At 38.6% G+C, this 130,656-nt stretch overlaps 1 protein-coding gene across 1 annotated transcript; it reads left to right on the top strand.

Annotated features, from left to right (window-relative positions):
• Positions 1 to 21,641: 21,641 nt before the first annotated feature.
• KITLG (KIT ligand) lies at positions 21,642 to 111,837 on the top strand. Its single transcript, XM_073620202.1, has 10 exons — positions 21,642 to 21,879; positions 57,359 to 57,460; positions 77,183 to 77,242; positions 87,300 to 87,461; positions 88,583 to 88,739; positions 88,839 to 88,904; positions 98,471 to 98,586; positions 98,943 to 99,019; positions 100,510 to 100,570; positions 103,073 to 111,837. The coding sequence occupies exons 1-9, from the start codon at positions 21,865 to 21,867 to the stop codon at positions 100,547 to 100,549; spliced, it is 795 nt and encodes a 264-aa protein (XP_073476303.1). The 5' UTR covers positions 21,642 to 21,864; the 3' UTR covers positions 100,550 to 100,570; positions 103,073 to 111,837.
• Positions 111,838 to 130,656: the final 18,819 nt, after the last annotated feature.

Below are 130,656 nucleotides of genomic sequence, written 5' to 3' on the forward strand. Positions count from 1 at the left end.
TATTGACTTGGGGGCGGGGGCTGAATACAATTGCACGCCACACTTTTCAGATATTTATTTGTAAAGAATTTGGAAAACCATTTATCATTTTCCTTCCACTTCACAATTTTGTGCCATTTTGTGTTGGTCTATCACATAAAATCCCAATAAAATACATTTACGTTTTTGGTTGTAACATGACAAAATGTAAAAAATTTCAAGGGGTACTTTTTCAAGGCACTGTATAATATGACATGTATAGTATGATATGTATAGTATGATATACAGTACATAGTATAGGTATAGCATGATATGTGCAGTATGATAGTATAGGTCATCCCCCAAAATTTTCGCTCGCATTAGGCGAGTGGAAATAACCTGAGAGCGAGTGTGGAGCCATATCGTAGGGGGGGGGGGGGGGGGGGCGTGCGCCTCGGGCAGTTGGGGTTGAACGGGAGCCCATTCTCCTCCCAGCCTCCGCCCCCTGTCATTCTTTTATCAGGGTCTGTCATACAGCGGGAGTCGGCAAACAACTTAAAAGAGGGATTAGGTAGGAGCTGCCAAAGTTAACATTTCCTATTAACAAGCTGGTGATTGGTTGCTCAGACTGCCTAGCAACCAATCAATAGCTTGTTAATAGGAAAAGTTAAGTTTGACAGCTCCTGCTCCCCTGTCCAGTGCTGTGCTCCGCTGTAGGTCTATCTGCATCCTAAATCAGTGAAAGCGTCATTCATTGGTTTTAATTTTTTTTAAGGCTATATTTAATATAGAATTAAAATATTTACTTAACAAGCCAGTAATGATGTGTACATTGACTATAGTAGCCAATCATATTTTATCCTTATTTTATTTATCACAGTCAGATAAATGAAATATGCTTTAAGTTAATATTGTTAAAATTGTTGTTATTATTTATTTTTGTAACTTAACTTCCTCCCGTCCGCACTATAGCCGAAAGAAGGCTACAGCGCGGGCCATAAATGCCATGTACGTCCAGGGCCGGATTTCCCACAAGGCCACCGAGGCCAGGCCTCGGGGCGGCAGTGGTGCAGGGGCGGGATTGCCCAGGATTGTCCCTTAATTATGATCTTTGTCCCGTGTCCCGGGCACCGGGCACCTTCATTCCGGGACAATACAGTGTCCCGGAATGAAAAGAAAAAAAAAAAAACGGTCCGCCTCCGCCACTCTGATATAGTTACACTCATCTGCAGCAAAACTGGTTGCTAGGCTAGGGCCACCCCGCATCTAGCAACCAGTGACGTCGGCTGACACGTGGGCAGTGCACCCTATGGCTGAGCAGCGCACCTCCGACTCTGAGACAAGTCCACCCACAGCCAGGCACACCAGAGGGACAGGTCACCAGGATCCAGCCTGTGCCCACTGCCCAGCCAGTGCCAGTGAGTCCCGGGGCCACCGCCACCGCCGACTACTCCCGAGTCCCTCAGCCGCTACAGGGGAGCACATTGCCAGCAGCCCGACTTCTCCAGTCCAGTTCTCCTCCTGAGCCTCCTCCCGCCCACGAGGGCGCGAGTTTTGAGCCGCCACTGCCCCAGACAAACTTTCAGGACCAGGTTATTGTTTGTGCATGTGGCAGCAAATATCATTCATGACAGTGATACAGCAACTTGCTGGCAAATTCTTGTTTAGTCACTATTCAATTATTAACCACTTAAGCCCTGGACCATTTTGCTGGCCAAAGATCAGAGCACATTTTGCGATTCAGCACTGCGTCGCTTTAACTGACAATTGCGCGGTTGTGCGACGTGGCTCCCAGACAAAATTGACGTCCTTTTTTTCCCACAAATAGAGCTTTCTTTTGGTGGTATTTAATTACCTCTGCGTTTTTTTGCGCTATAAACAAAAATAGAGCGACAATTTTGAAAAAAACGCATTATTTTTTACTTTTTGCTATAATAAATATCCCCAAAAAATTGATAAAAAAACAATTTTTTTCCTCAGTTTAGGCCGATACGTATTCTTCTACATATTTTTGGTAAAAAAATCACAATAAGCGTTTATTGATTGGTTTGCGCAAAAGTTATAGCGTCTAAAAAATATTGATAAAGGTGAAGCTTCAATTTCAGAGCTCTACAAAACATTTAAAGCAGAAAAACTGCAGGTTATTTACCCTAATATTGATATAGCAATGCGTATTTATCTTTGCACTCTGGTTACTAACTGTTCAGCAGAACGATCTTTTTTATGTCTGAAATGAGTAAAGGACTATTTACGATCATCTTTGGGTCAAGAAAGACTGAACAGTTTAGCTTTACTTGCCATTGAGTCAGAACTTTTAAATACGTTGTCCTACGAAGATATTATCAATAAGTTTGCCAAAAGAAAAGTTAGAACTAAAAACCTGTAGGGACTTTCTTACTGCTATAATCTTTAAAAGGCATTTTCTGCATTACAGAGTATTTTCAGTCTGTACAATTAAAGCCAGTTATTTTCAGTGTTCTTGTGTGTGGAGATATGTTTTTAATTGATTTATTGTAGCAGTCATCGATAAAGGACGAGAATGGTGGTGTGTGTGGGCGAGGGGGAGCGGCATTGAAGGACCCGGCCTTGGGGCGACAAAGGGAGTAAATCCGGGCCTGTGTACGTCCTCCCGAGAATGCACTGCATATCAGTGTTCTTCAGTTTCACCTATCAGTGCCCTTCAGTGCCTTCTATCAGTGCCACCCATCAGTGCCACCTATCAGTGCCTCATCAGTGCCTATTAGTGTAGCCTATCAGTGCCCATCAGTGCAGCCTATCAGTGCCCATCAATGCCACCTCATAAGCACACATTAATGAAGGAGAATAATTACCTGTTTTCAAAATTTTATAACAAACTATAAATTTTCGGTCTTTTTTCATTTTTTTAGCAAAAAATTAAATACCCAGCAGTGATTAAATAACACCAAAAGAAAGCTCTATTTGTGGGAAAAATATTATACAAATTAAATTTGGGTACAGTGTTGCATGACCGCGCAATTGTCTTTCAAATTGTGACAGCGTTGGTCTGGGCAGGATGGGGGTTTATGTGCCCAGTAAACAAGTGGTTAAGCAACATTTAACAGTTTCATTTCATGAGATAATTTACAAGGGCATGTTTAGGGGTGGAATTAGAGGTAGGTCAGGGTAGGGGTTGGCTGGGGCAACTGGTAGTGAGTGACTAGTAGCTCAGGACTTAAAATTTTGAGCCCTGGTATAGGTATAGTATGATATGATACTTATAGTATAGGTATAGTATGGTATATGTAGTGTGATATGTATAGTATATGTGTAGTATGATATGTAGAAAAAAAAAAAAAAAAAATATATATATATATATATATATATATATATATATATATATATATGATATGTATGGTACAATATGTATGGTATAGGTATAGTAAGATATGTACAGTATAGGTAAAGTGTGACATGTATAGTAAGATATGTACAGTATAGGTATAGTATGATATGTGTAGTATGATACGTATAGGATATGTGTACTGTAGTATGATATGCATATACTGTATGATATGTATAGTATGACATGTATAGTATGTGTAGTATGATGTTTATAGTATATATACAATATAAAGTGGGTATAGAAAAGATTCACCCCCTTTAAATTAATCACATTTTGTTGCTTTGCAGACTGAAATGAAGACAGACAGTTTTTGTTTTATCCAGCTGTATTTACTGCAATGTATAACATCCAAGTGGAAGATATGGTGTGGAGGAGGAGCTAGGAGCCGCACTGTCCTAGGACCCCAGTTAGGACCACAACTAGACATATCCCAGCCCCCAATAGGATCCTGTAGAGTCAGCAAATCTGGACACAGAGACGCAGGAGAGACCCAGGACCTCGGGAGTTAACAACTTATATGCGGTTGACCTAGCACCGCTAGGTAAGGGGCCATTACCTACACTAGTGCATGCTGCATGAAGAGGACATAGAGTGTCTGATCTGCATAGCAACACCCCACTGTCATTTGATTATTGTGTCTGAGCACTGGTTTTTGAACACTATTCATTTCTTTGGACACTTGAATTACCAATTTACTTTGGACACTAATTATCAGAGTGGGTTCATTTACTCACGTGATCATTCACACTATACTTGCACTGTCGCACGGGTCGCAACACGAGGATCAGGCGACCATACCTTTTTTTTCCTGTTTGTTTCACTTGATTTTTGTTTGTTTTCACTTGATACATGACCTGTTTTATTTTATTGCTCCATTCTTTGCACTTTAGCATATGTATGATCTTCATATTTAAGGCACAAGAACACGAGCACTTTGATTATATTGTATATTTTTAACATATGCAGAATTGGTTTTTTACCTATCTATATATTACTTTTACTTTTTTGATCAATTTATGCATGAGTGTTTATATTTATATCACCTATTGGATCAACATATATGTAATTAATTTTGAGTCACTACACCTACGCATACTCTCTACTCCAATTCATGCGATTTTTTGACTTTTTTTGACCATCTATAACCTCGTGATCTATGAATACTAGGAGACATTACCAATACCTATAAGTTGAGACCCCTTTGGATAGCGCAGCACCCTCCCCCTCTCTCTTTATACCAAGTGGAAGATATAACACCAACATGTCAGAAAAAAATGAAAACAAATTAAAAAACAGAATCACTGATCTGGAAAAAGGATCACCCCCTTGTGTCAGTATTTTGTTGAACCACCTTTTGCTTTAGTTACAGCCTTTAGTCTGTTGGGATATGTCTCTACTAACTTTGCACATCTAGACTTTGCAATATTTGCCCACTCTTCTTTGCAGAACTGTTCAAGTTCAGTTAAATTTGATGGTGACTGTTTGTGGACTGCAGTCTTCATGTCATTCCACAGATTTTCAATGGGGTTTAAATCTGGGCTCTGACTAGGCCATGCAAGGACATTCACCTTTTTATCCTTCATTCACAGTCACTTTTGCTGTGTGCTTTGGGTCATTGTCATGTTGGAAGGTAAACCTTCTTCCCATTGACAACTTTCTGGCAGAGAGCAGAAGATTTTCCTCAAGAATTTAATGGTATTTTGTCGCATCCATTTTTTATCCTGACAAGTGCTCCAGTCCCCGTTGCAGAGAAACACCCCCATAACAGGATATTACCACCTCCATGCTTTACTGTAGCAACGGTGTTATTTGGATAGTGAGCTGTAGTGGATTTCTGCTAGACATATGATTTGGTGTTGAGGCCAAATAATTTAATTTAGATTTAGTCTCCTCTGACCATAACACCCTTTTCCATGTGGCCTCAGAATCTTCAAAGTGCATTTTGGCAAAGCTCAGTCGTGACTGCATGTGGCCTTTCTTGAGGAGTGGCTTTTTCCTTGCACCCTCCCTTACAAGCCACATTTGTGGAGAATTTGTGATATTGTTGTCACATGCACACAATGACCACTCTTTGTCATAAATTCCTGCCACTGCTTCAGAGTTGCTGTAGGCCTCTTGGTAGCCTCTCTGACCAGTTTCCTACTGGCTCTTTTATCCAGTTTGGAGATATCCTGATCTAGGGAGGTTCTGTGTTGTACCATATACCTTTCACTTCTTAATAATATACATCACTGTGCTTCTAGGCAGTGATAAAGCCTTTGAAATTTTTTGATATCCATCTCCTGACTTGTGCCTGTCCACAACTTTATCCTGGAGACAGTGCTTTTGACAGTGCCTTGCCACCCATAGTTGATTGTTTGCTTCATTTGCCTTACCAGGGACTAAAATGCTCCAGGAAAGCTGTTTTCGTGATGAGCTAATCAAAATGACCACAGTTGATCACAGTTGAAGGTCAAATGACTTTGTGTGTCATTATAAAAGGTGATTAGCTACACCTGATTGAGTTTACAAGTCATTTTTAGGAGGGGGTGATCCTTTCTCCAACTCTCCACCAGTTCTCAGTGATTCTGTTTTTGAGGTTTTTTTTAAATGTTCTGACATGTTGGTGTTATATCTTTGACTTGTCATTACAGCCAGATAAAACAAAAACTCTGCCTGTCTTCATCTTCATTTCAGGGTGCAGAGCAACAAAATATGATTATTTTAAAGGGGGTGATTCTTTTCTATACCCACGGTATGTGCAGTATGATATGTATAGCAGCTCTCAAAAATTCAACTTGCCTACTCCCATTTTGCGAGTGGAATTTAGTGCAGGGCGAGTGAGGAGCAGGGGTGGACCAGGCTGACAGTTTCCTAGCTGATATCTTCTGGCAAAAGAGGTGCGGCCATTAGAGCGGCCCGGAGGGGGGTTCCCTGCCCCCCCCCCCCCCGGGCCGCTCTGCTGTCCTGTAAAAAAGCCTGCACTGCTTCTGGCAGAATCGATCAGCCAGGAAATTGTGAGAAGGATCAGCCATCAGGAGTACACAGAGCGGGCAAACAAAGTCCCGCCTCCTGGACCAGCATTGAATCAGTATGCTGTCTATTAGATTCCAGTAGGCGGGATTTCATTTCACAGTGCGGCTATTCATATACAAGCCGCGTCTCAGCGGGAGATTGCCGCTCTGTGTCATCCGGCCGCCCGATCCTCCCTGTTGCATTGCTGATGACTGATGAGGCTGCACTTTTGGGCAATGATGAGGCTGCGCTTTTGGGCAATGTTGAGGCTGCACTTTTGGGCAATGATGAGGCTGCACTTATGGGAAATGAGAGGCTGCATGATACACTGCAATGGTATGCTGCACTGGTATGCTGCACTGGTGGGCACTGATAGGCTGCACTGATATGCTGCAAGAATACGCTGCACTGATGGGCACAGATATGCTGCACTGTTGGGCAATAATACGCTGCACTGATGGGCTGCACTGATGGGCACTGATATGCTGCCCTGATGGGCACTGATGAGGCTGCACTGATGGGCACTGAAACGCTGCACTGATGGACTGCACTGATGGGGCTGCACTGATGAGCACTGATGAGGCTGCATTAATGGGCACTGATAGGCTGAACTGATGGGCACTGATATTCTGCACTGATGGACTGCACTGATGGGCACTGATATGCTGCACTGATGGGCACAGATACGCTGCACTGGTGGGCAATAATAAGGTGCACTGATAGCCACTAATAGGCTGCACTGATGGGCACTGATATGCTGCACTGATGGACTGCACTGATGGACTGCACTGATGAGGCTGCACTGATGGGCACTGATGAGGCTGCACTGATCAGCTGCACTGATAGGCACTGATTGGCTGCACTGATAGGCACTGATTGGCTGCACTGATGGGCACTGATTGGCTGCACTGATGGGCACTGATAGGCTGCACTGATGGGTACTGATATGCTTTATGTTAATATTGTTAAAGTGGTTGTTAATATTTATTTTGGTACTTAATTCTGCATAAAACATTTACCAGTGTAATTTAGGGGCTTGTTTAGGGGCAGACTTAGGGGTGGGGCAACTGGTGGCGAGTAATCCTTAAGATCTGGATAGTGGCTCAGGACTTGAAATGTTGAGCCCTGTGTATAGTATAGGTATAGTATGATATGTGTAATATAGGTGTAGTACAATATGTGTAGTATGATATGTATAGTATATGTATAGTATGATATGTGTAGTATAGGTATGGTATGATATGTTCAGTATAGTTATAGTAATATATGTGTAGTATGACATGTATAGTATATGTGTAGTATAATATTGTGGTATATATACAGTATGATATGTATAGTATAGGTACAGTATGATATGTGATGTATGATATGTATAGTATAATATGTATTGAATGATAGGTATAGTATATGTAGTATATGTATACTATGATATGTATAGTATAGCTATTGTATGATATGTGTAGTATGGTATGTATAGTATAGGTATTTAGTATGATACATATAGTAAGAGGTATAGTGAAATATGTATTGTATGATTTGCATAGCATATGTATAGTATGATATGTATAATAGAGGTATTGTATGATAGTATAGGTATAGTATGACATGTATAGTATAGGTATATAGTAGGATATGTGTAGTATGATATGTATAGTATAGGTATAGTATGACATATATAGTATAGGTATATAGTAGGATATGTGTAGTATATGTATAGTATAGGTATAGTATGATATGTATAGTATAGGTATAGTATGATATGTATAGTTTAGGTATATAGTAGGATATGTGTAGTATGATATGTATAGTATAGGTATAGTATGATATGTATAGTATGATATGTATAGTTTAGGTATATAGTATGATATGTATAGTATGACATGTATAGTATAGGTATATAGTAGGATATGTGTAGTATGATATGTATAGTATAGGTATAGTATGATATGTATATGTAGCGCTGGTAGATTTACAATCTACCGCAGATTTGGTAAATTTAGTACATTGTGTGTTAGGAAGGTTAAAAGTTCGCCTCTGTTCCAGCTTGGCTGACGTTGTGTGTGCTTCCGTGCTGACCGGTGGGTGTCGCTGTTACCATTAGTTAGTGTTGGAAGGGCGACGTGTCGAAGTGTATAGATGCTCCTCTGTCTCGGAGACAAGCTCGGTGGAGTTGCATTCTGGGAAGGGGGTATTTATGGGACAGACGCCATGTTCTAAGGTCGTTTCGCAGCCACCTGCTGGCCCTCCTGGCCGACAGGTATGCGTTAAGGAGCTACCTCGTGGTCCTCCGATCGGGAGGCCCACGATGCTACGGCGCAGGGGTGGGTCCAGAGGCTTGTCTGGGGCCTACCCCCCGCAGCCAAGGAATGGTCCTGAGCTGTCAGTCCTGTGTGACGAAGCTGAACGACCGGGGTGATCCCAGGGGAGAACCCGTCTTGGAGAGATCACGCGGCGTGCTGGTCTATAGAGGGGCCTGGTGACTTGGTTGCAGGACGTATCCAAAAGAAGTAATTATACAGCATAGTGTCGCCAGTTCGGCTTAAAGGTTCAGGCACCGTGACTGACTGTTCACTGCAGAAGATCTGATACATCCTGTGGCAGAGGATCGTGCAGATTTACCCCCCCCAAATGAGTCTGTGGCAGAGACTTTAGATTCGTGCTGCATACTGGCTGCTAGACTGGTGAGAGAGGCCTATCCAGACGAGCAAGGAGTGTGTCCCATGAGGGGAGCGCATTCCACATAATTATCTGAATTCTACCGGGACATTTGTCACTAAGATATTGTAAGAAGATATTTGAGTTTCTCCTGAAGGTTTCCTTTTCCGTCTCTTTCCTGCTACTTCCTAAAGTTTGTTTGTTCATTAAAGCATTGAAAACGTACTCCAGTGTTGGTACGTGTGTGGTCCAGCAGTAAACTCAACGGAACCCCTGGACACAGTGCCAGTGAAACCAAGGGAAGCAAGGTGAAGGTAACAGACCTGCTTAAACCAGCAGCTCCACCGTGAGCATTGCTACATATAGTATGATATGTATAGTTTAGGTATATAGTAGGATATGCGTAGTATGATATGTATAGTATGACATGTATAGTATAGGTATATAGTAGGATAGGTGTAGTATGATATGTATAGTATAGGTATATAGTAGGATAGGTGTAGTATGATATGTATAGTATAGGTATATAGTAGGATATGTGTAGTATGATATGTATAGTATGACATGTATAGTATAGGTATATAGTAGGATAGGTGTAGTAGGATATGTATAGCATGACATGTATAGTATAGGTATATAGTAGGATAAATGTAGTATGATATGTATAGTATAGGTATATAGTAGGATAGGTGTAGTATGATATGTATAGTATAGGTATATAGTAGGATATGTGTAGTATGATAAGTATAGTATGACATGTATAGTATAGGTATATAGTAGGATAGGTGTAGTAGGATATGTATAGCATGACATGTATAGTATAGGTATATAGTAGGATAAATGTAGTATGATATGTATAGTATAGGTATATAGTAGGATAGGTGTAGTATGATATGTATAGTATAGGTATATAGTAGGATATGTGTAGTATGATAAGTATAGTATGACATGTATAGTATAGGTATATAGTAGGATATGTGTAGTATGATATGTATAGTATAGGTATATAGTAGGATAGGTGTAGTATGATATGTATAGTATAGGTATATAGTAGGATAGGTGTAGTATGATATGTATAGTATAGGTATATAGTAGGATATGTGTAGTATGATAAGTATAGTATGACATGTATAGTATAGGTATATAGTAGGATATGTGTAGTATGATATGTATAGTATAGGTATATAGTAGGATAGGTGTAGTATGATATGTATAGTATAGGTATACAGTAGGATATGTGTAGTATGACATGTATAGTATAGGTATATAGTAGGATAGGTGTAGTATGATATGTATAGTATAGGTATATAGTAGGATATGTGTAGTATGATATGTATAGTATGACATGTATAGTATAGGTATATAGTAGGATAGGTGTAGTATGATATGTATAGTATAGGTATATAGTAGGATAGGTGTAGTATGATATGTATAGTATAGGTATATAGTAGGATATGTGTAGTATGATATGTATAGTATGACATGTACAGTATAGGTATATAGTAGGATAGGTGTAGTATGATATTTATAGTATAGGTATATAGTAGGATATGTGTAGTATGATATGTATAGTATGACATGTATAGTATAGGTATATAGAAGGATAGGTGTAGTAGGATATGTATAGTATGAAATGTTTAGTATAGGTATATAGTAGGATATGTGTAGTATGATATGTATAGTATAGGTATATAGTAGGATATGTGTAGTATGATATGTATAGTATGACATGTATAGTATAGGTATATAGTAGGATATGTTTAGTATGATATGTATAGTATGACATGTATAGTATAGGTATATAGTAGGATAGGTGTAGTATGATATGTATAGTATGACATGTATAGTATAGGTATATAGTAGGATAGGTGTAGTAGGATATGTATAGTATAAGTATAGTAGGATAGGTGTAGTATGATATGTATAGTATAGGTATATAGTAGGATATGTGTAGTATGATATGTATAGTATGACATGTACAGTATAGGTATATAGTAGGATAGGTGTAGTATGATATTTATAGTATAGGTATATAGTAGGATATGTGTAGTATGATATGTATAGTATGACATGTATAGTATAGGTATATAGAAGGATAGGTGTAGTAGGATATGTATAGTATGACATGTATAGTATAGGTATATAGTAGGATATGTGTAGTATGATATGTATAGTATAGGTATATAGTAGGATAGGTGTAGTATGATATGTATAGTATAGGTATATAGTAGGATAGGTGTAGTATGATATGTATAGTATAACATGTATAGTATAGGTATATAGTAGGATAGGTGTAGTATGATATGTATAGTATGATATGTATAGTATAGGTATATAGTAGGATAGGTGTAGTAGGATATGTATAGCATGGCATGTATAGTATAGGTATATAGTAGGATATGTGTAGTATGATATGTATAGTATAGGTATATAGTAGGATAGGTGTAGTATGATATGTATAGTATAGGTATATAGTAGGATATGTGTAGTATGACATGTATAGTATAGGTATATAGTAGGATAGGTGTAGTATGATATGTATAGTATAGGTATATAGTAGGATAGGTGTAGTATGATATGTATAGTATAGGTATATAGTAGGATATGTGTAGTATGATATGTATAGTATGACATGTATAGTATAGGTATATAGTAGGATAGGTGTAGTATGATATGTATAGTATAGGTATATAGTAGGATAGGTGTAGTATGATATGTATAGTATAGGTATATAGTAGGATATGTGTAGTATGATATGTATAGTATGACATGTACAGTATAGGTATATAGTAGGATAGGTGTAGTATGATATTTATAGTATAGGTATATAGTAGGATAGGTGTAGTATGATATGTATAGTATAGGTATATAGTAGGATAGGTGTAGTATGATATGTATAGTATGACATGTATAGTATAGGTATATAGTAGGATAGGTGTAGTATGATATGTATAGTATGATATGTATAGTATAGGTATATAGTAGGATAGGTGTAGTATGATATGTATAGCATGACATGTATAGTATAGGTATATAGTAGAATATGTGTAGTATGATATGTATAGTATAGGTATATAGTAGGATAGGTGTAGTATGATATGTATAGTATAGGTATATAGTAGGATATGTGTAGTATGACATGTATAGTATAGGTATATAGTAGGATAGGTGTAGTATGATATGTATAGTATAGGTATATAGTAGGATAGGTGTAGTATGATATGTATAGTATAGGTATATAGTAGGATATGTGTAGTATGATATGTATAGTATGACATGTATAGTATAGGTATATAGTAGGATAGGTGTAGTATGATATGTATAGTATAGGTATATAGTAGGATAGGTGTAGTATGATATGTATAGTATAGGTATATAGTAGGATATGTGTAGTATGATATGTATAGTATGACATGTACAGTATAGGTATATAGTAGGATAGGTGTAGTATGATATTTATAGTATAGGTATATAGTAGGATATGTGTAGTATGATATGTATAGTATGACATGTATAGTATAGGTATATAGAAGGATAGGTGTAGTAGGATATGTATAGTATGAAATGTTTAGTATAGGTATATAGTAGGATATGTGTAGTATGATATGTATAGTATAGGTATATAGTAGGATATGTGTAGTATGATATGTATAGTATGACATGTATAGTATAGGTATATAGTAGGATATGTTTAGTATGATATGTATAGTATGACATGTATAGTATAGGTATATAGTAGGATAGGTGTAGTATGATATGTATAGTATGACATGTATAGTATAGGTATATAGTAGGATAGGTGTAGTAGGATATGTATAGTATAAGTATAGTAGGATAGGTGTAGTATGATATGTATAGTATAGGTATATAGTAGGATATGTGTAGTATGATATGTATAGTATGACATGTACAGTATAGGTATATAGTAGGATAGGTGTAGTATGATATTTATAGTATAGGTATATAGTAGGATATGTGTAGTATGACATGTATAGTATAGGTATATAGAAGGATAGGTGTAGTATGATATGTATAGTATAGGTATATAGTAGGATAGGTGTAGTATGATATGTATAGTATAGGTATATAGTAGGATATGTGTAGTATGATATGTATAGTATGACATGTACAGTATAGGTATATAGTAGGATAGGTGTAGTATGATATTTATAGTATAGGTATATAGTAGGATATGTGTAGTATGATATGTATAGTATGACATGTATAGTATAGGTATATAGAAGGATAGGTGTAGTAGGATATGTATAGTATGACATGTATAGTATAGGTATATAGTAGGATATGTGTAGTATGATATGTATAGTATAGGTATATAGTAGGATATGTGTAGTATGATATGTATAGTATGACATGTATAGTATAGGTATATAGTAGGATATGTTTAGTATGATATGTATAGTATAGGTATATAGTAGGATAGGTGTAGTATGATATGTATAGTATGACATGTATAGTATAGGTATATAGTAGGATAGGTGTAGTATGATATGTATAGTATAGGTATATAGTAGGATAGGTGTAGTAGGATATGTATAGTATAGGTATATAGTAGGATATGTGTAGTATGATATGTATAGTATAGGTATATAGTAGGATATGTGTAGTATGACATGTATAGTATAGGTATATAGTAGGATAGGTGTAGTATGATATGTATAGTATGACATGTATAATATAGGTATATAGTAGGATAGGTGTAGTAGGATATGTATAGTATGATATGTATAGTATAGGTATATAGTAGGATATGTGTAGTATGATATGTATAGTATAGGTATATAGTAGGATATGTGTAGTATGATATGTATAGTATGACATGTATAGTATAGGTATATAGTAGGATAGGTGTAGTAGGATATGTATAGTATGACATGTATAGTATAGGTATATAGTAGGATATGTATAGTATGACATGTATAGTATAGTATAGGTATATAGTAGGATATGTGTAGTATGATATGTATAGTATGACATGTATAGTATAGGTATATAGTAGGATAGGTGTAGTAGGATATGTATAGTATGACATGTATAGTATAGGTATATAGTAGGATATGTATAGTATAACATGTATAGTATAGGTATATAGTAGGATAGGTGTAGTATGATATGTATAGTATAGGTATATAGTAGGATAGGTGTAGTAGGATATGTATAGTATGACATGTATAGTATAGGTATATAGTAGGATATGTGTAGTATGATATGTATAGTATAGGTATATAGTAGGATATGTGTAGTATGATATGTATAGTATGACATGTATAGTATAGGTATATAGTAGGATAGGTGTAGTATGATATGTATAGTATGACATGTATAGTATAGGTATATAGTAGGATAGGTGTAGTATGATATGTATAGTATAGGTATATAGTAGGATATGTATAGTATGACATGTATAGTATAGGTATATAGTAGGATAGGTGTAGTAGGATATGTATAGTATGACATGTATAGTATAGGTATATAGTAGGATATGTGTAGTATGATATGTATAGTATAGGTATATAGTAGGATATGTGTAGTATGATATGTATAGTATAGGTATATAGTAGGATATGTGTAGTATGATATGTATAGTATGATATGTATAGTATGACATGTATAGTATAGGTATATAGTAGGATATGCGTAGTATGATATGTATAGTATGACATGTATAGTATAGGTATATAGTAGGATAGGTGTAGTATGATATGTATAGTATAGGTATATAGTAGGATAGGTGTAGTATGATATGTATAGTATAGGTATATAGTAGGATATGTGTAGTATGATATGTATAGTATGACATGTATAGTATAGGTATATAGTAGGATAGGTGTAGTAGGATATGTATAGCATGACATGTATAGTATAGGTATATAGTAGGATAAATGTAGTATGATATGTATAGTATAGGTATATAGTAGGATAGGTGTAGTATGATATGTATAGTATAGGTATATAGTAGGATATGTGTAGTATGATAAGTATAGTATGACATGTATAGTATAGGTATATAGTAGGATAGGTGTAGTAGGATATGTATAGCATGACATGTATAGTATAGGTATATAGTAGGATAAATGTAGTATGATATGTATAGTATAGGTATATAGTAGGATAGGTGTAGTATGATATGTATAGTATAGGTATATAGTAGGATATGTGTAGTATGATAAGTATAGTATGACATGTATAGTATAGGTATATAGTAGGATATGTGTAGTATGATATGTATAGTATAGGTATATAGTAGGATAGGTGTAGTATGATATGTATAGTATAGGTATATAGTAGGATAGGTGTAGTATGATATGTATAGTATAGGTATATAGTAGGATATGTGTAGTATGATAAGTATAGTATGACATGTATAGTATAGGTATATAGTAGGATATGTGTAGTATGATATGTATAGTATAGGTATATAGTAGGATAGGTGTAGTATGATATGTATAGTATAGGTATACAGTAGGATATGTGTAGTATGACATGTATAGTATAGGTATATAGTAGGATAGGTGTAGTATGATATGTATAGTATAGGTATATAGTAGGATATGTGTAGTATGATATGTATAGTATGACATGTATAGTATAGGTATATAGTAGGATAGGTGTAGTATGATATGTATAGTATAGGTATATAGTAGGATAGGTGTAGTATGATATGTATAGTATAGGTATATAGTAGGATATGTGTAGTATGATATGTATAGTATGACATGTACAGTATAGGTATATAGTAGGATAGGTGTAGTATGATATTTATAGTATAGGTATATAGTAGGATATGTGTAGTATGATATGTATAGTATGACATGTATAGTATAGGTATATAGAAGGATAGGTGTAGTAGGATATGTATAGTATGAAATGTTTAGTATAGGTATATAGTAGGATATGTGTAGTATGATATGTATAGTATAGGTATATAGTAGGATATGTGTAGTATGATATGTATAGTATGACATGTATAGTATAGGTATATAGTAGGATATGTTTAGTATGATATGTATAGTATGACATGTATAGTATAGGTATATAGTAGGATAGGTGTAGTATGATATGTATAGTATGACATGTATAGTATAGGTATATAGTAGGATAGGTGTAGTAGGATATGTATAGTATAAGTATAGTAGGATAGGTGTAGTATGATATGTATAGTATAGGTATATAGTAGGATATGTGTAGTATGATATGTATAGTATGACATGTACAGTATAGGTATATAGTAGGATAGGTGTAGTATGATATTTATAGTATAGGTATATAGTAGGATATGTGTAGTATGATATGTATAGTATGACATGTATAGTATAGGTATATAGAAGGATAGGTGTAGTAGGATATGTATAGTATGACATGTATAGTATAGGTATATAGTAGGATATGTGTAGTATGATATGTATAGTATAGGTATATAGTAGGATAGGTGTAGTATGATATGTATAGTATAGGTATATAGTAGGATAGGTGTAGTATGATATGTATAGTATAACATGTATAGTATAGGTATATAGTAGGATAGGTGTAGTATGATATGTATAGTATGATATGTATAGTATAGGTATATAGTAGGATAGGTGTAGTAGGATATGTATAGCATGGCATGTATAGTATAGGTATATAGTAGGATATGTGTAGTATGATATGTATAGTATAGGTATATAGTAGGATAGGTGTAGTATGATATGTATAGTATAGGTATATAGTAGGATATGTGTAGTATGACATGTATAGTATAGGTATATAGTAGGATAGGTGTAGTATGATATGTATAGTATAGGTATATAGTAGGATAGGTGTAGTATGATATGTATAGTATAGGTATATAGTAGGATATGTGTAGTATGATATGTATAGTATGACATGTATAGTATAGGTATATAGTAGGATAGGTGTAGTATGATATGTATAGTATAGGTATATAGTAGGATAGGTGTAGTATGATATGTATAGTATAGGTATATAGTAGGATATGTGTAGTATGATATGTATAGTATGACATGTACAGTATAGGTATATAGTAGGATAGGTGTAGTATGATATTTATAGTATAGGTATATAGTAGGATAGGTGTAGTATGATATGTATAGTATAGGTATATAGTAGGATAGGTGTAGTATGATATGTATAGTATGACATGTATAGTATAGGTATATAGTAGGATAGGTGTAGTATGATATGTATAGTATGATATGTATAGTATAGGTATATAGTAGGATAGGTGTAGTATGATATGTATAGCATGACATGTATAGTATAGGTATATAGTAGAATATGTGTAGTATGATATGTATAGTATAGGTATATAGTAGGATAGGTGTAGTATGATATGTATAGTATAGGTATATAGTAGGATATGTGTAGTATGACATGTATAGTATAGGTATATAGTAGGATAGGTGTAGTATGATATGTATAGTATAGGTATATAGTAGGATAGGTGTAGTATGATATGTATAGTATAGGTATATAGTAGGATATGTGTAGTATGATATGTATAGTATGACATGTATAGTATAGGTATATAGTAGGATAGGTGTAGTATGATATGTATAGTATAGGTATATAGTAGGATAGGTGTAGTATGATATGTATAGTATAGGTATATAGTAGGATATGTGTAGTATGATATGTATAGTATGACATGTACAGTATAGGTATATAGTAGGATAGGTGTAGTATGATATTTATAGTATAGGTATATAGTAGGATATGTGTAGTATGATATGTATAGTATGACATGTATAGTATAGGTATATAGAAGGATAGGTGTAGTAGGATATGTATAGTATGAAATGTTTAGTATAGGTATATAGTAGGATATGTGTAGTATGATATGTATAGTATAGGTATATAGTAGGATATGTGTAGTATGATATGTATAGTATGACATGTATAGTATAGGTATATAGTAGGATATGTTTAGTATGATATGTATAGTATGACATGTATAGTATAGGTATATAGTAGGATAGGTGTAGTATGATATGTATAGTATGACATGTATAGTATAGGTATATAGTAGGATAGGTGTAGTAGGATATGTATAGTATAAGTATAGTAGGATAGGTGTAGTATGATATGTATAGTATAGGTATATAGTAGGATATGTGTAGTATGATATGTATAGTATGACATGTACAGTATAGGTATATAGTAGGATAGGTGTAGTATGATATTTATAGTATAGGTATATAGTAGGATATGTGTAGTATGACATGTATAGTATAGGTATATAGAAGGATAGGTGTAGTATGATATGTATAGTATAGGTATATAGTAGGATAGGTGTAGTATGATATGTATAGTATAGGTATATAGTAGGATATGTGTAGTATGATATGTATAGTATGACATGTACAGTATAGGTATATAGTAGGATAGGTGTAGTATGATATTTATAGTATAGGTATATAGTAGGATATGTGTAGTATGATATGTATAGTATGACATGTATAGTATAGGTATATAGAAGGATAGGTGTAGTAGGATATGTATAGTATGACATGTATAGTATAGGTATATAGTAGGATATGTGTAGTATGATATGTATAGTATAGGTATATAGTAGGATATGTGTAGTATGATATGTATAGTATGACATGTATAGTATAGGTATATAGTAGGATATGTTTAGTATGATATGTATAGTATAGGTATATAGTAGGATAGGTGTAGTATGATATGTATAGTATGACATGTATAGTATAGGTATATAGTAGGATAGGTGTAGTATGATATGTATAGTATAGGTATATAGTAGGATAGGTGTAGTAGGATATGTATAGTATAGGTATATAGTAGGATATGTGTAGTATGATATGTATAGTATAGGTATATAGTAGGATATGTGTAGTATGACATGTATAGTATAGGTATATAGTAGGATAGGTGTAGTATGATATGTATAGTATGACATGTATAATATAGGTATATAGTAGGATAGGTGTAGTAGGATATGTATAGTATGATATGTATAGTATAGGTATATAGTAGGATATGTGTAGTATGATATGTATAGTATAGGTATATAGTAGGATATGTGTAGTATGATATGTATAGTATGACATGTATAGTATAGGTATATAGTAGGATAGGTGTAGTAGGATATGTATAGTATGACATGTATAGTATAGGTATATAGTAGGATATGTATAGTATGACATGTATAGTATAGTATAGGTATATAGTAGGATATGTGTAGTATGATATGTATAGTATGACATGTATAGTATAGGTATATAGTAGGATAGGTGTAGTAGGATATGTATAGTATGACATGTATAGTATAGGTATATAGTAGGATATGTATAGTATAACATGTATAGTATAGGTATATAGTAGGATAGGTGTAGTATGATATGTATAGTATAGGTATATAGTAGGATAGGTGTAGTAGGATATGTATAGTATGACATGTATAGTATAGGTATATAGTAGGATATGTGTAGTATGATATGTATAGTATAGGTATATAGTAGGATATGTGTAGTATGATATGTATGTATAGTATGACATGTATAGTATAGGTATATAGTAGGATATGTATAGTATAACATGTATAGTATAGGTATATAGTAGGATAGGTGTAGTATGATATGTATAGTATAGGTATATAGTAGGATAGGTGTAGTAGGATATGTATAGTATGACATGTATAGTATAGGTATATAGTAGGATATGTGTAGTATGATATGTATAGTATAGGTATATAGTAGGATATGTGTAGTATGATATGTATAGTATGACATGTATAGTATAGGTATATAGTAGGATAGGTGTAGTATGATATGTATAGTATGACATGTATAGTATAGGTATATAGTAGGATAGGTGTAGTATGATATGTATAGTATAGGTATATAGTAGGATATGTATAGTATGACATGTATAGTATAGGTATATAGTAGGATAGGTGTAGTAGGATATGTATAGTATGACATGTATAGTATAGGTATATAGTAGGATATGTGTAGTATGATATGTATAGTATAGGTATATAGTAGGATATGTGTAGTATGATATGTATAGTATAGGTATATAGTAGGATATGTGTAGTATGATATGTATAGTATGATATGTATAGTATGACATGTATAGTATAGGTATATAGTAGGATAGGTGTAGTAGGATATGTATAGTATGACATGTATAGTATAGGTATATAGTAGGGTATGTATAGTATGACATGTATAGTATAGGTATATAGTAGGATATGTGTAGTATGATATGTATAGTATGACATGTATAGTATAGGTATATAGTAGGATAGGTGTAGTAGGATATGTATAGTATGCATAGGTGTGCGCAGCCTATTGCATTAGGGTGTGCACCCCAAAGCTCAAATACATATGCATGTGTATATGTACTGATGGTGTCAGTAGGGCAGTGGACAGTGTCAGTAGTTGTATTTTTATTCTTTTAAAATTATTTTGTTTTGTAATATTTTTTTTTTGGATGAAATATCAGTGGTCTAAACAGGGGGGAATATGCACCACACAAGGCGATTAGGGTGTGCCCAGGCACACCTGGCACACCCTGTGCGCACGCCTATGATAGTATGACATGTATAGTATAGGTATATAGTAGGATATGTGTAGTATATGTATAGTATAGGTATATAGTAGGATATGTATAGTATGACATGTATAGTATAGGTATATAGTAGGATATGTATAGTATGACATGTATAGTATAGGTATATAGTAGGATATGTGTAGTATGATATGTATAGTATGATATGTATAGTATGACATGTATAGTATAGGTATATAGTAGGATAGGTGTAGTAGGATATGTATAGTATGACATGTATAGTATAGGTATATAGTAGGGTATGTATAGTATGACATGTATAGTATAGGTATATAGTAGGATATGTGTAGTATGATATGTATAGTATGACATGTATAGTATAGGTATATAGTAGGATAGGTGTAGTAGGATATGTATAGTTAGTATGACATGTATAGTATAGGTATATAGTAGGATATGTGTAGTATATGTATAGTATAGGTATATAGTAGGATATGTATAGTATGACATGTATAGTATAGGTATATAGTAGGATATGTATAGTATGACATGTATAGTATAGGTATATAGTAGGATATGTATAGTATGACATGTATAGTATAGGTATATAGTAGGATATGTATAGTATGACATGTATAGTATAGGTATATAGTAGGATATGTATAGTATGATATGTATAGTATAGGTATATAGTAGGATATGTATAGTATGACATGTATAGTATAGGTATATAGTAGGATATGTATAGTATGACATGTATAGTATAGGTATATAGTAGGATATGTATAGTATGACATGTATAGTATAGGTATATAGTAGGATATGTATAGTATGATATGTATAGTATAGGTATATAGTAGGATATGTGTAGTATGATATGCATAGTATGACATGTACAGTATAGGTATATAGTAGGATAGGTGTAGTAGGATATGTATAGTATAAGTATAGTAGTATAGGTATATAGTAGTACGATGTGTAGTATGTAGTCCCATACTCCATAGTGCTGCTGAGGAAGATGATTTCCCGAGGATTCGAGTCCCATATAAGGCAGTGGGGGGGCGTGTCGCCTCGGCCGTGTCTCCAGCAGGGGGCGGTGTCCCATATAAGTAGTGCTGATGGTGTACAATCCGACACACTGACTATGATCTAGAGAGCGGCTTACCCGGAGATTAGCCGGACAGTCCAGCAGATGAGAGGCAGCAGTGATTCCGTCCTCCTCATCAGAACACTACAAGAAAGCCAATGCACGGATTAGATGAAATATGCTGGGGCTCCACAACAGCTAAAAGGATCTTATCCGAGCTCCCTGGTCTGGATTGCGGCATCTTTTCCTTATGAAGAAGACAAAAGTAAGTAGTTGTCAGGGAAGCAGACATGTCAGAGATCCAGGTGTTGTATGGAGTGATGTGTGCAGCCCTCTCCAGCACAGGACGTACACCCTGCAGTGTGATATGGGCAGTGCCCTTGGTGTGTATCCTGGAAGTATATCGGTCGGGGGGCACAGGGGGCTCCTCTAAGGGTTTTAGTGCCTGCATGTCAGGACAGCCAGGACCGGGAGAGATTGTGCAGCTCAATGAACTTCGATGCCACCCAGGTAGAGAGCTGAGTGATTAGAATTGGTACCAGCCTGTGGCAGAGCTGGCATAGAGCACTAGGTGCATAAGATTAATACCAGTCTGAAGAAAAGCTGTCACAGAGCACTGGGTGCCTAGAATTTGTGTAATCCTGGGGCAGAGCTGGCATAGTGCGCTAATTACATAAGATTAGTACCAGTCTGGGGCAGAGCAGGCAAAGAGTACTGGCTGCATAGATATGGTGCCATCCAGGGGCAGAGCTGACATAGAGTACTAAGTGCATAGGATTGGTACCATCTTGGGGCAGAGCAGGCATAGAGTACTGGGTGCATAGAATTGGGGGGGGGGGGGCAGAGCAGGCATTGGATACTGGGTGCATAGAATTGGTACCAGTATTGGGGGGGGGGGGGGGGGAGCAGGCATAGGATACTGGGTGCATAGAATTGGTACCAGTATGGGGGGGGGGGGGGAGAGCAGGCATAGGATACTGGGTGCATAGAATTGGTACCAGTATGGGGGGGGGGGGGGCAGAGCAGGCATAAGATACTGGGTGCATAGAATTGGTACCAGTATGGGGGGGGGGGGGCAGAGCAGGCATAGGATACTGGGTGCATAGAATTGGTACCAGTATGGGGGGGGGGGGGAGAGCAGGCATAGGATACTGGGTGCATAGAATTGGTACCAGTATGGGGGGGGGGGCAGAGCAGGCATAAGATACTGGGTGCATAGAATTGGTACCAGTATGGGGGGGGGCAGAGCAGGCATAGGGTACTAGGTGCATAGAATTGGTACCAGTATGGGGGGGGGCAGAGCAGGCATAGGGTACTGGGTGCATAGAATTGGTACCAGTATGGGGGGGGCAGAGCAGGCATAGGGTACTGGGTGCATAGAATTGGTGCCTTCCAGGAGCAGAGCTGACATAGAGTACTGGGTGCATAGGACTGACACCATCTTGGGGCAGAGCAGGCATAGAGTACTGGGTGCATAGAACTGGTGCCATTCAGGGGCAGAGCAGGCATAGAGTACAGGGTGCATAGAACTGGTGCCAGCCAGGGGCAGAGCAGGCATAGAGTACTCCGTGCATAGGATTGGTGCTATCCAGGGGCAGAACTAGCATAGAGTACACAGTGCATAGAATTGGAGCCATCCAGGGGCAGAGGAAGCATAGAGTACCCCATGCATAGGATTGGTGCTATCAAGGGGCAGAACTGGCATAGAGTACTCAGTGTATAGGATTGGAGCCATCCAGGGGCAGAGCAGACATAGAGTACCCCATGCATAGGATTGGGGCCATCCTAGGCTGAGCTGGCATATAATACTCAATGCATAGATAGGATTGGTACCAACCTAGGGCAGAGGTGGCATAAAATATTCAGTGCATAGGATTGATGCCATCCTGGGACAGAGCTGGCATACTATGCACATAGGATTGGTAGCATCCAGGGACAGAGCTGGCATAGAGCACTGAGTGCGTAGAATTGCTGGCACAGAGCACAGAATGCTAGGGGTAGGGGAAGTACAGGAAAGGGATTCTTTTCTCCTGACTTGTTGCTATTTGCATTCTGCTATTGTACTTTTTGAGAGAGATTTGGCTTTGCTCCTATTGGAGATCCTTCTTGCAAAACAGGCTTTAGGTTGCGTGTTTTCCATTGTTCCCAGAGACAATCTTCCTATAGGCTTTAATATTCGGAAGGCTTGCAGTGCACACTGACCGGGTCAACTGATCAGTGTGAACCCCGCAGCCTCCATTGCATAATGCACTTTGGGACAAGACGCCGTTTGAAAGTGTCAGCAGCTTGCATTTGCCTTGTGGCTCTCTCTGTAGCTTTCAGTAATTATGACAGTCGTTTTCTGGAATGTTAAGTCTGTGTGATTTTACAGCCAGAAGTCAATCAATTCTAACTTCCAGGGAGTTTCATTGCTGCATGAACCTTCCTTGATCATATGATTATATTGCATTCATAAAAAGTAAAATGTCATGGTGTATGCCGGTCATTGGGCAGGACTGGGACTGTATGACAGTGGGTGCAGCCATGCACTGATAACTCAAAGAGCAAACCCTTACCTACAGAGGAGTTTGATCTTTGGAAATCATATGCTGACATTGTAAACTATCACTTGTTTTTTGATTTCTCCGTTGTTCAAAGAGAAACTTCCGTTCCTAAAAACTTCTGAAAAATGCTAATTGCTTGCCTATCTCTTGTACTTTCTCAGTCTTTGGCTGCAAACAAGTAAGCAGCAAGTGAAGTTTTAGTTCCTGGCCTGCATACTTATTTATATCAGAACAGTTTTGAAGCTGTAGGACCGGCATGACTGTCAGGCAAATAGCACTTTAGCAAGACGGGGGCCAGGAATGTCATGCTCATACATCCCTTGTATAGATTTCATTGCAAGGGCATAGCTACAGTCATTAGATTGTGCAACTGCTGTGGGCAGGTCCAGTACTGTGCAGCTAGTCCGCACTTGGAAGTTCACTTCAATGTATATGTGGCTCAACACTTTGGATCACTAAGTTGTTTTCCTTGGACTTTTACAAGGGACGGATCTCAGTGCTGGGAGTAAAAGGGCTCATTCAGAGAGGAATTGCATTTTACACGATGCACATGGTTAACAGTCTATACATCTGTATGCAAGATGTTCCCCTGCATTGTACATGGACTCGGTTCCATGTGTGTTTGGTCAGATTGGGAATTAAATGAATACAGATAAAATAAATCACAAAAATGTACAGTCATCCACTACAATCTATGTAATACATAGAACACACAGAGAATAAACATCCATCACTATATATACTAAAAAAAAAATACTTTTTTTTTGTCTACCGCTAACATTATTCAACACTGAGCAAAACCAGATATTTGTAAGAAGGAGCATTGCAAAGCTACACATTACTTAGAATTCTGGATAGATAGTTTATTAATATATATATAGTTATATAAAATATATCAATGTTAGCTACACCTTCTACTTGCAGTATTCACATTATGTATTATGGAAAGCAGTCATGTAAAAAAAAAGTGGGACTTCCTATCAATAGCTACAATGTAAACTATCCCTTCGCATACTTTAAATTTGTTACAATAACATATACTTTAAATTTGTTACATGTTTCCATTCAAATAACCCATTAAAAAATATTTAGAAATGACTGCCTTCTTGTTTGTTTTAAAGTTCTATCTATTATTATTATTCTTATTATACAGGATTTATATAGCGCTGACAGTTTACGCAGCCCTTTACAACATGAGGGCAGACAGTACAATACAATTCAATACAGGAGGAATCAGAGGGCCCTGCTCGTTAGAGCTTACAATCTAGGAGGGAGGGTCAAGTTATACAAAAGGGTAATAGCTGTGGGGGATGAGCCCATGAAGAAAATAGTGCAGTTGTTAGATGGAGGCAGGATAGGCTTCTTTGAAGAGGAAGGTTTTCAGGGATCGCCTAAAAGTGGATAAATGTGGAGACAGTCTGACAGATTGGGGTAGGGAATTCCAGAGGATGGGCGAGGCTCGGGAGAAGTCCTGGAGGCGGATATGGGAGGAGGTGATGAGGGAGCTAGAGAGCAGGAGGTCTTGGGAGGAACGAAGAGGACGATTAGGTTGGTCTATCTAGCTTTCCCCTTCTGTGTAAGGGATTGGGGTAGTTAGGTTTACCATAATTAACCCTGCCTGTACTGTGCTGGCAGATCTCATTATCAGTTGTAAACTAGATGCTAAAGCTAGGGTCACACTGTGAATTTCCACGTAACGCATTCCTATGCGATTCAGTGCAGTGCAAATTGAGCCCTTTCATGTGGAATGGATTCAGATCGCACTGCATCGCAACAAAGTTGTGCATGCACTACTTTGGAAACGCACTGTAACCGGATCGCATGGTACTTTTGTACCATGTGATCAGCTGCAGGCAAACGCGTGGGTTTCGTCCAGTTACTCCAGTTTCCTCCCACACTCCCTAGTATGTGTATGAATGAATGTGAGTTAGGGACCTTAGGTTGTTAACTCCTTGAGGGAAGGGACTGAAGTGAATGTGCAATACATATGTAAAGCACCACGTAAATTGAAGTACCTGTAATAAAATAAATAAATAAATAGTTCTCAAGGATAGGGTGTTATGTTGTATAGTAATGCACTAAAAAAAATTCTCTTATGCAGGCCAGACACGGTTCAGTAGATACTGCCTGAGATTTGAACCGTGTATGAGCAGGCTGAATGTACCAAGTTGACCGATCAATCATCTTGGGTACAACCAGTTTGCAGGGTTTTCTTACGATTATTTCTAGCGGCTGCTATAGTCGCTATTAATAATCAATGTCTTTTCCCAGCGGGGATGGCTTCCCCTGCCCTCTCCCGCCCCCCCACCGGGAGAAGACAGTAGCCCGGCAGGAGGGATTCCCACATCAACACTGTCTGTGTTGATGGAGGAATCAAGCCAATTTCTTTCCTGCAACCAAGAAATTTGCTCTGTATATGGCTGGCCTTAGTCTGTCCCTTAATTGCGCATTCAGTCTGGCCATACACTATTCGATTTTTTACATTCAGTCTGCGGTTTAAATGAACAAAAATGGATTCCTCCATCCACGCTACACAGCACAGATGGACAAATCTCCCTCTGTGGCTGTTGTACTCTGACAGATGGCACCAGCCACCTTCAGAATACTTGAACAGCGGCTGCAGCAGATTGGATACAGGCACTGTTTGGCTGACATTTTTCTGCCCTGGGTCCTTTCATTGTTTGATCACAGAATGGTGGGTGGCTGACAGCAGGACCACCCACAAAGTGAATTTTAGACTGTTTATGAGGAACCAGACAACATTTGAACAATTTAAACTTAGTTTAAAACTCAGTCTATATATAATCCTGTGCCAAATAAACAACTAGAAAGGTAAGAAATATTTTTTGGAACATTTTTGGGTATGTTGTGTGAATGGGAACACATGACAAATATTAGCGGAGACATTTAAGTCAATGTCTCCATTTAGAACGAGCAGACGTCTTGCAATGGCATTGATTTAGTGTGTTTACTGTAATGTCTGTCAATATAGAGATGACAACACATCTGCTAATATCGTGAAACAAAAGGCCGCCAAGGGCACCCTCGTAAAACAGGTATTTTCTTAAATAAACAAACGTTTCACATATCTACAGCTTTCCTGTATTTTATTTACATTTTTTAGCTGATAACATTCAAACCGGTTTAGCCAAACATTCCCTTCATCCTTCCTTGCAGGCTCCGAATCCAGGAGCGAAGTGCAGGCACTTTGAATGTATTGACCTCATGGGACAGCAGTTACATGATTCCAGTAATACTTGTAGAAGTATTAAAGCAAAGTAACTTTGAAGTAGGGTAGGATTAAAGGTTTCTAATACAATTTTGCCAGGGTTTGTCATCAAAGCTGGAATGTGGCAGAGGTGAGAGGTACACTTCACCTCCGGTTTGTAATGACCAATAACATCTCCTGGCCCACATCTGGTCAGTGACCTTGTGTAAGGAATAAGTTAAACTTCATAGTCCTGTTTAGCAGAGGCCAAAGGCATTATCAGTTATCAAAGTCTTAAGTCCTAGTTATATCCTTGTAAAAGATAAATGGAGTGAGCTGGAAAATTGCCATGGAGAGCTTCCTTGAGAGATAGAAGGCTAACTGAGTATGGTTTCCTCATTTTCTGGTGAACTACAAGTCTAAGAATGCTGTGTCGGAAAGTTTATTACCAGTATTTATATAGCTCCAACAATTTACACAGCCCTTTACGTATATTACACATTCACATCAGTCCCTGCGCTCAAGGCGCTTACAATCTAAGGACCATATCTCAATTTCATACATATATTGTACATTCACATCAGTCCCTGCCCTCAAGGAGCTTACAATCTAAGGTCCCAATCTCACACATATACATATATTGTACATTCACATCAGTCCCCACCCTCAAGGAGCTTACAATCTAAGGTCCCTATCTCACATACATACATATATTGTGTATTCACATCAGTCCCTGCGCTCAAGGACCTTACGATTTAAGGTCCCTATCTTGCATACATATACAGTATCTCACAAAAGTGAGTACACCCCTCACATTTTTGTAAATATTTTCTTATAACTTTTCATGTGACAACACTGAAGAAATTACACTTTGCTACAATGTAAAGTAGTGAGTTTACAGCTTGTATAACAGTGTAATTTTGCTGTCCCCTCAAAATAACTCAACACATAACCATTAATGTCTAAACCGCTGGCAACAAAAGTGAGTACATCCTTAAGTGAAAATGTCCAAATTGGGCCCAATTAGCCATTTTCCCTCCCCGGTGTCATGTGACTAGTTAGTGTTACAAGGTCTCAGGTGTGAATGGGGAGCCGGTGTGTTAAATGCTATCGCTCTCACTCTCTCATACTGGTCACTGGAAGTTCAGCATGGCACCTCATGGTAAAGAACTCTCTGAGGATCTGAAAAAAAGAATTGTTGCTCTACATAAAGTATTGGCCTAGGCTATAAGAAGATTGCCAAGACCCTGAAACTGATCTGCAGCATGGTGACCAAGACCATACAGCGGTTTAACAGGACAGGTTCCACTCAGACAGGCCTCGCCATGGTCGACCAAAGGAGTTGAGTGCACATGCTCAACGCCATATCCAGAAGTTGTCTTTGGGAAATGGATGTATGAGTGCTGCCAGCATTACTGCATAGGTTGAAGGGGTGGGGGGGTCAGCCTGTCAGTGCTCAGACCATATGCCACACACTGCATCAAATTGGTCTGCATGGCTGTTGTCCCAGAAGGAAGCCTCTTCTAAAGGGGATGTACAAGAAAGCCCGCAGTTTGCTGAAGACAAGCAGACTAAGGACATGGATTACTGGAACCATGTCCTGTGGTCTGATGAGACCAAGATAAACTTATTTTGTTCAGATTCTGTCAAGTGTGTGGGGCGGCAACCAGGTGAGGAGTACAAAGACAAGTGTGTCTTGCCTGCAGTCAAGCATGGTGGTGGCAGTGTCATGATCTGGGTCTGCTTGAGTGCTTACGGCACTGGGAAGCTACAGTTCACTGAGGGAACCATGAATGCCAACATGTACTGTGACATACTGATGCAGGGCAGTATTCCAACATGATAACGACCCCAAACACACCTCCAAGATGACCACTGCCTTGCTAAAGAAGCTGAGGGTAAAGGTTAAGTACTGGCTAAGCATGTCTCCAGACTAAACCCTATTGAGCATCTGTGGGGCATCCTCAAATGAAAGGTGGAGGAGCACAAGGTCTCTAACATCCACCAGCTCTGCGGTGTCGTCATGGAGGAGTGGAAGAGGACTCCAGTGACAACCTGTGAAGCTCTGGTGAACTCCATACCAAAGAGGGTTAAGGCGATGCTGGAAAATACAAAATATTGACACTTTGGGCCCAATTTGGACATTTTCTCTTAGGGGTGTACTCACTTTTGTTGCCAGCAGTTTAGACATTAATGGCTGTGTGTTGAGTTATTTTGAAGGGACAGCAAATTTACACTGTTATACAAGCTGTACACTCAATACTTTACATTGTAGCAAAGTTTAATTTCTTCAGTGTTGTCACATGAAAAGATATAAGAAATCATTTACACAAATGTGAGGGGTGTACTCACTTATGTGAGGTACTGTATATATTGTACATTCACATCAGTCCCTGCGCTTAGGAAGCTTACAATCTAAGGTCCCTAACTCACATACATACATATATTGTACATTCACATCATTCCCTGCGCTTAGGAAGCTTACAATCTAAGGTCTCTATCTCACATACATATATTGCACAATCACATCAGTCCCTACCCTCAAGGAGCTTACAATCTAAGGTCCCTAACTCACATACATTCATATATTGTGTATTCACATCAGTTCCTGCGCTCAAGGAGCTTACAATCTAAGGTCCCTATCTCGCAATTATACATACATATACTAGGGTCAATTTAGACAGGAGAGGATTAACCTATGTTAATGTTTTTGAAGTGTAGGAGGAAATCCAAGCAAGCACAGGCAGAACATGCAACTCCATACGGGTAATGTGAAAGGGACCTTATGCAATTTTTACATATTGTACATCCACATCAGTCCCTGTCTTCAAGGAGCTTACAATCTAAGGTCCCTAACTCGCAATTATACATACATATACTAGGGTCAGTTTAGACAGGAGAGGATTAACCTATGTTAATGTTTTTAAAGTGTAGGAGGAAACCCAAGCAAGCACAGGCAGAACATGCAACTCCATACGGGTAATGTCGTAGTTGGGATTTGAACTGATAACCCTAGGGCTGCGAGGCGCTAAATAAATATATTAAGAGGGGAATTTCCTCACTTTCTGGTTTATCTACAGAATACTAACTAAATGTAAATTTCCCCAATAGGATTCTGACTTATGAACAGGTCCCAGAATTATGAACTTGCTCAATGACTGACAATGGCTTAAGTAAGTTTTTCCTATATGAAGACTGCCAATGCCCTGGAAACCAATTTAATGTAGCAGGATGGAGTAGTATTACCAACTAAATAAAAATGCCTTGGCATCATGCAAAGATTTTCTATAAACAATAACTGGCTGCCAGATTCGGTCTATGTGTGGATTTGTACTTAATGAACAGGTCACTCCCGTTTTGTTGCATCATTTTTTTTACTGGCCTCTGTATTACATATAACAATTCTAGAGAAGGGGTTATTTTCCTGGTTTATGGCTTTACTAATGACACAAAGCAAAGAGCACTGATATATCGCTTTAGATAAAGGGTCACAGTTTATACAATGGCAGGCTTATAAATGTTTCATTCTGATTGGTAGCCAAGGGTTACTAGAACACTTTTGTTTTGCAGTGTGGTATAAAATAAGCCAGTTACTTTAAGGCCAACACCAGGAAATAGAAAAAAATACCCTTTCACTGCAAGGGTTAAATGGTCATGAGGTTTAGGGGGTAGAGGTACAGAGAGGATTACTTACCCTATTCCCTGCACAGAGAGGTGAGGGAGGAGAAACAGCAGTACACTGATCTTCCCACTGATAGTCTGTGCATGGGGGGGGGGGGTGAGCAGAAGTCTGATCATTGAAGGAGAGCAAACTGAGTACCTAGCATAGCTAGAAAACTGACCACCCTTTGTGTAGTCAGTTTTTAATAGGAAAACAGAGGGACTGGCAGGAACACCAGGGAGTTCACACAAAGGAAGAAATACAAAGAGAGCAGAATACTTTTTCATACAATTACATTGCTCAACGGACACATACACTATATTGTCAAAAGTATTGGGACACCTGCCTTTACACGCACATAAACTTTAATGGCATCCCAGTCTTAGTCCGTAGGGTTCAATATTGAGTTGGCCCACCCTTTGCAGCTATAACACTTTTAACTCTTCTGGGAAGGCTGTCCACAAGGTTTAGGAGTGTGTCTATGGGAATGTTTGACCATTCTTCCAGAAGTGCATTTGTGAGATCAGGCACTGATGTGGACGAGAAGCCCTGGCTCGCAGTCTTCGCTCTAATTCATCCCAAAGGTGTTCTATCGGGGTAAAGGTCAGGACTGTCAAGTTCCTCCACCCCAAACTCACTCATCCATGTGGGCCAACTCAATATAGAACCCTAATGATTAAGACTAGGATGCCATTAATATTAATGTGTGTATAAAGTCAGGCATCCCAATACTTTTGACAATATAGTGCATCAGGAATATGAAATATTGGATTTATATCTCCTTTAACTCTGCATTGTACTTGGTGGTGGCAAGCATGCAACCCGGCCATGCGTGGCTTGGGGAGGAAGCTGCAGTGGACTTGTCCCAATGCTGGAGGGCAGAATATATTTAGTATTTCTTCTTATTACGGCACCCCTAGATATAAGGATTATTTAAAGCTTGCAGTATGGGGAGCCCATCACAATTTTTTTTTGTTTTTTTTTTGTGGTACCTGGAGTTGGGCTTTAATTATTAAAACAGCATAATAGATCTAGGATGATTAATCTCCTTACTACATAATTGCTTTGTTGTTGTGCACCTAGTGAATTATTTCACAAATTGTGTACATCTGGCTGCTCTAGGCAGCTCTGCCCAGTGTAGACCCAAAGCACAGGCAAGGCAAATCACCTTCTGTCCTGTTTGTTCAGTTCATGCCACTGCATTGCGGAGATGTATGCGGAAAATAAGTAGAACAAGCAGTACTTCTTTTCACTGCAGTGCATTGCAATGCACTATACCACATGTCATTTTGTGACATTCCAATAAAGTTTAAAAAAAAAAGTAAACAATAGGATGCACTGTAATCAGCTCACCAGCACTGCATACTACACCGCACACACCAGTGTTATAAAGTGACTTCTGGTGGGAATCAGCCCTAATACATTCATGCTGACAATACACAGTTGCTGCCAGTTGTCAAAATAGTGATAATTTACCCACTGTAAACTCAGAGCACATCATCTCCCAGAGAACCATAGACTTTTTCCATCACCTTGACTTTAACTTTCTTGTAAGCCTCAAACTTAAAGCTGAACTCCAGCCCTCCCTTCAATTTTGCACGGTTGTACTGAAATTGCTTACTCTGATTTCACTGCACACTGTGAGCTTCTCACTATGGGGTTGATTTACTAAAGGCAAATCGACTGTGCACTTTGCCCTCTGCAAGTGCAGTTTCTCCAGAGCTTAGTAAATGAGGTAAAGCTTCATTTGGTAAAGAATACCCAATTACACAGAAGGAAAAAAAAATAAAAATACAGCATTCCGTATTTTCTTGCATGTGATTGAATGATGAAAGTCAGCAGAGCTTCTGCTCATTTACTAAGCTCCTTTGCTTCTGCCCTTGCAGAGTGCAACGGCACTTTGCAAAGTGCAGAGTCTATTCGCCTTTAGTAAATCAACTCCTGTGCGTTCAGAAAGCTATGTATAGCAACTTGCTGACCCCTTCTAACCAGCCAAGAACTGCTTACCCTGCATAGAGAAACACAGATGAGGTCTAAAATATGGAATGTGATGAAAACAGAAAGCTAAAAATGTCATTAGCATGCTGATAAGGGGGAAAAGAAGGAACCAGCAAAGACAAAATATAAGCATATTAAAGTTCAGCTTTAAATTCCCATAAATGACCTTTGCTATGCATACAGTAGATACGCGCATATATTCCTATGTGAAATGTTTAGTCTTACTGTCAGCCTATAACCCAGGTATCTCCTTTACAATATGGAAGCTTAGGGAAAGATTAGTGTATCCTAGGGAAAACCTCTTAACTCTTTGACCCACCATAAAGCATACTTCTCATGTAGGGAATTTACTGTTGTCTTCCAGTTAACTAGCAACCTTAAGTTCTGCACTCTATAAAGTTTGTATTTATCTGAAGTGAGCCTTAAACATGTCTGGGCTGGTAGTCTGGCAACTCTGGTATTTCTGTATAATATATTTTATGATGATTTAGGCTTCTTTTTTTGTTTGTTGCTGCTAGTATGGCTAATGTTTTAGTGTCTTGTATCAGTTTATTTTATAAAAGTCAGCTGTTCATGCACGCATTTGTGAACACGTTTTCCGCTGTTTTGATTTGTATGTAAAATGGTATAGACATGCTTTTGCACTGTGTTTCATTGAGAGTTTTATGAAATAGAAGCATGAGTCATGGTATAAATGAATGGAAAGAGTCATTTCATTAGTAAATGAGAACACACAAGTGTTTGGTGTGAAGAGGTCACCAACATCATTTAAGAACAGTCCAGGAAATAGTTTTAAAAAGGTATCCTGTTGTTTTTCACTGTGATAATCTGATAACTGTTATTAAAGCATACTACATAACAGTAGATGCCTGGTGTCTCTGCTATTACATGATGTCCTTGTGATCAGAGCTATATCAAGCCATTCAAGTATAACTAAACCCAAAAACAAAAAATGAAATATGTTGCAACTTGTAATCCATGGTAACAATCATGGCCCCCTCCACAGATACAATGGACTACAGGAAGGGTTTGCAGGATCACCAGGTGAAAACAAGGGGCAAAAACCCTAAAGAAAATGAATCCAGCCACCATATCTAAGGGCTGGTAAACTGCAATATATTACATTTGTTCTGGGTTTAGATATGCTTTGAGTTTTGAAAGCTCTATGGCTTTTTTTTCAATGGCCATTGCATTAAATGTGCATTTATAATTTGCAATATGGATCATTACTTGCTTAATGCTATGTTACTATTGAAATAAACTGTTTATAGTAGTTATGATAGCATCTGCTAGTGGGAGATCTAAATCTTTTGCCAAGTTGGATGTTTTACATTACTAGGCAAAGAGGTGAGGCCTTGATACTCGTTTAACCTCCCTGGCGGTATGATTATTTCAGATTTTTGATGCTGAAAGCGGTACAATTATTTTGCACAGAAATTTGGCGTTTTATATTGTAGGCCTGTAATTCTTAGGAATAATTCACTTAAATCTGTCCAAACAAGAGTCTAGTAGACTACCATACCATCCCGGGTATGATAAAGTTTGAAAAACGAAATCAAAAATTATAATATAATAAATAACTATAAATAATTATAACAAATAATAATATAAAAATAATAAAAATTATTCAATAATTTAATCAAATCAAAAACACTGATATTTGCTCAGTTGCACAATTGTCGCTTTCGTTACTTTTAGTGTTTGATGACGGATTTCCCCACAAATCACTATCACTCAATTCTGCAAGTGATTCTAATTTATTATCGCTGTTTTCTAGCTGGTCTAAAACCACTTTTGATGTAAAGGGACGGTTTTGGTTGCTATGGACAATCTCCAGTTTCCAGGCAGAAAGAACAGTTTTTATAATATACAACTGCATGCAGGGCACTGGACAAGCCACTAGGGACAAAGGGGATGTGTAATTATTTGATACAGTATACTGTAATCTTACAGATTACATTACTGTATCTATACTGTGCTTTTTACTTTTTGAATTTGGCGCCGAACTCTGTCCCCGTGCGTCGCAATGCTTGCAGGGAACGGAGCTCGGCACTGTGAATCGAGCGAGATGCAGCGGCTCGCAGATCACAGCGGGGAGATATCGCAGGATCCAGGGGACAAGGTAAGTAACCTCTGCATGGATCCTGCAATGCGATCCCGAGTCTGGCTCGGGGATACTGCTTTTGGTATTGAAAATCCACCCCGAGCCAGACTCGGGAATACCGCTAGGGGGGTTAAGCTCTATGCAGTCTGTTATAGGTTCAGAATAAATTAATAGTGATTATCACTATTGTTTATGGGACATAGCATGAGCAGCTTCTAGTGCACTGAATATGTAAGTATAGCTCAAACTTTTTTTTTCTTCTCAGTTTTGGATTGAGTGTGGGTGGTTTAACTTGTCAAGTTTTTTTATTGCTGTTTGTAATTTCTCTCTGTTTATTTGGCCTGGTGACCATTATCCTTGAGACCGAATGGGATGGTAAATCCAAAATATTAGAGTTGTCATAGGCGAGAGTAAAGCTGACCACGAAGGGCTTAAAATGCAGCTGTATTGGCCTAAATCTGAGCCTTGGGTGGGCATGCAAGAACCACCCCGCTTGACAAAAGTGTATTTAAAAATCAGCTGAGCCAGGTGAAGGATTGTAAGCTGAATAGTTAGTGCATCTGAAATGCTTATCAGGTCAGGAAGCCACAGGTGCAGCGACTGTCTGAACACAATAATCAGTAGTGGACATTTCTTCACCCACGCTGCCCATATATGGCCACCTTAAATCCTTCGATGGGGACACTTGTTCCAGTGACAACTGTCTAAGAAGGGAGCTCCCCTCACATCGTAGAGATTTCCTCTCACTTCTTGTTGCATCTCTGGGGCAGGTAGTGAAGGAAAAATTGCCCTAATGGGACGCAGGTTGCAAAAGATAAACTAACAGGGGCTTCTAAACTATTTCCTACTCTGTAAAAGTAGAAGCAAAGTTTTGGCTATGCCTACGCTTGAAAAGTCTCTTGTGAAGTTGTGACCCTTCCTCAATCAGGATAATGATCATGCTCAAAATGTACACAAAACATGACCTGCTTCCAACTTCCAAGGGTTGTAGAAGTGTTTTGTAAATGCTTTAAGCTGACTCTGCATGCACAGGCCTGTTGAGTTCTTTGTCTATCTTTTTTTGAGCTAAAGGTAAAGCATTTCAAACAATTTGCACGGCATCCACTCATACAGTCATGTTTTGTAGCTGGAATAGGCCACAATTCTGTGTTTATGATGCCTGTAGACTGGTTCTCTTTGGGGGAACAATGCAGGTTGATAAACCTGTTACAGGTGCTATTGTTTCCAGCTGTGAATTGCGGCACCGACTGCGTCTAGTATCACAGCTCTCTTCTGCCTCCCCTCCATTCATCCCTGCCAAAACTTTTCTCATTGCGAATGCACTCATTCAAATACTACACAATATCACAATAACTGCTGAAAGCCAGTTTCTCTTCTTGTGAATGTTACTTAATTTAAGGCAGGCATGTACAAAAGTATCAACAGTATAGTATGTTTTTGCTGTAAGCACTAGTTTTGTGAATCATGAAAAAAAATTGTTACGTAAATGTAAATGATAATTTATGCTTGTCTTGGTTGCCCCAAGCGTTGTTCTCTGCGGGCCAACACCTAAAATCCCATGTCTGTCTGGATTTTCAGCTCATCTGCATAAGATTCTTATCACCTTTAAGAAAGGAAGTTTAAGGATCTCTTATTATGTATTTGCATGTGAATAGTACAGACTTTTGCTGAAGCTCACAAGCTCTTACATTTTTCCAAATAAGTTCTTTATTCAAAACTGCAGCTTGATATGTGATCCATTATGATTGCTTGGGGTAAGATTGCTTTTCATTGCTTGTTATATTGTTATGAAAGGTATAAAATGTGCAGATCGTTTGCGATGTAAAACTCATTTGTGAATTTAGTTCTCTTAACCCACATTTATTGTTCAGGATATAAAGGTAAAGGATATGGTTAGAGAACGCAATAATTCTCCAGCTGAAGAAAAGGAATCAAATGTCCTTAACTGAAGTGCACAATGAGGCAGCTATAATGCAATAAAAGAAATTAGAGTTCTTCGTTTGCCATTTCCACCCAAGTGTAGACAGCCACACCAGGCCATTATTACTAGTCATTATTCCTGATAAAATCCAATGTATGTGAAGATTCCCACCACAAATAGAAATTGATTATGATAAATGGATGCATGGTTTCTCTAGGCAATTTAATACTGAAACACATTACATCTCATATTGTATTACCACGGTACTTAGGAGCTCATTTATAAACACTAAATAAAAAGTCTTAGTTTAGTTGATAAGACCCAACCAGGGTCTAGCTGTCATTTTTATTACGCAAGTTAGAAAAAGCAATTTAATCTGATTGGTTGCTAATGCACACACATATATTCCCTTTAGGATACACAAATAAATCAGATATATGGTATCTGACAGATTGCTGATTTTCTTTTCTATAGGATTCAGTGCAGAGCAGTTACCTTCAAGAACACTTAAACCACTACACATGCTTAGAAAAGAATTCCAGGTATGGCATTTTTTACATAGTTACATTGGTCCATCTTGGACCAATGCAACTATGTATATTACGGCACTCGTGGAATCACTCTAGAATTTGAAAATTACTGTAGTAGACATAGCTAATCCAGTGATCTCCACTAGCCTTTGGGTCATGTGCCAAGCAGCTGCTTGCTGCATTTTGAAAATATAAATTTTCCCGCTCGGCAGTGGTGCCATGCAGAGAATTATTAGACACAAAAAATGATAGTGCTCCTGTATCCCCTTTTCTCCCTCCTGTAAAAGAAAGCAAGTCTCACACACTAATGCCCTGTACACACGGTCGGACATTGATCGGACATTCCGACAACAAAATCCATGGATTTTTTCTGATGGATGTTGGCACAAACTTGTTCTGCATACACACGGTCACACAAAGTTGTCGGAAAACCCAATCGTTCTGAATGCGGTGACGTAAAACACATACGTCGGGACTATAAACAGGGCAGTAGCCAATAGCTTTCGTCTCTTAATTTATTCTGAGCATGCGTGGCACTTTGTGCGTCGGATTTGTGTACACACGATCGGAATTTCCGACAACGGATTTTGTTGTCGGAAAATTTTATAGCAAGCTCTCAAACTTTGTGTGTCGGAAATTCCGATAGAAAATGTGTGATGGAGCCCACACATAGTCCGAATTTCCGACAACAAGGTCCTATCACACATTTTCCATCAGAAAATCCGACCGTGTGTACAGGGCTTTAATCTTGCATGTATACAAATATCTCAAAGTCCAAAGTTTACTTACTAGAAGCAGTCTCAATTGTGTTCAGAAGGTAATGGGAGTTGGTCAGCAGCGCTAACTAGGATTTAGCACAGGGTTTCTCAAGCAGGGTTCCATGGAATTCTAGGGTTCTTCCAGAGGTTACAAGGGGTTCCCCGAGCAATGAGCAATTTCTGCTTAGATAAGTTCCCACTGACACTGATGATCTTTTTAGCTATCTGTAAGGGGGTCATTCTTCCTAATGACCACAAGTGTAAGGAGCATTCTTCCCAATGACAGTCACACTTATGTATTATGAGTTGCAGATATAGTCATTTTTAGCAGGGGGTCGCTGAGACCAGAAAGTTATTTCAAGGGTTCCTCTGTATTGAAAAGGCTGAGAAAGGCTGATTTAGCATGTTTTACATTGTATACTATTGGTTTCATTCAGAGAATGTTTTGCATTTTCTCAATGAATTAAAAGTGTTCTCTGAGTGACTCATACTTGGAATTCTTCTTTAAACACGTTGTATGCTTCAGTATTCAGAGCTTGCTTTCCTCTATACCAGTGATGGTGAACCTTGGCACCCCAGATGTTGTGGAACTACATTTCCCATGATGCTCATGCACTCTGCAGTGTAGTTGATCATCATGGGAAATGTAGTTTCAAAACATCTGGGGTGCCAAGGTTCGCCATCACTGCCATATACCATCAACAGAGTACAATAGAGATTGACCCAAATTTTCAATCCTCACACCGTAGGTAAAGTTGAAAAAATAGAAATAAAAATAGAAATAGAAATGTCCATTGTGTTATAGTATAATACCATTCATATTACCTGTCTGTATGCCGTTGATTCATAACAAATCAAAAATGACTCCTTGACCATGTAAGTAGCAATCTAAATATTGCTTTGTATCAATCACTGTGGTGAGTAGGTCTAATAACTCTACATGGAAATGTCAAGCCTAGTAATAAAGGGATCTAGTCTATATGTAATATAGAATATATAGAATAGATAACCATCTGGCATAACTTACTAATAGCAGACACCTGTACACATATGTACCTGAACACATAGGGGGTGATTTACTAAAACTGGAGAGTGCAAAATGTGGTGCATTTCTGCTCCGAAACCAATCAGCTTCCCGGTTTTTTATGTTTGTTTTTTTGTCAATTGAACAAGCTGAAGTTAGCGGCTACCATACACAGCTGCACCATATATTGCACTCTCCAGTTTTAATAAATCAACCCCATAGTCAATATGTGATACGTCCCAAGTGCTTCAAATCCATGTGCCGTATAAAAATCTTTGGTTTTAGGTTGGTGCTCAGCACACCCCTTGTATCTCACTTCTAATTTATTTCATTGCATTGTGGGATGATGTTGGGGACATTTAACATTAGTTGAGTTTGAAACTCCCTGGTTATGTAGGAGAGACATTTCCATAAATGGATGGTATGTATTGGCAGGGCCTGTCTACTGTTAGCAAATTATATTGTTTTTTTCTTTATGTTCTACTGTTAAACATAAAATTACCTAAACAAAGCTACATATCCACTCTGCTGCCTGGCCCCTTGGCTGCCTATACTTCCCTACCCTTTTCTCCTCTACCCCTTCAGTTGCCTGAATGAAGTATCTTACCAAGTACTTTCAGGCATGGGAGAACACGTGACTCACTCCAACTCTTTTGATATGACAGTGCTGGTGCTTGGTGACTGGCTGCTAACCCAGGTTGTCCCAAAGGCGCAAGGCTAGAGGTCTCAGCCTAGTGTATGTCAGTGTTAAGCCCGGCACACACTATCAGTTTTTTTTTGCTCAACCTAGTGGGCTGAATGAAAAATAACTGAAGAACCCGAAAAGAGATCCTGCACTAACAATGTCCAATGTTAGTACAGCGATCTCCCTGCTGAACTATTGTGTTCTAACAGGGGGACACCCCCAGAACACACCAGTAAATGCTCTCAGCCGTTAGGTGAGAGCACTGATCGGATGCCAATCGGCAGACCTTTTTTGGTCAGCCCCTTTAACAGAAGTCATACATTTAACCAGCTTCTGTCGGACCGGCTGCCATACACATAGGCCAAATGTCGGCTGCTCTCTATTGAACCGGCTGATACCACCTGATACCGCTGAAAGAAGGGTTTTTTGCCTTCACTCCAGGGCATAAAGAAAAGCAGGGAAGCAAACTGAAAGTAGGCATAACTAGTGGTGGAGGCTTTGCCTTTATACTTTGATCTTTTAGTTGGCGAGGTATCCTATCTATTGAAGACAAATTGATCAACAATGTGACTTTGACTTTATGGTTATAGCCAGAGCTCCTCCTTTTATCTACAGTATCTCATAAAAGTAAGTACACCCCTCACATTTTTGTAAATATTTTATTACATCTTTTCATGTGACAAAAATGAAGAAATGACACTTTGCTACATTGTAAAGTAGTGAGTGTACAGCTTGTATAACAGTGTAAATTTACTGTCCCCTCAAAATAACTCAACACACAGCCATTAATGTCTAAACCACTGGCAACAAAAGTGAGTATACCCCTAAGTGAAAATGTCCAAATTGGGCCCAAAGTGTCAATATTTTGTGTAACCACCATTATTTTCCAGCACTGCCTTAACCCTCTTGGGCATGGAGTCCACCAGAGCTTCACAGGTTGCCACTGGAGTCCTTTTCCACTCCTCCATGATGACATCACAGAGCTGGTGGATGTTAGAGACTTGTGCTCCTCCACCTTCCGTTTGAGGATGCCCCACAGATGCTTAATAGGGTTTAGGTCTGGAGACATGCTTGGCCAGTCCATCACCTTTATCCTCAGCTTCCTTAGCAAGGCAGTGGTCATCTTAAAGGTGTGTTTGGGGTCGTTATCATGTTGGAATACTGCCCTGCAGCACAGATTCCGAAGGGAGGGGATCATGCTCTGCTTCAGTATGTCACAGTAGTAACAATAACTGTTAGAGCAGAATACAGTATAAAACAAGATAAGATCAATTGGTATCAATTTAAATAAATTAAAATAATGGTAAAATCACTGATACTGGATATGTTTTGGAAGGGGGGGTCATGAGTTCATAGAAATGATGGCAGTAGTCCAAGAATAAAAGTGGTAATAATGTGATAACAGCGGCTGCTGTCCTTTAGAGAGCTGGCTCTGTGTGCAGAAAAATAAAGGAAGAGAACAAAAGGAAGTACCACCTAAGTGCAGTATTAAGGCAGCCTGCTAAACATCCCTTCGTTCCTGTGATCAAGCTCCCCGGATGTGTTCCTGTGACCTGTGACGTCACGTCCGTGTGCCTCATTCTGGTCCCGGCTCCTCTCCTGTGGCCACAGGACGTGCTGAGGACCTGCTACTGCCAGACCAACACACCAGGAAACATTTAAAGGACCCTTGGAGACTCCAGGACTAAAACACACAGATGAGCCTGTACCCCATCAATTTCTTGAGTGTTCATGTTTACTGTGCCATTAAAAACCTGCCTTAATACTGCACTTAGGTGCCGCTTGCTTTTGTTCTCTCCCCTTATTTTTCAGTATGTCACAGTACATGTTGGCATTCATGGTTCCCTCAATGAACTGTAGCTCCCCAGTGCCAACAGCACTCATGCAGCCCCAGACCATGACACTCCCACCACCATGCTTAACTGTGGGCAAGACACACTTGTCTTTGTACTCCTCACCTGGTTTCCGCCACACATGCTTGACACCATCTGAACCAAATAAGTTTATCTTGGTCTCATCAGACCACAGGACATGGTTCCAGTAATCCATGTCCTTAGTCTGCTTGTCTTCAGCAAACTGTTCGCGGGCTTTCTTGTGCATCATCGTTATAAGAGGCTTCCTTCTGGGACAACAGCCTTGCAGACCAATTTGATGCAGTGAGCGGTGTATGGTCTGAGCACTGACAGGCTGACCCCCACCCCTTCAACTTCTGCAGCAATGCTGGCAGCACTCATACGTCTATTTCCCAAAGACAACCTCTGGATATGACGCTGAACTTCTTTAGTCGACCATGGAGAGGCCTATTAAACCGCTGTATGGTCTTGGCCACCATGCTGCAGCTCAGTTTCAGGGTCTTGGCAATCTTCTTATAGCCTAGGCCATCTTTACGTAGAGCAACAATTCTTTTTTTTTCAGATCCTCAGAGAGTTCTTTGCCATGAGATGCCGTGTTGAACTTCCAGTGACCAGTATGAGAGAGTGAGAGCGATAACACCAAATTTAACACACCTGCTCCCCATTCACACCTGAGACCTTGTAACACTAATGAGTCACATGACACCGGGGAGTGAAAATGGCTTACTGGGCCCAATTTGGACATTTTCAGTTAGGGGTGTGTTGTCACATGAAAAGATATAATAAAATATTTACAAAAATGTGAGGGGTGTACTCACTTTTGTGAGATACTGTACATGTTGAGGTTTGCTTTCCAGAAAAGTGGTTGTGTTGGTATTCAGGTTTTCATTGCAGTCATTGCCTACAATACAGATTCAGTTTATACTACAGATGCAAAACATGTATGTGTATTGTGGAAATAGTTTAAATCTGTGTATGAGTTGATAATTTGGGGAACAAAATACCATCTTGTTTAGAACTGATTGGAGTTTTATGATGGTGGTAAATTTGGTTTATCTTTTTCTGACATATGTTTCAATATTATAATTTTCATATGTTCCTTGATTGATTAATAGCTCTGGGCTTCATGAGCCAAATGATTGTATCTTTGAAGAATTTGTCATATGAAGATTATTAAAATGATAGTAGGGTATGCCTACAAGTGGTTTCACAACTAATTTTGTGGCACGGTCTACTGTTTACTTTTCAGGTTTTACTGTATATTGAAATTTGTTTGCCATATTTGAGATGCTGTTTGTTGCAGCACTTTTTTTCTTTTTATTTTCCTTTTTACTACCATTGTTAGGCCCCCTTTGAATTTTATTATGAGCCTTAATTGTCATTCAGAAAAGTTGCTGTGTAGGTAGGGGCAGCTAGTGAATTATAGATAAAAATAGTCATCAGCCTGATGACTGTTCAAATGTACTAGATAAAATTACTCACTCAACTCCAGCAAGATATAAAAACAATTTAATCAAAGGATTATCGATTTAACCATGGATTAACCATTTTAGCTCTTGTACCTTTATACCCCTTAAGGATCAAAGCAATTTTTACCATTTACTGTTTTATTCGTAGATAATGTTGACATTGCTTAAGATAATAATAATAAATAATATATATATATATATATATATATATATAATAATAAGTAATATGCTTATTGTTTGGGGTTTTTTTTGGGTGGGGGTGCAGACCTGCGCGGAGGTAAACCAAAATTTCTTTGGTAATATTGTCTTGCAAAAATTATTTTATTTTCTATGCAATATATGGACAAAATTGTAAAAAAAAAAAAAAAAAAAAAAAAAAGTAGATTTTATTCTATATTTGTCCCATATGAAGCACCAAAATAATTTTTCTGGAACAAAGCATGGCAAAATAGTCTCTTTTCAGAGGTCTGCTATACCCCCCATAATCAATAAAGCTCCTGCATTCCAGCTGATTGGAGAGCTCCAGCTCTGACTCAGCAAGGTGCATGTTGGACCTCTGCAGAGAGGCCACTACTTCTACAAAGAAAGCAAGGGTCATTCTCTATAGCATGTTGGCAGGGGACAGGGATTTCTACGCATGCTATGGCTGCTTTCTAAAGAAAACAAACAGAAAAACTTTGAACACCTTTAGTTTTAATGCACCTGGAATGTATTTAGCTTATTTAAATTTAAAATTCAGGCTAAACATGTAATGTAAGCAATCAGAAAAATTTGAATATTATTCAACTTAACATTCATTAGATGTGAGGAATGCACTCATTTTCTTTTTGCATGCTTTTTCCTCTTTGTTTACACAAGGTAATCCTGCTAGTAATGAAAACGTGCAAAAGCGTACAAAAATGTGCATTAAAAAGAAAGGCGCAAAAGCATGCAAAAGGCAGAAAAATATGAAGTAATACCTTTAGGATTGTAAAAGCAGATTTTTTTGAGCTGCAGTGTGCATAAGCCCTAAAATATATTTTTTTTTTTAAATTAAGAAATTTTAGTTTTGTCCCTGAAACTATATTTATTAACACTGCTGGGTTTCTGAATTGCCAGGCAATAATCACTAGCGTATTCATGTACTTCTAATGTGTACATTATTTAATCTTTGTTTTACCGAGTGTTTTTAAGTGTTTTGGGCGGCTGCTTTTATTTATAAAACACAATTGTTGTAAATGTATAAAACAATAAATGATTGCATGCCTCCTACACTCAGCTGCGCCCATGCTGGCCTTCGGGTGGGTACATTCTAACAGCCTGATTGCTGCTAAGCCATTCTTTGCCATGCCCAATTGAAGAAAAAAAAAAACATCAAATCAATTTTCACGTGATTGCCAAGTGTAAGGGTAAGCAATAGCATTCTTATGAAAGATAAGTTGGCAGCTAAAACGCTCTCACACTCCCACACACAGATTTCAGCTGATAGAAAGCAAATCCTTCTCCCTTGAGTCATTCTCTACTTGTACTTGAAAAGGAAGCATCTGAAATCCTTAGAGATGATTTTGACAGACGTGATTACTCTACTTTTTTTGCTTGCTATCTAAGGAGAACGTAATAAATTATATAACAGCTACATTCTTTTGCAAACATTGGTGAAATTGTTACATTAATATTAAAGTGAAATTTTACTTGTATCATATTGTAAACTAGGAAAGCTCTGTACTAAAGAGCTAATATATCAGGTATGTTTGATAAATTATAGTTTTTAGGATTGGTTTCATCTGTTCAATGCTGTCATTATATTGGCTCAGTTTTATTTTCCCTTGGTTTACAGACAGTTGCTAAGCTCCTAGTAGGTTCCTGACATAAAAATGAAGAGTGAGTCCTAATGGCTGGGCCTTATTGTTGTCTGCTTTCTTCTAATTAATTTATCAGGCTGCTTCTGAAAATCAGGATCAGACTGCTGAACAATTGTTTTTTTTAAAGATCATCCATTAACATATGGATCATCCAAGGGACACTTCGGTGTAATTATAATTTGGAGGAAATTGTAGAAACTGGAAAAAATCCAGTTGAGCAGTCTCCTGTTCCCCAAGCAATGATTAGCCAAGGATTATTGCCAATACTCATTTTCATGGCCATCCTTCAGATTGGGTGATCATCATCATATATTTACCTAATTTGCCAGCAATTGTCCCATGTATATGGACAAATAGGCTGGTCTCTGGCCATGTCTCTTATGTTCTTGGGCTGCTTCTGTTGAACAGATACAGTATCTGGATCTGTGTCAAATGCCTGGTTGACAGTTGCCCAAAAGCGTATGTGTGGTATGTTTTCTGGTGTATGCACAGCTATAAACTAATCCTTGCGGCCTTACCTTAATCCTCCAGTCCCTCTACCCCTTCTTAAACCTAACTACTTCCAGCACCATACTATTACACTGCTGTTTTTCTAGGCTAAGTCCACCCCTCTTTGAAACTTATTTTTAACTCTGTCTTAGCATAACAAAACTTTAGTGTTTTCTATTAACTCTTTTAATTTACAATCAAAAATTAAGATACAATTGTCTTGATATCATCTTTTGGAATTTTACGGTGTATTCTTTTAAAATTATTTAAAATCTGTGGGTATACACTGTTATCATTATTGTCAGTTGGGGTAATTAAAACTGAACCTTTTTAACAAAAACAGTTCTGGCTAGAGATGCAACAGAACCTACAGGATTTCCACTAAAGCCCCATACACGAAGCTGAACGTCGGGCGTCATCAACCGAATCAATAAAAATCGTCCGCCATTAGCCCTGTGTGTATGCCAGCCGGTCCGACAGAAGCCGACCAGAAAACCAGCAGCCAACCATTTCCCGATCAGCGCTCTCAGCCAATGGCTGAGAACGCTAATCAGAGTGTTCTGGGGGGGGCCGCCCCCCCCCCCGTCAGAACACAAAAGCTCAACAGGGGAGATCGCTGTACTAATGTCAGATCATTAGTACAGCAGCTCCGTCCGGAGATGACAGTTTTCTTTTCGCTTAAATCGCTGGGTTGTATGTAAAAAAAAACGCTAGGTTGAACGGAAAAAAAATAGTATGTACCTGTGTTTGTCTCTGAGACTGAAGTATGGCTCCATTCTTAGCCTTTTCAGAAACGTTTTTGAACCCCGTCGTTATCTATCCTGAACTGTTTTTTTATTCTGTTACTTCTCTACCTGGATACAAAAAAGGATACAAAGATCCACATGTTTGTTCCATAGTGATTATGAGACACAGGAGTGGGGAACTCTATGAAACGAGAACCTAGGCAGCATCAGAAGCTGGGGTCCAAAGCCTTTCCTGCTTTGCTAAGAATTTAAAAAAAAATTGATGGGGACTTTTCTCACCTTTGCCAAACAATGAACCTGTCCTTTCTGGAAAAAATGCCATAATATATATATATATATATATATATATATATATATATATATATATATATTTATGTATTTTAGTCATGTATTTATTATCATGGCACTTTTTATACCAGATGGCAACACTTTCTACACTTGAATGGTACCCCAGTTTGTTGCAGCACTCCACGGTAGTGCATTGCTTTTGAAAAAAGGGCCACATCCATTTTTTGACATGTTTTTGTTATATTGTTCATATATATATATATATATATATATATATATATATATATATATATATATATATATATATATATATATATATATATATTGCTAGGAGCTCACTTGTAGTTCTTTAGTTGACCATTTGTTATCCATGACACATGAACTGTGCACATTCAGCTGAACTCCAGCTAGTAAATTACCTTCTATAGGTTATGACATGTATTCGTTTTTACCGGAGGCACTTATCTTCCTTCATAATGATTTTAGAATTGAGTCTGCAGTTTATCACCAGCCTGATTGTGTCTAATCTGCCTTCACCAAATAAGGAATTAGTCATTTTAAGGTTTTAATAACTCCTTTATGTCACAAGAAATCATTGAGAACACTGTATATCAAATTAGGTTGTCTGTGGAGACACATCAATCAGGTTAGCTTTATAAAGTTATTATATATGGGGTTCTGGAAAACCCTGCAGTCCATCCACTATGCCAATGGGCAGAAAAAGAATTAGACAAGATGAAGTGCATCTCAGTACAAGATTTAACAAGTGCTGCTATTGCTGTAGAGAAGTTTTCTTGTGTTTTTTTTTTTGTTTTTTTTCATTTATTTCTTTTTTTTTGTAATTAACAAAGCAGCAGAAAACATCTTGCAGTGCTGAAAGTAATTATTCATCTCATTGGCTTGTTACTAGTGAAACCTTTTTTACTACTTACTGCTATATATCAACTTACACTCAGCCACAAAGTGACATCAGATCCATCCATTAGTCTCCAAGAGTCAGGAGTGAAAAAAACTATTAATCAGTAACATGATTAAAATAAAAAAGTGACATTTCCAACCTCTTTAGCGGAATGACTGGTCACGTCTGGTGTTTGTGAATCGTAATAGTCGTTTCAAGTGCTAACTCTGATTGAAATAAATTCAGGCACATACGGTACTTAAGTTCCTATCTCGTTTTATGATTGTGGACACCATAAAAAGTTTCTGGCCTTTGAGTCAGATTTGTGGGGAGAGCGGGTCTGTTGCAATTAGTGTGCATGCTGCCGACCATTTGTACGGCCGTAACGCACACCACAAAAGAGAATCTGAATCTGCGAAAGCAATTGAAGATTTTTTTTTTTTTTATTGTAGTAGATTGAGTGCTAAACCCCCTAAGGAATTAACCTTAGAAATTGGAAAGAAGTGTGGGTTTGTGGTAATCTTAATATGTACACTGGGAAATGTATACCCACTAGAGAAACCCTGACATTAATGGCAGTAATGACTTGTTCCAGCTGACTTCAATTAAATAGGCAGCTCTGCCTTGGCTCATTGCATGTTACAAATCTCATATCTTTCTCCATCATTAGCTATCCTGGGAATAAGTGTGATGATTGAAGTAACTCTATTTAAAACATTGTACGCTCTCTTAAGTTGCACCTGTAAGTAATGCAATAAAATGTGTAACCTAAGAACAATGAACGTTTAAAGGAAGTGAAAAAAACTGCTGAAGCTTTGTCCTCTGAAATGTTCATAACATAAAATCTGCTTGGCTAGCAAACGCTGAAGATTATAGGTTTCGCCAGTAAATATGTAGGTAGAGCATATGATGCTTGACACAATATATGTTTTATTACACATATTATTTATATTACTGCCATCGGTTTTCAGTTACTATTGAACTCTGTACTAACGAGTGGAACTTGGCACACATACATGCATGTTTTTCTCCTATGTTTAAAGTGGTTGTAAAGGCAGAAGAGTTTGTTACTTAATGCATTCTATGCATTAAGATAAAAAGCCTTCTGTGTGCAGCAGCCCCCCCAGCACCCCCTAATACATACCTGAGCCCAGGGCTTTTTTTCAGCTGGAACTTGGTGGAACTCAGTTCCACCACCTCTGGCTCAGGCCCTCTGCTCCCTGCTGACCACTATTACTTGAAAACACAAAAGTGAAGGATGGGGACAAGGGAGATGCAGGTACAGGGGGTGCAGCGCAAATGCCAACAACACCACTGGATGATCTCCCTGCAAGTGATAGAGGTGGAGCCAACTACAGTATGCGGGGAGGTACTAGAGCTGGCTGGGTGCTTCAGCTTAATACAGCAACAAAAAAAGGGCATGTGGAAGATGGTGGAGCTTTTAAGGAAATAGGGAGAAGATGGGGGCAGTAGAGGGGGGTTGCATGCAGAGGTCAGAGCTGAAGAGGGGTAAACGTGAGATGTGGATGGGGGATTCAGAGGTAATTAGCTGTGGAAGAAGGCTGAATTCTGCACTCTGTGTAGTGTACTGCTAAACTCTGCACTCTGTATGCAGCACACCTCTGAATTCTGCAGTCTGTGTGTAACCCCCTCCCTGCACTCTGTACATAATGCACTCCTGGTATTTAATGACCCTGTTAAGACCCTCCCACTGTTAGTAAAATTTGACCACACCCACTATTTGATGCGGTTTGGAGGGTGTGTGTCAGGGACGGGGGGTCACGATTGAGTTCCTCTACCCATTTTCCGAGAAAAAAAGCCCTGCCTGAGCCCCATCTCTGTCCAGCAATGTCAACGAGTCCCTTGGCCTTCCAGGATCCTCCCTCCTAATTGGCTGGGACACAGCAGCAGCGCCATTGGCTCATGCTGCTGTTAATCAGTTAGCCAATCAATAGAGAGAGGGGACGAACTGCAGCTCCATGTGTGAATGGACATAATGAGCTGCAGCTCAACTCGGGTGCCCCCATAGCAAGCTGCTTTCTGTGGAGGCACTTGGCAGGAGGGAGGGGCTAGGAGCAGAGAAGAAGGACCTGAGAAGAGGAGGATCCTGGCTGCTCTGCGCAAATCCACTGCACAGAGCAGATAAGCATAACATGTTTTTTTTTTTGTTTTTTTTTTTTAAAGCAAGACTTTACAATCACTTTAACAATAAAATATGACCAGTTTTAGACCTTCTATCTTTTAGTGTATATTTTGTTACTAAATACAGATAAAATATATCTGATTTATTTATGTGTCAGGCTGTCTGTTTTATGGTGTCAGCCCTGCCAGTTGTCTTTTGTTCATTTATTGAACTGCACACAGCCCTGGTTATAGCTGTATTGTAGCTGGTTATAGCTAAGGTATATATACCAAACCAATATGGTTTAGGTGTTACTTGTCTTTGTGTGCAGATGCTTCTTATTTTTTATACCCAGGCAAACTGCCTATGGGGAAATAATAGTTTAGACGTCCCTTTCAATAATTGTATGCATTTATGGTTATTTTCTTGATTAACAAATGGGTGGGGTGGAAGTTGAGTTTGTATAAGTTATGTATTAGCACTAAAGGGTGGGGTGGGGGGGGTGGGGGCGATAAATTTTATAATACCACTTATTTTGCAGTCTGTTCCTAATGAACATGCATACCTTAGTAGTGTGTACTAGGCTTTAGTTAGCATAAAAAACAGTACAAGGGACATTGCTTAATGTCAATGCGATGTATCCCTTGTGCTGCTGGCTGCAGAATTACTTTCATTTCCTCCTCTAACCCCCCTCTACCCTTGCAATCATTTTTTTTTTTTTGGTGTAGCTCATCAAGAGTGCTTGTAGAATACACATAATAATAGTGTTTTGCCATATCAGAATAAAGTAAAATCTACAAGAAAAGAAACAGCTGACACCCTAGAACAGGAAATATGTTGCTGAAAGGTTTACCAGGTGAACAGAAAATCTGAAGATAAAAAACAAATGCTGTCAGCACAGTTTAAAGGAGCTGTAAAGGCAGAAGGTTTTGTATCTTAATGCATGAAGATAAAAAAACCTTCTGTGTGTAGCAATCCCCCCAGCACCCCTCTAATTACCTACCTGAGCCCCATCTCTCTCCAGCGATGTCCACAATCCCCTCAGCCATCCAGGACACTTTTCCTAATTGGCTGAGACAGAAAAGCAGTGCCATTGGCTCCCGCAGCTGTCAATCAAAGTCAGTCAGCCAATCAGGGGAGAGGTGGGGCGGGGCAAGATTGGGCTCCGTGTCTGAATGGGTACACAGAGCTCTGACTCGGCTTGGGTGCCCCCTGCACTATATATCAGTTTGTGCTTGGGTTTACATATGCGTTAATCTTTGGTGGTTTGCTTTTTCATTGTGGATAACTATGAAATGGTGCCTTACAAACTAAAAACAGCAGTAATTATTTTGTGTGGTGCATGTGGAAATCTGGCTCTGTTGTTTCCTGTATATTAGCTATTGTAATAAGAATGACAAAATGGATAATTAATCATATCATGTCTCTGACCTATCTGCCTCTTGAAGCCTTTGACCCTATGAAAATCACCGTTTATGGGTGAAAAATGACCCATTCTTTGCTTACCTGTCATTAGGCAAACATGAAAACCTTCCAGCTGTCATTATCTGTGCTAAAGTCTGTGTATCAAATGGCAATGATACTGAAACCATGCTCCATGTTTTCATTCAACCTGGGCTGGTATACCTTTAGACTTAAAATGATACTGTCAATGCAAACATTAATTTGCCTCATGTTTTCTTTAGCAAGACATGATTTATTTTTGTACAGCATTTTACTATTTGTAGTAGTTTTAGACAAAGTATATGAAAATATAATATAACTTATTTTCATACTGTTTTTAAACTAGAACTACTTTGATTATTTGGCCTTAAATGTGCTGCAATTCTATCATTCTACAGGTGCGTGTTATTTCATGTTTTTGCAAGAGCACATAGAGTTGTCATTGGCTTCTATTAACCTCCTTGACGGTATGATTATGTCAGATTTTTGATGCTCAAAGTGGTACAATGTTTTGCATGGAAATTTGGCGTTTTTATTGTAGGCCTGTAATTCTTAGGAATAACACACTTAAATCTGTCCAAACAAGAGTCTAGTAGACATCCCGGGTATGATAAAGTTTGAAACACAAAATCATAATATAATAAATAACTATGAATAATTATAACAAACAATAATATAATAATAATAAAAATTATTCAATAATGTAATCAAATCAAAAACACTGATATTTGCTCAGTTGCAGAATTGCCGCTGTCGTAACTTTCAGTGTTTGATGATGAATTTCCCCACAAATCACTATAGCTCAATTCTAAAAGTGATTCTAATTTATTATCACTGTTTTCTAGCTGGTCTAAAACCGGTTTTGATGTAAGGAGACACTTTTTGGTTGCTATGGACATTCTCAAGTTTCCAGGCAGTAAGAACAGTATTTATAATATAAAAGTGCATGCAGGGCATTGGACAAACCACTAGGGACAAAAGGGAGGTGAAATAATTTGATACATTAATGTAATCTGTAAGAATACAGTGTACTGTATGTATTATGCATTTTTAACTTTTTGAATTTGGCGCCGTGCTCCGCCCCCGTGTGTCGCAACACTCGCAGGGAACGGAGTCCGGCGCTGTGATAGATCAAGTGGAGACACAGCTCGCACATACAGTGGGGGGACATCGCAGGATCCTGGGGACAAGGTAAGTAACTTTGCCTGGATCCTGTGATGCGATCCCGTGTGGCTCGGGGTTACCACTTTTGGTACTGAAAATCCACCTCGAGCCACACTCGGGAATACCGCTAAGGAGGTTAAACATTCTTGTTTTCTTTGTATTGCTGCCACATTTCTCATCTGTCCAGAAAAATGAGATTCAGGGAATATGTTCCAGTCGAGTGGACCTGATAATAGAATATGACACTCCACCCTGCCCTTTCCCCAGTGATAAAAAATTATAACCTGAAAATCCACTGCCAAAGGCACTGGCTGGTCACGCCTTAGGCCCTCTGATAAATGCAGGTTCATCAATAGAGCAACCTCTGAATTAACATCTGTGATGTCACCAATTGCACTGATTTAACTGGAGGAATTCTAATGGCTATCTGAAAAGTTTCTATCCCCACCCTATACCTATTTATTATATTTATTGTTGTTATTATTATTCTACAGGGTTTATATGGCGCCAACAATTTGAGTAGCATTTTACAAAGTGAGGGCAGACAGTAAGTTACAATACAATTTGAGGGGCCTGCTTATTAGAGTTTGCAATCCAAAATATATGGCTAGAAAACTGACTTCAGCAGAAAAAATTGGGGGAATTTTTTATTATATAACCTAAAATAAGGATATAAAATGTATCAACTGGTAACTATTATACCTAGAATCCTCTGCAGAAATTTGAATACCGTGAATAGAAGTGCATATTTCTGCCCCCGTGAGTACAGGTGTTTGCATTCAGCAATGATTTGTAAACCCAATTTATTCGTTTACACTCAAAAAATGTATTGCGTGATTTAGGAGTTGATTTTTTTAAAGGCAAATAGTCTCTGCACTTTGCAAATGCTCTGCTGACTTCCATCATACAATCCTGTGCAAGCAGAAATGCTGTTTTTTTTTTTTTCTTGTATGTGATTGGGTATTTTTTGCAAATTGAAGCTTCACCTCATTTACAAAACTCTGGAGCAACTGCACAATGATAGTGCACAGTTTATTTGCCTTTAGTAAATCAACCCGTGTTGAATAGAGACCACTGAGCAAAGTGCACATTTACTGAGCTTAGTAATTAGGATGATGCCCTGTTTGCTTTAACCACTTGCCGACCGCTGCAAGACGATGTACGTCCAAACTTTGAAATGGTATATCGTTGTTATAGCAGCAGCTAGCTGCAATAACCCCGGTATCCCTGTTTTCGTGCGGCGGCCGGCTTTCAGATAAAAGTGGTCCCTGCGGCGGATTCGCAGCAAGATCACTTTTATCGGTGGCGGGAGAGGGGCTCCCGCCGCGATCCAGTGCCCTCCGCTGCTTACCGGAGCCATCGGTAGCGGCGGAGGCAATCGCATCCATCTCCGTCCTGTGCCTGGAGACGAGTGAGGCTAAGATGTCGCCCACTCGTCTTCATGACAATGCTGGGCGGAAGCGACGTCAAAACATCACTTCCGTCCACGCCTCTTAAAGGCACATTTTTTCAAATGTAATTTTTTTAAATGACTTTTATTTTTTTTTATTGCATTTTAGTGTAAATATGAGATCTGAGGTCTTTTTGACCCCAGATCTCATATTTAAGATGTCCTGACATTTTTTTTGTATTACAAGGAAAGTTTACATTCCTTGTAATAGGAATAAAAGTGACACATTTTTTTTTTAAACAGTGTAAAAATAAATAAAATAATGTAAAATAAATAATAAAAATAAAAATGTTTTTTTAAAAAACCCCCCGTCCCGACGAGCTCGCGCGCAGAAGCGAACGCAAGCAGCGCCCGCATATGAAAATGGTGGTCAAACCACACATGTGAGGTATCACCGCGACCGGTAGAGCGAGAGCAATAGTTCTAGCCCTAGACCTTCTCTGTACCGCAAAATATGCAACCTGTAGAATTTTTTAAACGTCGCCTATGGAGATTTTTGAGGGTAAAAGTTTGACGCCATTCCACGAGCGGGCGCAATTTTGAAGCGTGACATGTTGGGTATCAATTTACTTGGCATAACATTATATTTCACAATCTAAAAAATATTGGGCTAACTTTACTGTTGTCTTATTTTTTTATTCAAAAAAGTGAATTTTTTCCAAAAAAAGTGCGCTTTTAAGACCGTTGCGCAAATACGGTGCAAAAAAAAGTATTGCAACAACCGCCATTTTATTCTCTAGGGTGTTAGAAGAAAAACAATATATAATGTTTGTGCGTTCTAAGTAATTTTCTAGCAAGAAAAACTGTTTTAAACATGTAAACACCTAAAATCCAAAACGAGGCTGGTCCTTAAGTGGTTAAATACTCAATCACATGGAAGGAAACCTAATATTGCACAGTTTATTTGCCTTTAGTAAATCAACCCGCGTTGAATAGAGACTGACCACTGAGCCAAGTGCACATTTACTGAGCTTAGTAATTAGGATGATGCCCTGTTTGCTTTAAATACCCAATCACATGCAAGGGAACCTAAACCCCCCCCCCCCCCAAAAAAAAAAAAAAAAAACAGGATTTTTGCTTGCACTTGATTGGATGATTGAAATGAACAGCTTCACCTTATTTACTAAGTGAATATTCACTTTGCACTCTCCACTCCTTTAATAAATAAACCCCATTGCATTTTATAGTAAGAGACATATACATTTGTCTAAATCATTCCAATTTGTGCTGTTGAAATGTATACATATCAGTACATGTGTTTTAACAATTTAAAGTGTCATTATGATATACAATGAAATTGCTAAAACCATAATCTAAAGAACAGCATACCAACTTCTGAGTAGACACGTTCCTGCTAAACTGATGGACATACCACTCTATATCCTGTCCTACTAGAGACCACATATTTTCTCCATGTCATACCAGTTTAATCCCACTACATGGCTGCAGGCTGCGATCATTCAAACACATTCTACATTCCCGCTGAAGATAAGGCACTCAATTCTCTTTCATCTAGTTCATTCAAGAAGATTGTGGATTAAACAAGACTCTTTTTTGCCAGATCAGCAGACAGTGATAATGAAAAAATGTACAGTAACAACCCCATAAATAACCTAAGTTTGGGTAGCAATTAGTCATTTTTTAAGCAAGAATATACCACTACAGTTTCTAGTCACTACAACCTCTATATATGAATGCAAATGTAATATTTGTAATAGTTATAGTAATTTCTAATAGTAATATTTGTATGCATGGTTATTATTTACCTGTAGACATTGCAGAATCTGCCCTAAACTGCAACTTGCATTATGTGTAAATGAAGAGGGCCCGGGGCAACTTCTCATATTTGCTATTTATTAGAGTCTCAGATGACACAGCTTGAGTGGGTCATTTACCATAAGCTCCCCCCAGAGGCACCATGTGTGTTTCCAGTACAACAGGTATTCAGGGGTACTTTGCTTAAAGTACCAACACATTCATATGGTAATTATTCAGGTTCATTTACTATCATGTTACTACTACAGGTTTACCACAAAGTGGTGTGAGGTTATTACCAGCGTGGCGTGAGGCTTTGTTTGCTACAAAATTCTATATTATTTTACATTTTATCTTATACTTATGGGGTTAAAATTAACACAGATTGCTATATTTGTATATGACCACATTTTAGTAAAATGTTTGCTATATTCTATTGGTACATTATGATCTGTGCATTGGTTACAGAGGTTGGTGGTAGTCAAGATACCTATACACATGACAGCTATCAATATATAAAGGATGTTTTATATTAAACTTGCTGATTATCTACTTGCCCTCAAATGATTGAAACATACGATCAATACCCAGTCTTGTCATAACTGGTCAAATTGTGTGACATTTATGTCTGTAGACACCTTTATATTAGACTATCTATGTCAGTTGTATCAGATGTATACAGACTGGATAGTAACGGCTGTTTTTTTCCTAATGTCAGGACATGCTTTAGATTCTAAATAATGTAAATACATATATTTTCAAGGGCAGGCCATAGACGATAGAAGAGTTGATAGATTTAATTTAATTACAAAACAGATACTAACCAGCAAATATCAAACATACATTTTTAAAAAGAATGAAAAATGATTCTTACTAGATGATTTTGGCACATTCTTATGGGCAGTGGAGTTGCTGTGACATCTGTTTTAAATCAGTTACATCAATAGCACATGTAATTGAAATGACAAAGAGGTTTCATTGGAAATAATTTCCATACCAATCATTAACATCTAAAAGTGATACTGTTCCTAACCCAAGCAGGGCAAAGGAAAAAGGTCACTTAACTCCCCCCTCCCCAACACCATATACTTACCTCTTCTTGGTCCCCCCATGCAACCGCCTCCCGGTGGTTCTGAACAGAAGGCAGCCTGTAAAAGAAAGTGTATTTTCTTACATTTCCAATGACGAATGTGCTGCAAAGCCTTTAAACATGCAACCCTTTGGGTGGGTCGAATACCTCCTACTATTGCCGTACACATTGGTTCTTTCTGATGGCTCATACTTCCTGTATTGAGGTATGCACCAGTGGGAGAAACCACTGCATACAGTGGGAGAGGGGCTTTTCAACAAATGGGTCCCTGGAAAGTTAAGAATATTTTATTTATTTTTTTACAGACTGTCTTCTGTTTTGAAGTGACCCAGTGGGGATAGACTCACTTTAGGTAGCCCTTTACTTTTACGTTACACATTCTATAATAGAGAATATCTCAGCCAAACTGTTGAAACCTCAGGCCAGCCCAATTTCCATACAGCCATTTATTCAATTAAGTCTGAATAACCTTGTAAGACCAATAATCTTTGTACCCAAGTGATCACTTTGAGCGGTGTCTATAAAGTAATGTAATGTTTGTAATAAACCTGACAGGATACTGTAAAAATTACCTTAATTGTTTTTCGTATGCTGTTAATCTCAGTGTCTGAAGTGCATTGCCTTTCGCCATTTATGCTGTAGAAATTGCTGTGTCGAAATATGTTCTGCATTCAATTAACCAAGATCCATGTGTTTTCTCATAGACTTGGATTGTCACATGCATTTATCTTCAGCTGCTTGTTATCTGCTTTGGAAGTCCATGCAAAAACCCCATCACTGATGCTGTGAATGACATTGACAAACTGGTAAGCCTAATTCTTTTCATCAGCTCTCTTGCTTTCAAAACTGTATGATAACAGTCATTAGTAAAAAGGTTCAATATGCTTTATGTTCCTTCTGCAATAAAGAAGGGAATCTTGTAAAAAGTATAAAGCTGGCTGCCAACAGGCAGTTTTCTTTTCGGTTCTCACAAAAGGTGAAAGAGCTACCTTGTCCTAGTTGCAGTTGATCCACACCCAAAAGCTCTGTTACTTTTTCCCAGTTGAGAAGACTATTGTGTTGCGACACATCCATAGTAAAAAGGAATGTCTTTTCCAGAGAGAAAACAGTATGATCAATGCTCTTTCCAGAGAAGGGACCAAGAGAAAGTGCATGGGCCAGGAATGAGCATACAGATTTTTAGGCCGTTAAACTCATCTGCTACAGTTGTTTCTCTAATTGGGTGATCATCTTTGATGCTATCGTTTCAGATTTGTTCTGATCATGTAACAATTTTTTGTATGGTTTTTCTTAGGGGTTCCCCTATTTTTCCAGTGCATTCAAATAATAATGGCGTGTAAAGTGCAGAGGCACAGAGCAGGCAATCAGATTTAAAGCTAAATTCCAGACAAACTGCCTAATACACAGTTTTAGTTATATGGGAGCTGTTTTACTTGCCAAAGGATTTGTACTTTGGGTAGCCAGGTAACACTCACCCAGCACAGATAACCTGGTTACTAGACTGTATCCACTGTAGTTAAGCAACACATCTAAGCAGCAACAATTTATAGGCAGCAATAAAAACATCACAGAAGCTCCTGCCCTTCCTTACGCCATCAGAAAACTAAAAAGAAAAACTTTGGCTATATACAGTTTATTTTTAAATAAAGGCAATGCTCCTTTCATTTGTGTTTTTTTTTTTATTTTTTATATCTGCCCGCAGTTCAACATTAAAGTGTATATAAACCCAAACACTTAAATATTACAGAATCTTTACAAGGTCCTTGAGCAGACACTTCCTGTTTGGGGTAATGCTCTGTCTCTCGTTTGTGCTTCTATATTGTCACCCTGTCACAAGGGCTTCCAATGGAGATAAGTGCCCATTTCAGCATACATTATTCAGGTAGGGTCTACTGTTATCAATATCAGAAAACCCACCATGATATTTTCCATTCAGGCATTGCTGGAGAGTAGGTTGACAGGAGTTGGCTGCAAAAGATGCTGCAGGTGATCAGCAGCATTGGGATGCAACAAGTTAAAAATTAGTATGTTGCTAAAAAAGGCATAGAATGCTTTAGCAAATTAAAAAAAGGATCATTCAGTTAGGGTTTACATGTACTTTCAGTTTACTGAAGTGTAGGCATTGAAAGATGAATTCTAATGGGTTGACATGACATACTGCACTTTGAACATTGCTCTTGCCTTAATAATTAAGTCTGATAATGCCATATTGAGACTATGTACGATTATAGTCATATAGTATAATATCCATGGAGATTATTAACCCCCTACTTCAAATTAGATCCAGAGGGTATTGAATTCCTTTTAGCCTTCATCGTGTGGGAACTTTTTATGTAATCTCCAGTAAGGGCTAAATATTACCTGTTATACAGGTTTATAATGTTTATTTAATCCCTTGAGAATTATAAAGTATATACCAGAAACATTTGTGTTGCTTATGTAAAAGCCAGTTAAGTGGAATTTCAGAAGCTGGATAAAAGGATACCATGTTATATCCCCAGGGCCCAGCAGGTTACTTGGATTTAGGTAGTCAGAAACATCAAAGACTATTCAGGTATATCATCAGCTATCTAAAGACACAAAACAGACACAGCATTGTGTAGGGACAGATATGTTTTGTCTTTTTAGAAAGATTCCATTCAAAAAGACCTGTGTAACAAACATATTGCTTTACAAATGGCTTTTTAGATCTGAGGTTGTGTGTTGAAAATTTAAATTTGTTAGTTGCATATGCAGTTTAAGGTAGCTTTATACATGCAGATAATTGTAATAGATCCTTTGATTCATCTGTTGCAAACATCTGGCCATTTCTGACCACATAGGTGGCAGTACCTAGTGCCTTGAATGAGCGGAGGCATTCACTGCAGAAAAAAAATCGAACCTGTTAAAAAAATTGCCGTTGGCTGGCCTAATCTTTTCTTTCAATATAGACAAGAAAAAAGGATCAAAGTAACACATATCTGTAGCTGCCACTATTGGGCGAATGTTATGACAGGTCCTGTCATCAGAGCAACCTGTTATGGGACAGCCAGATATATCCCTTCCAATAATTTTCTGATATGCGTATCTCAGACCAGCCTTTAATCATGTAAAACCTGGCTTGCAAGAACATATTTATAAATCAAGCAAGTGTAATCCCCATTTGTTTGTGTTCAAAAAATAGCTACCACTAGAAATGAATGGCAGTTACATGTGTAGGCAAAAATATTTATTTATTTATTTTTTATTTCAGGTACTTATATAGCGACGTCAATTTACGCAGCACTTTACATATACATTATACATTCACATCAGTCCCTACACCCTCAAGGGGCTTACAATCTAAGGTCTCTAACTCACATTCATACATACTAGGGACAATTTAGACAGGATCCAATTAACCTACCAGCATGTCTTTGGAGTGTGGGAGGAAACCGGAGTACCCGGAGGAAACCCACGCAGGCACAGGGAGAACATGCAAACTCCAGGCAGGTAGTGTCGTGGTCGGGATTCGAACCAGTGACCCTTCTTACTGCTAGGTGAGAGTGCTACTCACTATACCACTGTGCCACCCCAAAATATGAATTAACTGGTGGATGAACATGTATTATTCTCACATCAACAAATCATTTGATGCATACCCAACACCCAAACAGCCCCAGGAAATGATAATGTGTAAAGAAATCTAACAGGGTGACTGATTATTCGCTGAGAGTATTTATCTAGGAGTGCTAGGATAACAGTTTTATTAAATGATTATCCCTGTCTGTGTGTACCCTAAAATTCAGCGCACCATAAATGAATATTTCTGTTAAAAGTATAGTCTGGTAGGTTCAGTCACATTGAAAATTAAAAATTAAAAATAAAAAACAAACTTTGCAAAATGTTTCCCTATTTTGGAGACAGAGGATATTACCCTTATGTCTAGTTTGGATGCAATATGATATGCTTCCAGAATTTTTAAGGGAAATACATAAACCATATAAACATTCTTTTCAAAATACATAGCTGGTTAAATTTTCTTTGACCATAAATAATTACCGTTTAAATGTGTGAGATATGCTGTTGTTACGCTTCCACCTTTTAGAGGCATGTCAGTTTTTTGAACTGTAATTCATTGTTACCAGGAATAATATGACATTTAGGTCTTAATATCTAGCGTAAAATCAATTTACAAGGCCATATACATAAAAAGCAAACAGGCAATTGTATATTCTCCCCTACTGAGATTCACACCACTCTAGGATCCTGCTGAACACCTCAAAAACATAGGCAGGGGTCAGGGATCAACTGATGAATACTTTATTAGTTAAGCTGGCCATCTGTATATGATCAAAGTTTTTGTTGGTGCTAATGAAAGGTTTGATATACAATATACCAGCTACACAAGGATTGCCTTTGGCATCAGATACTTTTCCTCCAAGCATGGGAGACTTTTTAGTCATATTTATGGAAGCATACAACAAAACTTAGAGTGCTTCTTCCATAAGTGCATGATATAAATAAAAAGTAAGTATTAAAACTATTTGTCAAAGAAACATCACCTTCTTTCATTCCACTGTTAGGAAACCATTTCCACTGTCTAAAGAAGATGGGTCCACTTGTATATTTGCAAAAATATATAAACAGAAACTTGCATAGCATAAAATGATTTATTAATTAAAAAAAATAGACAAAAGTAAAAACTCAGTAAAACTCAGATTCTAGTGTTTGCTTACAACTGCATGAATAACAGCATTCTCTAACACTTGTACCTCCATACTGTACTATACAAACATGTGTGATGATATCACCACAGTGTTCTCATCCAATACAGGAGAGCATAGGGTGGTGGAGCCATACCAATGTCTATTTACCTTGGTTAAACAGTTAACCTGGTCATAGATGGGTCTTTTTGTTTTCATTCAGCCTTTGGGCAGTGAGGTGGATGGAGGAATCCCTGCCGCTGGGACATTGTATTGTGACAGCGGGACTCCCTAATAATCGCCAAGCAGGAACGGTCACAAATGGATCAATATTCAGCTGGTCCCTGCTGAACAGGCCAGATTTGGATCCATCTATGGCCAGCTTTAGTGAATAGGTAATTAGATAATTAACCATTTAAGGAACACCCCTTCATATATTTCACAACTTAACCATGCAGTCTCCACTGCAAATATATAATATTATACATAATCTACAACAATCTGCCACAAATAAATAAAATAAGGGATGAAATGAATGTGATATGAAAGGATTTTTTTAGTTTTAAAAAAAGAGGTTATACTTGGCTGCTCTTCTTCTGGAAATTCTCTGTCTGTTCCTTCTTCCATCGAGTGCTCCCTTAGCAAGCCGTGTGCTATGGAAGCACCAGTGCAGGCGCTTTCCCGAGCCACACAACCACTTCCTCCTCACAGGGGTTTAACTGACAGCAGCAGGAGCTGGTCCTGCAGCCAGGATAGCCCTGAATTGGTGAAAGGACTCAGATAAGCATTTAGTGACAGAGGGGCTAGAACAAGTTGTAGTTTTTTACCTTAATACAAAGAAAATATATTAAGGTAAAAAAAATAACTATTAGGTTCAGAACCACTTTAAGGTCTCTCTGTTCTTAACGCACATCTGGTGCTGTTGAGTGCCTGGCTTTCTGCACCTTTTACCCAAGTTTCATATGCATGTGCATGTAAATCCATTTTGATGTATATAACCTTATCAATTTGTGTTAATGTTTAAAAAAACTGTATACATGTATAGTTTGTAAATACATTGTTATATGTTAGAAGTGATTTTTTTCTCATTATGTATGCAAGATTTGCTTGTTTATTAGAGTTGTGTCCTGCTGATCCTCTTATCTCACTTTAAATCTACCAGACAGGTGTGTCTGGCTGAAGACAGTAGATTATCTGCAATGACAAAAAACACTTACAGTGCTCCTTTGTAGCCAGAGATTAGGAGATTTTTTTTGTCAATAGAAGAAATAGGTCAATAATTACTCAAATTAATAAAGTTATTTGGTAATGCTGACAAGTACTCAAGTCCTGGAAAGATTGAATGTTAAGCCTACTTTACTTTATTTTGCTTTCAAGGCCCCTAAAAAATAAAAGTTTTACAAAACACTCTCACAAAGGTGAAAACAATCTTTATTATAAGTAATAAATTACAAGTCTATTAAGTTGTTTAAAAGCTAATCCAGAAGGGTTTCGGTCATTATCTGGACTTTGACAAATCTTCTCCAAATCTGTTAAGGGTTAAAGTTTGGCAAGGCAATGTAGAGATTCATAATGGCAACTGGTCCATTAGATTCCAGGTGATTCTCACAGTCCAGGACTTATGCTGCTATTGTTAATTCCTATATCCCAGTTACAGTGTTTGCTTGTTTTTAAAAGGGGAGGGGCAGTATTTTGCCTTCCTTTTGAAGGACTAGCCAGGTGCTGGAAAACAAGCAGGTTGGTATCATTGTAACAGGAAACCCTGCATAGGCATACTAGCTTATAGTTTTCACAAGCATGTTTTACCAAAGAAAAAGTTATAAACTAAAAACTGGGGATGCCAATTTTATGCGATAAAATGAAGGATATTTACTATCTGTGAATCAGCCTGCTTAGGGCTGACTCTTGACTCACTCTATTGACAGCATTGGTTGCAAATGTATGGACCACTATTGGACCTTTTTGGGTCCATCTGTAACCCACAGTGAAATATATAAATGTAGGCATAGAAGCACCAAAAAAAATGTATTGCCTAGAGTATATATTTATAATTACTTGTCTGTTTAGGTATTTATAGCTATTTTGAATATTATTAATGATAAGGAGAAGATAGAGGCCTGTCATGTAAATGTTTTGCTTAGGCATATTTTAGTTATAAATCTGATCTTTGACCAGCTGGTGTGTTTGTGTAGCATTAGTAGTATTTTTAAGGAGAGGTAACTGGTAAATTTTTATTGCTTTGTGATACATAGTCAATTTGTGTTTGATGTATGTCCAGGTCATTCGGTTTATAGTTTATTATGATTTCCATAAACCTTTTATGGCCTATTTTCCCTCACTTTTTATACCCTAATGATTCGGTAGTGTGCTTATGATTTTATGTGCTGAATAAGGTTTTTTACCTTCATTAAAATTCATCTATATCTAATAAATAATGTAATACTTTAACATCATTTTTAAGCAATCTTTAAGGTCTAAAATGTCTTGCAAGACCTGCATACGTTTAAAATGCTAATTTGTACATTTTTAAATTAAATGTTTTAAAATAAAGTTTTTTTGAATTGTACTTAGTATTCATGCATATAGATCTTTATTCCAACCTAAAAATGCCTAAATGTAGCAGTAAATATATCAAATAGAGCCACAGACATTCCTGAAAAAATGTAATTGACCCTTACGCATCTTAATATCTCAAAGTCTTTTCATTAAATAAAAAACGTTGATTAACTGGCAAACGAATGTAATAGCATGAACTTGCAGTGAAGTTCTGATATTGATTCCCACCAATAATGCTATTGATATGATGTTTATGCATTCTTCCTATATTTGCATAGGTTTCTTTTATTTGCTCTTCATTTTACCAGCATTCCAACTTGACCTATGTATAGCCCTGTGGTACATACAATATACATTAAATACATTATATCTTCCTTCTGCAGCAGAAAGGGGTATGCATGTTTTCAGTAATTCATTGTTTAAATGAGTAGTAGCACAGGACATTTTAATAAAATAGATCTAATGGGAATTGTTACAAATAGTTTCAAATGTACCAGCAATTATGTTTTCAAACACACTAGCCATTTCAGTCTTAGCCTGAGCCAAGTTCTGTTCAGTAAAAAGGTCAGTACATGATATATAAATCCATGCTGTGCGCTTGTTTATGATGTCATACCAAGCCATTTGCTCCATTTTTACCGCATCATTAACAGTTATACAATTATACAATTAACAATTATGACAATGAAAACTACTTATATTAACTAATTGCTGTGCTATGAAATTATGTTTGTAAAGCACAAGTAATATAATTCTATATAAACAATATTTATAAAATCGCACAATATTAAAAGTAATGAACTGGCATAGACTTCTTGGAGCAATTGTCTCTATTTTTACTGCATCATTAACAGTTATAATAACCAATTATGACAATGAAAACTACTTTTATTAACTAGTTGCTGTGCTATAAAATTACATTTGTAAAGCACAAGTAATTTAATTCTATATAAACAATATTTATAAAATCACACAATATTAAAAGTAATGAACTGGAATAGACTTCTTGGATACATTATATCATTTAGACTCACCCCAAAAATGATGCATGCCTTTAATGTTTTTTTTTTTTTTTTTACAAAATTAAGGTATGATAGACTATCAAACGATTTATCCAGTTCAATCAGCCCCTACCGTTAAGAAGAAATTACATGAACAGTGTTTCCATTTGAGCTCACTGGCTGCTAAAGCAGACTTGCTGGGCTGGTAAACATTTCTCTTATGCCGCGTACACACGAGCAGACTTTTCGACCGGACTGGCCTGACGGACTTTTTGTCAGACTTCCGACGGACTTTCCCAACGAATGGACTTGCCAACACATGATCACACCAAAGTCTGACGGATTTGTACGTGATGACGTACGACTGGACTAAAATAAGTACGTTCATAGCCAGTAGCCAATAGCTGTCCTAGCGTCGGTTTTCGTCCGTCGGACTAGCATACAGATGAGCGGATTCTTCGATAGGAACTGGGTCCGGCGGAGTTCTGACGTAAAGATTTGAAACGTTCCAAATCTAAAGTCCGTCAGATTTTCAACCGAAAAAATTCCGCTGCAGGTCCGATGAAGCCTACACACGGTCAAATTGTCCGCCGGACTCAGTCCGTCGGACCAGTCCGGTCAAAAAGTCCGACCGTGTGTATGCGGCATTACACTTTCCATTATAAACCCATGTCTGTCAAAGAACCCTTTAAAAAGTAGTTCTTCTCGAAAGTAAGCTATATCAGCAAACTAATACGCTTCAGAAAAGTTGGCAACTTTAGGCAGTATTAAAGCCAAAAACACAATTTTTACATATCGCAGCTTAGATTTTGTGGATGCATTCGTTTTAGTTTTTTAGGGGTTTTTTTTTTTTCACCTGATGTCACTGGTAACACACTTCCTGTCTTATGGTGTCTCCTCTATCTATGGAGAAGAAACGGAACCAGCCTTGGACAGCAGAGCTGTCTGGAAAGGGTAGTATTAGATGGACTAGTAGACTTTCGACAGACTTTACTTAAGTTACTAGCAAATTAAAGCTGAACTTTAACTAGCTTTTTTAAGCAGTTATAGAAACAGTTTGTTCTACTTTTGGAATAAAGGTTTTACATAAATGAATAAACGCTAACCATTATAAGCACCTCTGTCAGTGTTAAATGGTTTATTTGAAACTTCTGACTGACACTTTATAGCTAGACAGCTTAGCCTGTTAAAGAAAGTTGGAAGAAAAAACACCAAGACTAATGCCCCGTACACACGGTCGGATTTTCCGATGGAAAATGTGTGATAGGACCTTGTTGTCGGAAATTCCGACCGTGTGTAGGCTCCATCACACATTTTCCATCGGATTTTCCGACACAAAGTTTGAGAGCTTGCTATAAAATTTTCCGACAACAAAATCCGTTGTCGGAATTTCCGATCGTGTGTACACAAATCCGATGCACAAAGTGCCACGCATGCTCAGAATAAATAAAGAGAGGAAAGCTATTGGCTACTGCCCCGTTTAGAGTCGCGACATACGTGTTTTACGTCACCGCGTTCAGAACGATCGTATTTTCCAACAACTTTGTGTGACCGTGTGTATGCAAGACAAGTTTGAGCCAACATCCGTCGGAAAAAATCCTAGGATTTTGTTGTCGGAATGTCCGATCAATGTCCGACCGTGTGTACGGGGCATAACAGGTAACAAAAAAAAAGTTAAAGGGGGACTCAGAAAAACAAAGACTGCTTTGTTAATCTTGGTGACAGACTGCATCATAAATGTAATTTTTGATTTTGCATTTAGTGCCAATTTAAATCAAGAAGACTTTTCACTTTACCTTTAATTCATATTTTATATCATTTTTATTTATTTTATTTATTTCAGATACTTATATAGCGCCGTCAATTTACGCAGCGCTTTACATATACATTGTACATTCACATCAGTCCCTACCCTCAAGGAGCTTACAATCTAAGGTCCCTAACTCACATTCATACATACTAGGGACAATTTAGACAGGATCCAATTAACCTACCAGCATGTCTTTGGAGTGTGGGAGGAAACCGGAGTACCCGGAGGAAACCCACGCAGGCACAGGGAGAACATGCAAACTCCAGGCAGGTAGTGTCATGGTTGGGATTCGAACCAGCGACCCTTCTTACTGCTAGGCATCTGTCAAATGCAGACTTATCATATTTTAACAGTGTATTTGGATGTAGCCAATCAGGAATGCATGTTTGTCATAATAATGTTTGTCATAATAATGCTGTCAGTTTTTTCCCGAGAATTGCAGAGGGTGTGGATTGATATTATACTTCTGAAATAAAGATGTCAATAGAGATGGTTTCCAAAAACTGCACTGATAATGGCCAAAAAGTCTGTAACACTTGTATGCAGTTTGGAATAAATGGCTCTGTAATATTAGGCTATGTTTGTACTATACATGAGCAGTTCTGCAAGTGCATCTGCCCAGAGTGATTAAAAAAAGCAATGATCTGCATGGCTCCGCCCACTGTCTTCTTGTTTATGGGATGTGTGATGCAATGAGTCATGCAAATACCTTCTGTTTTAAAGTGTAACTAAAGGCAATTTTTTTTTTTTTTTAAGTTTTAGATAGAATGGAGAAGGATTAGAATCCCTTGGGTTGTCATCAAAACAGGAATAAAGGGATAAATCTTCCTATGGGGACACTGGCTCTCGTGACTCTGGTGACACACCAGGATTTCCTCCCACTTCCTGTTTTGGCTATGGGACAGGAAGTGAAGGGAAATGTCTCCAATGAGACACAGATGGCAAAATAAATATTACAGGGGTTAGAACCCTCCCTTACTCTATCCAAAATGAAAACAAGTTTTGCCTTTACTTATACTTTATGTGGGCTTTACTGTGCTACACATTGCATAGGGTGAGGGATTTTTGATTGTATTACTCTCATAGCATCATAAACTGTATGGTTATACTTTCTGTTCTGATACAGTGTTCTGATACAATTGTTTCTAATAGTAAAGACATGATTACGGATCAGATCTATTTCGATTTTCTGATGGTAATATTTTCTTTGTTGGGCAAACAATAATTAAAAACATACCAAACAGGTTTAGGGGACCAGAGGATCTTGAACTATGGATATGGTAGAGCCAAATCATATGTATAAATTTAGTATATGGAGAACTATCTTTAGGACAGTAGGATGAGCCCCCATGTTTGCCTTCACAAATTTGGCAGGTGTGGAAAATAAAATTAAGCTAGCTACTCATAAAGACTTATGGAATATGGCATTTTTGTCATGGTCCATGACTTTTTTTTATTATAACAGATTATGACATTATTAACTACAAAGATTTGGGCAATTCAAAGTATTGGCACTAAGAATTTGAGAATAGTACTAAAAGCAAGGCTGAACACACAAGAATACACACAAGAATAAACATTTATGTACTCATCCTTTGTGTCACACTTACCTTGGTAGAAGTGTAGGCTGTTTCCAAGGAGTCTTTTCACTTGGAGATGCTCTAAACTGAGGACTCCCACAGCACCATTTGATGTCTTTGTAATTTTATAAGCTATAGTCCTGAGATGTACACAATTCTGCTGCACAGTTAGTCTGGTGGCCTGACCATTATCTAATGCAGTTAGGCAATACAGTTAGGTCACCTTCCTGCCTCCAACCTGTAATTGGACAGGAAAGGAGCAGTAACAGACTGATGAGGTTATCCCTCTGTTCTATACTCCTGCCTGCATGTTTTTGTCAGCACATTAAGACACTTGGTTCACTCTTAGTTTTACCTCTCCCTCTCCTAGGCAGGAGAATTCAAGATGCTGAAATTAGGTCTAAATAATGTACTTGTTCTATCTGCAGTTAATATACATTTAGGCTCGATTTATACTGCTACAATATAATTTGATGCAATTTTCAGTGCAATTATGTATTGTGACTTTGCATATTCTATGGGGCCAAATCGTACTGTAAATCAGACCAGTAGCACAGAAACCTTTTCCAAAGTTGCACCATGCTGGGACGCATTGAAGAGAACGGGCGCCATTGAATATAATGTATATTTCATTTATTTTGCTTATGCAATTATACTATTACTCTGTTCACTACATCGACCGTTGGGTACACTCCTCATATAAAGTCCCAAACCCCTTTTTCTTATGTACATTATGGATGGAAGCACATGTCCACATGAGTCTCATTTAAAGTCCCAACCCCTTTTTCTATGAATATAATGTGTTTTCCCTTTGCATGCAACTCTTGTCAGAAGTCACGCTAGTGTGAACCAGCACTTTTTTTTTTTAATAAATGTATAACTACATATATTATGTTTTTGTTTTATATGCCTGGAATTCCATTTAAAAAGGTTATGAAAAATAAAATTAGAGTTTTCTGATCCAGGAAACCCTGTTGTCTGTAAGGGCTGTACTAAGGTGTGGATAATCAAGATTATTGGTGCATTTTTACACGTGCCTAATACAATCATTTCACAACATTTCTCGGAATACAATATTTTATTGGGCCTGGCCACTTGCTGGATTGCCACATAAATAAATGTGTTTAAGGAATTAGTGCTGACAACCATTTGTTTTCATCCCCTCTACAGACTTTGCCAGCATCTTTGAAATAATAGCCTAGTCATGTAGCATTGCAAACACAAATTCATAATGAATGTAGTGAAGCCAAAGCTGTAATCCTGAAATTTGGCTCTCTTCTGCAACCATTATGAATGGAGTGTGTTGAATAACTGTTGCTCAAAACAGCTTCATTATATGCTTGGTTGACATTAAGTTCTAAAGTAAACTCTAGTAAGTCAGTTACAAACTGTTGTTGATTTATTCCACCATATGGATAATAGAGAACCATCATTTTAGTTGTGGATGAAGGCCAGTAGCAGGATACTTATTTCACCTGCAGAACAAAACTCTTCTAACTATTTACTAGCTTCTAACCTTTTCTTTGGCTTCATGTACACATAGTCTACTTTGACCGCTGGCCATAGGAAAATGCAGCAAAACGTTCCTATCCTGAACACGATTCATCCGCATTTTGATTTACTAAAGGCAAGTGCAGTTGCAAAATGAGCTGTAAATGAGCAGAAGTTCTCCTGACTTCCATCATCCAATCATGTGCAAGCAAAAATGCATTTTTTTTTCTTTTCCTTGCATGTGATTGGGTATTCTTTGCAAAGTGAGCTTTTACCTCATTTACTAAGCTCTAGGACAACTGCAGTTGCAGAGTGCAACTGCACTTTTCAAAGTGCACAGTGTTTCTGCCTTTACTAAATCAACCCCATAGGCTTTTATGGAGTTAAGTTTAGGATCTTTGGCAAAAAAAAAATGACAAAAGCTGTAGTGTACATGAAGCTTAATACTGAGAGCAGAGCTAACAGATCTTATTGATGTGTATCCTTGCTAATATCTCCTGGGTCAAGGTTTAGTGACAGCAACTCAGTTTGTACAAGAATGTTTTTTTTAGATTAGTAGTGCTTCTCAAAGTCAGATTAGTTAGTTCTATCTAAGTCTGTGCAATTGCCAAGTATTATACCTGTTGTTAAAAGCTTGTCAGTCTCCTACCATTCTTCTTTGTAATAATTTATAATATATTTGTATACTGTGAAAATGCTCAGTTTATATGGTTAGGGCAAGTATAGATGAGTTCTGGGTGTCCATGAAAAAGTTCTTCCAAATCCATTAATTTAGTGTTCTGCAAATTGTAGAAGTTCATGGAAAAAAACTAGTATCACATCGCACCATGAATACCATGTTCAGATGTTCAGACGGAACTGCTCTTCTTAGTATATGCGGGCATTCATTTTCGTATGAGTATAAAAGCATTTTATATCAGCCACAAAGTAGGGATGTAGATGGGCCTTTGAGGGTATGCAGAAAGGCATCCAATCAGCACAATTCCAGCAGACTGACAAAAGGCTAAGGGAATAGGTCAGCAGTCAGAGGAGTTGTACAATGACACTAACATGAACAGAGTGCTGTAGGTAGCATGATGTTGAAACTTCAAACGGGAAGACCCAGAATTGTCATACGAGGGTTCTTCAAAAAGTCTCCACGCTTTAGTAAAAAAATAGTCTCTTATATTGTGCAAGACTGTGTGCTGCAGACACCAATCTTTTTAACTATTGATTGATAGATGTACAATACATCTATCTCAGAGATTATTTTAGTAATTCTTCAAATCATCACAGAAGGCTGGGTGACGTCATTTGAGTTCAAGACTGTAGCTCCACTGTGACAGCTTGAGGTTCCATGAAGTCTTGATGATACGAATGAGGAGCTGTAGACAGATGCCAGACATCCAGTGATTTGAAAGGGTAAACCCAATGCTTGAGACTGTGTGGCAGACGTGTTACACGCAGGCACCACTCTTTCTAACCAGCAACTGATTTTTTTATATTTCTGCTATGGTTGCTTCTATGATGTCAATCTTGTCTTTGCTGTATGTGGGTTAGTTTAGAAGTGTGACTAACTTGCTTAGTAAAAAAAAGAATATGACAAGAATCACTTAACCTGTGCAGTTTGACCTACTGGCTTTGTGAATTCAGGGCGAGGTCAGCAGTGCGTGTTCCAAATATTTCCAGTTGTACTTGTACAGATTTAAGGAATATGCTGATGCGTGATGGGCAAGTGATCTAATAAGTTGAAAGAAAACAGTTTAACCTAGCTGTCATGTCACCCCTGACGCCTGCTTTAAAAATGCAGTTAAGAAAGTGTTTTGCAACCTTTGTGAAGCTTCTGTAACATGATATATTTTGTGGCAGGACGATTCCACCATTTGTTTCGAATATACTTCCGTTCTCAAATGACTATGTTGGTAGAATGCTGGGGGTTGTCATACCTGTAGCACTCAAATAAGAAGAGATCTGTTAAGAGCCATAAAACAGCCTTGTTTTACTTACCACATTCCACCATATTATATGGATGCTTAAGGGCAAATGCATTAAGGCAATGCACTTTTTTTAACATTGACTTTTTAAATCAGATTTTATCTTTATTTTTTTTTTTTGATACCACAACAACATATACACAAACATAACATTGTAATCAAAACACAAAAAACATACACATAGCAAAAAAAAAAAAAGGGGGGGGGGGCAATTGTAACCTACCCCTTTTCCCACTCCTTCCACTGTCAAGTCAATACACAATCCTTTTAGCCTATAAATAAAAACTGTTTTTCTTTTTCCATGCATCTATATTCTGGCAAAGGTAACTCCTAACTCAGTCCTGTATCCATATGGTCAAGCCATGGCTTCCAAATAGTATCAAACCTCTTAGATAAATTCCTCATACTTTTCAGAGGTGGTACAAAATGAACCTCTTTATGCTGTCCATAATACTCAGTACTACACAGTTGTTTATGGAACCTGGATGCGTGAAATGTAATATACTTGTGCAAAATTATAGCAGAAACACCCACATCCCTTCCTGTTACACAGTTACAAAAAAAATTAAAGCTTAAAAAAAGGAAATACCATGTTTTTTTTCCAAACTTCATATGCTCAGACCTTGCCTATGCATAGGTGATGTATCCAGACCTTGAGCATTTGCAGAGACATGCCTTGGTTCTCTGCAGGAGCCACTGCAGCATTTATGTGCATGCTTGAGATCCTGAAAACTGACTCCTGGGATGTCTACATCTCATGCATGCGCAGAAATGCTGCAGAGTCTCTGCCATTCTACTGACAGAGCTCCATGGCATGTTTGCGCACCTGGCAAAGATCCCTGCGGAGTGTCGAGGCAAGATGACAGCTTTGGAGAAGAGCAGTGTAGGAAGAACTTTGCCTGCAAGCAAGTCTACGCGGGATACCATGGACTAGTACATGGAACAAGGGACAAGTGGGTACAGGGAACAGGGACAAGTGTTTTATAGGTATAGGTAGAATGGAGTTATTCTTTAAAGCCAAAACATTTCTGTGTTATGCTAAATGTATTCAACATTTATAATACTTTACCTTGCAAAAAAATAAAAATGCTCAACTGTTCGTAAACAGGAGGTGCCTGTAGATTTTAGGTAATCTAAATGTTTTTAAATAGTAGAAAACACATTTAGCTTAACTGTTGTTGGGGTGCCAAGCAATCGGCCATTTTTAATTTTTTGGGGGATGATCGCTATTGTTTCTGCCAAGATAAGTTTTGTCCTAGATGTCTGCAGTTGTCCATTATTAACATTGATTAGCTTATTCAGGCAATAGGAGTGTATATGCTAAACAAAAGATATTTTTCAAAAATGATTGTTCAGCAAACAGACCTTTTGAGCATGTTTGAACAGCTCCTAGTGTTTTTTCGTTCCTTCTAAGGACTAGCTTTATGAAAAAAAATACACATTGTAAAAAATTACCCAATTTTTTTAGCCTATATAGCTGTTATAAATGTTCCAACTGTGTTCAGCTAGGAGAAAGAATGTGAATAAAAACATGATATAATCAGCCTAACCTGGATTCTGCTTGCATAGCGATAAAACAATTATAAGCAAACTTCAAGAGAATTTACAGCTGTTTACAATTAAAAACATCAAACAAAAATGAAAAAAAAAAATTGAAAACACAGATTTTGTTTAATTAAACAATTGTTATTGAGAAAAAGGCAATTTGAGGCAACACTTCATAAAACAAAGTAATTAGTAATGTGTGTATAATGTTTTCTAACATCAGTAAGTAAAAACAGCATTATCTATTGTAATAAAGACAACTATGCTAAAGCATGTTTTTTTACCTTAATGCATTAAGGTAAAACACCTTTTATGTGCAGACCCCCCCTCCCCCCTGCTAAATACTTACCTGAGCCTGATCTCAGGCCAGCGCTGTGCCAGAGAACAGTGACCCTACTCTCTCTCTTTCTCCTCATTGGACTCAGTGAGAGCAGCCTTATCCATTGGCTCCTGCTTCTGTTAAATCCAGTGGTGGCTGAGCCGTATAGTGTTTGTCAATTACAGCACATCGTGCAGCTCAGAATCGAGCCTGCACTACTGCACCCCTAGCAAGCGGCTTGCGGGGGGGGTACTCAGCAGGGGGGAGGAGCCAGGAGTGTTGGCAGGGGACCCCAGAAGAGGAGAATCGGGGCTGCTCTGTACAAAACCATTGCACAGAGCAGGTAAGTGTAACTAGTTTGTTATTAAAAAAAAGATCCTTTACAATCACTTCAACTACACGTAACATTGCCTAGTGAAAAAAAACTTAATGGTACTCTTATATGCCTTGCTGACACAGGCTTCAGCATGTATAGGGGCATTGTGTAGAGCAATGTTTCTCAACTTCAGTCCTCAAGTACCGCCAATAGGTTATGTTTTCAGGCTTTGCATTAATTTGCACAGGTGATTTGATCATTTTCACTGCCTTAGTAATTACCACAGCCATTTCATCTGAGGAAATACTGAAAACATGACCCGTTGGGGGTACTTGATGACTGAAGTTGAGAAACATTGGTGTACAGCAAGCTGTGGACAATCATTTGAAGAGCTTTTGACAAGCTTATGAATCCTTTAAACTACCATTCTGCTCTACTTTAGGGTGTTAAACTCAGATCTTATTGAGAATACTGGATTATAACTTTAAAGCCCAACTCTGTGCTGCTTTAAATTTGTCTATGCAGTGAGATCCCCTTTGCATTGCATGTGTTAATGTAGTAATAAACCTTCAATTATTCCTTATTACCTCTATTTCTACCTTATTAGTTGTATTTTCAATTTTTTTTTTGTAATTTTACCCCAAAATGTATTTTTTTTAAACCACTTAAATATTTGATGGATAAAATAGTTCACAGAATTTATTACACCCCAGCGCGGTTAGCGTTGATTCATACTTCCACTTTGGCGGAATGTAGGAGATGTACAACCTCACCAGCTGATTTTGACCACATTTTTTGGCATTGTACAGTGATAACACATTTTTGGTTGGAGGTCCTGCATACGCTGCAGGAGCTCCTATTGGTGCCGGTTCCCCTGACCATTCCATTCTGTCTTCTGGGGTTGGTGGAGTAATTGGTACCAAAAGAGGGCAGAAAGGAAATTTTTAGCTATTGCATTATTTTATGGCCAAAAAGCAACTGTTTTATATTGAAAAAAAACAGAGGCATTTTGGAAGGGTATGGTCAATAAATCATTACCTTTCTACAAGACAGCATATGCAACCCGGGGTTGTCAGCGCAAATTTGATAAGGTTTGGCAGGGGTGGCTGGCAGATTTGTCTACTGACGGATGAAGTATTATCTAGCTCCTGGGAGGGGTTTGAAATAAAGGAGATACTATGTAGCAATTGCACCTGATAGGTAATGTAGATGGTAATTAGGGATTGCCTTCATCGAGATATTGGTGGTAGGTGGAAAGGTCTCTATCCTACTGTGAAAGAAAAAACAGAAAAGTGCCTCTGAGTGCAAGGTTTAATGTTACAGTAATATGTTATCCAACACATAAAAGTAAGGGATGACAGGCTCATGGAAGGTGAGATCCCCCAGGTTGGTCTCCAACGTCTCTGGCGTGTCCTGTGTGAGTGGAATGTCCAGCTGTGGTGATCGCAATGACCCTGGAGGAAGCCAGTTAATCCTCTCTTTGGCTGGAGGAAATGGAAGTATTTGGCTCTTTGAGCAAGCCAGTGAGTGTGTGATGTCACAGAGGTATGGCAGAACACGTGTTTCTCCTATCCCCCGATAATGTCACACACTCACTGGCTTACTCACAGAGCCGAATGCTTCCATCTTCCTCCTGGGTCATCACAGTTACTGCAGCTGGACATTCCACTTACACAGGACACGCCAGAGACATTGGAGACCAACCTGGGAGACCTCATCTTCTATGAGCCTGTCATCCCTTACTTTTATGTAAGTGTTGGTTAACATATTACTGTAACATTAAACCTTGCACTCAGAGGCACTTTTCTGTTTTTTCTTGTGTTGTCTACCAGAGCTGGCTTCGCTCACGTGAAAAACTGTGCCCTCAGTGCTGGTCTTATCCCTGAGATGTCATAACATCCACTTTTAAGGAAATATCGTCTCAAATCTACCTGGATATTTTTTTTAATCCCTACCCTTTGGTCCTATTTTCACCAATTGTTTCCACTTTAGTTGTACTTTCCCACCTGTATCCTGAGTGCTAGCATTTGTATATTTTCATCCTACTGTGTGGGGAAGGGCGTATTGCACAGAGGGGTGGGAAGAGGGTGGGGTGGTGGGGACGAAAGTCAGTTGTTTATGTATAGTTAGTCCTTGTGACCTTTTGAGCCTGGGTAAGCCCGTTAGGCTCTGTGTTGTATGCATTATTTCTTTTCTTTTAATAAGAATAAAAAATATTTGATGGATGCTGACACTACATGGGTACTTTTGAAAGCAGTCCAGAGTTGGGCTTTAAACAAGCTGCTAGCACATTCCTTCAGCACGACTTGAGGTTTGAAAGCCTGCTACTTGTTTAAAGTGACAGCACTCTTGAGATCTGTATTCAACATTTCCATTGCCAGTTCTTTAAAGGATAAGATCACCTTATGTTACATATTACACCAATTTTAGGATCTTCCCCCCACACCCACTGTCACATTTTAAAAAGAGCACAGCCATGCGGGTCTCAGCCCACACTGCCGTGTCATACATTTATAGTGATCTATGAATGAATGAACTACAACTACCGTCTGCCACTGTGGCAGATAGCTTGTAGCTCTCAATGAACTGCAAGGACGCCGGTGAGTAGTCTTGTAGTTCATTGCTCTTCCTGCTCCCCAGTAACTGTGTGTACAGGAGGTATGGGCAGACAGCTATAGTAAGAGTCTGCAGGAGCCTGACATTGCTCCTGTGAATCCAGGAAAAAAATGCAAATGTTTTACCTGCAAAAATATGCACATTTACTATTATTTTTGTAAAAGATGAACTTAGCCTTTAAAGGCATCAGCAATGCAGCTTGAAGCTTGCTTGAAGCTTGCTTCAAAGCTTTGCAATCATTTTCTGCTCTTACACAAGGTAAAGCCTGTGTGAAAAAGGCCTTATAATGTTACTAATCACTGCAACTATGCTTGAAACATTTGCATTTTAGTGTGGTTGTTAAAAAATCCTTCTTGCTAGATCTTAGTTTTTTCCAAGTTAAACACGCCTTATATAGGGATGACCATTCATTTAAAATGTGTCCAAAAATGCATCATACTTCTACTGTATGAAAAATGCAAAAGTGTAAATGTAAACTCTCCAAATTATTAGGGATGAATTTTACACCAACATAAAATGCTTATCAAAGTCCAGCTGAAACATTTAAAAAACCAGAGCACTGGTTGTGGGATATATTTATTTCTGTCAATGTTTTCTTCTTATCAATGATAATATTACATAAGTAAATGTAACGCCCATTTTCTCTCTCATTTTTAGGTTGGAAATCTCCCAAGTGATTACATTATGCATGTAAACAATATCTCCAGAAGTAGCTTGGTAAGATTTGTGTATTTATATTTATAGATGGATGTGTGTACATGTGAGTAATATACAACTCCAATATACATTTTTATTGGGCAATGTTGCATTGTATCATATCTGAATGTGTGATAAATGTGAAGTGTGTTTAGGAGAAATATTTAGTAGTATGAAAGCTACCAATACTGACCTTCTTAAAATGCTAGTTAACTGTCTGTGATTTTGATCCAGTGGGTAGCAGTTATAGAACAAACACATAGAGCGAGCTAATGACCATATACTGTATAATGCCTGTGTATAGAGTTCAGCAGAAACAACGTTAAGGCCTAAAAATGAATACTCTAGTTTAAAATTTTGCTGAGATCCAATCACTCTGTGCAGCACCTCTAGGAGACTGCAAAATCTCTAGGAGTACAAATTAAGATAGCAGAGGGCACGATCTAAGTGTAATAAGCATAGTACATTTGTTATAAAACCAGTAAATTGGCAACTCACATACAGCCAGTAAAAGTTTGTTTATCATCAAAGTCAGTCATGAGTGGTGTAGGCCTCAGCACAGTAGTGAGCCAGATTCAAGTCCAGGATAAAGTATGCAGGACTGTCAGTGAGGTATACAGTACCTGTTAGTCTGACACCCTCTGGTGTTCCCTTGGCCTAAGTGTAGCATATAATGGCATAGTGAACGCACACAGTAGGCAACTCAGATTGGTGGAAGAATCAGTTTGTATCAAATAGTCCAAATCTAGAGTTCTATAGTATCTGTAGCCCTGCAGGGGCTGTGAGTGTACCTAGGGGACAGCCCTGCATGTTATATCCTGGACTAGAATCTGGCTTACTACTGTGCTGACTTTGATGATAAGCAAATTTTTACTGACTCTATGTGAGTTGACAATTTACTTTTTTTCTTTAATAATAAATGAACCCTGCTTACTACCCTCATATCGCACATTCTGCTATTTTTATTATGCTTATCCAATAGACCTATCGGAATAATTTCCATGAAAAAAAGTGTGCAGATTAGAATGTCACCTGCTGTTTCTTAAGCAGTTGTTGATTTGTACAGTGCCAAATTAAAAAAAAAAGTCTTTCTTTCCTGTCTCAGCAGAACCCCCAAAATAACAAGAGATTTGGCATCACCCTAAAACTGCAGTGGAATTTTAAAGAGATAGTTTAAATATATACACTGCATTTTGTATTTTTTCAATGCTTAAATCCACTTTCTGAGTGAACGGCTGTTGCCTTAAAGCTTACACTAGAGGAATTTTGTTTAAAAATTTTCAACTGTTTGATTTTCAAACCATTAGTGGGGTCAAAACAATGATCATTTTCCACTGCAATGTTGAGAAACTTTGATGAGTCAGATGAATATTCTTATGAACGTTTGTTAGAAAATCTACTAGTGTATGGTCAGCTTTAGTAAATAGACCCCATTATTTCCTTTTTGATTGGCTTGTGCGTCTTTGATGGGCAGCGTTCAGCTGAAATAATGCACTGACAATTGTTAGCCAATGTGACAGAAATGCATATGTCTTTGATGCAGACAACACCTTTTATTACTTTAGTTCTAGCAGAAGATCTGAAAGGCACATACTCATTCCCTGTGTATATGAGTAGCACAAGGAAACCTTACCCTTGATACCTATTGAGTTCAAAGGTAATAAGGAAGTGGGTTAAGCCCACCAGGGAATATTCAGTGACATGTATGCTGTTTCACTGATCTCTTTAGTAATGCAATGTAGAGACAGACACACTTTGGAGAATTAGTGAAGGTACAATAGGTCAAAAGTTAGCAAAACTCTGGAATTCAAGTGGAACAGATAACATCATCAGAGCTTTTGGCCTTCTTGTCACGAGAATGTTACATAGGGGTACACTCTGAAACATTCTTTCTTGGTGTTTTTGTTTTTTTTAAGGAAAAATATCCCATTTTCAGTATATCTTTAAAAATCTGTTGTTTCCGAGGCAAAGCAACAGGTTTACATAACTGCTGCCCTCCCTAGCTTATAGTAGTCACTTTTTATGTGATACTCTGCAATTAGGAGTGAGGGGGGAAAGCAATGTTTTAAGGCAGGATATAGATGATGTGATTTTCTTTCCTGCAACCACAGATTTGAACCATCTATGGCTGGCTTAAGTTCAAAGTCAGCACTTGCAACTTTTAACAGCGGCGGGGACCAGATATAGTAAATGCAGGGTCCTGGGTTTAGTAACACTTTAAGTGGCCAGTGAGCACCAACCAGCACTGTCTCCAGCTGCTCCCCATATTTGTACATAGGTATTTCTCTTCACTCCTGGAAGGCTGATTCAGCAGCAGGAGAGAGAAAGAAAGGTGCAAATGTTAAGATGAAGGGGATAATTAAGTGAACCTGTTGCTTTGCCCCACAAAGCATAGGTTCACTTTAAGCCTTAATCATTAACTTGACCCTGTGCAAAGTTGATGTAGAAATGTTTAGACCTTTAGAAAACCTCTTTTTCATCTTTGATGAATACAGGACTTCCCCAGAAATAGTGACGTAAAATACCAGCTTACCTTTGCACCGTCACTAAAAAAACAACAGCAAACAGATAAAAAATTTCCAAGCGGTTGGTTAAAGGTCTAATCCATAGAAACCCTCTTTTGTAGCTGTCTGTAACATTGATTCTTTAGGCCTTCTACACAGTGGCTTCGGATTGGTGTGCTTACAAATGCAATGATGCAGTTAGCTTGTATTGAACTGAACAGCTCAATGTACACAATTCACAATTCTGCAGCCAACACCTGCTTGTATGAACTCTTAGGATCCATAAGTAAACAGATTAATCACGTAGGAAATATGACAATTTATGCTTCCTCTTATAACTGCAAGCATTTAACAAAATAATTTGGCTGTACAGACAAGTGTTTGTTGCTTTATAGACACTTCTAGCATATTGTGCAACAGCGCGTTAAACTTGAATGTAAAAAGTCACTAGCGTACAGATGGACTGTTTTTAAGAAAGGCAAGTAAGTGTCCACACTAATTATATGCCTTCTGCACTCTGTACAAATAGTTCTTTGTGTTTTTTTAGCTAAATACTTTACGTGCATATCTTTCAAACATCGCCTGCAGGAGTGGGGCATCATTCAAAGCTTTGCTACAGACAATTTGCTGTCCAAATAGCTGGGGGAGACAGTATTAAAAGCATGACCAAAACTCAAATTCTTATGCCCTGTACACACGATCGGACATTCCAACAACAAAATCCATTAATTTTTTCCGACCAATGTTGGCTCAAACTTGTCTTGCATACACACGGTCACACAAATCTTGTCGGAAATTTCAAATGTCAAGAACACGGTGATATACAACGCGTACGACGAGCCGAGAAAAATGAAGTTCAATAGCCAGTGTGGCTCTTCTGCTTGATTCCGAGTATGCGTGGAACTTTGTGCGTCAGAATTGTGTACACACGATTGGAATTTACGACAACAGATTTTGTTGTCGGAAAATTTGAGATCCAGATCTCAAATTTTGTGTGATGGAAATTCAGATGGAAAATGTCCGATGGTGCCTACACACGGTCGGAATTTCCGACAATAAGCTCCCATCGAACATTTTCCGTCGGAAAATCCGACCGTGTGTATGGAGCATACCATGCAAAATTAAAAAAGGCAGAAATGTTTTTGGAGTTTCTTCTTATAAAAACCCCATGGCAGGATAGTGTGCAGGAGATCTGTGTGCAGTAGATATAAAAAGGTTTGCTTGTCTTTATTGGTAATACCTAGTACTATTATATAAAAAATGTGTATTTCACATTAAATAGTGCCTGGGCTACATAAATACCAGGTTCAGTAAAACAGCAGTAAAAATTATATGAACACATTTTAATGCACTTTCCAAAAACTCCACCAAGGAACTTGTTCTGTAGAAATCTGGACATACTGTCTATGCTAGAGCTCATTTCTTTCCTAACATAGAAATTGTCTATAATTGTAACTAATTTACTCCCATTCCTAAGTAAAGGACAGCATTTCTGTATGATAAATTGTATAACTAGAAATACTAGTTCATCAGTTTGTTGGACTAATTAAAATGGAACACTGCAACATTCCTATTCAATTGTACCCACATCCTGAAATTCCAATTCTCCGCAATATGGGTTTGTTTTGTAAAACAAATAATGATGATACTTAAAACAGAATTGTCCACAATATTTAAACTATACATCACAACTCTGGAAATGTAAGGCACGCTGTAGACTGAAAAAATTACAGTAAAAATCTGGTTCTAGTTATATACAGTATGAGAGCCAGTTCATGTTATGCACGACCGGACTATTCCATCAGAATAGACTCAGACGGTCCTTCCGACAGAGTTCCGCTGAAATGGACTTGCCTACACACTATCACACCAAAGTCTGATTGTTTAGAACGCAATGACTTACGACGGGACTAGAAAAAGGAAGTTCAATAGCCAGTAGCCAATAGCTGCCCTTGCGTCGTTTTTGGTCCGTCGGAATAGCATACAGACGAGCGGTTTTCCCGATAGGAACTGATTCCGTCGTAAAGATTTGAAACATGTTCTATTTCTAGGTCCATCAGAATTTTAGAAAGAAAAAGTCAGATGAAGCCCACACACGATCGGAATGTCCGACGGAATGACTCCTGTCGGACCTTTTCTGCCGGAAAGTCTGGTCGTGTGTACGCGGCATAACTGTTTACATTTAACAAATATCTGTACACCTGAACGTAAATCCTTCTACAAGAATTTTGATCCCTTCCCCAATTGAAAACATTTATATAATTCAAATTTTTGCACATAAACCTGGTTCCAATAGGTCAGAAACTGGTTGATCTTTTGTTAAGTAATTGTTTTGACCAGTCATACATTTTCTGCAGCAATCTACTTCAGCGTAAAGTGAATCTTCACCCTGCCACCCCACCTAAATTTTTTTTTAACCCATGCTTGGTTGCGGGTCTTACACAGTTAAGATACTCACCCATCCAGTGGATCCAGCTTTGTCCTGCTGAGATCCATCTTCTTGCTTGACGTCATCAGGAAGCTGCTGGCTCTTCCGGTTCCAGCTAGCAGCTCTCCTGATGATGAGCCGCTAGGCCCACCCCCCTCCTCCTTTCTCAATGAAGGACTATGCCTCCTGTATATATCCCATTAGGCACAGCAGGCAAACTGCATGTCGTTCACCTAGGCAAGTTATGTGCATTGGGGGCACTCCCGCTGCCTCAGCAATACAATGCATTAGGAAAAAAATGTTTAGGCTTTTGAACCACTTTAAAACTTGGTCACCAGCCTGCCCCAGAACTCTGATTGGGATGGGTGTCACCACTGTACAGTGCAGTAGAGACTCAATAGTTTAAAGTGCTAACCCTCCTTTTTCCAATGTGAATCCCACTTATCAGGAGACTACAGAAGGCTGATTTTAAGACTCAGGAAATTATGGCAATTTCATTTAAAAAATAAATTATTTGTAATGATTTGTATTGGCTACAGAACTAGATTAAATGGTGCTTTATATCTATCTGGAGATTAACTTTAAATATGCAATTTGTGCTAGAAAGAAAGGTTAATTTGAGGACACATTGAGGACGTTATGCTGCAACAGAAGACATCTGATGAATTTGGCTTGAGGATACTTATGTCACCTAAACACAGACAGAGAGCAACTTTTTTCTAATATCAAATGGCAGAAATAAGCTTTCTGAACTTGGTTGGGTGTTGCTATATAACATTGATTCTCCAATCATTTGAACCATGTGTTCATAGTGTCATTGTTCTGCTAATTCAGGAAAATCTGTTATACCATACTGTGCAAAAGTTTTAGGCAGTTGTGAAGAAATGTAAGTAAGAATGCATTCAAAAATATATATTTTAATTGTATATTTTATATTAATTTACAAAATGCAAAGTGAGTGAACGAAGAAACATTTTCATCAAATCAATATTTGATGTCACTACCCTTTGGCTTCAAACCAGCATCAATTCTTACACTTGCATACTTTGTGCACTTGCACAAAAGCAGGACATTTGTAGGATTGGAGTCGGGTGAATGATTAACCAATTATACTAAGAAAGTGGTAATGATCATCAATTTCATATGTAGGTTGAAAAACAGTCATTAACTGAAACAGAAACGGCTGTATAGGAGGCTTAAAACTGGGTGAGGAACAGCCTAACTCTGCTACTAAGGTGAGGTTGTGAAAAACTGTTAAATGCCACGGGTCATATACCATGGAAAGACTTAGCACAACAAGAAAGATCTCTTCCAGGCAAAGATTTCAAAGCAGGGTTTCAAGATGTGCTGTTTCAAGCTCTTTTGAAGAAGCAGGCAAAGTAGAGGACTGTAGACTCAGTGATCAGCCAAGGAAACTTAATTCAGCAGATGAAAGACACATCATGCTTACTTCCCTTTGACATCGGCCAACAGCACAGAACTGGTGAAAACTTTTGGGACCCAGGTACACCCATCTACTGTCCAGAAAACTCTGGCCAGAAGTGGTCTTTATAGAAGAATTACTGCCAAAAAGTCACACCTCCGGCGTGGAAACAAGGCTAAGCGACTCAAATATGCGCTAAAACATAGGAACTGAGGTGCAGAAAAATGATAGCAGGTGCTCTGGGTTGAGTCAAAATTTGAAATATTTGGTTCTAGCAGGAGGCAGTTTGTTGAAGGGTTGGAGAGTGGTACAATAATGAGTGCCTGCAGGCAACAGTGAAGCATAATGGAGGTTCCTTGCAAGTTTGGGTCTGCATTTCTGCAAATGGAGTTGGAGATTTGATCAGGATCAATGCTGAGAAATACAGACAGATACTTATCCATCATGCAATACCATCAAGGAGATTTGTGATTTGCCCTAAATTTATTCAGCAGCAAAACAGCAACCCCAAACATACAGCAAATGTTATTAAGAACTGTCTACAGCGTAAAGAAGAACAAGGAGTCCTGAAAGTGATGGTTTGGCCCCCACAGGGTCCTGATTTTAACATAAAGTCTGTCTGGGATTACTTGAAGAGACAGAGGGATATGAGGCAGCCTACATCCACAGAAGATCTGTGGTTAGTTCCCCAAGATGTTTTGAACAGCCTACTTGCCGAGTTCCTTCAAAAACTGTGTGCAAGTGTACCTAGAAGAATTGATGCTATTTTGCAGGCAAAGGGTCACACATCACATATTGATTTGATTTGGATTTCTCTTCTGTTAATTTACTTTCAATTTTGTTAATTGATAAAAATTAGATAACTCTTCTATTTCTGAAAGCAGTCTTAATTTACAGCATATTTTCACAACTGCCTAAAACTTTTGCACAGTAGTGTATGTCTGACAATTTGATTGTTTCTTTCTAAATTCTGTCAATTTTAGAAGATCATTCATCATCTCTGTATTTCACTCTGCACGTCCACAGTCATATGGAATGTTAAACAAATTTCAGATATTTGTGTTATCTTCAATGCATACCTTTCCGGTCAGTCCACGTACAATATTGCTGATAAATATTAAGCATTTGTTCTTCATTTGTTCAGATGCCCTTGGCACTTACATGCAGCAGTTGATTAACATTCAGTTTAAGGATCTCGCCCTGCCTTATAATTGTGCACTGCATCAATTTAGAAATATATTATAGTTTATTATTCAGTATTGTTTATTAGAAAAAAAATTGTTTCCAGGCATAATACATTTACGTTTACAATTTTTTGTTTAAGTGAATTGTAGTTTTACTTACAGTTTAGACTCGACCTTTGTAAAACAAAAGTACCCGTATTTTATAGTAGGAAAATGATTTTGTGAATGTGCTCTATAAAGTGTGCCTAATAATATAGACTTGCAGCTCTTGACAGAACACTTAAACGTTTTAGTTGCTATTACAAAGAATTTGTTTTAAAACCTCCTTAAAATGTACTTCATTTATTTTTATTTAGTTAGATAAATATGAAATATTACATAAGAATATTTCAAATCTGCTGCCAGAATAAACCCTAATGCCTAACCCAAACCCTAACCCACCTAACCCTAAGGTGAATAAACCCTAATGCCATCGGGGAGGTACCCTAATTTCAGTTAGACTGTAATGGTCAATATGTGATCAGGTAGTGCTGGACATTTTTAGAAAGATCAGAATTCTCCTCAACGCATAATCTTTGTTGTCCACATTATGAAATATACACTATATTGTCAAAAGCATTGGGACACCTGCCTTTACACGCACATGAACTTTAATGGCATCCCAGTCTTAGTCCGTAGGTTTCAATATTGAGTTGGCCCACCCTTTACAGCTTTAACAGCTTCAACTCTTCTGGGAAGGCTGTCCACAAGGTTTAGGAGTGTGTCTATGGGAATGTTTGACCATTCTTCCAGAAGTGCATTTGTGAGGTCAAGCACTGATGTAGAAGAGAGGGCCTGGCTCGCAGTCTCCACTCTAATTCATCCCAAAGGTGTTCTATCGCATTGAGGTCAGGACTCTGTGCAGGCAAGTTAAGTTCCTCCACCCCAAACTCGCTCATCCATATCTTTATGGAACTTGCTTTGTGCATTGGACATTTTGGAGAATTTCATGCTCCCAGCTTTCAGGGAACAGTTTGGGGATGGCTCCTTCCTATTCCAACATGACTCTGCACCAATGCACAAAGCAAGGTCCATAAAGACATGGATGAGCGAGTTTGGGGTGGAGGAACTTGACTAACCTGCACAGATTCCTGACCTCAACACGATAGAACACCTTTGGGATGAATTAGAGTGGAGACTGTGAGCCAGGCCTTCTTGTCCAACATCAGTGCCTGACCTCACAAATGCGCTTCTGGAAGAATGGTCGAACATTCCCATAGACACACTCTTAAACCTTGCGGACAGCCTTCTCAGAAGAGTTGAAGCTGTTATAGCTACAAAGGGTGGGCCAACGCAATATTGAACCCTACGGACTAAGAATGGGATGCCATTAATGTTCATGTGCTTGTAAAGGCAGGTGTCTCAATACTTTTGACAATATAGTGTGTAATTGTAAATTAAACCTGGTATGGAATTTTTCCAATGTTCTCAATATTCTGTTCTGCCTCTTCCAAAATGTGCTTAGTGGTCTCTTTTTTAAGCCCACCCACACCAATGCCTTTTTAACAAGTGTACACAAGTTAGCTATTTCTTTAAATGGTGCTTGTTCACATCCGTACAGTAAATATTTGATACATCTATGTGCATTGTATTTCCTATTGATGACAATGACAGTGCATGAATATGCATAATTGCTAATACTTGTAAAAATGCCTGACAACATACATGGAATGGTGTGACTCCACCTTTGCTTAGGATAGGAAGTGGTAAAATGTATTTATTTTGCCATCTGTGTCCGAATTACTTCCTTTCCAGTAGACACAATAGGAAGTGAAAATAATGTCCCCAAAGTAAGGGCAATTCTCTATTAGACAGTTGTTACTGAAACAAGTGCCTGTATTAGAAGAACTCCCTAGTGGCAGAGGTTCTTACCCTTCCCTACTTTATCCAAAAGGAAAACCATTTTATTCCCCCTGTACCATCTATTGTTTTGTATTTAAACACATGGTTTCTAGTAACACAAGCACATGCTCTTAAGCCCATTGGGCTAAGTGATGTCTTAAGGATATTAGACCATCATAATAAAATAATATGCTGAATTCACTACATTTTATAGGGTTGTTGAGAGTACATTATTTGTTTCAATTTCTGCCAGTACTTCTTTAGCTTAGTGCGAGATGTTTCTTATGCTAAAGGTCTTTAATTTACCAGAACCCAAAGGCTGAAGTTTTTTTTTTTTGTTTTTCTTAATAACTCTCAAGAGCTCTTTTGAATTGTATAACTGTGTAGAGTATTTTTATCCATGCAAAGATATCCACTTTCCCATCAAAATGGTTTTTGTGCACAAAACAATGAACATCTGTACTAAATAAAAAAAGTCCATATGGCAATTGTGTGGAAATATAATTTGGCATTTCTGACATAAAGCATTAAGTCATTTTCTTGTTAAAAATGTTCCCCTCTAGAGATTATTTTCTAATAAATGACCATGTTTTACAAGTATACAGAGATGTAACTATTTTGATGTTTGTATTTATTCATTGTTTTTTGTGTCTTTTAGTCAAAACACTGCTGGTTATATGTTATGGTATATGAAATGTCAGCACAGCTTACAGAACTTTCATCTAAACTCTCAAACACATCAGATAATTATCGTATGATATACAGACTTTCTCTTATATTTCGAGAAATCAGGACATGTATCCAGTCTTCTAAAGAACAGGTATTGTAGATATCAGCTCTTTGATAATAATAGTTTTCTCATTTATTTTAATATTTTCAGTTATTTGTAACTTGACATTTGTAAGTGTATATCCTTTACTTCAGTATTACAAAAGCATAACGTCATTATAATAAATTATGAGTTTGCACGTTCATATACTATTATTGCTAGTAGACAACACAAGTGATTTATCTTGTTATCATAAAAATAATAAAAATAAATAAATAAATAAAGATAAAAGAACTACAGCTACACAGTCTTCGCCACACCCCGCCTATATTAGTGTCAGAGACGCAGTGAGAATGAAAGAAGATTGTCTTATCTTCATTTACTAATGTTTAAATTGAATTAAATGCCCAAAGGCTTTTTTTAAATAAAAGCTCACTTTCCATAAACTTTGTATGATTTAATAAAGCACATTCTGTATTCAGGAATTTTTGCTAGGTTTTCAATTTACAAATAATACATTAAAGCTTATTCATTTTTTTTTTTTTGTTAACAACCAACTTCTAATAGTTCTAAAATAAGAGGAAAACATTAGTGTGTAAATGCCTCAGTCAAAAAGAAATAATGCTAGTGTAGGACAAAAATATATTTTCTTAAAAAAAAATCAAGAGCAAGTTAAAGGGCCTCCCACAGAGAACAGAATGTAGCTGCAGGCCAACACATAATTGCTGGAATAAGCAGAGCATTCTTTCATGCGTGTTCAAATAGGTGAAAGAACTTTATCCAGTGGCAAAAACATGGCCCCCCCGTCACGTATCCATTATATGAACACTGTATGTAAATATTTTGCATTCGTTCTGTAAATTACAAATGTTGAAAAACAGAATTACTGGCAGAGCTAGTGGTAGTTAGTCACATTCAACTGGACTTGTTCTGTAGACATTTCAAAGCTTATCCAATCAAGTTTTTCCGTTTTAAATGAGATCTTTCATAGACATAATCTCGGGCACTCATCAAGTGGATAAAGAGAATTCATAAGCAAGGTTCTTCAGTGTTAACTAGAATCAGGGCTGTGTGTTGAACAGTGGTTCTTCTATATACATTTTTTAATTAATAAAAACTTTACCAAAGAACCAAGTGTAATGTTATTTCCTTTTTTTGTTCTACCTTAACAGGACTTTGTACAAGAGTATTTAGAAAATGTTTCCAAAGAGATGTTATCCCCAAGGATTTTTTTTAATTTGGTTACTGAAACTATTTCAGTTTTCCAAGAAGTAAATAATACTCACTTTGATGATACGTGTATGGTACCTACAAGTGACCCTATGGCAGGTAAAGTTTTATATCACATGGCTTTGTTTACCGCATCTCCTATGTTAATATCTCCTATTTTACGAGTTCAAAATATAAAATTGTTTTTCTTCTTTTTAGGAGACTCCGTTACAAAAGGAAGCATACAGTATGCATCAAGTAAATTAAGAAATGGCAGCAAATCTGGTAAGTAGATTTAATGACTTATGTTCATGTGATAGTTGTTTTGATATAGATTGATTAAGCGGACCTTCAGTAATTTTATCAACTTTCCATCTATTAAATCTTTTGCCCTTGTTGTTTTAACTTTGGATAGTAAAACATTTTTTTCTGCCAGTAAATACCTTATACGTCCCACTTTCTGGTTAAAAGCCTAGGCTTATGATATCATGCACAGCTCTCTCTCTCACTCTTGGGAAAGTTTTCCATGGGGGGGGGGGGGGGGGAGTCACAAGAGGGCCAATGAGAGCTGCAGAGCAGGAGGTATGCCTCTGTGTGTCTGTGTAAATCCGGGAAGTGAACAGGCAGCAGCTTCAGCTGCCCATAGTTTAAAATGGATGCAGCCAGACTTAGTGGAGGGAGATTTCTGCAGCATATTTGGCAAGAAAAAAAATCACAGTATATATAAAATAATATGCAAAGTGGTTGGAGGGAAGCTTCAGAATGGGAAAGATGTTTTTATTACAAATTCTGGTGTCCGTTTATGAAGCAGTGATCAGCGGTGATCCCGAGGATCACCGCTGATCACAGTCCATAAACAGTTTATGAAACAGTGATAATCGGGGGAGAACATGTTTGAACTTGTTCTCCCTCCGATTATCTCTACACACGGAGAATCCTCATTGAATGACACAGAAAGGGCCAGTTTATGAAGCGGTGATCTCACCGCTTCACTGGTGATCTGAGTCAGAATTCACACTCCCAGGTTCACCAGCTCAGAGGTGGTGAATCGGGGAGTGAAGAGGAAATCTGGGGGGATCTGAGGGGGAAGGAGGAAGATTTTTAACTTCCTTATGCCTCGTTCAGACCCCCCCAAAACTGTAAGCATGTCCCCCTGTCATATTTATGTGTATACATATATATACATATATACATATAATGTGTATATGTATATATATATATATATATAATGTATGTGTATATACATGTATATATAATGTGTGTGTGTATACATATGTATATAATGTAGGGGGACTCATTATTTTATTAACAGTAATTCATGCCGTCTGTCCGTGTATTGAGCGGTGATAATTTATCACTGCTTAATAAACTGACATCTCTGTATTTCTGGTGCTGTAATCTCGTAAAGTCTCACGAGATTCCAGTATCAGGAGCCTTTCTCCACTGTTGAAAGCATTTGTAGATCTCTTCACTCCTCCAAAGGTGAAGCGATCTACAAAGCTTCATAAACTGGCACACAGAGGAGAAAAATCTTCACTGTGAATGCCGGAGAATGAAGCAGTGAATAGATTTCACTGCTTCATAAACGGACACCTATGTGAGCAGACTGCAGTCGTCTTGAACTTGTTTGAGAAAGAAAAATTGTGCTACCGTTTTAACACTCACAGAAATAGAAGAAACATTTTTTTTACTATTTATTTAAATAGTTTTTTTTTTAATCATTTTTATTGACTTATGTGACTTTCAGATTTTTACAGATTTGATTTTCCTTGTTTTTATTGTTTAAATAGGATAGATATTTGTTGAGGGGAGCTTATTGCAATATATATATTACATAATAGGGTGGTGAGCTATTGGTCACACAGGGAGAGCATTGTTTTCAATGAGTCAGCTGACACAAAGGGGTTGATTTACAAAATGAATACAAGCTATTTACTTTGGCAGGTGTATGCTCACTTTGCAAAGTGAATGTTAGTGAATAAGGTGACTCCATTTTCCCTTTGAATACCCCATTGTGCTAGCAAAAATCCTGCCTTTTTATTGTATCAGCATCAGGTTGGTGCATGAGATACGGTCCATCTTTCTTTGGCCGGGGATATCTAACACATATTAGGTACTATAGCATCTGTGTTCTGTCTCTCAGATAATACTAATTAATAATTGCAACCTGAACTGGCAATGCCCTTTGTTGTTTAGGGCCAGCTCACACCAGAAGGCAGTGCGGCAAAGGCATGTTCCATTTGCGTTTCCCACACCGCAGATGAATGCACCGCCCTGGCGATCTGCATGTGGGTGCCAATGTTGTTATTGGCACCCCAAACATAGATCGCAAACGCAAAGTGTTTGCAGGGCACCAACTCGCATGGTACCACAATACCATGCAGTTTGATGCAGTGCATTTTTAAAACTGGTGTAAACACTATTTTTTGTGCAGCCTCGGTCTGGTGCATTTCGCAGCCCATTCAAATGAATAGGTTGTCAAAATACATAGCACGGGAATGGGTGGTAATGACAGTGTGATCACAGTGTGAACTTTCAAAAAAGCAGGCTCAGTAAGACAAGGCTAGAGTATGGCGACCTTGACATGATTTAAGGTTGCAGATAGCATTACCAGTAACTCATGGTATAGAATTCATCCTATATATTTTTAATTTACCAACAGTACATGCAATACAATACAATTGTTGGACACTTTTGTATTGTTTAATAACAAGATGTTAGAAGGCGGAAATCCACTTTAATACCCAGGGGGCTCCCAGTCTTTGAAATACTTGGGAAAGAGTGAGCTCCCCAAGTGGCTGCCACATTTCCAATTCCTCTCATTATACGCTGGATTTCATTAAAACACACAAGAATGAGCAAGCTAAATTAATTTGCCCCAAGACATAAATTTTTTATATTATGGAATGAAAATATTAATTTATATGACAGCAGTCACAGTTATCAAAGTAAAAATTGAAGTTAGAAATATTTTTAACTCACTTAAATATGAAAAAGAATGAATATCCTTCAATAGTGCCATTTCTCTCTGCTACCTGGTTCCTCTGGTATCAGCATGACTCAGTTCTGGCAGCTTTTCCCAACACCCAGAGTTAAAATGGTGATGAGGAGGGAGCTGCAGCACTCACTCTGACATTTGTGACAATACCTCACATGTGTGGTGCGATTACTGTTTACTGTTTATTTTTAAAAATGACACTGCACCTTTAATTTTTTTTTTTTAATTAAACTTTATTGCTATCACAAGGGATGAACAACATGCACCTATATGTGTTCATGTGTTTGTGCTGGGAGCATGCTGCACAGCCCGCTCACAGCACAGAAAACCTGGGCTCTGACCCCGGTCTTGTACTAATGATCGGGAACTGGGAGCCCTGGTTGCCTCTGATTGGCTATCACAGTGATCAGAGCAAAGGGGAGCAAAAAAGAGAAGTCCATAGTTGGGAGTGACATACACTTTAAAGCAGCACTAAACCCTTTACAGCCAAGGAGGCTGCCATCTTGGCTTCTGTTTGATCTGCAGTTGCTATGGTGATGCACATGTGATCAATTACGACACCAGTCATTTGATGGCTTAAAGGTGTGGTTGAGAGCACAAGCAACTGTGACAGTTATCATTGATGGCATGCCTTGAATGTAACTCTTTTGTGAAACTGGATTAAAGTGGATGTAATCCCATTCTGTAGGCTTGTACCTACAGGTAAGCCTATAATAAGGCTTACCTGTAGATTCTATGAATATCTCCTGAACCTTCATGGTTTAGGAGATGTTCACACTTCATGCAGCCAGTAAAGTCACCGACGCATGCGCTCTGAACGGACAGTATACCCGTGCCATCAATTCAGAGCTTCGTGCTACGGTCCGTGACTCCCGTGGCGCATGCGTGAGAGTGACCTCATTGCGGCGTGGCCAATCAGACAGCCAGAGGACGCACACCCGAAAGGAAGACGGGGTGAAGATGGAAGCGTCTGTCAGAGCTCACAGCGCGGCGGTGCGGGAGCTTCATTCTAAGGTAAGTATTTCATAATGTGCAAGTATGCGATGCATACTAGCAGATTATGCCTTTACTTTACAAAAAAAACTAAGAAAAATTGGTGCGGTTTACTTCCACTTTAAGGTTATAGGCATCTCTATCGCAATGTTAAACTCAGCCAGCAAACTATTTTCAAACTGGTTCAGCTTCATCATTCTTGCCAACACCATTTTTCACAAAGTACCTGCTGCAGAAAACCATTTTAACATGTCTGTGAAGCACTTGAATTTATTGATATTTATATTAAGTATTCTAATGTTATACAGTTCAATAGGCAGTGTTCCATATCAGATTAACCTACTCCAAATATTTACATTGTTGCATATTCTTGTACTATACAGTATACACTCTACCTTTCACATTCTAAATAGAGAGACATTTGGTGTACTTCAGATACTTCAAAGTTTGTATTTTTTTTCTTTTGTTTCTCTTTCTTACTTTACATCATACCTGGAAATCTTTTATAACAATTAATCTTATTTATAAAATATTTACACTGAATCGGAGTTGGAAAGGATGGAATGTAATGTCATAGTTGTATCTCCCATCTAAGTGCTATGTTTGGTATTTCATTTTGGTTCTGGTCCTTTTAGAGCGTCGCACAGTAAAACACATGTTGCATAAATGATTGCTTTTTTTTCAACATAGCTTTTGTTGTTTTTTACTTCATAAAAACAGTTCAACGGGAATAATACAGTGTATATACAGTAAATGTAATCATTTTTAGTCAGGCATCAATCCAACAAATGCACATTTAGATCAGAAGGTGGGTGGATAGTGGAGTATTAAGAACAGATAAATCAAAGTGTAGACATTCCTGCTGACTGGTGACATCATAGACAAGTACTTTTACTTGCAGTCATTGTCCAGAACACTTCCTTATAAGTTATTTCAAGAATAGAAATGATAAAACAAGAGACTAAACTAAAATCAAAACTTAAAGTGTATGTCTGGGCAAAAAAAAAAAAAAGTTATATCCCTTAAAATGCTGCAGGTACAGAAGGAATACTTGTTGATCTGCTAGACATCAGTAATGCTAACTTTTATTTTGAGCTGGCAACACAGCTCCTTCTCTGTAGTCAGGGCCGAGGCATAGGCAGAAGAGGCACCTGCCTTCAGTACTGTGCTTTGGAGGACACATGTGAGAAGGGGGCCTCGCTTGCCTCTTCATCACCATGTTAAAGTATAACTAAAGGCTTTGGATAGAGTGGAGAGGGATTAGAACGCTTGTCAGTTTTTATTGCTGCCTGTGCCCCCATTAGGGAGATTCATCCTCTCTATTTGTCCTGATTACTGTTATCATTGAAAGTCAAAGTAAAAGAAAATCCAAGATCTTGGGTTGTCCCCAGAAAAGTAAGAAAATATTCCAATGGGGACACTAGTTCTGGTGAGCTGGGGGTCCCCAAAGAATTTGCTTAATTTACAGGGACTTCCTCTCCCTTCCTGTTTGACTATGGGACAGGAAGTGAAGGGAAATCTCCACAATGGGACACAGATAGTGAAAACAAAATTGACAGGGGTTATAACCCTCCCTTGCTCTATCCAAAATGGAAAAAAAGTTTTGACAATAGTTCTACTTTCTGCACTGCACCGGACTGAGCTGTCAGACAGCTCAGTCCTGCAGATCATACTGGGAGATTGCGTCTCACCTTGTGTAACCAGCGGTACTCACCTCTGCTTTCAGTTGGAGAGCTGCCTGTTCTATATCAGTATTATTAAAGTATTATTTACTACAACTGGGAAAGCTGCATATTCCCAGTGTAATCATCAGGGCTCAGCTATCAGTTGGACAGTCTGGGTCCTGTTTTGCAGTTATTTATGAATGAAAGCTACTATTATATTAAAATAAAGCCCCTTATTAACCCTTGGTGAATCGTAATTTTTATGTTTAATCATTTGTAAATACACTTATAAAATTTGCGTTAATTTGTGATTGTATCGCAAAATTTGAAAACAAAATGCGTTGTACCAGAATCATGATTTTAGGTCCATTATAAAAGGGACAAATGGCAGAATAAAATTAGTTCTTAATCCTGATTCGTTTTTTTTTAACACCAATATTTGCAGTTAACTGTTATTAGTTTTTCGCTTCTTCAATCCATTTCCGTAGCTTCCCATAGGGGGTGCTCACACATGTAATGTTAATACATTTTCTAAGTTAGACATTTTACGTCTTGTAAATCATTATATATACAATCTATCACTCCATAAACGAAAGCAGTGGAATTAATGGCTATAATATTTTCTAAGACTTAAAGACTTGCATAGATAATGCAGATTCACAAAATGTAAAACTGCAAATCCTTTATCTTTAAGAATATGCAACCATCTATAATATACTGTATGTTGCCTAGCAGTAAAATATACAAAATGTGAATATTTCTAAAAATATATCTACGCTTCTGCTTTGTAGACTACCTTCTGGGAATAGTTTACTAAAGTATTTTTTTTTCTCTTAATCAAATGGCCTTGTGTTCATTTTGAACACCCAACCATGTTCAATTAAATTCCTCAGAAAGATCTTGTAATATTTTTATCTGCAATGGCTCATGAGCATAAGTGCCGAAAGATGCAATTAGTACAGGTTCCGCACCTGCAAGAGGAGAATTAAGTCATATGGCTTAACATAATATTGTGCATTACAATTCTTACTTCCCTTCTTCTTTAATCAATCTAAACTGGATACCAACTGCAGAATTGGCCAAAGCTGACTCTGGAAGCCCTACCTAGATGAGGGTAACTCCAAGTTTGGGTTCAGGGATTTTTACATAGGTACTGGGTGGACTTTTGGATATAATTGCTTCAAAAAATACCTTAGGTGTTGTAGAATGTCAATGCAAGTCTATTTTCTGTCTCAGTCATAATTTAGATAACAGCTGCCTGTTATGTGTTTACTCTTTCAATAAACAAGGGTATCATTAAGTTGCACAAGTTTTAGATTCTTCTCCATCTTTTACATGATATCATGACATTTTTTAACTGATTGCAGAGAAAGAGGCTGCGCAGAACTGTGTACTTCAGATCATTTGGCCAGACTTTGATAATTTATGAATATGAATGTGATAGCTCTACTTCTAGCTAGTTGTTTTATCTCAAAATGTTTCCAGCAGGTGAAAAGTACGTCATTTGGTTCCTATCCAAAATGTATGAACTGCCAAGCACAACACTTTTAACAGCAAATGTTTACTTGAACTTACATTTTGGATATTCCTCTTGTGATATCTTCATAGCACATAGACCTTGTTAATAACTTATGAGTACATCAAACTACCTGTTACAATATTGTAACTAATTCATATTTTGGCTTCATTTATCCAAGTGTGTTGCAAATGCACTGCTGTGTTGCTTTAGTGCCCCCATTTAGATTCAAACCTGAACAGGTGCTTGACAGTTGAAGATTAAAAGTTTGAATTTTTTTTTTAAGCAATAAAGGAAAACACTTTCATTACTTATACCAGTTGATGCAGCTTTTTGTCTCAGACGCGTTGGGGCAAAATCGGTCTATAGTCAATGATTATGACTTTTTTGTTTCATATCACAAAGAACATAAGGCTGTAGACCATAGCGCAGTGTTACAATCAATGAAGTATAATTTCTGAGAAATCTTAATCCATATGATCATTGTGGAACTTTACCTAAAGAGAAAAGAACATTTTTGGCAAACAGGCAGGATTTTAAATGCAGAAGAGACATGCTTTGTCTCTTCTGCATTAAATTTACTTACCTGCCTGTCAGCCCTTGTACACTGAGCTGCGCGTGCTCTGCTCACTGTAGAAATTTGGCAATGCTGAAGCTGACTGCACTCCCTCGCATGCACGGGAGTGATGTCACACCGTCAGACCTGGAAGCCGCCATGAGAAGATGTCAGCGGCCAGCAGAGAGCTACGGTGCATTGCATCGCTGGATCCAGGGTGAGTATATTTCCGCTTTAAATTATATTTATATTAACATTAAATTACAAAAAAGTTTTCATGTTTTGTTGAATTCTTATCTGTTATGTCAAGAAGTGCTTAGAAAGGCAAAGAGCAATGAACATAATGCAGTATTCCTGACATGTTGTGTTGTAGTTTTCAAAGACATTAAATAATTCTGGGGTTTATTTAATAAAGCTGGAGAGTGTAAAATCATGCTCACTTTTGCATAGAAACCAATCAGTTTCCAGATTTTATTGCCTAATTGAACAAGCTGAGGTTAGAAGCTGACCGGTTTCTATGCAGAAGTGAGCCTGATATTACACTCCAGCTTTAGTAAATAAACCCCACTACGTTGGTTTTATTTAATGTTATAGAGCAGGGGTCTCCAAACGTTTTACTTTGAGGGCCACATTGTATATTTTACAGATATTCATGACCCGAAAAAAATAAATGAATCCTCAGCCAAGGAATAGAGTAGAATTTAAAAAAATGCTGCCATCAGCGGGGCTGGATGGTGCACCTGTATCCTCTGCCCACACCTAAATGCCAGAGCCTCGTGCACCAGGGCTAAACATTAAATGTGCATGAGGCCTTACAGCTGTGTTCTGGTCAGAGCCTCCCTGCCCATTTGTGTCACCAACAGAATCTCCCCACCCAATTGTGTCCCCAGTAGAATCTCCCCACACAGTCCTCATCAGACTCTCCCTACACGCTTGTGTCCCCATTAAAACCCCCCTTGCACATTTCTGTTTTCATTACAGCCACCCCCCCACACATTTGCATCCCCATCAGAACTCCTGCCACACGCTTCTGTCCCCCCAGAGCCACCTCCCCACACCCATTAAAACCCTTCCTTCACATGTCCCTATCAGCACCCCCACATGTGTGTCCTACATCAGAGTCCCCCCCACATTTGTATCCCCATCAGAGTCCCCCCACACACTTGTGTCCCCATCAGAGCCCCTCTGCACACTTGTGTTCCACATCAGAGCCCCCACATGTGTGTCCCACATCAGAGTTCTGCCCCCCAACACTTGTGTTCCAATCAGAGCCCCCCACACACTTGTGTCCTCTATCAGAGCCCCCTCCACACTTGTGTCCCCCATCAGAGCCCCCTCCACACTTGTGTCCCCCATCAGAGCCCCCTGCACACTTGTGTCCCCCATCAGAGTCCCCTCCACACCTGTGTCCCCCATTAGATCCCTCTCCACACTTGTGTCCACCATCAGAGTCCCCTTCACACTTGTGTCCCCCATCAAATCCCCCTCAACACATGCGTCCCCCATCTATGCTTGTGTCCCAACCCCCCCAGCACATTCCTTTCCCCATCACCGCCTGCTATTTCCCCCCCGTAGATCAGTGTTCATTACCAGCATTACTGGCATTAGAGCAGACATACTGCACTTCCCGGGTCCCTCCCAACTTTTACACAGACATACTGTTACAGTGAAAAATGACACTGAATCTAACTGCATGGCAGGAACTGGGAGGTGCAGCAGGTCTGCACTGAAATAACATAGGCTTTGTTGGCTTACTCAAGTCGCAGGACTTGTGCTGCACACCCCCTTAATGCCTGTCAGAAGGCAGAGCAAGCCCCGCAACTCAAGCAGAGTCCATCCCTGCAGTGAGTCTGATGACTGAAGCTGTGGGCCAGACAAAACGTCCTAGCGGGCCGGATGTGGCCCGTGATGAAATTCTTTCATATTGGTTCATAGATGAAGACTACTCTTTGCACCTTGCCTTATCCTTGAATAAATATGCGTGATTTCACTGCCATTTGACATATGAGCTGCTGAAAAAAAAAAGCATTGCTTAGATATGAGACTTTTTTCTATTTATTCATAAACATTTTTCTAGAAATATTTAAGGATACCACCAATCCTAATTATTACTATTATTTACAGGACATACAGAGAAAACTGAAGTTAGCAGCAGTTCATCCTTACCATGGACTAGCATAGCATCTATAGCAATGGCCTGTACGGTCGCTGGATTTTTTCTTGGTGTAATGTGCTGGAAGGTAAGCTGTTCTCACTAAATATAGAATTTAATAGGCTCTAATAATAGCAAAGGTAGTAATAGTATTATTATTATTTGAATTGGGAGTAGTATAGTAGCCTAGACTGTGACATATAGTTAGCATTTCTTTTCATAAAAATTATCAACATAATTGGGCTTGATTCACAAAGCTTTACACAAGCATAAGAATCTTTATTTTCAGCCATGTGACTTTTCAAATCTCACTTTTTTTTAAATAAGGATCCTCCTTCTGGAATTTAAGCTTTGTTAACTGAGCCTAATGTCAGGTATCAGATTAAATAGCTGTTAATCTCAAAAATAGCATACATAACATGCATTTATTCTTTTTTTTTTCAGTTAAAACACCAAAGAAGAGCAAATAATGAAGTATCTGAAATTCACACCGATCAAAGAGACACTAACGAATTAAAAAAGTATGTTTTTTTCTTCATTAATTGACTACATACTGTCTGCTTCTAAGTATAAAATGGTCCTTGATGGATACACAGATGCAAGGAGGGGAATTTACTAAGACTGGGGAAAGCAGAATGTGGGACAGCTGTGCATGGCAACCAATCAGCTTCTATTTTTTTCTATTCCTTCTTGTTTTTAACTGAACAAGCTGAAGTTAGAAGTGAATTGGTTACTGTGCACAGCTGCTCTAGATTCTCTCTACTCCAGTTTTAGTAAATTCCCCCAGAGTGTCATAATTAGAGTATTGCCAGATTTGAAACTTGACTATCCATACCTGAAGATAGGTTGGCCCTTATGCAAGAAAGTCCTAGGTATTGAAACCTGGACCATTTAGGCCTGATGCAGTACATGCTAACACCAATGTAATGTCGTAAGACATGCCACTTAAAGGGGTTGTAAAGTCAGAATGTTTTTTATCTTAATGCATTCTTTGCATTAAGATAAAAAGCCTTATGTGTGCAGCAGCCCCTCTTAGTCCACCTAGTACTTAACTGAGCCCCATCTCTGTCCAGCAATGTCCACAAGTGCCTCAACTGTCCGGAAGGGAGGAGGCGGGGCTGAACCGCAGCTCAGTTTCTGAATGGACACACAGTGCTGCAGCTCGGTTCAGGTGCCCCCATAGCAAGCTGCTTGCTGTGGGGGCACTCAACAGGAGGGAGGGGCCAGTAGCACAGAAGAGGGAATCAAGAAGAAGAGGATCTGGGCTGCTCTGTGTAAATATACTGCAGCAGAGCTGGTAAGTATTACATGTTTATTATTTTACTTTAAAAAAAAGATTTTACAATCACTTTAATCATGACTACGCTCCTCTATGGCTGACCCAAAGCTGCCTTGATGGTGCAGCATACATTTTCATATATGAAATATGCTGTACAAAAAATGTAACAAATCTTTACCCCAAGAAGCCTCATGACTGTTCACTAAGTGTTCTTGCAATGTTACTGCTGGTTAAAAAGCAGTCCCATTATGACATAATTGGGGGGGGGGGGCATGCCAGTTCCTACACGAGCCCTGATGTTGCATGATATTAATACTTTATTGGTAATGTAACAGCTTCATTGTATATGAGGTAATCAATACCGCTGCAGCATTTCTTGGGTAAGAGGTCCTGTCAAATTATACACAGAATGACAAATGTGCAAATTCAGTAAAAATGGGATATCCCATTTCCATCTGTAAAGGTAAACTGACGTCTAACACTATAAAGCCAATGCATATTATATAGGCTATTTATATCATAGTAGACTATAAGTGTGTTTAATGTTTTGGACTGTCTTCTGTATGAACTATAATGTACGTTTTCAGATGCAACTCAATCTAAAACTCCTTTACATATTTCCATTGAACAGGGCTTTATTCAGTGATTATTTGGTGAAAGTATATCTTGAATCCTGCAATAATGTGTATATTTAACTTGAATTAGTATATTAAAAGTTTTCCTTTTTTTTAGCATGCTACATCAGACAGCGAAAGAAGTTTCAATAATTTAGATATTATTTCAGCAATTTCCAGTAAGTATTTTTTTTTTTTCATTATTGTAAGATTATGTGATTTTCTGCACATTAATCTGATATCAGAACTAGTTATTGTTAGAAGTGTAGCAAATAAATGATTGACACTGGTCACTGACTGTTTGCCAGTCAGCTTACTGTTTTGTATAATGTGATCAAATAAAGCTTTGTGAGACCTGAGTCAAATCTAGATTTATTAAAGTTAGTCTGCTTTTCTGTTCCATTTACAAATTATGGCTGGAGATAAAAGCATCCCTCCAGTCCCTGATTTCTAAGACCAAAAATTCAAGTAACTTAGTTTAGAACAAAACATGTTCATTCGGGTTAATTTATTGTAGTCCAAAGCCTTCCAAAATAAAATATTTCTTCAGGAAAACTTTGTTGTAAAATAAATCTTTGGCTGTTTTCGTGTCTTCTGCTTATATGCATATATTTTATATTTTATATATATATATATGTGTGTGTAGTAATAAAGTGACAATGCAAAATTATATGTAAGCAATTGTTTTAGTTAAAATTCATACTTAAGATGAACTAAACAAGTCACGTCAACGTTACTAAAATATATTTTTTGAGTAAAAGAGTACCCTTTTCTTGTCATAAACTAAAAAAAAAATGCTACTTGCAAGTGTGACCTAAATCCTGGACAAGTGATCCCACTGTGGATGACTACTTGGAGGGCTGTGAGTGCTTCACATCCTTAAGCTTGCCATATACTGTAACAAGAGAACTTTACTGATTCCCCCATTCACATTAAATGGTATGGATGGAGGAATCCCAGCTGCAGGCTGCATCTGATTAGAATACGCAAACAGTGGATGCTTCTGATTGGATGCAGCCGCTGTTTGCCCAACAGTTTTATATCTGGCACCTTTTATTTTCAGTCCAGGCCAAGGATTGTCGAGGTAGTGAAGTCAGTATGGTACCCCCAGACTAAAGGCAGCTCTGATATTTTTGTTCTTATAGGTTCTCTTTAAGAATAGTGCATAACCATCTGTTGCACTATATACTGCAGTAAGTGAAATAAAATTTTCTTAGCAAGGCACAACTACTTGACAGTTTATACAGTTTTTTTTTTTTTTTTTTGTTAAATAGTGACCACAAAAGTATATTGTACTCCCCAAAGCTCATAGCTTCCATGCATGAGCATATGTATTATAAGTACTTTTGATGTGATATTAGTTAAAGCTGTATCACTTCTCATGCAGTCTCTTACAGACAGCCCACTTCTTTTAATGTGTGATGAGGACCATAAAAGAATCTATTCTCGTGTGCCCGCCAGCATTTAATATGTTTGGTGTTTTGTTCTTGATTTTGTATAATGTGTTAATTGAATCCACAAACCCAACTTAAGAAATACACTGTGGCATAATCCAGTATATTAAAATCAAATGTTTGATCCACAGTATAATTTAACAGGACATTTAAATAAATAGCACAAAGTTTGTCAAATGGTCTTTTTCCAATTAGAGCAATATTATTATTCCTAAAAAATGTAAAGCTATTTCCATCTCATCTAAAAAGGATCTTTGGGAAATGTCATGGTGCATCTGACTTCAAAATTCCTTTTGCAACCCAGTGCCATGTAAGGATAACTTTTATGCTAATAAAAGTTGTACAGCTGATATTATCAGTAGGCATAAAATAAATTGCTCTGAAAAATATTGATTGATCTGTATAGAACACAGGTAACAGTTATTCAGCTTGTATCTCCAAGAGTGTTTGGGCTGTCAGAAAATGAATCTGAAATTTCTATCACAGTCAAATGGAGAATGCATTCAATGGATGTTAAAAAAAAGTCAGCCAATTCCTGTTCTCCACCTATAAAGCAATTTATTTTAATATACAGTATGTCACAAAAGTGAGAACACCCCTCACATTTTTGTAAATATTTTATTATGTATTTCATGTGACAACACTGAAGAAATGACACTTTGCTACAATGTAAAGTAGTGAGTGTACAGCTTGTATAACAGTGTAAATTTGCTGTCCCCTCAAAATAACTCAACACATAACCATTAATGTCTAAACCGCTGGCAACAAAAGTCTTGTCACATGAAAAGATATAAAATATTTACAAACATGTTAGGGATGTACTCACTTTTTTGAGATACTGCATGTTTAAATACAGAAAACTATACGTAGAATGCATATACCAAGCCTTCCTAGGAGAGAACAAAATGTGGGAGAGATAATTGCATTGTATTGGATGCCTTTGTCAGGCTGGCAGTTGTGCAGCCGGTATGCCAATACTTACACAATCTATTTGACTCATTTCATGAAATGTGTTTTGGCCAAACAATGGGCTACTGTCAGACATTTAGAATCTTTAGCCTATATAAAATAAATAACATACTGTAAGTTCACAATATCACATGAGCTTGTAGTAGATTAAACCTCATTTCTTAATACACTAAGGCATATTTATTGATTACGTTCATGAACAACCCCTAGCTTTTTCTCCTTCTGGATTGTTAATCTGTGTTTAATTTACTTTTGCAGGTGGCACACCTATGTTCACATTTTATCTGGAGCAGTTGAAAAGACTCTTTTACTCTTGAGCTGCAACAAACTTATTAGGACTCCTTTGTGATACACATGAATTTAATCTTTGCCCTGATTTAACACAGCCTACAAGAGTATGTGCTTAATGGAACTGTTTTGTGCAAGGGGACACTGTTTCCTAAAAATAAGAGCTCAGCTTGTAGGACATCTGCGATCATAGGTTACAGAAGCATAACTACGGAAAAAGTAGTAAAGGCTCAAGGGGAACTCTGAGATCAAATGCTCTCCTGTCAAGTTGAAAATGAAAAATACCTTTTGGACTATCAAGTAAGAAAAATGTTGGAACAATCCAGTGGTTCCTCATATTTCAGCACCAAATATACTGTAATTAAATGCAAATCTTTGGAATCAAACACTCCCACTAATCCTTCTTCACCTTGGAAACTGTTCCTCTACATCAGCCATGAAGAAACAACAGCACCCAATGACAGTAGTGTGAAGACTCTTCATAGAAAGTCATCTACGGGATTTAAAGGGTCATTTCCTTAATAGATAAGAACAGTGCTTCTCCTACCAGCACAAGAGTCAGGATATATGCGTATATAATTTTTTTTTTAAGTTCACATAATAAATATATTTTTTTATATTGGATGCACATTTCTGTACATAAAGTATTAGAGTACATACCACTTACGTTCAGTTGGTAATTATGATAGCTAAAGAGCCTGGTAGGCATAAATTAATAAAATCACTATAAATAATATGACTAAAATATGAATGGCATGATCTGTTTAACTCCATTAGTGAGCTACAGAGTCCTGAAGTCAACCATGCAAAGAATGCTTCACCAATAATGTCCCCTCGGTAAAGTATCACGGAAAATTAATGGTGGGACAGGGTGACAAGAAGAATGTAAGAAAAACTATACAATTTTAGTTATGCCTTGAATGGCATAATCAAGTGGTCTGTATTTATATCCAAGTTTAAATTATTTATTGCAACCATTTACTATAGTAAAAATTATGATCTTAAATACTTTATTACAAACCTGATGTCATATCATAAATAACTAATCTTACAGCATATGCCAGTAGTAACAGGAGTGCTTTGTTGGAATCTGTTAACACATTCTTCTCCCAGTATTTGCTGACACTGGCAAGAAATCATGGTAATCTTATTACTCCAATTTATGTTTATTTTATTTTCAGCAACATCAATTATATATTTTATAAATGTGAGATCACTGCATTCGTGGAAAGTGTTTTTTTTTTTTTTTTGGATATGTGAAATGTATGCGTGGGCTTGATGTATATTTTGTCTTTACCATGTATATAATCATGTTTCTCATCTCTAGATCTGTTAACATTTATACAAATGAAACAGGTTTATTTTTTGCTATGCAAGTGGTATGGTTGGGTACTTGTCACACAGGCCATGGGCTTGCCTCTAGTGTGGATTCTGCATTTCTATGAAGATGGCTCATTTCTGATAACTTACGTGTTAACATTATTCATTGTAAATGTAAAAACTGCATATAACTGAATATTCGTTTTTTCTTAATGTTATAATTGAAGCAGGGTCAGCTTTTATATAAAAAAAAAAACTATGTCTATACATTTTATCTATGTATATCAGATGTCAATGAAGTTGTGGTATATGGAGTAGTAAGAAAGGTTATTCTCAGTTTATAATATAAAGTATTAAAGCAGAACAAAAGTCCCAATACTTACCTCTGCTTTAACAGTGTGAGGTCAATCAATGGTTCCGGCTTCTTCTCCTTGGCTTTTTATGGGTGTTGGTCTTCGCCAACTTGATTGGCTGGCGCGGAATGACATCACTGCACATGTGCAGGAATACAGTCATCCTGGCTCACAGGAACTGTGCGGGAATGTAAACTAAGCAGTGCAGGAACAGGCAGGTAGGTTTATTTTATTGCAGAAGAGACATTCCATGTCTCTTCTACAATAAAGAGCCTGCCTGCTCTCAGTTTTTTTTCTAATTAAGACTTTAGTTACACTTTAAGTCAAACTAACAGTAGGAGATACCGCCTCATCTGATAATGAGTGTAGACGTTTTTCCATACACTTCAATTCTTTAATTAATTGAACAAAAGATCTTCATCTAAATTAAATATTTATTGTTCAATATGCTTGCCCAGCTAAAACAAAAGAACTTCAGATCCAATTTGGCAGAAAGCCCATGCTTTAAGGCATACAGTACTTTGGGATTATTCTGTGAATGGTTGCTACTTGGTTTAAGAAAGTATTCAACTGGTCTCAAATAGTATACTAGAGTTGTAATTTTTCTCCCCTTACTGTTGCTGTTCAACAACAAAGACATAAGGAATATAGGGTGTTTAATCTAAACTGTTTGTTAGAAATAGGCACAACTACTCAAGCAGGACCCACAGTGGCCATGTATCCAGTTATTAAATAGCCACTTTGTCCCTTTGAGTTTCCAATGGACACCAGCAACAGTAGACATAATTGATCTCCCTATACTTGTGTACATCAGTAAAAAAATCGGGGGGGAAATTGACAAGATTTGACAAATAACCCCTTTTCATTCAATATGACCACTCATTTTACTAAGAGGAACACATTTATATGCTTAAAACTACTATAGCAGAGGAAATGCCAAATAATGCTTTTTGTGCAAGCAATTTGCTCAGTGTGTATTTGTTCAATATATCAAGGCAAATACACTAAATAAAAAGATACACTTCATTAAAAAAGCATTGATACATAAAAATAGGATATATTGATTTTTAAAGATGCATTTGGGGTGAACTATACCACTGAACATAAGGTAACATTTTATATTACATAGCAAATGAAAAGTGCAGAAGAACCACATTGATTTTATACAAAACAGGTTACTATAACATATTCATTGTCATAAAACTCTTTGCCAAAATACACAGGGGGACATTTATCAATGTAGTTAAATTGCTGCAGCATGTGTGCTATTTAAACACAAGTGTTATTTGCACCTCTGCAACAGATCATTTGCAATTGCTGCAATAGTTTAAGGTTAGTGACGCAGTGTGATTATTTTCACACATTACTTTAAGCAAGTTAGATTGCAGCAGAAAATAGCATCAGATCTGTCACAGAAACAACAAATGGTATGGACCAGTTTTTAAAATGGTGCACCTTTATATGAATGGTGTAGAGAAGTGCTTCTTGCAGCCCAAGCCCCTCTCCTTGCTCTCGAACCTCCCCCTGCTCATTCGCTGCCCTATCTCATGGCTCCTGATATTCCACTGAAGTAGCAGCCCTGGCTTTGATCTCTGACTGCATGCAGCCAGAGATCAAAGCCCCTATTCTGAACCAGATCTCCACAGCCAGCAGATCAAAGCCTATCATAACACTTCCCTGGCTGCATGCTTGAGCAGCATGCAGTCAAAAGTTCAAAGGTTCTACTGTAGACCCTCGGAGCTTCACCTTTTTAAAAATTATTGCTGGCAGCATGCTGTTGCAATGTGTAGCTGGCATATCAAGGGAAGACACCCAAATCTATCTCTCTGCCCCTCAGCTCACCCCATCAGTCACCTCACGCATCACTGATTTACTAACAGACCTATCAGCCTGGATGTCACACCACTTCCTCAAACTGAATCTAAAACTGAGCTCTTATTTCCTCCCCCACGTGCCCTTTCCCCTGACTTCTCTGTCAAGATCAATAGTACATTTAGCAGTCCGTCCCACATGCCAGGGTTCTAGGGGTAGCCTTAGACTCTGAACTGGCCTTTCAGGCCCACATCCAATCCCTGTCCAAATCCTGCCGCCTTAGCCTCCACAACATTTCCAGAATATGCCCCTTTTTAACTAATGACACCACCAAGCTTCTAATTCACTCCCTGGTTATCTCTCACCTCGACTACTGCAACTCACTCCTCATTGGATTACCTTTACATAGACTATCTCCCCTTCAGGACATAATGAATGCCGCTGCAAGACTCGTCCACCTTACTAACCATTCAGTGTCCTCCACCCCTCTCTGCCAATCCCTTCACTGGCTTCCACTCACCCAACAAATAAATTCAAAGTACTAACAATAATTTACATAGCCATCCATAACTCTGCCCCCAGCTACATCACTAACCTAGTCCCAAAATACCAACCAAGCTGCTTTCTTCTGTCCTCCCTAGACCTCCTGCTCTCTAGCTCCCTTGTCACCTCCTCCCATGCTTGCCTCCAGGATTTCTCCAGAGCTTCTCCCATCCTCTGGATCTCCCTATGCAATCTGACTGTCCCCTAATCTATCCATCTTTAGAAGATCCCTGAAAACTCTTCTCTTTAAAGAAGCCTTCCTGCTTCTAACTAATACACTGTTTTACTTTCTCCATCAGCTCATCCCCCAAGGCCATTAAATTTGTTTCAATTGAACCTCCCTTTTTAGATTGTAAGCTCTAATGAGCAGGGCCCTCTGATTCCTCTTGTATCAAAATGTAATGTAACTGTAATGTCTGCCTTCATTTTGTTAAGTACTGCGCAAACTTTTGGCGCTATATAAATCCTGTATAATAATAATTTTTAAAAAAGACACCTAGTGTGCTGCTTCCAGCAAGGTGCTTGACACTTGGAGTGCAGGGATATCTGCACATGCCTGAGTGCACAGCCCATAGCATCTGTGACATATCTACCACACAAAATGCAACAGATTGCTAAATAAGATCCAAGGCTTCATAGAGGTTTGGCAGAATAACATCCACACAGACTGCAACAATCTTTATACATGTCCCCCCACAGTTGGTTACTACACAATGAGACAGAACATCTTTATATATTTGGATTACCTTATTTTCAGGATTTTCTAAAAAGAAGTTTGAGTGCATACTTTGGTCAGAGATTAATTAATGATTTGTGTGTGAAGTCAAGCAAACTAATAAAGGAACATGCTATTTGCACTAATTTCTGAACAAGTGCTAGAACAAACACTGTCTGGTATACCATTAAATGTCCATCTCAAATTGGGCTGCCTAAAAATCATAACATAATAATTGGCAACACTTGCATTAGCATTCTTAGTTCATAGGAATACAACTTTAAGGTCTCTGACCTTTCTACCTGGACATTAGACAAAGATTTGGCTAAATGTGCGTATTGACACATCTGTTAAATCTGGATATCTCAGACCCAAGCCAAATAAAGGAAAAGTATAGCCAAAGATATTTTGGCTGTGCTTCTCATATAGATCACAGGAGTGCAGTGAGTTCTGCACTCCTGTGACCTGTTTTCAGCCAACAGCAGGCTAAAGACATCACAGAACCGCTGACCGCTTAGTCTTCAGCCTGCAGAGAGATGGTGACTGTCATTCACCGGCTCTCTGATCCTTCTGCACTCACTGGAGCATCAGTGAGTGGAGGGGGCAGGAGCGGCTAGCTGAGAGGCTGATCCAGCCGCTCCTGCCCCCTCCACACCCCGACACTCCAGTAAGTGCAGAAGGATCAGAGCAGAGAGCCAGTGAATCAGCATTTCTTGATCACTCAGTTCTCTTAGAGCCGGTGGGGAACAGCTGCAACTGGGATCGGTGCTGCAGCCATCTAGGTGAGTATAACTTTAAAACCATATTTCTCTTTAAAAAGTAAAGAAAATCATACTGTGACCTCATAAAATGAAAATGTCATGGAATGAATTTTCCAACCTATCAGTTCAATATCCAAATTAAAATCAAATGACAGAATATTCATATTCATCACCAAAAAGAGCAATTCAATCTGTGTTTGTATGATCTCCTACATGCTCAGGATGCTATTATTTTCTTCCTTCACAGTACTAGAGTATCTGCTGTATCAAGCAAACTCAATGACCACAAAGGGTTTGATAAGTCATAGATCTTTTGTCACTACTAAAGTAATTCCTGTGACATTTATAGCAGTTACAGGGGGCAAACCTCTGCAAACAACATGTTTATGCTTTACAAGTAAAAAAAAAAAATGTCTTTAAGATTGTCCAGGAACAGTTAATGTTGCTTATGGTCCAAAAATAGAGCTAAACCAAAATTGGCAACCTAGAGTTGTCCCTTGATAGCAATAATGAACTTTTGTAGTCAGAAGTGCTTACTATCACTTACTAATTTCCCAGCTGGTTAGGGAATCTCTGTGCATCATATCTAATTCTTACTTCTTCTCAATTGCAAGAAAGAATTTTAGGTACATCTTTTCATTACGTATACATTTCCTCCATGTTTTGTCTCTTTATAAATGCTGCAAGTACAGAATCCCAAGTACTCTCAACTTTCTGTGCTCTGTGCCTTTGCACAGAAACTTGTGCGTGCAAGGAATTTATGGCAGGATCACCAAGTATTCTGTACTTGCAGCATTTATAATGAGACAAAGCAATGAAATCCAAAGACTTGTTATCAAGCCTGCTAGGTACACATTTGTAAAGTACAGAATGACTCCTCCAATGTTATGGAGATAAGGAAACAGAGTGGTGTTCTGTAATTCAAGGCAGGCACAGCAGCATAGGGTGACAATACTGCTCCACTATAAATACAATACAGTGAGTTAACATTTTCAACCTAGAACAGAAAGTATGTGGCTAGCAGGATCACCAGGTGAAAGTAATGGAAAAAACAAATGCAGCCATGATATCCAATGACTGGTAAGCTACAATACATTACATTTTTATTCTTGGGTCCAGTTGTATGTCACTGTTCAGACAATTGGACCATTGTTGCATTGCTTACAAATACTGAGATATGTTAATTACTTACAAACATTGAGTCATAGGTGAACGTATATGTTTGGCCAAAAACAGACATCACATTATGCATTCTTTTTACAATAGCACCTTGAACTTGATTACTTCAAATACAGAAATAAGGATAACATACTTAGGATTTTATTGATAGTACTATTTCTGTTTTTTTTTTTTGTTTTTTGTTTTTTTTTATGAATACCAATGCAAATAAAGTTAATTGGGATTAACTGTTCTGTCTTATACATGCCAAGCCAAAGTTGTAACTATTATCAAGAGAAGCAAAAACATAAAAATGCAAAAATAGAAATGAAAGAGATGTTAAATACATTTTGATTAAACATTTGTGCATTTGGCAGAGTCACTACTTGTCAGGGGGTTTTCATTTACTAGAACGAATACAGCTAACAAAGAAATTACTTAAATTGATATCCAAGACTGAAATAATAACCAAAACTAATGTGAAATAACCAAATGTTGAAACTGCAGACAGGGCATGGGTTACTGAAACAATCTTTGATTGTCTTTTTCATGTTAACTGGTATACAGGAGTAGTGAGCATGACTTGATTAAAGGATGATTTACTAAAAGGCTTATAGTAGTCACGTATGTTTATAGAAGCATGATAAAAGTAGCATAGCTGGAGGTATCCAGAGCACCACTGACTGCACCTTTGTTTACTGCCAATATACTGCCCTCTTTTTTACTGCTAAAGATACATTTTTTTTGCAGAGCACACCAAGAATAGAGGTGCTGGTCCCATCCTTCGGAGCACTTAGCTTTGGGTATATGCAGTGAGGCTCCCCCATGCATCTTTTGCTGTGGCTCATGTGATCTATGAGAAATGACCCAGGGAATACACTAGAGTATCAATGCATTTTGTATTAGCCTAAATCTGCTTCCCTGCACTGCTCTGCTCATGAGATATGATGGGCACTTTTCCGTTTGAAAAACTTTGCACACTATTCTGCAAAAAATGTAAGTGCTGATGCATGTTGTGACAAAAGAGGGACAAACCTGTGGAATAAGTTCTGTGACCACACTTCCATTGCATTGCTCAGCAGTCATGAAACCCAGGGTACTCTTGTACTCCCTGTTGCTTACTTTATACAACTTTTCTGTATTATATTTGAGATCAGTGAACCTGTATTTGATTCAGTTGAATATTTTTTTTTTTACACTTATCCCAATTTAGAGATGACTTACTAAAGAAGTTAAAAATCTACATACTTCAAACACCAAATCATTTGCAGGGAATGTCTATTGGGTGATTTCTGATTGGGTTTGGGTGATTTCTGATTGAGTGTTTAAAGTAAACACCGTCTAGTTGAGTCACCATAAAATTAGCATTTTAGTAAATCCATCCTATGATCTTTACAGCAAATCAAATCCTAATGTCAAGTATACGAATCTAACCCTATAATGGTAAAAATACTTCATTGTGGCAGCCCCACTAAAAGAAAAAATCTGTTTGTAAGATGGTCACCAAAACGTTTTGTTTTGTGAACATCTGAATTCAAAAGAAAGATGAACACACCAATAAACTTTGCACATCATTTAACTTTTTTAACTTTTACATTTATTACAGTTTTTTCTTAAGGCTTTCCTAAATGTTTGAAGATGCAAACAAAATGTATTTTAAATGATCCAAAGCATTGCCAATTGTCTACTTGGGTATGATAGTAGTATATAATCTTGACCTTGCCATTTTTCTTTTTACTGCTGGTATGATAATATAATATATATATCCAAAACTTTACCATTTTTTCTAGTGGTGACATAATTCAATGATTTGTGGCACTTGAAAAAATTGAGATTGTTTACAGCGCCAATACAGTTATCAGCAGTATAACCATTTGATGTTATAGTTTGGGTAATTATATTCTGACTGCAGGCCAAAAGAAAAATAATGACAAACTTTTATATATTGTGATATGTATATATTTGTTTTAAAAATGTATGTATTTCCTGATTTATTTTTTACTGGTTTGAATTTGGTATTGCTTTGTATACATATACTTTATTGTTATAAATAAAGAATTCTATGCACTGCCAGTATACCTCTGTGTTCTTGTTTTTGAAAGACTAGAGTTACAAAGATGGTTCTCAACCTACTAGTGCCGTGACCCCTTGATAAAATTTCCCAAGTTATGGGGACCCCTAACAGTAAAATTATTTTCGTAGCGTGGGTTGTCAGCACCCAAGGCAAGACAAGTAATTTGTGCCCCTAACCCACAGACATTTAGCGCTCCCTGAGTCCCTTCCACTCGTACAGTATTAAAACCCCTTTTGGTACATTTTAGGATGTACCACTCTTTCTCTTTGTTCTCATTTTATCTCTCTCTATCCTAATTTCTTGTTTTTTCCCCCATCCCTCTCTCTAGCTGTCTTTCTTCTTCTTTCTCTTATTCTTTCTCTCCCTCCTCTTTTCCTCTCCCTTTCATGTATTTTCTATTTTTATTCCTTCTCTTACTCCTTGGTGGGGGGGTGGGAGGGAATGGGATGAGTGGCAGTGCTGGTGGGGGGGTGGGAGGAATGGCAGTGCTGGTGGGGGGTGGGAGCAGTGGCAGTGCTGGGGGGAGCTCTGGTCAGCCAACTTAGGTCTGAGAAATGTGGTGGGGACTTTTAATGGCAACTATAATCACAGGTAGTGTTACTCACTGCGTCTCCGGCTTCACTGTGTCTCTGACTTTGTGGTGTCTCGTAGCAGTGACACCTATGCCAAGGAGATAGGGTCTCCTCCAGCCACTCCCACTTCACATTCCTCACCAGTCAGCTGACCTCTAGTCTCTGCCCCCCAGCCATGCTGTGAACTGAATGGGTGGTTGCAAAGAGGTTGAGTGGGTGGCCGCGGGCTCCAGGAACAGCCCAGCTGGGAGGCCACAGGCTCCAAGAACAATCCTGTTGGGCGGCCATGAAAAGGCTGGGAGAGCAGTGTGGGCTTCAGGAACAGCTCAGGATTCGGTGACCCCTGGCAAATCATCATTTGACCCCCGAGGGTGTCCCGACCCCCAGGTTGAGAACCACTAGTTTAAGCTTTCTGCTAGAGCTACACAAGGTTTAGAATGCAGTTGCAATGGATTGGTGAGCGTCATTGATTATACTACATGCTACTTACAGTGCCACATATTTATTTGTAAAAAAATTTGGAGAACCGTTTATCATTTTCCTTCCACTTCACAATTATGTGCCACTTTGTGTTGGTCTATTACATAAAATCCAAATAAAATACATTTACGTGTTTGGTTGTAACATGACAAACTGGAAAATTTCAAGGGGTGTGAATACTTATTCAAGGCACTGTAGCTTATATACATTAAATGAATCAATTTAAAAGAGACGTTTATACAAAATTCAACTGCTAGAACCTACCACTTATATACTATCACCTTAAAAATATCAAAGTATATTAAAGAAATATAATAAAATATAATAAACAAATTTTATATAATTATAAATCTCACATGTAAAAGTCTAAAATTGAGATCCACTGTGCATATTGAATAAATGCCTCTCCTTATTACATACATTGCACACAAACTACCCCCTAACTCAAAGTTATATTCACCTGTACCTCCTGGGTTTTGAACCCCAACCCCATTGCTCCAAATCACAATCATTTACCACTGCCCTACAAAGGTGGTCTTTACATCACTGATGAAAAAGTTCAAAGCTATTTCTGCATTCAGTCCTCTAGGTACTAAGGTGTTTATATCATAAATCCAATTTGTTTCCCTCCTGGAGAGGTCCCTAACAAAGTTGGATCCCCTCCATGAGGGAATAACCCTATCAACCCCCCAGAATTGTAACCCCAATGGGTTTCTTCCATGGACTTCGCTAAAATGTAGATATAAAAGTTGCTGTCAGTATCCATTAATAATATTTTGAATATTAACCCTTTTTTAAGAGTCTTTTTTGTGCGACCAACATAAAATAGCCCACTTGGGCATTTGATGATATCAACTACGTGTAAAATTACAGGTTATAAATTCTGTAACAGGCTATCGAATCTTGTAGATTGTAGCTTTACACCATTGCTTTGTATCTGGCACACTGGAGGTTAATTACCCTTGGTGCAATCTTTTTAAAAAACAGTGAGTAGATGGGTTGTAGTTTGGCTCTATGAGGAAGTTTGCATGATTTAAACATGTCAGAGTATAACCGCACATCGGACCGCAAGTGTGGTAGGCACGCTGATCCAGAGGAGAAACGGGAGGTAACGAGCTGTACTGCAAGGTGGTGAAACGCCAGAGATCTGGCTGATGCAGGAAAAGCAGGCACACTGACGGCTTGTTTTAATGATTGAAGGCAATGCTTTTTAATTGTGAGTATTTTATGGTTTAATAAATTATGAAGGTGTAAAGGTACTGCACTATTGTGAGCCTTTCTTTTTCATGGGTGAGGGTCGGAAGGTGAATGTTTAAAGCGGAGTTCCAGCCTGGGGAGAAAAAAATTGAAAGTCAGCAGCTACAAATACTGTAGCTGCTGACTTTTAATATAAGGATACTTACCTGTCCAGGGAGCCCACGATGTCAGCACCCCAAGCCAATCCATCAATCAGCTTAGGGTGCAGGCATCGGCATTGCAATTAGGGGAAACTGGAAGTGAAGCCTGTGCATGCGCGAGTCGCGCAGTGCTTTCTGAATGGTCCCGTCATCTTCTGGAACACACACAGGTCCCAGAAGGCAGCGAGAGTGAGGAGGAGGGCCAGATGCAACCATGGAAGTGACATACCTCGCTCGCGGCGATAATTGATGGATGTCCCGAACAAGGAATGCAAAAAAAGTACCAAAAAAACAAAGGGGGGGGGGGGGAGGGGGAGGGTGGTCAATTGTTTGAGTCAATTGTTTGAAACGGGTTGTCTTTTTTGCCTGGAACTCCACTTTAACAATATATGTTTTTTCTGGAGCAAAAGAACCATGAGATATGTGTGGAGATATGATTAACCATTTCAGCTTTGCATGCTGATCATCATAGATGTGAGACAGTGAGTTTTAGTGAGTCATTGAATTCACATTGAGGGAGTGGTGATCACAAGCATTGCATGAAGAAGGAAATTATTTGAATATATGTGGACACTATTGGTTCATAATACACACTGCTGTGTAAAAAATTTTGGGACTTTCATTTGCTTCTACTTCTTACTCTCTTATAAAAGGTTATTAATTTGGTATAGTTTGATTCAATTGTATACGTATTCATATTGTATCTATATTGTAGGTATGAGGATTTGCAGCGCCACCTAATGTCTGTTTATTTGATTTTTTTCAGACACTGATTTGATTTGTTTGATTTTTAAAGGGGCAGCAGCACTACACACTATTTGTGTTTAGTATTTTTTTTTGTGTTTAATATTTACCTATAGTAGAGATTTTTTTCTTGTAAACATTATATTTTTACACATTGGCATATTTAAAGCGGAGTTCCACCCACTTTTGAGAGGTCGTCTTAAACGAAAGACCACCCCTCATTTTTGGATATATAAGTTTTTAAATTTTTTTTCCTTCCTACCTTTTTATAAAATACATAGTGTACTTCCGATCCATCCAGGCTGTGGCACAGGACATTATATCCTTTTGTGCGGCGAGCCCCCCCCCCACTGTCTTCTGGGACCTGTGTGTCCCCCAGAAAACAAGCTGGCCATTTGTAAAGCGCGCGTCTAGCGCATGCGCAGTAGGAAATGGGCAGTGAAGCCTCAAGGCTCGGCCCAAACCCAATCCAATAGACAGATCGGCCTTGTGAGGCTGACATCTCAGGCTCCCAGGACAGGTAAGTGTCCTTATTAAAAGTCAGCAGCTACAGTGTTTGTAGCTGCTGACTTTATAAAAAAAAAAATTGCGGCTGGAACACTGCTTTACGTGTTTAGTCTGTGGCATGGTTAAAGTGTGATTTATAAACAGTATCTCACAAAAGTGAGTACACCCCTCAAATTTTTGTAAATATTTTATTATATCTTTTCACGTGACAACGCTGAAGAAATTACACTTTGCTACAATGTGAAGTAGTGAGTGTACAGCTTGTATACCGGGTAAATTTGCTATCCCCTCAAAATAACTCAGCACACAGCTATTAATGTCTAAACCGCTGGCAACAAAAGTGAGTACACCCCTAAGTGAAAATGTCCAAATTGGGCCCAAAGTGTCAATATTTTGTGTGGCCACCATTATTTTCCAGCACTGCCTTAACCCTCTTGGGCATGGAGTTCACCAGAGCATCACAGGTTGCCACTGGAGTCCTCTTCCACTCCTCCATGACAACATCATGGAGCTGGTGGATGTTAGAGACCTTGCGCTCCTTCACCTTCCGTTTGAGGATGCCCCACAAAATAACTCAACACACAGCCATTGATGTCTAAGCCGCTGGCAACAAAAGTGAGTATACTCCTAAGTGAAAATACTCAAATTGGGCCCAATTAGCCATTTTCCCTCCCCCGGTGTCATGTGACTCATTAATGTTACAAGGTCTCAGGTGTGAATGGGGAGCAGGTGTGTTAAATTTGGTGTTATCACTCTCACTCTCTCATACTGGTCACTGGTTCAACATGACACCACATGGCAAAGAACTCTCTGAGGATCTGAAAAAAAGAATTGTTGATCTACATAAAGATGGCCTAGGTTATAAGAAGATTGCCAAGCCCCAAAAACTGAGCTGCAGCATGGTGGCCAAGATCATACAACGGTTAAACAGATCAGGTTCCACTCAGAACAGGCCTCATCATGGTCGACCAAAGAAGTTGAGTGCACGTGCTCAGCATCATATCCAGAGGTTGTCTTTGGGAAATCGATGTATGAGTGCTGCCAGCATTGCTGCAGAGGTTGAAGGGGTAGGGGGATAAGCCTGTCAGTGCTCAGACTATAAGCTGCACACTGCATAAAATTGGTCTGCATGGCTGTCATCCCGGAAGTAAGCCTCTCTTAAATATATGATGCACCAGAAAGCCTGCAAACAGTTTGCTGAAGACAAGCAGACTAAGGTCATGGATTACTGGAACCATGTCCTGTAGTCTGATGAGACCAAGATAAACTTATTTGGTTCAGATGGTGTCAAGCGTGTGTGGTGGCAACCAGGTGCGGATTACAAAGACAAGTGTGTCTTGCCTACAGTCAAGCCTGGTGGTGGGAGTTTCATGGTCTGGGGTTGCATGAGTGCTGCAGGCACTGGGGAGCTACAGTTCATTGAGGGAACCATGAATGCCAACATGTACTGTGACATTCTGAAGCCGAGCTTGATCCCCCCCCCTCGGAGATTGGGCCGCAGGGCAGTATTCCAACATGATAATGACCCCAAACACACCTCCAAGACGACCACTGTCTTGCTAAAGAAGCTGAGGGTAAATGTGATGGACTGGCCAAGCATGTCTCCAGACCTAAGCCCTATTGAGCATTTTGTGGGGCATCCTCAAACGGAAGGGGAAGGAGCGCAAGGTCTCTAACATCCACCAGCTCCGTGATGTCATCATAGAGGAGTGGAAGAGGACTCCAGTAGCAACCTGTGATGCCCTGGTGAACTCCATGCCCAAGACGGTTAAAGCAGTGCTGGAAAATAATGGTGGCCACACAAAATAGTGACACTTTGGGCCCAATCTGGAAATTTTCACTTGGGGTGTACTCACTTTTGTTGCCAGCAGTTTAGACATTAATAGCTGTGTGTTGAGCTATTTTGAGGGGACAGCAAATTTACACTATTATACAAGCTGTACACTCACTACTTTACATTGTAGCAAAGTGTCATTTCTTCAGTCTTGTCACATGAAAGGATATAATAAAATATTTACAAAAATGTGAGGGGTGTTCTCACTTTTGTGAGATACTGTATTTAAGATAATTTGCGCAGTACTGGTGTTATTAAAACTTATAATACCTTTAGTGATTGTTGCTGTCTGCTCTAGCAGCCGCTATCAATAATCGCAAGTGAATCTGGCAGGCTGGTTGTATCCAAGTTGATCGATCGATTAACTTGGTACATTCAGCCTGCCTACACGCGGTTTGAATCTCGTCTGATTCCTGCTGAACCGGCCAAGATTTAAACCGTCTATGGCCAGCCTTACTCTTGCTCTGTGATAACTCCCAGCTATTGGGTGCACTTCGTTGTTTGTTTTTATTATTATTAATAAATAGTTTAACCTGGGCTATCCAGTGCTATTCACCTGTTCTTTTGTTTCGTACCCACATCAGTTAGACTGGGATCTCTTCATCCTGCAAGCACAGGGACTAGATAGGCACTTTCATTGACAGTGTGACTATACTCTTCATTTTACACACTTGCTGCTGTTGTAGCTACTTAGATGCTGGCTCCACTGTAAGCCCTATAAATGAAAAACCATGCCTACCTTCACCTACAGCCTTTCAGATTGACAGTACATTTAGGAGCTTAGAGAAATTATAAACACGCCCTACTCTGTCCTTCCTACCCTCTTTCGCAATGTCTAGCCAGGAACATGGGAAATACAGCGTGTGAACTGAATTTATCATCTACAAAGATGAATTATATTTCTTTCAACACATTTGATATGCCAACTTGCATTGACAATGCCTATTTCTCACCGTGAGTGAAAAAAAAAACTGGAGGCTTTAGATGGACTTTGACTCTTTGATTGAGACTAGAATAAAAACCCTCCAAAGGCAGTTATAGGATATCACATCCCACAACTGTCCCTAAACAATTTAACAATGCAATCACAAGAACAGACACACATGTAAAAATGTATTAATAGGGAATTGCGAGAATTTTAGTGAGTAAGCAGCACAGTGGGAAATTTATAAACTTACACCTGTAAGAAGAAGAGTTGCATAAATTAATTTTCTTTTTTTTTTTTTTTTTTTTTACAGTTAATAGGACAGTCACTTCATGGAAGGCTGCCCCTAACAATTACTTTTTCATAAATAATTCAATATCTTTCTAGCTCCATATGTTTAAACTGCATAATTTATGCATCATGTCACTAAACCATGCATGCTATGTCAGCTATATCTTCAACACAACAAAATGTACTATTAATATGGAGCAAAAGATATATAATATCAATTGGAAATGAAACCATTTGTTTTTTAAGAAAAGCAGAATATTCACAACCTGAACTTTCCTTGAACTGTTAAATGAGACAGATGCACTATGGCCTTTTCTAAGCAGACAATGACTTGATTTTTTATTTCAGACAGGCTAAGCCTGAACATTTAGTCCATGCTGAAACTTGGGATATACAAGAGTGTACCATATTAATACAGAGATATTGTAGTGGAGCATAATAAGGTCAAAGGGATAGGCCATGTGGGGCTTACATTTAATAAGAAAGTTCTAGTTCTAGATTAACCACAGGGAAAGATTTTAACATATCAATAATCTTCTTTTGTCCTAAAATGGCATAATCCAAAGTAATGGCCCTTGTGTATCTAATATTCAATTATATATCTGTTATTAGAAAGGACTTTTTTCCAATAAAAAATAAATGAAAAAAAGCATGCAAATCAAGATTCTATGGGACCTGATACAGCTGCTTTTTTTTTTTTACTTTTGGTCTAATGGTGATAATTGAATAATAAAAAGATTGTAAAGTATTGTCTATCCCTGCAGTAAATTATGTACAGGATCAGAAACAATAAGCATAACCTGAACAGAAAAGTAAGCTGTGATGTTGTTACTTTCTCTTTAGGCTGTATGAATTACAAGGATATTAGAACACACTGAGATTCATTCACCTGTTAAAAGCACACAACCGTATCCCTTCCTAATATCTTAATGCTAATTTTTACTACTTTTTTGAAGGTGGTACATTCTTTCAAATTCACCAAGTCTAATACAGATTGATAGACATTAATAGGATACACTTACCAAAACTTCAATAGTTTTCAGCTGCTATTTTAAGAAAGGTGTATGGCAATTGCTGTACTAATGGGAGAGCGCGGGAGATCTGCTCCCAAAAAATTACATTTAACATATATCAGCTCTCACCCTATCATCGCTCCCCTACTGCTGTTACTGGCAATTATCAGCTGTCAAAATGACAGCTGGGAATTGCTTTGTATTACATAGCAGAAGTCAAAATGCAGCCACTCCTTCTGTAAATTTACACTTTCAGATATTCTGATACTGATACACTGTAATGCAGTGTAGCAATGTACTAGTACATCGTGTTTACTATTTAATTTATATGTAGACCAAAGGTCTGACCTTTGATCTGCATATGACATCAGTTAAAGAACTGTTAGAAGTAAAATAAATAAATACAATAAATAAATACAATGGGCACCTATTTAACCCTAATCAGTCCTAATTAACTCCTCCCTCCTCTTCTCTCCTTAGCTTTATATTTCTGTAGATTGTTTTATTTTGATATTTTTACGATTAATGTTTACATTTTTTAATTTTTTTCATTCAGACACAGGTTTACAGATGCAGGCCTAGGAAAAATTAGATACATTGGACCCTTCATATAATAATTATTTCTTGTATCAGTGTCAGCTGTCTTATGTATATTGTTTTAAAAGTTGAGAATATTGCAGGGTGACTATGCTGGGGTTTTCTGGCCTCAACAACTTCACAATAACCACCAAAATACTCTCATCTAGTGTAATCTTTTGGATTGTAGAGCTTTAAACTTATCATACTGTTGACTCCTATTTGAAGAAGCTGGCATACCACCTGCAGTGCTGCACAAGGTCCAAAACAAACTAAGTAAACCATCAGGAGTGTTCTATAATTGAGCTAAGGGCCATGTGTTCAGGATGTAGAAGGACTCACAAAAATCACCTGGGCCCTTCTGCAGAGGGACCCAGCTGTGTTTTCAACTAAAAAAAGTGGTGGGTCTGTGTTTTAAGTGTCATAAGAAGTATCACCCTTAGTGCTGAAAATGGTAGAAAGGGTGAAAATGGATTGCACAGGGTTGTGAATGGTAGGAAAGAAGAGAGAAGGGTAACAGTGTAGTTGGAATTGCAAGCAAATATATATAGCATATATGTGCTGAAAATTCTTGAGGAGGTAAGAATTAAGCTGGATAATACTACGGGTATCTATATAAATCCAGCAGGGGAGAAGTGGCAAGAGATATGGATCGCTTCTTTGGGGGGATTGAGGTACCAGCTCTTTCACAAAGGGAAAAAAATGAGCTAGAAGCCCCCATATCTCTGGAGGAATTGCAAAGCGTAGTGGCTGCGATGGATAACCAGAAGTCCCCCGGCCCAGATGGTCTTCCCACTGAAATTTATAAGCGGTATGGTGAGGTGATGCTTCCAGAGCTATTGAGGATGCTAGGAGAGGTGGCAGAAGCCATTGAGGAGGGCATCCCAAAAGAAGGGAAAGAACAAATGGATACCTCATCCTATAGGTCAATATCCCTACTTTGTTCAGACGCAAAATACTGGCAAATGTGCTGGCCGCTAGGGTGAATAAATATATACAAAAGCTTATATACCCAGATCAATCTGGGTTTATTCCCAATAGATCTACTAATATTAATGTAAGGCGAGTATACCTGAACCTTCAGATCCCGACAATAAATGGGGGTTCATGAGCGGTCGTCTCTTTGGATGCTGCCAAAGCTTTCGATAGCTTGGAGTGGGAGGACTATTTGTGGCGGGCTCTGAAGGTGTTTGGGTTTGGACCCACTTTTATAGGCTGGCTGAAAGCACTTTATAAGACACCAAGCGCTAAGATAAGGATTAATAATACATACTCTGATCCGATCCAGCTGGAGAGGGGAACACGGCAGGGATGTCCCCTGTCACCTCTATTGTTTACTTTAGCAATAGAGCCTTTAGCAATTGCAATTAGATCTGCAAGGGGGATACAGGGGTTTAAAAGAGAGGTGGGAGAAGAGAAGAAAGGATTGCATTATATGCAGATGACATTTTGTTCTTCCTCTGAGATATAGACACATCCCTGGCGGGGGTTATGAACATAGTGGAGGAGTTTGGGAAGCTCTCAAGTCTGGTAATTAACTGGGAGAAATCGGTCCTGATGCCTGTAGACACAATAGACCTTTTCCCATCCTCGGTCGGGCAACTAAGGGTGGTAGACAGGATGAAGTATTTAGGAGTATGGTTAACAAGGGACCCAGGTCAGTATATTGAGGATAATCTTGCTCCCCTTCTGCTTAAATTTAAGTGGAAGTGTGATATCTGGAGCTGTCTTCCTCTGTCAGCAGCTGGAAGAATTAACCTCATTAAAATGATCTGGATGCCCCAACTTTTGTATCAGCTACATAATTCTCAAGTTTGGATCGGAATGAGATGGTTCAAAAAAATTGAAACAATGTTCCGGGAACTAATCTGGAAGAAGGGGCAAGCTCGTATTAGCTTGCAAATACTGCAGCTACCAATAAAAGAGGGAGGAGCTGCAGTTCCACACCTGCGCAGTTATTTTTTGGCCGCCCAGTTGCAGCATCCGCCCAGTTGCAGCATCTCAGGGGATGTAATATACCAGGGGACAGTAATAAAAATGCACGAATGATGCTGCAGGGAGCCTTGCATAGCAGTTTGGTGGAAGCTCTGGAAGCGGATTCCCTACTCGCTGGATGCCCCACATTAAAACTGATAACAAAATTATGGCAGGCGGCCAGGGTAGTAATGGGATACAGGGGGTTAACAGAATATACCCCAATTTGGGACAACATGCAATTTCCATATTTGATCCCCTTGGGTAAAATAAATGAGTCGGAGGTTTTTGGTATCAGAAAACTCGTGCAACTATATGATGGGAGTACGTTGAAATCATTCGAGGAGTTGAGGGGTGAGTATGGTATCCCAAACCAATCATTCTACCGGTATCTTCAAATTAGACACGCATTGAAGGCCCATTTTAAAATACAAAGGGTGGAATGGTGTAAAGTACCTCTTATACAAAAAATAGCTATGACAGGATCCTCCAAAGGCTTAATATCAGAGATATATGAACAGATATGTAGTAAAACCATTAATGGGGAAAGACTGGCTAAAAAGAAGAAGGGATGGGAAGAGGACCTGGGGGAAAAAATACCAGGAGAACAATGGAGAAGGATATTGGACTTGAGCTCCCAGGTGTCAGTCTCCCCTTCACAGAAAATATCACAGCTATTTTTGCTACATAGAGTTTACCACACTCCAAAGAAGCTTTTTCGGTACGGATACAGAGCTGACGACAAATGTCCAAGGTGTCAAGGAATAGGGGATTTGATTCATATGATGTGGAGGTGCCCAAAACTATTCAGGTACTGGACAGAGATACTGGAGGATATTAATAGTACCTTTGGGCTTAAGATAGACCTGAATGGTGCTATATGTCTGTTGGGGAAAATAGAGGAAAATACTGTGCCCAAAAATAGTAAAATTGCAGTAATAAGATGTTTATTCCAAGCTCGAAAGATAATAGCTCAGAACTGGCAATCAGTGAGACCCCCGGCATCAGAAGAATGGACTAAAGTGATGGATGCCACAGTATGAAGGGAAAAAGTGGTATTTGTTAGACGGAGGAAACTGGACAAATTCTTAATGATGTGGAAGCCCTGGTTAGATAAAATGGGATGTCCCCTTTAAAGGGAATAACTAGGGAGAGGAGATCATATTCAAAGACTAGGATGATATTATCTGGAAAATAAGGGGGAAGTGGAGAGGACGAAGGGACGTGGCAAATAAGAGTGAGAAGAGAGAAATAAGAATACATAATATATCTGTTATTTAAATAGACACGGTGTATGGAAGGGACAGTTGCACTTTATTAAAAAAGATTAGGGAGGGAGGAGAGGGGAGGGAGGGGCTATAAAAGGATAGAGGGTTCACAAAAGGTTAGAGAACCATAGAGTAGAGGGAGGTGAGGCATTGGTGGTAGTTGTGTGTCTTCTAAATGTTCCTTTTTTTCCCCCTTTAAAGGAAGTAAATACGAACTGGGTATCATAATGTATTGAAGGTTATTTAAGTGTGAATTTATACACAACATTGTAAAGATGTTATAATAGTATGTATACGAGGTGCCTCTCGATCAGTGGTGTATGTTTTTGTAAAAATTTATAAAAATAAAGGAGTTAAAAAAAAAAGCTGGATAATACTATGGCAATAGGACTGGTATAGACAGAAATGAATATCCATGAGGTGACATGTGGATTCAGTGCACAGTACATTTAGCAACATACACTCATCTGTTAATATCTGTAGCACCCACATCCAAAATTAGAAGCAAGACCTACATCCAAAATTAGAGCCAACATATTAAATAAGTATGCAAAAAAAATGACTTGTGTTTCCCCAGACATTGTCGCCACAACACTCCGGCTAGACATGGTCCTGTGGTCCACAACCACCAAGCTGGCTAACTTTGTGTACAGTGCCTTGAAAAAGTATTCATGCCCCTTGACATTTTCCACATTTTGTCATGTTACAACCAAAAACGTAAATGTATTTTATTGGGATTTTATGTGATGGACCAACACAAAGTGGCACATAATTGTGAAGTGGAAGGAAAATGATAAATGGTTTTCAATTTTTTTACAAATAAATATGTGAAAAGTGTGGCGTGCATTTGTATTCAATACTTTGTAGAACCACCTTTCGCTGCAATTACAGCTGCAAGTCTTTTTGGGTATGTGTCTACCAGCGTTGCACATCTAGGGAGTAGGGATGGACTTGACTCGAACATTGGGTGTTCACCCGTTCGCTGAATAGCGAACATTATGGGATGTTCACGGCAAATTCGAGCACCGCGGAGCGCCCCATAATGCACTGCGAGATTGCAGTGCATTAACGTCTGGTGATTGGCCAAAGCATGCACCTGACCTGCATGCTTTGGCCAATAACAGCGCACTCTGCTGCGAGAGCCAACCCGTGTCTCCTGCATTTCTCCAAGTAAACAGTAGTCACCGTCCTCATGTTGTTAGCTCCATCACTCGACTGCCTGCCCTCATGAGCACAGGCACCTTTTATTTATCGCCAACAAAACGAAATGACAAACAGGAAGTCATGGCCCCAACAGCCAATTGCTTCCTCAATGCAAAATGACATCACAGAAAATTACCACACAGGAAATGACAACACTAAAGGGGAGGGCATCCACAGGAGCAGGAGGGAGAAGTACACATGTCTCATCCACTTGAGGCATGTACACTGCCCTTCGCCCAGCCACATGCATGCACATCCACCATCTTGATCAGCATGGAGCCCACTCAATACTGCTCAGAGTAACTAGTATCTAGTAAGATCATTCTACTTCTTCTTACAGGCTTGAGAAGATCTGCAGGGACATTGCTACTGCTGTTGTCAATATACGGTATGAGAATACCAACAAGGCAGATATAAATGTCCTCTTATTAAAGCAGATATGTATCTAAAAAGTGATAGCGTAGCCACAACAGAGATATAATATGTTTCTCTCGTTATGCGGGCTTTGCTTCCCTAATGTGCATAGACATTTGAAAGGCAAGAAGCCCAGCGCATTGTGCTTGATACTTACAAACCAGCAAACGCCCACACAGAGAACATGTTTCCAAGCCCATGAGAAGGTTTTTATACTGACTTTTTTGCCACTGGTCCCGATTTAACCCAAGTGCGCTCTGCTAGAGCGCGCCTTGGTAAAATAAGACGCAGGGAGACAGATGACAATCTATAAAACACACATCCTAGAATAAAATGTCCACATGACAAGGTCTAAGGTGTGAATGGGGAGCAGGTGCGTTAAATTTGGTGTTATCACTCTCACTCTCTCATACTGGTCACTGGAAGTTCAACATGGCACATCATGGCAAAGAACTCTCTGAGGATCTGAAAAAAAAAGAATTGTTGCTCTACATAAAGATGGCCTAGGCTATAAGAAGATTGCCAAGACCCTGAAACTGAGCTGCAGCATGGTGGCCAAGACAATACAGCGGTTTAACAGGACAGGTCCCACTCAGAACAGGCCTTACCATGGTCGACCAAAGAAGTTGAGTGCACATGCTCAGTGTCATATCCAGAGGTTGTCTTTGGGAAAAAAAACGTATGAGTGCTGCCAGCATTGCTGCAGAGGTTGAAGGGTTGGAGGGTCAGCCTGTCAGTGCTCAGACCATACGCCGCACGCTGTATCAAATTGGCTGTCATCCAGAAGGAAGCCTCTTCTAAAGATGATGCACAAGAAAGCCTGCAAACAGTTTACTGAAGACAAGCAGACTAAGGACATGGATTACTGGAACGATGTTCTGTTTTCTGATGAGACCAAGATAAAGTTATTTGGTTCAGATGGTGTCAAGCGTGTGTGGCGACAACCAGGTGAGGAGTACAAAGTCAAGTGTGTCTTGCCTACAGTCAAGCAGTGTGGTGGGAGTGTCATGCTAAAGCAGAGCATGATCCCCTCCCTTCGGAGACTGGGCTGCAGGGCAGTATTCCAACATGACGGCCCCCAATCATACCTCCAAGATGACCACTGCCTTGCTAAAGAAGATGAGGGTGATGGACTGGCCAAGCATATCTCCAGACCTAAACCCTATTGAGCATCTGTGGGGTATCATCAAATGGAAGGTGGAGGAGTGCAAGCTCTCTAACATCCACCAGCTCTGTGATGTCATCATGGAGGAGTGAAAGAGGACTCCAGTGGCAACCTGTGAAGCTCTGATGAACTCCATGCCCAAGATTGTTAACGCAGTGCTGGAAAATCATGGTGGCCTCACAAAATGTTGACACTTTGGGCCCAATTTGGACATTTTCACTTAGGGGTGTACTCACTTTTGTTGCCAGCGGTTTAGACATTAATGGCTGTGTATTGAGTTATTTTGAGGGGACAGCAAATGTACAGTATTATACAACCTGTACACTCACTACTTTACATTGTAGCAAAGTGTCATTTCTTCAGTGTTGTCACATGAAAAGATATATTAAAATATTAACAAAAATGTGAGGGTGTACTCACTTTTGTGAGATACTGTATATATATATATATATATATATATATATATATATACAGTATTTCACAAAAGTGAGTATACCCCTCACATTTTTAGCCCATGTGGCTTCGAACCATTTTTAGCCCATGTGGCTTCGAACCTCTGTACCGAGTCCTGTAGTATGCTGACCATCTTCTCCTGGGTCATGGTCCAAGAGATTTTCTTTTTTGCCATGGCACAGGATACGTAAAGTTGCTTCCAGGCTCTTGCTATTGTCAATTTAGCCCCCAGGAAAATGAAGTAGGTCAGCCTCCTTTTGCTTTTGGAGGCCTTTCCTATTGGAAAGTTTAATAAGCCTATATGAGGGGATTGGGAGTTCTATAACCTTTCACACTATTGAGAAGATCTTGTTCCAGAACCCTCTTATTTTTGGACATTCTAACCATATATGTATCATCGAGCCCGTGTGCGAACAGTCTCTAAAGCAGAGGGGGGGGCAGATGGGTTAAATTTTGCTAATCTAGAGGGGACTAAGTACCACCGTGTCTGAACCTCAAGGTAAGCCTCAATCAATGAGATGTTAAGAATGCTTCTGTATGAACAGGAAACGGCTCTGTCCCATTCCTCCAGATCCTATTCCTGTGAGAGTTCTTTCTCCCACTCTGTCAGGTTTAGACATGGAGCGTGGAGAGTGACTTGTAGATCATGAAAGTCCCACCTCTTTGCTCGGTGGCCTGGCCACACCATTGTTCATATGGAGTAATGTTGGGTGGTTCAGGTTTTGACACCCATAAAGAGTTTAAAAAAATAGAGATTTGGAGGAATCTAAATTTCTCTGCCATGGGCATTTCAAGTTTGCTGATGCAATAGTTAAGGGTGATCGGGCACGCTGGGTTGAAGAAGTGACCAATCCTGTACAACCCCTTGTTCAACCACCATTGGAAGGCTTTGATGTTCATACCTGGGGAGAATTAGGGATTGTGGAAAAGGTGTACAAGTGGACGTGTCTGGGACACTAACTCTGAACAACCCTTGAGGTTCTCCCACAGAGTAAGTGAGTGAGAGAGCTTAGGTGATAGAATTGCTGGGCTCCTTTTGGGGTTGCATCATAATAGATAATCCAGGGTAAAGTGTGGGACCGCCTGTTGTTCCATGTGTGCCCAATCGGGTTTGGCTGTATGTGAGTAGATAGCTGATATCTGGGCTAGCTGGGAGGCTTGGTAATACCAGAGCAGGTTGGGAAAGCCAAGGCCCCTTTGTTTCGGGCCCTTTAGCTACTCGGTGCCCCTTCGAGCCCCAAACAAAGGAGGTCATTTTTGCCTGAGATCTTGGTAAATGTTCCCTGTTTATGGGTATGGGAAGAGAGTGGAAGAGGTAGAGAATTTGCGGGAGTAATGTCATCTTGATAGAGTGAACCCGCCCCAGCCATGAAAGGTTGAGACCATAATCTAAGGTCTGTTTCTAGTTTTTTATAGAGTGGGGGGAAATTGGCAGGATATAGTTGCTCCACCGTATTAGGGAGAAAGACCCCCAAGTAGGGTATAGTGGATTGACCCCAGGTGCAGGTGAAGTCAAAAAGGGCCTTCAATTGGAAGATTAAGGACTCTTGGACATTGATATTAAGGGCTTGAGATTTGGACATATTTACGCGTAGGCCGGATATGTTGCTAAACTCGTCAAGTAGGCGACATATGTTGAGTAGGGAGATGAATCGTAAAGTAATGAACAAGAGGAGATCATCCACGAAGAGTATGCATTTGCGTGTTTGTGGGCCGTACCTGACTCCATGTATGTTTGGGTGGGTCCTGAAGGCTATTGCTAGAGTTTTGATTGCTACTGCAAAAATCAGAGGGGATAGGGGGCAACCCTGTCTCGTGACTTTAGAAATCTGAATGGAGTCTGAGTAATAGCCTTGGAGGTGAACCTGGGCTTCAGGGTAGAATAAAATGCGCTTAAAACGTTAGTGAATTGCTGACCAAACCCCCACCTCTGCAAGATAGAAAAGAGATAAGGCCAGGAGACAGAGTCAAATGCTTTCTATAAGTTGATAGATAGGGGGAAGCCTTCTTGGGGCTGCCCTCCATCCCGACCTGACTGCAACAGTGAAATTATGTCTATCGCTCGTCTAATTTGGTCAAGGCCCTGTCTGCCAGGTATGAATCCTACCTGGTCCTTGTGGATGTACAGGTTGATGAATGAGGAGATCCGATCAGCCAGGTTAGAATTTTCAGATCATTGTTTATCAGAGATATATGGCGATAATTACTGACCTCACTCGGATCCTTCCCCGGCTTTGGGACTGCTGTTATAAATGCGGAGTTTAGCGAGCTCCCCAGGGAAGCACCCTTCCTTGCATTAATGCATTAAAGAAAAGAGCTAGGTAAGGAGATAGAATGACTGAGTAGGCTTTATAATAAGGGATCAAGAAGCCATCCGGTCCGGGGGCAGAGCCCGTTTCAGGTTTTTGATAACCTGAGTGACCTTGTCGCCTATTATCGGGGCCTCCAATCTGGAGCAGTGCCGATCTTCTAGTTTGGGGATGGGAAGCGAGTCGATATTAGTTTGTTCTACCAGAGTCCCTCCTGGTATAGTTTTTGTAGAAATCGTGGAAAGCGCCCATAATTCTCTGAAGGTTGCGTTTTACCAGACCCCCTGGGAGACATATTTCGGGAAGCATGTGTGTGCGGGGTTTGGGGTTCAGACCAACCGCTAACATCAAGCCCATTCTATCTCTCTGTTGGTAGAGTCAAGCCCCACTCCATCTCAAACTCTTCTCTGCCCTGGAAGGGAGGACGAGTTTCAGTGCAAGTATGCCGCATCTAGTTTAGAGTTTGAGTTGGGTTTAGGGTCTTGTTTATGTTTTTTGCTAACTTTCATAAATTCCTCCTCTAGTCAGTCCATGTCTGCCTCCTAGCTCTGTGGATTTGGGAGGATATCTGTATAAATTTCCCTCTAATGGTGGCTTTGTGTGCCTCCCAAAGAGTTTCTGGTGGGACATCCTCTACATCGTTCGTTTAGAAATAATCAATGATAGCTCTCTCTACCTCTACCGTTCTCACCAGGTCACTAAGAATTGATTCTTTAAGTCTCCAGTGGCCCTGGGGTCTCCGTAAAAACTAAGAAAACGAGTGGCCATACCGTGTCCCTGATGAATGATTTACATACCCATGGTGTGAGGGCAGGAGATAGGAAAATATGGTCGATCCTGGCAAATGATTGATGTTACATAGTTAGTCAGGTTGAAAAAAGACACAAGTTCATCTAGATCAATCATAATAATAATAATCATAATCAACCATAACCACCTCCTCTGATGCACAGGGAATTCACAGGACTTCCCTGTGGCTTTCCCCATGTTGTCAGAGGGTGCTGTCACCGGGTGGCCCCGCCCTCCGTTATATAAGAAATGTCGGAAGAAGCGAAGTGTCACATGGCAGAAGACTCCCACTGAGGCGGATCATGCGGACGGAGCAGAAAAGAAGAAGCCTGGAGGAAGATGCGGGACGAGAAGAGCAGAGGAAGAAGAAAATGGAGAAGAAGAAGATGAAGAAGAAGATGGAGGAAGAAAAAGAACACCAGAGGAAAGAAGATGGCAGAAGAAGCCGAAAGAAGAAGAAATTAATAAAGGACTTGTCAAAAACCGTCTCTTGTGTTTTTTAACCTTTTTGACACTTTTTTTTGTGAAATGGTAGGGGTACATTTGTACCCCATTACCAATTCACATGGGGGGCAGGATCTGGGGGTCCCCTTGTTAAAGGGGGCTTCCATATTCCGATAAGCCCCCCACCCGCAGACACCCACAACCACCGGGCAATGGTTGTGGGGATGAGGCCCTTCTCCCAATCAACATGGGGACAAGGTGTTTTGGGGGGCTACCTCAAAGCACCCTCCCAATGTTGAGGGCATGTGGCCTGGTATGGTTCGGGGGGGGCGCTCTCTCGTCCCCCCTCTTTTCCTGTGGCCTGCCAAGTTGCGTGCTCAGATAAGGGTCTGGTATGGATTTTGAGGGGGACCCCCACGCCATTTTTTTTTTAAATTTTGGTGCAGGGTTCCTCTTAATA

Source organism: Aquarana catesbeiana, linkage group LG03 (assembly GCF_042186555.1).
Source record: "Aquarana catesbeiana isolate 2022-GZ linkage group LG03, ASM4218655v1, whole genome shotgun sequence".
Classification (NCBI taxonomy): Eukaryota; Metazoa; Chordata; class Amphibia; order Anura; family Ranidae; genus Aquarana; species Aquarana catesbeiana.

Excerpts from the sequence above, each read along its gene's own strand:
- KITLG (XM_073620202.1), top strand. Across the intron at positions 57,461-77,182 it reads TGAATGACATTGACAAACTG|GTTGGAAATCTCCCAAGTGA; the intron begins GTAAGCCTAATT and ends TCTCATTTTTAG. Across the intron at positions 77,243-87,299 it reads ATATCTCCAGAAGTAGCTTG|TCAAAACACTGCTGGTTATA; the intron begins GTAAGATTTGTG and ends TGTGTCTTTTAG.